The sequence below is a fragment of the Miniopterus natalensis genome, chromosome 1 (assembly GCF_054644295.1).
Source record: "Miniopterus natalensis isolate mMinNat1 chromosome 1, mMinNat1.hap1, whole genome shotgun sequence".
Classification (NCBI taxonomy): Eukaryota; Metazoa; Chordata; class Mammalia; order Chiroptera; family Miniopteridae; genus Miniopterus; species Miniopterus natalensis.
In genome coordinates, this window is record NC_142081.1 from 19254851 (window position 1) to 19398536 (window position 143686).

At 49.9% G+C, this 143686-nt stretch overlaps 1 protein-coding gene across 3 annotated transcripts; it reads right to left on the bottom strand.

Annotated features, from left to right (window-relative positions):
- Positions 1 to 24159: 24159 nt before the first annotated feature.
- On the bottom strand, positions 24160 to 119389 carry ESRRB (estrogen related receptor beta). Of its 3 annotated transcripts, XM_087813890.1 has the most exons (7): positions 119340 to 119389; positions 72078 to 72487; positions 56247 to 56363; positions 38300 to 38410; positions 37629 to 37790; positions 29244 to 29513; positions 24160 to 24418 (listed from the first exon to the last, which is right to left on the bottom strand). In XM_087813890.1, exons 1-7 carry the CDS (start codon positions 119387 to 119389, stop codon positions 24174 to 24176), a joined length of 1365 nt encoding a protein of 454 aa, XP_087670016.1. In that variant the 3' UTR covers positions 24160 to 24173. The 3 variants fall into 3 exon arrangements, with proteins under 3 accessions (XP_087670016.1, XP_087670019.1, XP_087670017.1); XM_087813893.1 differs by lacking the exon at positions 119340 to 119389 and having other exon boundaries at positions 37629 to 37820; positions 72078 to 72480; XM_087813891.1 differs by lacking the exons at positions 56247 to 56363; positions 119340 to 119389 and having other exon boundaries at positions 72078 to 72474.
- Positions 119390 to 143686: the final 24297 nt, after the last annotated feature.

Here is a 143686-nt window from a genome sequence, read left to right on the forward strand (position 1 = left end):
GGGTCACTTAGAAAAATTAAATGCTAGGGAGATACATAAATCAGAGGGTCCTGCTGGGTGCAAACTGAGCAGTCTGGCCAGAATTAGCTAATGAACTTAAGGAACTCTTGACATCTACTTTCAAAAAGTGAGGGTGAGCCACGAGAGGTGGCTCAGAGAGAAAAAACGTGGAACTAGACTTGAAAAACAGGGAGAAACCGACTCCAGCAATTTTCCCCCAGGGAAGCCATAAGTTCCGTTTGTAGGCAAGCCATAGAACAAATTTTATGATTAAAAATTTACGATAAATTTTATGAGTAGAAAATCCAGTAAGCAGCTGGAGGGCAACAGAGGCCTGAGCCATAAACTGAACTGGCAGGTTTACGCAGAAGTCTTACCGGGAAACCGTAACGCTCTTTTATTCTGACTAATTTGTAATGTTAGTGGGAAGAGGGTCCACTGAAGATTTAGTGCCCTTTGATTTTTAGCAAAGCCTTTGATTCAGTGTCTCATGAAATCTGACCAGCAAAATTAATTTAAATTGGCGTGGACAGGGACCATCTCAGGGAAGGGGCTCGGCTGAAAGGCTATAAACAAAGGTGTGATTAATGAGAGTCACAAACTGGAGGGGCGAGGGGGCGGGCCCAGGCTGCTGCTCTCCCGGGCGAAGTGAGCAGAAGCAGGTGCCTGATCACACTGATGATCTCCACGAAGGTGAGGTTAATGACTGATCAATTAAATCCGCATGTGTAATTTAGCCAGAGTGACACACACAGGGGAGGCTAGGAAACCTGGGAGACATAAAAAGGACAGAGTTATTCCCCGGGAGCAGCGTGTGCTGTGCAGCAGGTACCTGCGAGCTGAGGAACCAGGGCCCACCCGGCAGGAGAATCTGAGTCCAGGTAAGTGTCAGGCAAGATTCCCAAGGGCCGGGGACACACACAGGTAGTCAAAGGCAGAAGGGGGTGAAAAAACCTGTTTTAAGCAACAAAGAAACATACCTCACATACAGGCGTTACAGAGGTAGAGGAGCTTCAGGGACAGAATGATCATGGGTCTGGCTTAGTTTCTTGGCCATTTGTTCGTTCCACCCTCTCCCACATGTTAGTATTGTCTCAGGTTGGCTTTTTCCAAGATTGTGAGATGGCTACAGTGGGATGAATGGCGGCTCCACAAAAAGATATCCATGCCCTAGAAACTGTGAATATGAGTTTATATGGAAAAAGGATCTTTTCAGACGTAATTAAGTTAAGGACCTTGAGAAGAGATCATCCTGGACTGGCTGGGTGGAACCTAAATCCAATGACAAGTGTCCTTATAAGAATCAGAAGAAGTGAATCATAGGCAAGGAGGAGAAGCCATGTGAAGACAGGCAGAAATTGGAGTCATGAGGCCTCAAGCCCAGGAGCACCTAGAGCCACCAGAAGCTGGAAGAGGCAAGGAAAGATCCTTCCTAGAGTCTTCAGCGACACAGAACCCTGCCAACACCTTGGTTTGGACTGTTGGCTTCCAAGCTGTAAGAGAATAAATTTCTGTTCTTTTAAGCGACCAGCTTGTGCTGATTTGTTACAGAGTCTCAGGAAATGAATGCAGTGCCTGTTAGGCAGCTGCGTGCTTCCTTGCTCTCGAGCAGATTAGTTTTGTGTGGCTCCCTGGTGAGAGTGAAGTTACTTTCCCTTCAGCCCCAAGGGAGTCTCCCGTTGGCTAACATTAGCCCAACCTTCTCTGTCTCTGAACCAGTCCTGGGCAAGGCAGCTGGGGCCATACTGAATGGCTCCCACTCATCACCTAAGTGGAACGGGTGACAACCACTGGCTACCTTCTAGATAGTGGAGCCTCGCAGCCTCCACGTGGTTCATGTTACTGAGAGGTCCATGGGTGGGAGAGGCTTCAGGCTGAGCTGGTATCTGGGTGCTTTCAGGACATCAGGAATCCGACCCTCCTGCCCTCTCTCAGCCTTCTTGGCTTCCGTCTTTCTCTATTTGGCGGCAAGGCTGACCCTGAGAGCTCTAGGCCTTCATGGTCTTTGTGGCCAGTGATCCTAGTGAAAAAGACGGTGCCTCTTTCCCAGTGGTTTCAGCAAAAATCCCAGGGAGACCTTCATGGGCACAGCTTGGGTGAGGTGCCCACCTCCGGGCAGAAGGTAGGACCAGCTCCATCAAAAGTACGTGAACTAAGAATGGTGTTAGGGTTGTATCTTAGCTGGGTTGTCCCAAAGACAGACCCTGAGACAAAGGCTTGAATGCAAGTAGTTTTTCTGGAAGGTGGTCCTAGAAAGCATCATTAAGGACATAGGGGAGTGAGATAGGGAAGGGAAGAAACACCAGGTGTGTTGACGAGCAGGTTATATTCTGGTACCTGGGGCTCAACTCCACCAGGCCCCTGGGAGGCTGTGCAGAAGCAGCCTTGGGGTTGCTCGCCTGAGAGCGCCGAAGGAGGCATTTGCCCACCAATGCACAGCTTACCTTTGGTTGAGGACTGCTCCTGGGGACATTAGTGCCCCAGCATGTCTCACCTGCTCCGTGCATGTGGGCTGAGCATGCTTCTGTTGTAGAGAGCCCTCTGGCAGGTGCACCCAGTAAGAAGTCGCCAATGTGTTTGGAAACTGTGAGTGCTGAGGGAAAATGGACACTCTGCTGTAGACTGTCCCCAAGGGAAAATAAGGAGCTATTACCAAAAGCAGGGGACCGGGATCCAGGGCAAACATAAACTGCTGATGTCTCCTGATAGAATGCACCCTGGATAAGACAAGGAAGCTGATTTTTGACACCCTGGCCCCCCCCACCCCAATTTGCGAGCGTTTCAGGACCGAACATTTATAGATTCCTTCAAACTTTCAAACAAGGTCTGGTCTTAATTCCAGAAATATTAAGAAACATGTACCTGAGGATAACCTGATGAAACTGAAGGTATCATCCCTCCCAAAAGATTCATACTAATAAAGGGTGATGATAGAGCCAAACAAGTACATCACTAATGGTAGAGTTTCAGGCTCCACAAGACTTGCTCACAGGGGAGAGATTCTTGGGAAGAGGGACCTTCCCTAGCATTGATACCTACAGGGGGTCATCCTCTAAGACTAATTAGAAATAAGATGATAGGACTAGAGCTAATAATAAGCACTACTTAATCTTGTTTGATCTTTCAATAATCTATGAGGCAAGAAGAGTAAACCTCATCCCACTTTAGAGAAGAGAAAGCTGAGGCTCAAAGAGGTCACACAGCAGAGCAAGACTCTAAACTGGCTTATCTGACTTCAATCAGAGTCCCCTGTTACTGTCCCACCTGTGACAAAAGGCATTGGCAGGAAGGTTCTTGCTTGTGTGGCGTTATCCCCCGACTAGGAGCACATTCCTTGAACTTTCCCCATGGCCCTAAGCCTTCCCCCAAATCCAGACCCTATAGGGGGGCTGCTGTCAGAATGACAAGGGGCAGAGTGGAAGGAAAGCATGGGGACTCCAGAGGACAACAGCAGAAGACTTAAAGAACACTATTTAATAATCATGCCAACCCAGTCACTAGAAAGACAGGACAAATGTCTCACGGAGTCTGTAAAAGCGTCCAGTTATTGATTTTGTGGTCACTTGATCGAGCATTTGTGCCCTGTCTGTGCCCTCTCATATATGCACAAGGCGAAGTTCCCACAAAACAGGATCCTGTCCCAGAAAACAGGATCTTCCCTGGTAACAGCTGCACCTCTGGGCACTCCCGGAAGAAAACTGTGCCCCACCCTGAAACATACCACCCGAACAGCCCAACCCCTTCTCCAGCGCTGGCAGTCAGAGCACAGATGCAGCTCAGCTAGAGGAAAGAAACAACCACGCTTGCCTTGCGGGCCTTCGGGTGTTGCGGTGGCGATCGGTGCAGGTGACCCAGGGCCCAGACTGTCTGAGCAGGAACCCTGGCCCTGGTGCTACCAAGGTTTATGATCTTGGGGAAAGTTCTTAAGCCCCTTGCGCCTTTGTCTTCTCATCTGTAAAAAGCAGATAACAGTACCTACCTCTTGGATTGTTTTGAGAATTAAATGAATGAATATGTACAAAGGTTTTAAAACTGGCACATAGGAGGCACTCAGTAGATGTCAGCGATTTGGATTATTAATGAGGGAGCATGTGAAAGGCGCCTAGCTCTAGAAGAGAGCTGCTATTTGCAGGAACGGTGTCCCACGAGGGTTTCTTCAGACTTCTTAGTTGTTTCGGCGCCATCAACATTTGGTCAGCTGACTGCATGACAGTTTTCCCACCCAGCTGTGGCTAAGAGATGCCAGGCTGTGGAGTGAATGTCCTGCGGAGAGAAGTTTTAGATCTGCTTAAATCTCACTGCTGAACGGAGAGGGGGTGGGCAGCCTCCTTAGTTTAGCTGGGTTGTTAGGCAGAAAACAATGGCCAGCTCCTCCCTCACCCCCAAGAACTCAGTCAGAGGAAACTGCCCTGGGCTGAGGTCAGGACTTAGGTTAGCTATTGGATCAGGCATGTTTCGAGGTCCCTGTCCCTGAGAGCCTTGCAGATGAGCATGGAGGCCACCTACCTGCCTGGGAGACAGCCAGTGATGCTGCTGGGATCACCTCCCTTCCTGACCCTACTCAGCCTCCTGAATCTTGCTTGCCTATTTCCTTTCAGGGCAGAAGAAGGAGCTCACTGTTTTATTTGATCTTCACACTAACCTTCATGAGGTAGGTACTATTTCATCTCTTTTCTAGAGTTAAAGAAAGAAAAGCGCAAAGAAGTTAAGTAACTTGCCCAAGGTCACAAAGCTATTAAGTAGAAAAGTCAGGCTGCAAACCCAGGTCTGTGCACCCGATTCCAGAGCCCCTGCTCTGAACTACCACTAACCATAGCCAAGGAAGAACATCTGTAGCTCCCTTGGCAGCCTTCAGTGATCTGTTCAAGAGCAGTCAGGACATAAGCAGCCTCCTTTAGATCCCTAACTCTTGGCTGTTCTGATTCTGCCCTGGCGTGGGTTGCTATGATGTACACTGTCCCAGGAGAGAGGGGCTCCAAAGTTCCTGAGTTCTATTAAAGAGAAAAGAGATCAAAGAGGTTGCCCCAAACATTAGCAGTTGGGTGACCCAGAGATGGCAGTGATGCCGTGGAGGAGGGAATCAATGCAGAAAGGGGGGCCAGAGCAAGAAAAGCAAACTTCCCACAAATCTCAGTTTGCCAAAGACCAGCTCTGCCTGCCTGGCACCTTCCTTCCCAGGTCCCCCTCCCAGGCACTCCAGCCCCCAGCCCCTGATCAGGATGCGACATCACAAAGGGCTGTTTTTAATCCTTGCTGGATCTCTTTTATTTTTTTCCCCCTTTGCTGGGCTTCCTGGGCTGTAATTTTTCCCTCTGTGTCATCCATCACAGACACAACGTCGCTTGTGCAAATTAAAATGCACCTCAGAATAATAAAAAAGGGGCCTTCTTTCCCCCCTCCCTTTCCTTCCCAGCAGCAACTCCTCAACACAAAACATTCATTCGTCTCTGGGCAAGAGCAGGAGCATTAACCCTGCGTGTGCCATCATCAGGCCCATATAGTCCCCGCAGCCACTTGCAGCCAGTGAGCAGGACCAAGGGCAGCTGGAGAACAGCAGAGAGATGAGCTGGACTTCTCAACTTGACCTTGTGCTGATATGTGCCAGACACTGTCTGGCATTGGCTCTTTAGTCCACTCTGCCCTCTGATGTGGGCAGGAACTATCATTGTCTTCATTCTACAAATGCAGAACCTGAGGGAGGTGGCTAAGTGACTTGCTCAGTTAGTTGGTGCTTGAGCTGGGATTTGAACACTGTCTGACTTACTTTAAAGTCCATACTCTATCTTTGCTACTCAAAGTGTGGTTCATGGACCGGTAGCATCATGGGTAGTACCTGGGTGCTTGTTGGAAATGCAAAATCTTGGGTTCTACATCAGACCTACTGAGTTAGAATTTGCATTTTAACAAGATCCCCAGGTGATTCATGTGCACGTTCAAGTTTAAGAATTGCTGCTCTAAACCACCACACGATAGCCACTCTCTTCTCCCCACCTTAGTGTCCCTACCTTGATGTGCCAAAAGGGGACCTTTTCTGGAGATGGATTAGGAGCTCCAGTGGACTCAGTTCAAGCATTTCCTTCATGAAGCCAGGCCCCATGAAGATCTGATCAGGCCTTCTTACCTGGGCCTGTTTCTTAAATAAGTATAATTGCACTTATTTACCTATGTGCCTGCTTCACCTCTCCACAACCTCCTTCAGGCTGGAGTTGTGACTTATTTAGTTCTGTCCCTGCAGTGCCAGTACAGTGCCTGGCACCTAACCAAAGGCTGACACGGAGACACAATATGCCTGTATCTAATGCTTACACACACACACGCACACACACATATATACACTCATACCTTTTCTAAGTATAAAAGTTATACAGTAGGACTTCTTTTGGGAAGAAAGAATAGACATACACTTCCCTATTACTTCCACTAAGTATAACTAGAAACCCTGAACATTACATACAAAACATAAAAAGACTAAAATGACTAAAAGAGAGAAGAAGGAAGGCCAAAGAGGGATGTTGAGACCCAAAAAATGACATAATGATGAGTTCAGCATGTTTTCTTTTAGTTTCATATCCCCCAGACTTGAAGCTGAAGCAGTCAGCAACCTAGAAACACCAATAAGCACAGATTTTTTTAAAAGCCCAAAGTAATAGGGTTTTGCCATATGAATTTGGGGGTGAGAGACACAAACAATCAGTCCATATCAGCAACTATATACCATCTATAAGAAATTCGCTTGTACACTATAACAAGATAGATAGTTTGAAAGTAAATGGATGGAAAAAGTATGTCTTGCAAATACTAATTTGGAGAAAACAAGTGTCTATATTAATATAAGTTAAAGTAATTTTACAGCAAAGAAAATTATCAGACATAAAGAGGTACATTATATTACTATAAAAGGGTCAATCCACCAGGAAGACATAACAATCCCAAATGTATATGCACCAAACAACAAAGCTGAAACATATATAAAGCAAAGGCTGATAAAACTGAAAGGAGGAATAGGCAAGTCCATAATTATGGTTGGAGAATTCAGTATCCTTCTCACAACAATTAATAGAACTAAACAGAAAACCAACAGGGATGTAGAAGACCTCAACAATACCATAAACTAACAGAATCTAGTCAATATTTATAGAACACTTCAAACAGCAGAATACATATTCTTTTCAAGTGCCTATGGAACAAGACAGAGCATATCCTGGGCCATGAAATAAATCTTAACAAATTGAAGAGTTGGGACCATTCAGAGTGTGTTATCTGACAAAAGTGGAATCAAACTAGAAATCAACAACAGAAACAGAAAATCTCCAACTATTTGGAAACTAAATAATGCATTTCTACATAATCCGTGGGTCAAAGAAGAAAGACTCACGGGAAACAAAAAATAAATAACTAAAATGGAATGAAAGCACAGCATATTAAAATTTGTGGTTTTGTAGCTGAAGACATGCTGAGAAGCAAATCTGTAGCACTAAATGCTTATACCACAAAAGAGGAAAAGTCTTAAAATAATACTTTAAGCTCCCACCTTAAGATCTTAGAAAAATAAAATAAAATAAATGCAAAGCAAACAGAAGAAAGGAAATAAGGAACATAAGAACAGAAATCAGTGAAATTAAAAACAGAAAAAAATTTTAAATCAATGGTACAAAGAGTTGGTTCTTTGGAAAATATCAATAAAATAGACAAACCTCTAGCAAGACTAAGTAAAAAAGAGAAAATGCAAATTACCAACATCAGGAATGAAAAAGGAGATATTACTTTAAATGCTGCAAGTATCAAAAAAGTAATAAAAGAGTATTACAAACAATTTTACACACATAATTTGACAACATAGATGAAATGAACCCAGGCTTCAAAAAACACCAATTACTACAACTCACCCAATAAAAAATAGGTAATTTGAATAGCCCTATATCTTTAAAGGAAATTAAATTTGTAACTTTAAAACTCCCAAAATAGAAATATTCATGCCCAAATAGTTTAACTGGAGAATTCTACCAAATGCTTAAGGAAAAATTAGCACCAATTTTATAGTTTTCAATACTGTGAAACTGGCAGATGAGTAGACACTTAGATCAATAGAACAGTAAAACACAAAACACAGAAATAGACCTCCCACAAATATGCCCAACCTTAATTCCCCATTGTATGTAACCTAACATGTTCCAGGCTCCAAGGATTAGGACATGAACTATTATTCTGCCCACCACAAAAATATATAAAGAAATAAAAGTTTTAAAATAAGAGCAAGGAACATGAGTTTAAAGAACAACAAAAGGATGGAAATAAAACAAATGGAACGTATAGAAATGGGAAACAATACAGTCTCAATGGAAGGATTAAACAGAAGATTAGACACATTGAAGAGAAAAATACTAATAAAATGAAAAATAGATTCAAACATTTTCCAGAATTTAGTGCAAGGAGACAAGGACATGGCAATTATGAAAGACATATTAAAGAAGCATGGCGGTTAGAGTGAGATCTTTAAAAAGCCCAACTGGAGTCCCAAAGGAAGAGACTTCCAGAAGGAGAATGGAGAAGAGCCAATATTTGAAGAGATTATGCCTGAGGATTTCCTAGAGTTGTTGAAAGGCATCATTACTCATACCCTAGATGTCCAACAAATGCTAAATATAATAAATTAAAAGAAATTCATCCCAAATACATCACAGTAAAATTATAAAACATCAAAGAAAAAGAGAGTTTTAAAACAGCCCAAGAGAAAAGACAAATCACTTAAAAACAATAGCAACAAAATCCTCCCATAAAACAACAGAGCAGTTGGGTGATGGCTCACTTATCAATAGCAATCAATAATGGAAACTAGAAGACAGTGATGGTACTATCTTCAATATGCCAACCTAAAATCTATACCCAGCAAAAGTATCTTTTAAGGCCTAAAGAGTAGTAATACATTTTCATATGAATAAAGACTGAGTTTACCTCCCAAAAATATTTTATTAAATGCTTACTATGTGCTAGGTACTTTATATAACCATTGCAGTCTGATGAGATACGCATGATAATTCCCATTTTACATATAGAAAACTGAGGCTCAGAGAGGCTAAGAGACTTGTCCAGATTCTCTGGTCCCAGAGTCCCTGCTTTTTACCCTGCACCAAGGAGATGCATCTTAGATTGACAGTGGGCTTTCTGGGATTCTTCTATTTCAAAGCTGGATTCAGGATGGATATTTTGAACACAGGAGGCTACCTACTTGAGGAGAAGGAACTTCAAACTCCCAGATCTCAAGAGTTTACTGCTTCTACCCAGCAAATCTGGGCAAGTCTATGCAAAAAAGTGATCAGAGCTCAGGAGGAAGAGCTTTCTACATGTGGTGATGTTCCATGTGATGCCATGGGAGAGGGTTCTGAGAAGTACAGTCAAATTTTTTTGGTTTTTAAAAAAAAAAATAGCCTGGCTGGGCGTGGCTCAGCAGTTGAGCTTCGACCTAGGATCCAGGAGATCGGGGTTCAATTCCCGGTCAGGGCACATGCCCGGGTTGCGGGCTCAATCCCCAATGACTCTCTCATCATTGATGTTTCTGTCTCTCTCTCTCTCTCTCTCCCTCTCTCTCTCCTTTCCTCTCTCTGAAATCAATATATATATCTTTATTGATTTCAGAGAGAGGAAAGGAGAGAGAGAGAGAGAGAGAGAGAGAGAGAGAGAAAGAAACATCAATGATGAGAGAGTCACTGATCGGCTGCCTCCTGCACACCCCTGACTGGGGATGGAGCCCATGACCTGGGCATGTGCCCTGACCGGGAATCGAACCGCGATCTCCTGGACCCTAGGTCGATGCTCAGTCGCTGAGCCACCCCAACCAGGCCAGTCAAGTTTCATTCCTCTTCCTTTTCTCTCTGTTGCTTTGCGCTCTCATACCCACCTTGCAGGTGTGATATTCTCTAGCTTGGACAATCCTTCCATGATAGTTATATCATTTACCTTGTATGGTTGTCATGAAAACTAAGTGAGCAAACACTCAGGAGAGCTCCCCACAATGTGTGCACGCCATCAGGGTTACCCTCCTCCTCTGTCCTGTCTCATCCCTACAGGTAACATTTGACACCATGTTCTGTAATTGGCGCTGAGGATCCAGTGACAGGATGCCAGGAGAGGATGGCCAGCATGGTCATTATATCTTCTAGGCTGCAAGTGGAAGGAATATAATTAAGAAAAAAAGAAAGAAAGAAAGAAACCCAAAAACTTAAAGAAGCAAACATGTAGCTTTTCTGCAGAAGTGGAGAAAAAGGAGCTGGGGGGGAGAGGGAAAGAGAAGTGGAAATCACCATTATTCTTAATCATTACATGGAGCGTTAGAATAATATGATTATTCAGTGGCATTCTAATTAGGCTTAATGAAGAGTAATGGGAGTGAGAGAAGGCCTGGAACATATATAGCATTATATAATGTATGTACCCTCCCCTCCGCAGGGGAGTATAAGACCCCAAATCAGGACCTCAGGGCTTGGAAGCTAGAACAAGGCGCAACCTGGCCAGCTGGTGTCCAACCCTAACTCCTGACATGTAGAGTTGATAGGATTGGTGTCTCAGAAACCACATTTACTCAGTGGGTTAAGGATCAGATAGCCTTTGGCAGGTGAGTGGTGGGAACAGGCAAAGAAACATTTTGTGAGCTCTGAATGATATGGACTGTTGTTGTGGAGAGCAACCTGGGAGGTGGCACAGGTGTGATAGGAATGTGAGCCCCTCCTCCCATGGGGCATGTATACCTACCTATAAAGGGTATCTCAGGATACATATGAGTTAGGAATGGGTCAGGGGTCAGATTTAGTGGGTAAATTCCCTGAGTTTCAAGTAAGTACATAGAAGACAAAGAGGAAAGCTGCCCAGCTCTGTCTTTGCTGACTGAGGGAGGGCTTGTCTACCTTCACTGTGGTGAACTCCCCGTGGGCTTCACAGCTCTTGAGGCCATGTCTCCTGAGTGGCTGTTCATCTGTATTCCTGGTTACTGGCCTTCCTTCCTCCCTCCCATCCTTCCCTGCCTCCCTCCCCCCTCCTTGTTTCTGGGTGAGAGAGCAGCTGGTTGGACTGGGATCAGCATGGGCAGTAGTGTGGATCAGAATGAGGACAGAAGGACAGGATATAGTTTCCGTTATGTCCTCTGAGCCCCATGGGCTTTGTGGGTGTGTCAGTTGGAACAGCCTAGGTCACGCTGGTTTAAAAAAAAAATCAGAAGCTCGCTGTAACAAAGGCTAATTCTCATTTATCCTACATGTTATTCACAGGTCAACTGGGGGCTCTACTCAGCATTGTCATCACTCCAGGACCCTGATTGATGGAGAAGCCACCATCTGGATTATTTCAGGTTTTCAAAGCAGAGGGAAAGAGAGCCCTGGCAATTAAATCCTTCAGCTTAAACATGACACTTGGTAATTCCACTCAGAACTCATCAACCAGAATGATCACATGGTTCCCACCCAACCACAGGCAGCTGAGGAGTGCAGTCCTACTGTGTGCCAAACAGATGAGAAGTTAGGTAGATATACTTGGTTAACAGCACTAATGAGTTTTAGAAGCTCCACAGACCCGACCCACTTGTCATGAACTTTCCCAAGCTCGTGGCCATCAGCTACTCAATTGTCAAATATTTGCTGAGGGCCTGTTCTCAGTTTATCCCTGGGCTGGGTTTGTGGGGTACAAAGGTGAATATGCCATGGCCCCTGCCTTCAAAGACCTTAGGGACTTATGTGGCAGGCAGACAAGTAAAGCAGCAATTGGGCCTCATCACCGTAAGTTCTTTGATAGATAAATGCAGATGCTGTGGGAACATAAGACTCAGAGAAGTCTGGGTTGGATCCTTAAAGGAGGCGATGCTTCAGTGGATCCTGAGGATTAAGGAGTTGAGGCAGAAGAAGAAAGGAAGGGCATTTCAGGCAGAGGGAATGGGATGTGCAAAGGCTCAGAAGCAAGATGTATTCAGAGAAAAGTAAAATATGGCTAGGAGATAATGTTGAAGAGGTAGGCAAAGGCCAGGTCACAAAGGGCCTTGTCTGCCCTTCTAAAGACTGTGAACTTCATCTTATGGGCAGCAAGAAGCCATCAGGGGCTTGGGCTACATTTTTGGAACAACCTATCGGCTGTTGTATGGGGGCAAAAAATCACTTAGATGGACTCACAAGACTGGAGTCAGGAATAGCAGTTAGGAGATGGTGGCAGACAGCATTACAGGTGAGAGATATTGGTGGCCCAGCCCATGTAGTAGCAATGGGGGTGGATGACATTAGACAGAAATACTTGTTTTTCAGCTACTTATCAAGTGGACATGAGTGGTTGACCAGTTGGACAGAGTGAGCATGGTATGAAAGAAGGGCTAGAATTTGTGATATACTTTGTTTCTGTGCAAGTCTGCTCTGTGGTGTCTGCTTTAATTGTTTTCTAGAATTAGGGCTCAAAACTATGAGCCAGTACTTCTATTTGCTGGCTATGCAGTGGACAGAGGATTCAACATGAAGGAAGCCCAGCTCATGACTAGAGGAGTCACTCTCACAGCTTCGAGATAGGTTTTCATCCAGCCATGCTGAGGAGGGGCAGGGCTGGCTGGAGGCAGGAGAGGGGGGCTCCAGACTTCTACACAAGTGCTACCCAACTCCATTTATTCCACCTTCACAAAATTCACCAAATCCACATCCCATTCCTATCGTTGTATACTTAATAAATAAAGATATTAAGTATACACTTTAAGTATTATGTACCTACTTTGCCTCTTCCTAAGCAAAATATCTGTAGACCATATATTTGAATATGTTAGTGATATTTTCTCTAATACACATTAAAATAAAGCAAAACAAAATTTAAAGATAAAATGTAAAAAATGTCCAAGTGCCCCAGTTGGTTGGAGCGTCATCTCCTACACCAAAAGGTTGTGGGTTTGATTCCCAGTCAGGGAACATACATAGATTGTGGGTTCAGTCCCCTGTTGGGGCGTGTATGGGAGGCTACCAATCATTGCTTCTCTCTCACATCAATGTTTCTCTCTCTCCTTTTCTCTCTCTCTAAAACCAATGAAAACATACCCTTGGGTGAGGATTTTTTAAAAATGTCTGAGTGCCCCCAAAAAACATCTTGCAGCCACACTTTGAGAACCACCATCCTATAAGGAAGGACTAGGCAACTCCAAAATTGTGTTTCTTTTCTGGTGTGCTTCCTAGTGGCTAAATGACCTGCCTTCATCATTTTTATACTCAGGTCCTTTTAGCAAAGATGTAGCCCTTGACCTTTGCTTTTGTTCAAGTTCTTTTCTTTCCAGCTACCCATGGGTTCAGACGTTCAATAGACATTCGTTAAGGGTTTCTCATGGGCAAGGCTCGCTCTAGAAGCCCACGGAGGGCACCTGTGGCTACTTCCTTGCTGACTTGTTAAATGCTATTAGACAGTGTTGGCTCAAGGGTAGTCGCTGAGCTTATGTGAACAGCTAATGACCTGACCCCATCTGCTCAGGCTGGGAAGCATCATTCAGGTACCTGGGTAAGGGCTGGAGAAATCACTGGGTGTGAAATGCAAAAGGTCATTGATGTATATGGCATGCTCGCAGGGGGATCCCCAGTTGTTGACATGCGCCTTTTTCTCTTAGGAAGCAGGCAGGGAAGTTCAGCAAGGTCACTCCCTGCTTCTCTATTAAAAATCTCCCCAGCTGGGAGGCAACTTCATTGACAAGTTGACCTGTGTCATCTATAGTCACTTTCTGATCCTGGATTCAGGATTCTAACGGTATCATCAAGGTCATTAATTGCAAACATTGACCCTGGAGAAAAGGGGATTTTATTTGAGCAACACTGGACAGTTTGTAGAACTAAGGAGATGGATAATCCAACCTCTGGAAGGGCAGGAACCTGGGCAGCTGGGTGGAGGAACAACACAGGTCCCTTAGGGAGCTGTCATCTGTAACCCTGTTCCAGAGCCTGATTGGCCAGACTGAGACCTTGGCCCCCCCTCACAGGGGAGGGCAGTATCACTGAAGCCTCACCAGGCAGGGGTGCTGTTATCATAAAGTGAGAAAGGGGTGGTAGGCTTGAGAGAACCGGGTGTCCACTACCGAGTTGCACAAGGAGTAACCGAATGAGAAAACGGGAAGGTAACAGAGTTTGTTCACGCGATCCAACAAGTTAGGGCTCAAGACCCAGAGAGGTTAATTAACTTGCTTGTGGCCCCTGGCTCTTCTGTGGCCACGCTGGGTCCCCAATCCAGGCAGGCTCCCTGACTCTCAGAGCAGGGCTTCTTCCACCTCACAGCTATCCATGGACAAAGGAAGAGAATGGGTGACAGTTAAGTCTGTGGGATCCTCTCATCACCCCCATCGGGTGTATTCCATTCACTTAGTTTTAGGACATCTTTCCCTTAATATTTTATGGATCCATTAGAGAGGGTGGGGGGAAAGCCCCACAACACAAATGGAAGCCAACACCATCTGGTTGACCCCAGTCATGCAAGGAACCACAGGATCACAGGAGACCACTACTGGAAGGGGACAGTGAGGGGACAGTGAGGAGGACAGCTGGCTCAGGTTGACTTCCCTTCCCTCTCGCCAACCCCAGGATACCCATCTCCTCCCAGTTTCAGAGGACACCCCAAGGAAGATGAATAGGGCTGTTGAGCCTGAGCAGAAGGGGCCTGGGGCCTGCGCCTCTTCCGGACGCAGGCGCTGCCTGCTGCCCGCGTCTCGCAGCGAGCTGGCTTCATTGCTCTGACAGCATGAAGGATGTTTGGTTTTGTTCCCAGCGCTGTTATCATTTATCATCCTCTTGTAGAAGCTGGCACCCTCCTCCTGTTCCCCCTTCCCTCTCACTCTCTCCCAACCCCCATCTCCCTCCAACCTCCCCATCCTGCCTGTCCCCCCGCCACTGAGGGGAGCCCTCTCCTATTGCCCCAGATGAAACTCTCCCATATCGGTTTCCAGAATCCTAAGAGACACCCCAATTGAATGAAACATTTGCTGAGCAAGTTATCAGTAAAGTAATGCGCTTGGGGCTTTGGGTGGTAAAACATAAGACAAGTTTCTAACTTCGAGGACTGTGTATTCTAGCAAGGAAATAACTACGAAGCCCTAGGCAGCAACGCACAGGCGTGCTCAGAGGGCGAGGCAGAAGAACCACGGGCTTGGAAAGTCTGGGAAAGGCGGTGCTGGTGGCCTTTGAAAGAGCAGAGGCAATTGGGTGGCGGATGGTGGAAGACAGAAGGCATGGATACGCACTGAGAGGTAAGGGAGACAACGAGAACATCAAATATCTTCAGGGGGAAAATGGCCAAGAACACAAAGAAAGAGATGAAGTCATAGGTGGAAGAGAAGCCATCATGTCTGAGCTGGTTTGAAGGCGAAAGAGGAGGAGGCGGTGGGGTGGGAAGGTTGAAGCTACAAGAGAGAGGAACCACTTGCTGGAGCAAAGGCCCAAAGGGGACTGGCAAGGCTGTCAAGACAGGTGGAAGGTCTGGCTGTGGAGGGAAGTCAGACACATCTAGTCTCAAGAACAAAGGAAAGGAAGAAATGGGTGGGTGGCTATGGGGTGGGGGGATTGGTAATGAAAGGAAGCTGTGTTGGCTCCATCTTCTTAGTGTCACTGTCATGAGGTGAAGTGGAACTCACTTGGGAACTCACTTGAGGTGGAACTGACTTGGGACCCTAAGAATATGGGAATTTGGAATATCCATGGAGGGTAAAATAAATGTATAAATTAAAAAATAAAATTTCTGAGACATAAAAGAGCTGTCTAACATTAAGGCCCCTGCTGAGATTCAGTCTCACCCCAGGACCTTTGCATATGCCAGTGCTTCTGTTTGCATGGTTAACATTTTCTCGTCTTTCAGATCTTGGCTTAAATGTCAATCCTTCAGAGTGGCTCTCCCCAGCAATCCCAGCAAAGTAGGCTCCCTCCCTGTCCCATTATTCTCCATCTCAGTTTCTTTATTCCTCACATTTCTAATTACTTTATGAGCTACTGCTGTTTCTTTTTTTTAAAAAATATTTTTTATTGATTTTAGAGAGAGAGGAAAGGAGAGGGAGAGAGAGAGAAACATCGATTGGCTGCCTCTTGCCCCCCCACTGGGGGTTGAACCTGCAACCTGAGCATGTGCCTTGACTGGGAATCAAACCGGTGACCTCTTGGTGCATGGATTGACATTTAATCACTGAGCCACACTGGCTGGGCTGCTTCTTCTTTTTTTAAAAAATATCTGTCTAACCCAACTAGTACGTAAGCCCCAGGGGACCAAAGACCACACCTGTCTTGTTTACTACTGTGTTCTGTGTCTAGTCATGTGTCAGACATGTAGCAGGAGCTGAGTACAGGAATGAATATTGAAGGATGTGTGTTTGTAGTGGAGCTAACAGCCAGGCTGAGCAGTTTTTCTAGGGTTAAGGATCACAGACAGAGGCTAAGATGGAGCTGGGGGTGCAAGAAGTTTATAGCGGATGACCTGTGAAAGATAAAGGGAAGGAAGCAAAATTGCTGCATGTGGCCTGGAGGCAAAGCTAGGATGGAGGTGGGGTAGGTGAAACTGAAAGGAAGGCAGAGGTGGGCTCAGTCCACAACATAGTGATTAGATGTGTGCAAAGGAAATGGAATGGACTATCCAGGGTGTAGGGTCACCAGATTTAGCAAATAGAGATACAGGACACCAGTTAAGTTTGAATTTCACATAAACAAAAAATAACCCCATGCAATATTTGGCACATGCTGATACTAAGAATTACTCCTCGTTTATATGAAATTTGAATTTAACTGGGCATCTTGGATTTTATCTGGAAATTCTATTAGTATTATCGGAGAAATATGTGGGTGGTCTTTCTCTGTTGCTAGTGGGAGTGGAGTTCTTGGGGTACCACATTTCTGCAGGCCCCCACAGGTGAACGAGATGTGGTAGAAAGTTTTATTTTCACGGAATGACATCTCTGGGTTTCCAAAGTCCCATTTCCCTTAACCCAGTCCTGGAAGAGGTACAGTTGGGGCTTCGGTAGAGCTAGAAGCAAAGCCCGTGTCTAGAGTTTCCGTTCCATGCTGCAGCCGGGTCCGCTTTACATTAAGCTAGTTGCAGTCCGTCGGTCCGAATCAGTCCATCATGTGTGGGGTCCACAAGGCTGTGGGCCATGGGGTGAATGCAGGAGCGTGAGAGCCCCGCAAGCCAGGAGTCAAGCACGAGCAACAAGAGAGAGAACTCCTTTGTTTAGGAGATTAAATGTCTCCTATCTTCCTGTGCTTGCAGTGGCCACGCTTACTCTGGCCAATGACCTGTTCCCAGTGTGCCTGACCGACAAGTACCTTCCCTATGTCACCCAGACTTTGCTGGGCATGCGCCTATTCTCCCCCGTCCCGTGGCTGCCTGGGGAGTGTTAAACTGCAGCTTCCTGGCAAAGCTGCACAAATGACTATAATGTTTGGCCCTCCCTTAGCTCCTTTCCAGTTACTCATAACTAGGTTAAATTATAGCGGTATCACCGGGACGTTAAGGTTTTGTCAGTGAAGGTGTACAGGCCGAGTGTGGAATACCGTGCTGAGGGCTATGGGATGGTGATTGATCGAGGCGTTGGATGGAGGGCTGGAGTTTAAGAGCCCCACCCACCTCCACCCAGGCTTTCAATTTTCCCAGTTTCCCTGGGGCAGAGTGTTGGGGCGAGGGGCATCCTGCCTGCTCCCCAGAAGGATTTAATTCACTGTCCCCAAGCCCGACAGCGGCGGTGCCTTGTTTAGAGCTCTGTCCTTCAGTGGCCTGCAGCCCCCATCCTGCAGCGGCTAGCCTGGGAGGGGGCTGAGCTCATCTCTACCTGGCACAGATGTGGACCCAGCCGCCCAACCCCCCAGGGCTGGGCTCCCTCCCCCACCTCCCCTTATCAAGCCCCTCTCCTGGGTGGCGAGCTGTCACCACCCCTGTGCTGTTCCCTTGGCCTGCCATCACCACACACTCGATTAGGGGGATCCGAGTGACTTACAGGGGCTGCTCTTCCCCAGGGTCGGCATTTGCATAGGGTGATGGATGCTGAGATGTCATCTAAACACATCTGCACTTTGCATTTTAAACAAAGCAATTTCCAGAGGAAGCTGGGGAGCTTTGTCTCCTTCCAGGAACATCTCCTCTGAGGCAAAACCTCTTTCCTTTTGGCACTTCCCACCACATCTGTCCCAGATCCCTCCTCTCTGCTGGCCTCCTGCTCACTTCCCGCACCCCAGCCCACCTCCAGGGCAGTGACCCCAGTCTGACCAGGGCCAGGCAAGGATCACCCAGCCCTGTCTTCTGGGCCTGACACTGGTGCCCCTCCCCACGCTCACCTTGCAGACCTGTGACTAGAGGAGATTGTGAGCCAGAGCCAGCCACCTATGAGACATGCTTTGAGGGACACAAAATACCTGCTTTAGACTTCCCTGTCCCCTCCCCCTCCCAAGATAGAACCCCTTAGATCCTCCATGCTTTGTCTGGGGACAGAGGATTTCTTCTAAGCCCTGACCTCTGATATCACACAGCTGAGACTTTTCCTCTTTATGAGTCTAAGACTCTCCCCGACCCCCCACCCCCAGGGACCTTTAGGATGATAATATCACCCTAATATTGGCCCGTAATGTTAGGCTGAGTTTTTTCTCTTCAAAGACAAGCGGGGAGGAATAAGGCAGCAGTGCCTAGAATTTTGTTCCCAGTAATTGGCCTGAAGACCAGTATCGTTACCCCAGCTCAGGTACTTACAAGGGGCGTTTCTTTGGTTAAAGTCACTTAACCGCCAAACTGGCATAGCCGTGCCCTCTCCAGGGGCCCCACTGCCGCAGCGCACACCAACCGCACTCTCGACTGTTCATGTCCCCTTCTCCTCCTGGCTGGCTGGACGTGCTAGTGAGCTGACCTGATGGCAACAAGCTGTCCCCGGCAGGGGTGGGAGCAGACATCTGTGGCTGGGGTGGCTCCTGCGAGGCCATGTGATTCTTTGCAGTGGGAGGAGGGTGGGGAAAGGAACGGACACTGTTGCTTGCCTGCTATGTGTCTGGCCCTTGAGCTGGCTGGTCGGGAATCCAGCATGGCAGGTAAGAGAAGAGACTCTAATTGATGTGGACTCAGATCTGGGCTCTGTGACCTTAAGCACGTTGGTTGACCTTGCTGAGCTTTAGTCTTCTGTACAATGAAGGCAGCGGCATTTACATCAAGCATTCACTGTGAGGAATGCATGGGGCGGGATGTGTAAGATGCTAGGACGCAGCTAGCAGCCCACTGATATCACCTGTCGGCATCTTTTCAGGGTGTGGTCAGCTTCCCTGTGCAGGTGGGGAGGGAGGCGCCTGGTCCTTGGTCACCCTGTCACTAAGGCAGAGCAGGGATCTCTGAGCCTAGGCCAGTCTGAATCCAAAGCTCGTGCCTCACCCCAGTAGCCGATCCGTGGAGGGCAGAAGGACAGATCTGACCATGTCACCCCCTGCTTAAAACTCTGCCAGGGTTTCCCACATGCTCTGGGATAGACATCAAGGCTGACCAAGCCCTGTGCCCTCTGGCCCCTCTGCTTTCCAGCCTCTTCTCCCTCCCCGCCACCAACCAACCAACCAGTCAGGTGGCCTTCCAGTTCCTTGAGCGAGCCCGGAGCACAGCAGCCTCTCTCCCCCTCTCTGTTCCCCAGCAGCTCTCGCTGTCCCTGAAATGCTGTCCTCCAGCCTCAGCCGGCGTCCTCCCCTCCCCGCAGGTCTCAGCCTCCACCTGTGTCCGTCCACAGGCTGTTTCCTTGTGCAGCCCTTCCCCAGCTAAAGGCCAGATTGCTCCCCGTTACACACTCCCACATGCTGCTGAAAGTCTCCTGTCTAAGATGCCTCGAAAACTGCTAGTGTGATGTCCAGCTTCTCTGCTCAACTGGGAGCCCCCACCATGCCCCCAAACTAGCCTCTTGCCAGGTGATGAATGAAAGAGTAAAGAGAGGGCCCAAGTGACTAGTATCAGTCATGAAGACGAGGGGTAACGGAGGAGCGAGAGCACACCCTGGATCAGAAAAGATTAGCCCCTTCTAGTCCGAAATAAGACTAAAAACAACTGCCAGCCTTTGATGCTGGAGGTAGGTCCCTGGAAGAGCAAGTGGTCCCAGGTTCTGGAGAACTACAGTCCCTTTGCACGACAGAGCCTCAGGTCAGGTAAGGGACAGCTGTCTGGGATCCCAGGTGGCGTCTGTTCTTTGGGGACAAAGTGAATTTGCAAGAGAGGCAAAATGAAATTTCTGAGTTAATGAGGTTTCCTCCACTACCCCACCGCGCACCCTTCGCTAGAGAAGAGGTTTTGTTTACTGGACCAGCTCCTGACTAGCTTGTGCGGAAAAGTGGGAAGAAGCTAAGAGGCCGAGCTGATCTAGATGACAGGGAGCTGTGGAGGTGCCCAAGGAGGCTTTCAGGAGCAGCTGCCGCATGGGAGAGAGGGATAGAGAGAGCTTTCTGACGCAGTCTGGCTGTGCATTAATAATTTCATCCCACTGGGGATGTTGCCAATGCTCGGGGTAAAGACTTGGGCCACTTTTAGTTCTTTTGCGGTTTGCCGGACTATTGTTTGGATGTGAGTGGCTGGGCATTGAACGTGGCATTGGGGCTCTATCTGCGGCATGTATAGAATGAGGGGCCTTGAGGATGTGGGCAGGGTGCAAGGGCAATCATGCGGCCTCATCCTCACCATTAATTTAAAAAGTCTAAAAAGTAGGAGAGCGTCTCCTAGTCCTGAATCATATTTCTCAAGTTGCATCCCCAAGTCTTGCAGCTGAACACACTTGACTGCCCAGAGAGCTTGGGCTGAGCTGGTTCCCCCCACGGCCTCTCCTAGCATCAGCCTCAGAGCCGAGAGCCGTGCCATCCAGGGGACAGCCAGCCTGAACCATAACGTGTGAAGAAATTCTCCAATAGGCTCTTCCTTATTTATTAGATTCCAGATACATGGGACCAGGACTGGAGAATCCTCGGGTGTTGCATTTACAGGGGGGTCTTTGGGAGAACACATACAGAGGAAGAAATTCGTACAGGTGGGGGATGCAAGGAGGGGCTGCCATTTAAAAAATATATATACATCTTAAGAAGCCATTCCAGCCACATTATCATTATTAGAAAATAAAACAATCTTTCCACGCAGTGCTTTTCTTTGGTGCTGTTCCGTGGGCATGGGCCCCTCTGTCTTCTTGTTACAGGTTTGTCACCACTCCCCAAGGATACTCCCCACCTCTATCTGCACAGGGGGAGGAGAGAGTCTGGAGGGAAGGGTGGCCCCTGACTTAGGGGTGCGTGCAGATTCCAGCTCCTCCAAGGTCGTGCTGTGGCCTCCCAGCCCACACCCCACTCTGGTTTTGAGAGCCTCCCACTGGGCTCCTCAATTGTGCCCTGGGAAATAACTGGTTTCCTGTATGTAAAACCCGGGGCCACCATCCAGGTTCATGTGTGACATGACCATCCCGGAAGCTTTAACAAGGGTGGGGAAACGGGAACCAAACAAAACCCAGCCGATACCAGCTTCTCCATGGTTGGATTTTTTACACTTTATTTCTTGGTTCATGTCAATGACCTGTAGCATGAGAATACAACTGAGAAGGGCTATTTCCACTTTACAGGTTTTCCCGGAACAGCAGGTTTGGGGGTAAACTTGCATTCTGTCCTATTTTGGGGGGGCCGGGTGTCCCTAAACTCTCACCTCACCATCCTGCACTAAGCCAGGGCCACCCTCTTTCCAGGGAGGTCCCAGGGCCAGTGAGGCTTCCAAGAAGCTGGCCCCTAAACTTGCTCTCTGAAGGTCAATGGCTCCATCAAGTGCGCCGCAGGGCCCTCCCAGTGAGTAGGGTTCCCCTTGTTGCTGATATGCTTCTCGTTGCCCCAAGAGTTTAAGTGTAAGAGCAGCAGCATCTCATTGGCACTAGCTTTCAGGGCCACCGCCCCCTTTGCTGGAAAGGGGCTCTGGGTGCAGAAGGCAGAACTGCCCTGGGTACAAACCCCCGCCCAGTCCGAGCCAGTTGCTGCACCGTTAGCCAGAGAGGCTTTTGAAATGATGGACTGCAGATGCCAGCAGGACACAGCCCCGCCATGCCAGGCGGGACGGTCCTCATGCTCGAGCAGGAAGTGATGCTGCACAGAGCAGGGTGCCCAGGTGAGGAAATGCCACCCTCTGCCCACCTCCTCAAGAACACAGCACAGTGAGAGGCAGACCCCAATCTCTCACTGGGAGTTCTCCAGTTCAGACCTCAGGGCACAGCCCCAACAGTTAAGTTAGACTTGATGCTGAGGAGGTGCCCATGTGTCCACCCAGGGACAATAGGGACGCACACAGAGCTAGGGATGGAGCATCCTGGAGGCTAATTCCAATGCTGTCAGGTGAATGTGGCCTTGGATTTCCCACAACCAAAGGGGAGTGGAGGGGAGTGCCTGTCACTGGTCTGTGAGGTCCCTTGGAACCACTGACATTTCCTGTGTGAGGCATCAGGTTCTAGCCAACCCTCCTGCCTGGAGAACTGGTGTCTGTGTACGGAGAGATGGGAGGCTGAACCAGCAGCAGCCTTAGAAAACCATGAGGTTGTGGGAGAGGGCACCTGGCCGCCTGGCGTCCCAGCAATGGGCGGGTGGGATCTGCCTGCCTCTCCCCATGATGGGAGGTTGGGCTAGAATGAGTGTGGATTCCCCCAGAAAAGTGTCCCAGGTGGGGTGGCTCTGATGTCTGCTTCAGAAGGCAGCTGCTTGGAAGGGCATCTTCCATCACGCCCAATGCCCTTCATCCTCTGGAGATCTCTAAGCTGCCCAGCCACCTATGCACACCAGATGGGGTTCAGAGCTGTCCCTCCCCCAAGAGGGTTATAACGGACTTTCACTGCCACCCAGGTGACCAACTGTCCCCATTTGCCCAGACTGAGGGGTTTCCTGGGACACAGGACTTTCAGTGCTAAAACCAGGAACATCCTGGGCAAATGGGGGTGTTTGGCCACCCGGCATAGCAGCAAGGGGGCTGGCATGGTTAGGCCAGAGAGCTGGGCCCTCCCAGGGTGCCACACCTTAGTCAGAGGGCAACAGGAGCCACCTCTCCTGTGGCAACGGTTCACCCAGCCCTTTGGAACGCAGGGAGGGGTGTCCTGCTGTCCAATGCGCCGGAACCAGCACGATCAGAGAGGCTGGTGGCCTCCATGGAGCTCCCTGTCTTCAGGTTTCCCTGCCGGCTTATGTCTGCTTCTGGGCTTTTCTGTGCTTAGCAAAGATTGGTTTGGGCCTCTCCGTATCCTGCCTGGGTCCTTCCAGGACTGAGAGCCTAGAATGGGGCCAGGGTCTTGCACAGCTCCCATTTCCCACAGACCACCTGCCCTGGACCTGCCCTGAAGGTTGACAGAGAGGAAAGCGAGGAGAATGGGGGGCCCCGGGAGCTCCTCTGTGAGCCAGCACCGTTCCAGCTGCGGGCCCTGGTCACCTTGGCTGGCTGAAGGATGGTCTGAGTGAGCTCTGAGGAGGGGGCAGGAAGTAGCAGGGACTCCTGGGGGACAAGAGGAGGAAGAGGGTGGGCAGGTGAGGGGCACCAAGGGCTGGGGTGCCCAGGAAAATGCGTGAGTTCTAGCAGCTCCTCCCCTGCTGGCGAGTCCCTGCTGGGAGCTGGGTGTGCTGGAGCCGAGGGGAACGTGGAAGGAGGGCCGGCAGGTCTGCGGAAGGCGCAGGGCCTCCTAAGGGACACGGGGAACCTCAGAGCAGGCAGGGCCTCTGGGAGCAAGTCCCTGCCCTCTGAGAAAGGAGCGCCTCCAGGCGGTACCCAGCCTGAGTGTGCTGGAGTCCTGGGTGCTGGCACTGCCTGCCAGGCCAGGGGTGGGGGAGGGTGGGGCCAGAAAATGTCTCAGCTGCCTCTTGGTGGTTTGGTGGGGAGAGGGGGCCCTTCTTCGGTGGTCTCCAGTCTCAGGGAATCAGCCCTGGCCCAGGCCTCAGCACTGCCCACGGAGAAGGAAAAATATACCAAAGAAAAAGCCAGTTACCGATGAGCCCCACGCCCTGCCCTCCCATCCCCATTCCCCTTCCCCACAGCACCCAGGACTCTGCACCCAGGACTCTGCACACAGCCGGGAGGCAGGAAGCCCCTTCTTCTGGGACTGCTCATGGCCATGACACAGGGCTCGTGGGTCGAAGCTGGTGGCTGTGGAGGTCTCTGCATCCTGCTGGCCGTTGGTCTGTCCACAGGCAGCAGTGGGTCTGTGTGCCGGGCCGTCAGACCTTGGCCTCCAGCATCTCCAGGAAGAGTTTGTGCATGGGCACCTTGCCCTGCAGTTTGACGCTGTAGAAGTGCTGCACGGCCTTGGCTGCCGTCTGCCGCAGCAGGGGCAGAGTCAGCAGCAGCTGGCCCGTCCTCCGCGGCTCCGCGTGGCGCTGGCTCAGCTCGTAGTCCTGCAGAGCCTCGTGCAGCAGGTCCTGCAGCTTCTGGACCGCCTCCAGATCCTCGATGTACATGGAATCTGTGGGCACAGGGTAAGTATCAGGGGCCCTGGGGGGAGAGCGCCACCATGGGGCATGGGGCCCTTAGGCTCTGCTTTGGGGCCGTCCAAATCCTTACTTTAGGGAGAGAGAAATCAAGGCTCAGAGAGGTTGGGCTGCCAGTCTGAGGTCACAGAGGCCAATGACAGAGCTAGGGGTTAGACCCAGGGAGAGATCTCTACCTATGGAGGACATTTCTTGAGAAACCACCAGAGATAGAAGTGGAGACCCTGAAGGGCTTGAACAGGAACAGACCTGTAATTGGCCTGCAGGTGCTGGGTGGACTCTGGAGTCAGACAGGTGGAGGTAGCATCCTGAGTCCCTCACTTGCTAGCTGTGTGACTTTAGGTGAGTTATTTAACTTCTCTGTGCCCCATTTTCCTCATTTGTGAAATGAGATAATAGCCATACCTACCTCAAGAGGTTAAATGAGTTAACACAGGTCAAGGGCTTAAAACAGTACAAAGTAAGTGCCCGGCTAGTGGTATCATCACCATCACCATCACCATCACCATCACCACCACCATCATCATCATTACCACAGTCATCACCACCATCAACACCACTACCACCATCATCATCACTATCACCACCACCATCACCATCACCACCATCATTACAACTACCACCATCATCACTATCACCAACATCATCACCATCATCATCATTAACATCATCACCATCACCACCATCATCATCACCAGCATCGTCACTAATGCTGTTGCTGCTGCTGCCAGGCACCAGCCTAAGCCTTCAGTGCAGTCGCTAACCTTACAGAATGCTGGTTTACGGACACAGATAAAGAGGCTGAGCTGTGTCTGGGTGGCCTGTGGCAGGGAACATGAGATAGCATGGCTGGACACATGGGACACGGTGATGAAGGTAGCTGTTGGAAGGGACCCTTGCAATCTAAAATCTTGGGGAGGGCTTTGGACTTAGTCCATGAATTGGGGGTTCAAATAAAATTTACCTAAATGTCAGCAGGGCAGGAGGTGCCCACTGATAGTTGGGTTACAGTTAGGTCTGAGCTGAAGCAAAGGGAATCTCCTGGACCCCATTCCATGGCCTCAGGGAAAATAACCAGCCTTCTTCTGGTGTTCCTTAAAGAGCCTGAGCCACCACCCTGAACTGCAGCACCCAGTGCCTGCCAAAGGTGGGAGAGGAAGGGAGCATGTGAATCAAGTGAGCTTGAAGCTCTGAGTGGGTCTCCAAGGAAGGCTGGGCAAGTTTCCTGAAATACTCAAAGGAGCGGGGCAATTCCTTTGCATGTTGGGCTGGTTTAGATGCCAGACTGCTGAGGGCCACTGTACCAACCAGCTGACACCAATGACTGCCCCCTGACCTTCTGGGTCCACACTCAGCCTGTGCCTTCAAGGGTCCTGCCTCTTTTTCTTGGAAGGAGAGCAGTAGGGTGAGCTAGATAAGACTGAAAGCCTTAGATGCTGTGTGGCTTTGGCCAGGTTACTTAGGCTCTCTGAGACTGTTTCCTGGTCTGTAAAATGGAGCAAATAAGAGTGCACACCTCACGGAATGGTACTGAGGGTTAAATGAAATAGCACATTACCAGGCACTTAGTAAGCACCTAATAAATGTTATCATCATTATTGTGAGGACTCAAACTAGGGGCAAGCTGGGATGTTACTAGCCCGATACTCAAGACGCCTCCACATTCTTCTGCTCCTTGAAACCAAGGCAGTGAGGACTCCTTTGTCAGTTGCAGAGGAAGCAACTGTTTATAGGGGCTGGACCCTGTAAGGCTGGGACCTGGCCATCCAGGCTCCTTGCCTCCTGCCAGCTTCATCTCCCCATCCCCCCACCCTCCCCAAGGAGGCCAAAATTGGCAGCTGCCTTTGACCAAAAATGAAATAAAATAACATTGCAAGATTAATTTCTTTGCAATCCATCAGCGCGTCTGTATCGATGGCATTGATAAACTGTTAATTACAAAATCAATGGCTATGATTTTTTTCTGCTGTCAGGGAGCCTTGGAGAGGGCGGGACACGGGGTGAAAGTCAGCCAGCGGGCTCCCAAGGGGCCATGGTTTGGGACCACAGCCTGTCTCTGATGTGCTTCACCCTCCTGCCTAGCGTCAGCCCCAGGTCACATCTGAATGGTCCTGTCCTGTCCACTCAACCTCAGCAGTAGCACCCACAGTGGCCCTTGGGGCTGCCCCCAGGACCATGGCAACGCTCTCCAAGCCCCTGTCTCTCCTCCAGCTAACACTCTGTCTGCCTGGTGACTTTCCTGCTTTGCTGCTGGGGATAGGTCACTATCGCACTCCCCCCATCCTTCATGGCTCCCTATACTGACCCTACACAACCCAACCCCTTCACAGCCTGAGAGCCTCTATGACCCCAAACTGCTTTTCTAGCTTAACCCCCAAACAGGCCTGTTGTCTCCCCATTTCTGCCTGCAGCTAATAGCTCCACTGTGCAGCCAGGGCCTTGAGCCTCACAAACTCCTTCTCTGCCTTGAGCTTCTCATACCTGCAGGATGGCTTGGTAGATGCCACTGGATGCTAATGGAAGTTCCTGAAGGGCTCATGTCACCAAACCACTGTGGGTCCTCAGGTGGTGTGTGTGCGCATGTGTGCATATCCGTGTAAGTGTATGTGTATGTTTGTGTGCATGTGTGAGTATCTGTAAGTGTGCATGCATGTCTGTGTGTCTGTATGCACACTTACAGACACACAAGGTGAGAGCAGCTGGCCGGGCTAAAGAGGCTTCTGGAAGACCTTGCAGCGTGGTGTTGAGGGGTGGGATGAAGGTGGCCATTGAATGGCCTCCCCCCTTCACTCTCTCCTCCTAGCTGGGGTGAGCTTGAGCTCAAGGTCTGCTATGAAGTGGTCAGGAGTGCCCTCCAAGGCCTGCCAGCCCTGCCGTCTCACTGTGATCGCCCTATGTCTTCTGCTTCATAGTGCCCCTCCCCTCCTGTGCCCATTCACACTCCCAGCCCCTTCGCAACGCTGTGTAAGATGCTGCTCTGAACAGGTGAGCACAAGAGATTGTGAGGGTGGCAACACTACTCTGTATGGCACGTTATGACGGAGATCTGTTGTTACGCATTTGTCAAAACCTCTAGTCCTGTATAAACGCAGAGTAAAAACCCTGATGGCAACCAGGGACTTTTGTTAATAAATGTATCAATATTGGCTCATTAATTGTAACAAATTAGCACACTAATGCAAGGTGTTCATAATAGAGGGAACTGAGTACAGGGGTAGGGGGTATATGGAACTTATATATCATCTGCTTATTCTGTCAACTTAAAACTGTGGGGTAAGTAACCCTCCTGGCAAGGCAGGTGAGGGTGAGTCTCTGGCGAAGGGGACAACTGTGAGCTGTCAGCAGCAAAACCCAGCAGCAGAGCCCGCAGGCATGGACCCAGGAAAGGTGGTCTGAGGGGGCATCAGCACTGTCCTCTGCGTTCTCTATGAAGCCATTTGTCAGGGGGACCCACTGACCCGGTTAGCCAAGGACTGAGGTTTCCTGGGCTATGGGACTTTCAGGAAAAGTGTAACAGTATCAAGCAAACCAGTTGGTTGCCCTATTTGTACTGTCTGCATCTGGGAGCCAGCTCTCCCTCTTCTGTATGCTGATGATGCTTTGTTTCCTCTAATATTAATACTAATGATAATAATTAATATTTATTGAACATTTCCTCCAGGCCAGGCACTGGGCTAAGCGCTTTATCTTCAGTCGATCATTTCATACAAAAGTGCTTGCAGGAGGTACTGGGATGTCCCTCAGCACACAAGGACAGAGGTAAGGAGGATTGCCAACGTGTCCAAGGTCACACTGCCACCAAAGATCAGAGCTAGAATTTGAACTTGGGTCCATCTGCGCCAGACCTGAGCAGTAACTCTGCCGTCTTGCAGCAGAATTACACTGTGTGCTTGCTGAAGCTCTGTCTTTGGGACAGGGACCCAAGCCTTTCTCTTCCTTCTGCATCCGATGTGGTACCCTGCACAGGGTGGACACCAAGTGTAGGCACAGATTAGATTAAATTTAAGCTCATTCTTCTATGCCAGCCCTTCTTCCCAGAAGCTGGTGGGAGCTAAAGAAATGGAGTGAGGTCTCCTTTTGAAAGTCAGACTCAACAACTCAGTTGGGAAGATTTTCTCTCTTGGACCCAAGCAGTTTGATTGCAAGATTCAAACAGTGGGCATAAGCTCAGGTTGACTTTTTGCAATCATAGGACCTTGGTTTGACTCGTAGCTCTGTGTGACCCTGGACAGTTTGCTTCACCTTTCAAAGCCTCAGTTTCTACATCTGTAAAATGGTATTAAAATAAGGACTTTGCTCACAGGGTCATTCATAAGAATAAAATAAGTTCATAGCTAATTTATTTAACAGGTTGAGCCCCTATTATGAGCCAGGTATGTTATAAGCATAATATAATTATACACAAATAAATCCCTTCTATAGACTTGTGGGGTAGGGGCTGTTTATTATAGTTTCCATTTTACTGATGAACAAACTGAGGCACAGAGTGAAGCAACCTGCCCAAGAGAAAGCAGCAGGATTTGGCTCTTAGTAACCCGGCTCTAAAACCTGTGTCGTTAACCAGCCTGCTGGTCTGGAGACCAAGGGCCCAGCGCAGCGCCCTGCAAATCAGCACTTCGGAAATACTCAGCCAGTGCCGGCCTCCATCGCCAGCCTTTTACACCCAGACCACCTCTGCACAGTCTTTGGTGACCAGGAGCTGCAGCACCTTCACCCCACCCCACCCACAGGCCTCAGAGGGATGCTCCCTGGGGCCTGAGATGCCTCAAAGCCCCCTGTGGGTCCCACACTCGCCGTTACCTGAGTTGGCCAGGGCCAGGGCCTTGAGTGTCACAAACTCCTCCTTCTCGACCTTGAGCTTCTTGTACCTGCGCACGAGCTGCAGGATGGCCCGGTACAGCTCCAGCAGCCCCGCGAGGCGCGAGTGCTCCTCGTCCATGATGTAGTCCTCGGCGTACACCAGCTTGTCGTCGTAGGGCAGCGAGCGGTACACGATGCCCAGGATGAGGATCTCCATCCAGGCGCTCTGCAGCAGGCTCATCTGGTCCCCCAGGGACAGGTTCGAGAAGCCTGCGGGAAGGGGGCGAGGAGGTCGGTGGGGTCAGGCGGGTGGGCCAGGGCCCCCCGGGGCTGGCTGGAGGGCCAGGCTCGGGGGAGGGGTGTCCGGGCACCTCCAGATCCTGCCCTTCCCGTACCTTCAGGACTCCATGAATGAGTCAGACATGGATTTCATGGAAAAGACTTGCCTAAGGAGCTCAGGCAATGTTGACACTTGTTAGTATCATCGTTACTGTTAGTTCTATGGCATTTTTCAAACGTCTGGAGAGGCTTTTTGATGACTCAAATGCATTTGTAATTTAAGGAGTTACTGAATTCCTAGAATCAGGAGGTGGCAGTACAGGGTCCCCTACAGTCTGGGGAATTTCCAGGATCCCTGGTCTGCTCAATTCAGGGAAGGTTTGGGTGTATTAAAGTGATGCCTGCTCCTCAGTGCAGAGTCCCAGCTGTGCAGAGACGCAGGGGCTCAACCAGGAGCAAGGGCTCAGCTGTTCCTGGTCATTGACCTACCATGACCACAGCCTGGGGGTCTACAAAACGCTCAGGAGCCTCCAGGGTCAGGGGGCACTTTGTCACAGGGCAGCCTGTCCTCCCAGAGGTCAGACCCCTGCCGCCCGGGCCATTACTTTCCACTTAACGATGACCTAGCAGTACTGCACCCGGTGAGCCTGAGTGTAGGGTGGCTCCAGAATTGTGACACTGTCTCGTCCAATGTGTTCTAAAGCTTGCCTGGGCCGGAATCCCAATGCCCCATACACTAGCTCGAGGCTGACCTTAGGTAAGCTGTGCAGCTTCTCCAAACCTCAGCTTCCTCATCTGTGAAATGGGTATAACAGTAATGCCTGCTTCAGAGCGTCACTGTGAGGTCTAAATGAGCCAATGGTTATAGAACATACAACACAGTTGTGGAGCCTTATTATTAACAGTGAGATGAAAGTCTTCATCTGCAAAACGAGAACACTGTACTGGAATTGCATCATATGTGCGTAACTGGTGCAAAGTCCATTAACGTTTTGACGAAAGAGAAAGAAGAAGAAAGGTGGGAGGGAGGGAGGACAGCAGGAAACTGATTTTCAAACATCTGGTCACTAAACATGGGCAGTAACTTCAGTGACTGCTTCCAAGGAGATCATGCCAGATGTTCGGAAAGAAGGAAAAGTATCCCCAAAGCCATTTGCATCATGTGTCATGGCAACTGAAATTCAGGAACTCCCGGGGGTAATTTGCTTATGCGGGACTGGTCACTTCACTTGCTGGCTCAGAACCTGACCCCGCCTGGGTGCAGTGGGCTGTGAAGATGAAGATGGTGAGTGGAAGCACTGAGCACCACCTCGCACATAGTAGGTGCTCAGCAAACCTGAGCTAGGCGGTGCTGATGGCTGCAGTTGTTGCTACTAATACTGATGTTGTCAGCAGGCTATTGGCGTGACTGTCTTCTCCCCATTGGCCTGGACTGGTCCATTGCTCTGGGCTTCTCTGGAGTCTGTCCCACCCTCATCTGCTGTCCTGTCTCTAGAAACCACTGTCCCTTCCTGTTTTCCAACCAGTGCACAAGTCTTCCTCTGTAGGGGGCACTCCTGGGGCTGGAGTCCCCTTTACTTGGCAGGCTGCCCTTTGCTCGTGAGTGTCCTCTTAGTCCAACCACCGCAGTTCCTGGGTCCGACCTGCACAACCCAGGCCTTGATGAACACCTGGCTGCTGGCAGCCGGGGTGACCGACAAAAGAGGCGGATCAATTACACTGACAACGCGGGCGAGCCTGGATTGATGCACCTTCTCGGGGGACAGGCTGTGGCACAGAGGGTCAGGTGCGTGTGTGCTGTCCGGATCCTGGTGTGGGAGATGGCGTGTGGCTGCTGGGGTGGCAGGCAGAGCCGGGAGGTAATAAAAGATAGATAGAAATGGACATCCAATTTCCCTTATCGGGCTTCTGAGCAAGAGAGGCCTTGGGCGACATTAATTAACAGATACCAATCAGCCAGCCATGAGGGTGTGTGTACATAGGGAAGTGTGGTAATGCACTGGGGTTGGGGGTTCTGAGAGCAGGCAGAATGGGAGGAAAGATGTAGGAGGTGGATGGGGTGAAATTAATAGACAGTTGAATTGGGAGGCAGCAGGGAGGGAGGGTGAGGTAGGATCGAGGCTTCTGGAAACGAAGGAGAAAAGCCTCCTGTGAGGCTAATCACTCAGGTGTGATCATGAGAAGAATGTGAATAGTCCGCTCCTGCCCCTTCATTCATTCAACAAACATTCACTGAGCACCTACTAAGTGCCAGGCCCTGGTGCCGGCCTTCAAGAGCTCGCAGTCAAGAGGGAAAGACACACCAAGTACTGTGTGTCACCGTGAAGTTACGACGGAAAGAAGAGCTGTGACAGGATGGAGGGCTCTGCAACACACAGTGGGGGATATGGCTCAAATGAGACTCTGGGAGGCTTCATGGGAGAGGAGACTCTGGGGCTGAGCTCTGAAGGGTAGCGAGGAGCTCTGAGAGCACACACCTTGGTGCCTGTGCGCCGAGCTTCCTGTCATCTCCCATCCCCACTGCCAAGCACGGGTCTTGATGCCAAGAAGGTGCCCAATAAGTATCCAAGTTGGAGGAGAGAACGGACAAATGCCACTGAGAAATGTGCCCAAAGAACTTGGTTAGCCCCTCCCAGTCCTTCAGATAGGAGTGTGGATTTAGCTGCCTTTGAGTCGGAGGCAGCCCTGCCCTCTGGGGAGAGGGGCTGGGGGGGGAGGGAGGGGGGAGGGAGGGAGACAGCTCTTTGGAGGGTTTTGTGCTACTATTGGGGATACCTGGAGGCCTGAGTCCAGACCTCCCGGCCCCGCTGGTCTGAGAAGGGAACTAGGCCCCTGACTTCTCTCTTCTTCCTTCAAAAGGAACTGGAAATAGCTTTGAAAATCCAAATGCAAAGTGCTGGGCACGCACACGGGCCGCTTCCTTTGTGCAAGGAACAGGGAAATATTTGACCTTTTCTAGTATTTGACAAAAGAAACATTAGGAGGAAAAATGAGAAATAAAAACTGTTACCTCTAGGAGGACGGGGAGGGGGGGGCACAGGGATGGAGCTGAGACTTCTGTGTATACATTTTTGCCTATTTTGGGCTTTTCAACCTGTCCATGTTTAAGGTGTCCAAAGATAAAAGGTATGCTCCCTCTAACCCAGCAATTCTGCAGCTAGGAATTTCTCTTAGAAAGAAAAAAAGCTTAAATACACCCAGATAAATGTGCAAAGGCGTTGGCTGGACCAGCCTGAAATGGCCCAAAGCAGAAAACAACCCAAATGTAACCCATGTAATACATGCAATTATTACACAAATGTGATTATCAGTTAAATAAATGGCACAACAGAAGCTGCTAGAAGAATGAGGTAGAATGTGTGTGGATGTGGAAGACACTCAGGAGCGTAAGGGGGGAGGTGTAAGTGTGAAGGGCACAGAGGCCAGAGCCCAACTGGGTATTAAACTCCCAACTTTGCCCAGCCGGGCGTGGCTCAGCGGCTGAGCATCGACCTATGAACCGGGAGGTCACGGTTTGATTCCCGGTCAGGGCACACGCCCGGGTTGCGGGCTCCATCCCCAGCAGGCAGCGGGCAGGAGGCAGCCGATCAATGACTCTCTCACCATTGACGTTTCTATCTCTCCTTCTCCCTTCCTCTCTATGAAATCAATAAAAACATGTTTTTAAAAAATCCCAGCTTGCTGACCACTGACCATTTACCTCTCCGTGCCTCAGTTTCTCCATTAATAAAGCAGGAATAATAACAATACTGACCTCATGGAGTTGTTTGAATTAAATGAGCTAATGTGTGAAACACTTAGAATACGGCTTAGCACACGGTAAGTGCATCTACAGTATACAATTAAATGAAAGAAGCAGGGGAAAGCAATGTTATAGTATGATCCATGGAGGGGATGGAGACACACACACACACACACACACACACTAGTTGTACCTGTATAGGAAACTCCCAGAGGGATGCTCGAGACATTTGGAACTCATAATTTCCACCCCTCTGTCACATCCGACAAGTTTACTAGAAGCACGTATTCCTTTTATTTCAACCCAAACAACAGGGCTGGGGCATTCCTTCCCGCCCTTCAGCAAAGCACCCTTCACTCATGCTTTTTTGTGCTGGGGTCGGTCTCCCTTTCATCAAGTAATTAGCAATTCTGGGGCTGCTGGGAGAGGCTGGATGTGGCCCATGCCCCTGGGAGTGCAGCCCTGTCCCTGCGCCTAGCTGACCCCTGAGGGCACTGGCCCCTTCAGGTTCTGCCCAAGCTGGCTGCCCCACTGGCCCTCTGTCCCTGGGTCTCCCACCTTGAGCTCTGCTGCCTCCAGAAAGTTGCTTTATCTGCACCAACTGATCTAATAACAGTCAGGCTCTTCCCCATCCCCCAACCCCCAGTGATTTGACAGCACAAGCTCCTAGAATTTAAAGAAAAAAAAAAAAAGAGCACATAATTTGTGGCAAGTGGAGTTCATAATCTGTTAATTTATTATCGTTTCTGTCGACCTGGAGGGCCATTAGCAGAGGTAATAAAGGGAGATGTAATTATAGGATCTGAGGCCACTCCAGACACAGCTGCTGTCACTCGGCAGCCCATATTTCACAGGCCGCTGGCATTCTGCTCTCCCCGTGCGAGCCAGACGGTGGCTACCCAGGAGCAGAGCCGCTGAGGGACCCTTGGTGAGGACAGGACGCCTCTGGGGGTCCCCTGCAGAGGCCACACACATGTCAGCCAGGGCAGGCAGGGCGGTGGGGACACCCCACAGGGTGGCAAGAGAAGGTTCTGTCGCTAGGAGCTGCCTGGGCTAAGGAGAATGGGCTAATGACACCTGGAGGCTGCAATTCATCAAGTGATGCCCACCTTCTATGAACCGCTGCGGGCTCTTGCTCTAGCCTCTCACTCACCGGGGAAAAGAGGTGGACACTCTCAAGACTTGGGGGAAAGTCAACATTTGGGGTGGGGGTGACTTCAGCCAGACTCAAACAAAAGAGCGTCTATTATTCTGAGCAAATCCCAGCCAGGCCCGAGTTCCCCATGGGACACACCCAGTGTGGTCAGCACTATGGTAAAGGTAGGGGTGTGCTGGGAACGAGCTTGTGCTGAACCAAGCCTTCCGCTGGCTGAGCAGGTCGCTCAGGGCCCGCATGGATACATCAGCCTCTGTGCTGTGTGTGAAAACCGGTGTTCACAGCATCTAATACCCTTCGGGACTTTTCCCCCATGGCCTCCGCCCATCAAGCCTGAAGGCTTAACTCCGGTTATGCTCTCTCCCCTTGCAGCCCATGGCATCCCTCCTGCCTCTCAACTCCGCCCTGGGCTTCTTCTTGCTCTACTCTAAGTATCTGTCTCATGTGTGAGAAACAGGAGGTGGGAAGTGGGTGGGTAGAGATGAAACAAGGCTGGCCGTGGGGTGACAACTGTTGAAGCAGGTAATGGACACATACAGGTTCATTCTACTCTTTGACCCGCCTTTGTTTAAAATGTTCCATGACGAAGTTTTTAAAAAGAATTATCCATCTTATTCCCAAATGAGATCCTTGGGGCAGAAATGAATCTAATTCTTTGTATCAGCCACAACACCTAGCAAGAGATCCTACATACAGTTGATGCTCAATAAATGCATGCGAAGGCAGCTATGAAGCACCCTCTGGGTGCCGGGCTCTGGACTGGAGGCCAGAGGATACTAGGCATCAGATGTGGTTCCCTTTGCTTAAGGACAGAGGCTTGGGCTCCTCTTCAAAGCTCTGTTCCTGAGCAGTCGTAAGGGGCCAGTCCGCCTGTCTGTCTAGGAACCAAGATGACAGGAGCAGACACAAGTCCCAGGTGGGGCCCAGGCATGCATCCTCCCTACTCACCCTGCTCTCTTGCTTGCACTCTCTTTCTAAGGGTTGGTGAGCAGGCCTGCAGATGAGTTTTCCATCTGATCTAAGATGGGATTAGGTCGATTAGTTTAAATATATCAGGCACTTGATGTGCCATCACCCTTAATATGAGGTTTACATGCGGTGGCAGGAGACTCTATTAATTAATTTTACCTTAAACACTAGAAGGTCAGGCCCAAATAATTCAACATGCAGATTTATGCAAAATAGGCAAATTAGCATTTGAGGCAGACAAGTGAACCCCTATGTTTATTTTATTGTTTAATCAAAAAGAATTCAGCTTTGGACAAAGAGAAATGATGATGTGAAAGGAGGCTTTTAACTCTATTAACAACAATGTATTAGCAACAACTATGACGGTCAGGTCTCTGCCATGTGTGGGGCCTGGGCTGAGTGTGCCATGTCCTCCCAGCAACCTGGGGATGGGGGCTCCATTCTGAGTCCCATTTCACAGGAGAGGACACTGAAGCCCAGAAAAGTGAAATATCTTGTAATACCAGGGAGGACAGCTGGGATCAGAAGCGTGTCTGCCTGAATCCAGGGTCTGTGTGTGTCCCCAAGAACCATTCTGCTTGGTCCACTGCTCTCTTGATTGGGCATAGACAGGAGATGGAGCTGGGAAGATAGGACAGGAGAGGGAATGGGTGCAGGGGAGACAGTGCCCCCTAGCTCTACTTCACCCTCTGGGAGGTGGTGCAGGGGTGGGATCGTAGGAGAGGGAAGCACTGACCTGGGGGACCACCAGGAGCCACTCCTGAGCCATTGCTTGGAAGCGGTAGCTGCTCAACTGGAAGAGGAGTGTGTGATGGGGGAGGGGTGCAGGGGAGCTGTGCCCGATCTGGCCCTGGGTTAGTGGAGCAATCCAGGCTGAGGTGTCGTAAGCAGTGGCCTGACCCCACACCTGTGCTGAACCAGCACAGGACAGATTCAAACCACTGAGTGTATAATCCTGAGGCTGAGCTCCTTAGTAAGGATGCTCCAGCCCAGATCCTCAGTGAGCCCACCCCTGAGTCAAATACCTGGGGCCACCAGGGGGTCTTCGAAGTGGGAATTCTAGGCATCCCGCCAGCTAAGTAACACCAGCACCACCTGGGAGCCACATGGGCCCCTACGAGCCCGTCTTCAGGAAGGCTGCTCCCTGTAAGCTGTGCCCACACACATCTCACATAAGGACTTTCTCACTCACCCCAATCAGCTATGGGCCTTGGCATCTAAAGTCCAGGACGCCTTTGCTCCATAACCTTGTAGGCGATATTCATTGTTCAGAGCTCTTGACAAACAGAAAAAGGGTCTACAAACAAGAAGATCAAGTGCCCTGCGCCACACAGCTAGTAAGAATCCAAGTCCGGATGAGCCATTGCCAGAGGACACAGGATGTCCCCACCACACCACGGGTCACAAGTCAAGTTTGTTAGAACCTTAAAGGGATAAACTGCACAGACTTCAGAGAGTCCCCACCATGTATGTAATGCAAAATATGTGGGCATCAGTGTCTACAGGAACAAAATAAAAAATCAGCTCCAGCCATTTACCCAGAACAAGAAAAGCTGAAAGAAGGTTGGGGGCCGCATGCAATGAAGAAAAGTCTTTCTCGTCTGAAACACCTTCATTACACATACTTTCCATGCCAGAAATGACTGTAAAATCACAGAATCCACACAAGGAGACAGGCTTCCCTTAGAGATCAGGCAAGTGGCAACAGTGAGTATGCAACCGATGTTAGCACGTGCCTAATGCTCCCACGCATGCCCACACTTCAGCCCACGCACAGGCCACGGAGGAGGTTAGTCCCACAGGGGAGTGGCCGGAGCCGCCCAGGGTTACACAGCTAGTAAGTTGCAGCCCAGAATTTGAATCCCAATCTGATTCCCAAGCCATGTCCTTCACTGTTCCACTCCACCTGCCTCTCGCAAGGCGCTAGAGAGCCAATCCCTCATCTGTGTTGTTTCCCAGCATATTTCCAATAGGGTCTACGAGGATTCAAAGAACTTGCTATTTGAATATCACCGCTTATAGATGCAGTCATAAGCCCTTTAGAATGATAACCAGTTCTGAAGAGCCCCCAGCAGTTTAGAAACACCTGGACCTTCCCAACACCTGCTCACCTCCAGTCCCACAAGGAGAGAAAAGGAAACCAGAGGAGTGGCTCCCATGCGTCAGAACCACAGCTGGCCGTGGGCAGACTGGCTGGGAGTCCCCGGCTACGCCCCCTCCATGGTCCTGCGTGACTCACCTGGGATGTGCTTGGCCCAGCCGATGATGACCACGAGCTCTCGGTCTGCCAGGTCACAGAGAGTGGTCAGGGCCTTGATGTCACCCTCAGGCATGCCGGGGGGAGGCATGGCATAGAGCTTGTCAGGCTCAGCCACCAGCAGGTAGGAGACAATCTTGGTCACTGCAAAGACCAAAGGGGGAAAGTAAATGGCTGGAATGAGGAAAGGGGCCAGGGTGGAGCCTGGGATGGGTTGGGAAGAAAAGGCAGGTACTGAAGAGCCCAGGAAGGTCAAACACAGCCGTAATCTTCCCTCCCTTTCTGACTCTGCAAAGTTGCTGGTGATTCGGGTTATTGAGAAATATCCCTTCAAGGGAAGTTGCCTGGTGAATTCTCCCAAGAGAAACCTGCTTCGAGTGGATAGCTAGAGGGGCATGTTCTGGATGCCTGAGCCTAGGCCTTCTCAGGACCATGCTTCATCTGGAACCACATTCTGGGGCATCCCATAGGGAAAGGCCTGAATAAAGCATCATTCTAAAGTACCAGACACCAATGCCAGGCACTGATGCCACCTCCCCAAAAACCTTCATTGTCCCATAACCCAGCGCTGGGAAGATGGCATTTCCCCAGGGGGTGCCAGATGTTCCAGTACAGATGCCGGCAGACGGGGCATGGACTGCCCTGGCACTCACATGGCTTTTTAGCAGGTGGGGAAATCTGTAAGCTCAGGTATGGGCTGCTCTCGGAGTCCAGCCGCCGCTTGTATTTCTGGCGGCCTCCACGCACTCGGTCCAGGCGCACGCCTGTTGGGGAGGAAAGGGAGAGTCTCAGGAGTTGCTCACCATTCCCAGGGCTGTTTGCACAGACTTTGGGATTTCAGCCCTGGCTGAGTCCTTCAGGGCCACACCCAGATGGCCCCTTACAGCTGCCCCATGGCCAGCCTCAGGCCAGGCAGTTGGACAATCCTAAAACAATTTTCTACAGTAATGGCCCATCCCAGTTGCTCCAGGCCTGGTCCTGACTCTCCGGATTCAGCATCCCCCTGAAATCCATCCCAAGCAACCTTCAGCTCTTGAGTCTTTCTGTCTCTAAAAGGGAACGAGCAACAGAAGCATTCCTCCACGTGCTGGGGAAAGAAGACACGCTATTTCAGACCTGCTGTGAATCCAGGGAGGGCTGAGTCAGCTCGCCAAGAGGGGAAAGTCTCAACAGAGTTAAAAACCGGATTTTCAAACTTTTCACCTAAGAAGCATCTGGTGGGCCCTTATTACAAATGTCAATTTCTGGATCCCACCCTCAGAGATTCTAGGGCAGAGTTCTAGAGTTGGTCATCTACGCAAAGTCCCCACAGGATGGGGAAACAGGTGGCCCTGGTCACGTCAGGGCAATCGATGCCTAGAATTAGCTCAGTGGCAGGTGCAGAAGCAGTGTGGTCACCCCACACTGACACCCATGTCCAGGAGTGAGGCGCAATCCTAGAGAGATCCCTATTGTCACAGGGTCCCTACTGCCTTCAGAAGAAACCAGCCCCACCCTCAGCTCCTGCTGTCTAGACAGACAGACACGTTGTACCACCTGACACCCCCACCAACAAGCAGAGTGGGCAGGACCTGGAGAGGGCTCCTCATCCCAGGGCAACAAGCTCAGGCTGGCCACCACCCTGCACGGTGTCACCCGAGAAGATGGCCGGGACCCATCACATTAGCTCTAAAGTAGACTGGCTATCCTTTCCCTACCGTGAAATGGGCCTTGACTAAAACACATGAAAAGTCAGGAGCCAGAGTCCTGGGAGGACAAGAGCTCAGTGCCTCCTCAGGCGGAGGTGACGGCCAGGTCACCTCCCTCCTGCTGGTCCTAGCTTCTTCCCTCCTCCTAGCCAGGGGTACTGGCAAGTCCCCCAGCCCTCATGGTGAGGGAAGAAGAGGGCGGGGAAAATCCTAATTTAACGGAATGGGAATTTAGATCCCATTCACGCCTGGGTTCATTTTCTGGAGGTTTCTTTGTTAGGATGTACAGGAGAGGAAGTTTATTAGGACAACTGAGAGTAAAATTACTGTTTACTCAATGGCAAGGACCATCTCTTTAAATACTAATTGCCCTAAAGGAACTTCTAGGGATGCGGAGTGCCCATCGCCCTGTGCTTCCAGTGAAGGGCTCAGCCGCATCGGATGCTGTGAGCTCACCGAGCCCAGCAGTCAGCCTGAGGAAAATGTCTTTGGGGGGCCAGTCACTGCTCAGCATTTTCATCAGTAGCCTCCTTTTCACCCAACAAAATAGAAACTCAGCACCCCATCCTGCGTTCTAGTTAAAGGTAATTCCCCTGTTGTGGGTCTTGTTGCCGGGCCTGTACCCCCCCCCATGGATATCAAAGTGGTCCAGGTCCTTCTCTCCACCCTCTGGAAGCATGGACTGGTGACACAGGCAGAGCCAACTGGCTTTGAGTCAGGATCGAATGGCACAAAGACAGAGGGAGGGTGAAGATGGGTGAGGGAAGCAGTGGTGACCGCAGAAGCAGGGGCGTGGGCTGCCCTGGGCCAGCCTCTCCCGGTTACTGCATCTCCTGAGCCTGGGCTCTCCTGGCTTCCCCTAATCCTTGTTTGGCTCCTGACTGTGGTCCTTGAGCCTCCTGATAGGCTTCCAGTGAACTCCCCTTTTGCTTCAGGGGTCAGAGTGGGTTGCAAGTGACCACATCTGTAGTGGGGTTCTCCAGGAGCAGACTTGAACAAGGATGCCCATGAGGCAGTTTATTTGGGGGGCCATCCCAGGAAGGCAGGCATGAATGAGTGAGTTCTTGAATAGGCTACTGCTGTGGGCAACTGAGGACCCTGGGAGACAGAGTAGAACATGCCTCCACTCCCCCAAGGGGTAAGGCCTTGGGGCATTTAGCTGCCTCCCGCAGTCACTGGCGCTTCTGAGGTCCAGGCTGAGCCCTGGGTAGAGCTGCAGTCACAAGGTGGCAGGTCAGCTCGCCAACAAGCGATAGAGGGCTGAGTAGATGTGGGTGCGGCACCGAGGGCTGCCTTCCTTCTCAAAGTGTGGTCCAGGGCCAGCAGCATCAGCAGCATCCAGGAGCTTGTTTAAAATGCAAAAATCTCAGACCTGGCTCCCAAGGAATCAGAGTCAGCATTTTAACAAGGTGATTCGCAGCGCACAGGAGTTTGAGAAGTGCTGCACTCTAGCATCCTAGCAGGTCGGCTGTCGATCAACTTCCATCAGTCCCTGGGACCAGAGAGGGGACAGCTGAATCCTACCTGGCACAAAACCTAAACACGTGCTGGTACAACTTCGGCTCACATTTGCCCCCTCACCCCTCCCAGACCCTTCAGAGAGGGCAGAAGGAGCAGGCACACAAATGCAGGGAGGATGGTTCCTCCCTTGAAGGTTTTTGGGGAAAAGTTCTCTGTTTGGCAGTTTTCCTGGCGCCATCCTGTGACACAGCCACACAGCAGCTCCCCCTGCCCACTACACCGGAGGGAAGTGGACCCTCCACCAAGCTCTGCTTCCCCAGAGAGCTGGTAAGACCAAGAGTGAAAGCGCCACACTTCATTCATGAAGGACGGTGAGGACTCCCATTTCCTGAGCACCTACTATGTGCGAGCGTCTGATGTGGAGTCCAGGATGAGCCCCTTCCCCACTTCACCAATTTTCTCTCCTAGAGGGCTGCCTGATGAGCTCTCCCCTCCCACCCAGCCTGCCTGACCCCAGGCAGCTATCGACAAGAGTAGAAACTTCTCAACAAAAAGTAAAAGGAGGCACCCATCCCTTAGCAAGACAAGGAAAGGGGCAGTTGCCCACCTCTGGCTCTGCCTCCATCTAGAATGTTCTCTGTCCTGATATAGTACCTGACCCTTTAGCGGGTGTTCAAAAAGTCGATGAATACAGCCATGGGTGTGCCTCCTTCTTCCCCACCCCACCCAGGCCAGGTTCCTCTTCCAGGGCTCCCACAAAAAACTGGGCTCCCCCTGCCAACTAGACGCCCCTGACGTCCAGGGACTCGGTCCTACTCCAGGGTCTGCCATGGCACCCAATACGCAGTGGACGCTTAAGGAATTGTGACTATTACTATCATCACCATCATCATCATTTTTCTTCCCCAGCACTGTGCAGGTCTCTCCGGAAAATCACATTAATAATGACAATGCAAACAGCCTACTTTACAAGGCCTTTCTATATGTATCGCCCTATTTAATCCACAGCATATAAGCAGGTGCTATTATCCCTACTTATCCCTATTTTTCAGAGAGATTTAGTAATTAAAAGAGCCAGCATCCAAGCTCTTTGCCATTCCAGGGTCTGACCTCCCAGGGCACAGAAGTGTAAACTCTCCTCTAAATTTTCTCCTCCAGATCTTTATACAGCACAGTGGTCAATGGCTCCAATCGATAAATGTATCAATTATCAGGTTATTTTGTTTTTTAAAAAAGTACCCTGTTGGCGTTGATTATGCGCAAACTGACACGCGGTGTGAGACCTGTTCACTCCTGGCTTCCTGTCTGCTTTTCTGTCTGCACAAGCCCACGACTGCCCCAGCCCAGGGGGGCCAATGGCCTAGGTCCCAGGCCGTCTCTGCCCTTAGGGGTTATGCAGCCTTGGCTGCATCGTCAGGAACAGAGAAGGCAACAGTAACACCAGCTCTGCTCACCACATACGGCTTTTGTGACAATCAAATGCTCCACAAGTTGGAAAGTGGTTCGGGCAGGCCAGGCCAGGCTGTCACTCCCATCGCTCTGCGCACTCACCTGGCACCTCTCATGCCACCTCCCGCTCGTTTCCCTCTATTCCCATCAGCTCTTCCATTCAATGGGCTCTTAGAAAACAGGGCCCAGGTCTGCTCCATTTGCTGAGCTCCCTCTCGCCCCCACACACTGACCCACGGGCAGGGTTTGCTAACGATCATTTTGGGTAGAAGGGCCCTGGGGCAGAAATATGGGCTTTCCAACCCAGGGACCCCTTTCCACGGGCTGGGGTTGGGCAGATGGGCCCCCATCTAAGGAACATGGCCTTATCCCTTCTGCCCACACCATTCCCAAAGGCAATTCTCACCCAGAATGTATGAAGGCCCAGTTCAAATATTATCTCTACTGAGAAGTCATCCTGACTCCCGCTGGCCAAGCTGTCCACACCCTTCCTAGCAGAGCTGTCCACACTTTCCTTTGCTCACCCTCTCTTACGGTAACTATGGTCAAAACAACTCTTCACAATACACCACACACCCATCTCCCTGGTGGACTGTCGGCACCTCCTGGGCAAGGACTTTCATTTGTCTTTGTAGCCCAATCCAGTGTCTGAGTACAGTAATGTGCCCAGCTAAGATGAAGCCCCTCTGACTTAGGAAACAGAAGAATCTCAGGGTCTGGTCTTTTCTCCAGTTTCCATTTCTTCCTCTAGCCTCTAGAAATTCACTCCCTCAAGGCAGCCCATTCCTCAGGAAATTTCCCATTTGTGCTGAGCTAAATTCTGTCTCTGAATCAGTTCCTACCCTTCACCCTATCCAACAAGGCTATACCCTTTACAAGACAACCCTTTATGGACTTGAACTTCCTTGGGCACCCTCCTTCCGTATCCAGGCACCCTTTATTTTCTATATTTGTACAGTGTTTTCAGGCTACTCACCTCCCTGCCTTCTAGCCATTTGTCTTTATTGATGTGACCTGCTCTGAACTGAGAAGAACCAGCTAGCTCCTCAAGGGTGGAGACAGTGAACAGAGCCTGAATTCCTCTGCACTCAACCTAAAAAGACATTGCTTAACTATGTTAATATTTATTATCAGCAAGTGTGTTTTTGTATTTTCTTGAATATGCTGCTCATAATTTTAGTAAACAAGAAGTCCCTCCCCAAGAGGTATGGTCTGGGTTTTCACCCTGAGAGCAAGATGTTGGGTCATGAAACCTTTAGAAGTGGATCACCAAATTCTAACAGTTGGGTCTGACAGACATCATTAGCAATCTACCCAATTTTCATTCCATTCCCCCTCTTCCATACTAACAGAACCTGGATTTTGTATGTGCCCTAGTCAGTCCCAATAATCCTGTTCCCCACTTTCCCTGCCAACAAGGGCTGGTCATATGACCTGGTTCTGGCCAATGGGACACAAGGGAAAATTCCATGGTGGGGGCTTCTGGGAATAGTTTAGCTTTTCTGATAAAAGAGACAAACTCATTGATGTAGCTATTTTTGTCTTTCTCCAACCCTGACCTGGAAGGTGAAGCCTACAGCTGTGGCAACCACCTTGCAACTATGAGGCAGCCATGTGAGGACAGCAAAGGACACCCAAAGAAAGAGCCTAAGCCCCTGATGCTGTGTCTGAGAAGCCTGCCTGCCCGTCTCCAGGCTTGTTGTTAGTGGGGAAATCAATCTCATTTTATCAGTGCTTAAGCCACAAGTAGTCAAGTTCTCTGTAACTTGCAGTAGAGAGCAATTTTCACTGATACAATGGGCAATTACATTTAAATTAGGATGCTTAAGTCTTACAAATACCAAATTTTTAAAAAAGGAGACGAGCTTGAAATGAGATTTGCCTTACTGCTTGTGTCCTTTATTAGCAAAGTATCTAAAAAGTAGGCTCAGGGAGCATATAAAAATACTAATTAATTTACAGTCACTGCCTAGGATTATTGGATTGCATCATCTTATTGATACTTTCTGAATTTAAACAGGCATTAATAAAACTTATCTGTAAAGTATACCAGTTCTCCCAATACTGTAATAAACATATCCTTGGTTTTAACCACTGTTCAACACGGTTTAATCTCTTAATGTATGCATAAGTATTTGTCAGTGTGCCATGAACATGAAAAAGATGATCATCACTGGATACATGCACTTGTGCAGAACGAGTCCTTTAGTTGAGCCCAGAACCAGATAAGGAGTTGTCCCCCTTCTTGGCAACAGGACAAGCCCCCTAAATCTTGTAGACACAAGTATAAGCAGAAGTTCACGCCCACTGACCAGTTGCTGCCAAGTGCTGGCCTGTGCTCTGAACATGGTACAAGTATCATTTCACTTAGGAACTACAACAACCCTTTGAGGGAGCTGCTACTATTATCCCATTTTACATATGGGGAAAGTGAGGCTAGGAGAGGTCGAGTAACTTGCTGAGGCCAGGCAGATAGGAATGGAGTCTGACTCTAGAGCCCAGGCTCCCAACCACTCTGACATCCTGTATCTCTCAACATGCCAAGAGTCTTCATGTTAGAAGACAAGCAGCAGAGAGACCATGGGCCAGGACCAATCGCACAGCTCCCGAGGCACCATTCACCTAGAGTTCAGTCTGAATGGCGTCCCCAGAGATGCCACACAGCACACGGAAGCCTGTGTGGCCTCAGCTGAGGACAACCTCTCTCATTGTTGGTAGGCTGATCCTGCCCAGAGGCCATTTGAGAACCATAGTGTATGACCCACGGAAGACCCCTATTGTGGCATCCACGCTCTCAGAGTCAGTGATAGCTCCCTGTGAGCAGCTTTCTATGCTGGTGGGCGGGCTGGGCTTCCTTTGCCCCTCCAGTTCTACACTCTACTCGTCTGCCCGGCTCCATCTCCCAGGATCCCTTGCCCTCTGGCTGCCAACCACGTGTGCTTCCCAGAGGCACCTCAGAACATGAGGGAGCGGGGAACTTGGGGTGTTTATTCCTGACTCCCAGCCCTTCCGTCCCTTCCTGCTGGGCCGAGACTTTGACCTCTAAATGCAGCCCCAGTTCTCACATCTGTTTCTGCCCAGCCCTGACCAAGAGAGCAGGGAGGTGGGACAGGCTTGGTCACCCTGGCAAGGAAGAGGGGGAAAAGACAAAGGGAGTAACCACATCCATGCTGAGATGCTCCATCACAGTACCTGGATGCAAATGCCCAGGGGCGTCCCTGACTGTGCCTTCCTATGCTTACTGAATGACTATGTTTATTATGAGAGCAGCAACTGTGTGGAGGCCCAGAGATGTCTGTGCCTCTAAAGCAGAAGAAAAAAGCTCTAGGCTCAGGGTCAGACCTGACTCTACCCCTTACTACTTCACTTCTCTGTGTCTCAGTTTCTGCACCTGTAAAATGGGATAATAGTACTTACCTTGTAGGATTGTTGTGAGGATTAAAGGAGTTAACACATGTAAAACACTTAAAATATTTAGATGGCACATAGGAAGTGCTAAAGAAATGTTATCTAACATTATTAATATTAAAAATACATCACCCTTGAAACTGGTCTGTGTCTTGATTGACAGTCAAGTCAATAGTCTGCTATGATATTGTCCTATAGTTTTACAAGATGTTACCATTGGGAGGAACTGGGTAATGGCACATGGAATCCTGCTGCATTATCTCTTACAACTGCTTGTTAATCTACAATTATCTCAAGATAAAAAGGCTAATTGAAAAATTTTAACTACTTGTAGAAATATAAAATGATGCAGCTGCTGTGGAAAGCAGCTTAGTGGTTCATCAAAAACCTAAACAGAATTATCATATGACCTAGCAATCCCACTTCTAGGTATATACCCCAAAAACTGAAATCAGAAGCTCAGATATTTGTACACCAATGTTCGTTGCAGCATTACTCAAAATAGCCAAAAGGTGAGGCAACCCGAATATCTACTGACAGATGACTAAATAAACAAAATGTGGTACTAGACACACAGTGGAATATTATTCAGTTATAAAAAGGAAAACGTTCTGATACATGCTGTATCATGGATGGATTTTGAAAACATACTAAGTGAAATAAGCCAGATGTAATATGAGAGGCATTGTATGATTTCACTTATAAAAAATATCTAGAACAGACAGAAAGTAGACTGAAGGTTACCAGGGGCTGGCAGAAGGCAGGATAGGGAGTTATTACTTACTGAGTACTGAGTTTCTGTTTGTGATGATGAAAAACTTTTGGAAATAGCGGTGATGGTTGCCAAATATTGTGAATGTGCTTCATGTCACTAAATTGAACATTTAAAAATGGTTTTAAAGGGGGCATTTTGTTACATATATTTTGCAATAATTAAAAAACATTCATAATGTAATATGCCTAAAAACCATTGGTTTGTACACTTTAAATGGGTGAATTTTATCTCCATAAAGCTGTTAAAAGATTTTTAAAAATATTTCACCTTTCTCAGGTTAGTGGAATTAAATAACATAAAATGTGTGAAACATAATAAAGTGCTTGGAACACAGTAGGTACTTAATAGTAATTTTTTTCCTTTCACTTGCCTATTGAAGGTGGTAGGGTCTGGCTTGAACTGCCAACTTTCTTCCTGGGAAGAGGGAGAAACACACCTCCTTAGTTATGACTGCCATGGGTCAGATGTGTTCAACAAAAACTCGTAAGAAACTAAGGTTCAGAGAGGTTGTGCCCAGGGGCACACAGCTCCAACACAGGCACTGTCCTGAGTATGCCCATAGGGCAGAGGACAGAGGCTCTACCCTTGGCTATAGCCATAGGCCCCCCAAACTCCCACCAGTCTCATCACTGAGCTGCTGCCCCCATGTCTACGGTGCCCAATCCCACTTCCCGGGCACAGGAAACAGCAAAGAAGTTGCAGGCCCCCTCTGGAGCAGAAACTCTTGGGAGGAGGGGAGCAGGGCTCCTCAAACCTCTCGGCAACCCATGCCCCACCTGCCGACCTCTCCAACCCACTGCAGGCGCCCAGAGCTGGGGGCTGCCACGATCTGGATCAGATGTCCACTTGCTGACTTGATAAGATCGGGCTTCTGACTTTTTTCTTAATGGAAGTAAAATAATTCCCGATTCTCTGCTCCCACCCCCACTCCCCACCTTTCTTCTCAGTTTCCCTCCCTAAGCTGGACCAGAGCCCAGGCTTTCGGAAGTAAAAATATCCTCGTGCACAGGGCGGTAGCAGCGGGGAGGGGGCCAAGGGGGGCAGTTTAAATTTCTTTCATTTATACCCAGGCACTAAAAATAACCAGCAGAGCTCTGAGGAGCGTGGCCCTGCACCTGGCCCAGAGCCTGGCCCAGGCACTGCCCCTGTCATGTTTCTCTCCCCACAGGAAAGGCTCAGACAAGGCCTCTGCCTGTGCCCTTCTCCTGCCTCCTCTGCGGAGCTGCAGCCCACATCTAAGGGCAGGATCACTCCTGACATGCAAAGTTTTCATGGTCAAGACCCTTCTCTTCCCCCTACCCAGGAATCCCACCCCCTCCCTCGAATCCAATGTCCTTGGCATATTAATGATGCAGCAGATTCATGGGTCTGCATGGCAATGCTTCACAGTTTACAGAGCTATTTCCATATCTCGTTCGATCTGCATAACAGTGGGGAGGGAGGTAGAATACAAGGTTATATTTTCCCATGTCAAAGTTGAGGCTCAGAAAGGTCAGGTGACTTGCTCATGGTCACACAACCAGGAAATGTCAGAGGGAGGATCTGAACCTCGATCTCCCTGTCCCATCTCCCTAGCCCTGAACTTGAGAGCACCCATCCTGTGTGATCATAGAATGCCCTGGAAAGCCTTTGAGCTACACTGACTTTGAGGACTTACCCAGTCAGCAGCTCTGGGGTGACATCCAGGAATGGGTAATTTTTCAAAGCTCCTCTAATGATTCTGATTATCTGCCAGGTCTGGGGAGCACTGTGTCAAACCTGTTTGTTTGTTTTTTCAATACTTTTATCTGACCTGTGATCTTCCCAGGGGGCCTTGGCAGTTGACTCTTTGCCTTTCTGTTCTACCAACCTATAGCTGACCCATCTCCAGGAAGAAGAGAAAACCACCCAAGGGCAATGTGGGTACCCCGGGCTCCTGAGGGCCCAGAGGCCGTGGGTCTTGTGAGCAAGCCGATGGGAGCCCCAGCAGAATGCCCTAACCACTCATCCGCATGCCCTGCATATGCGGGACTGCCCTCAGCTGCCTGTCCTGCGGGAATCTCTGGGCAACAGGTGAACTCACCTTGCAACCTTGGAAAGGACAGCTATTTGGGGCTGCCTCTTACCCCAGTGCCATATCACTATGGCGACGAGTGCCTCACACCAGCCTCAGTGAAATCCAAGAGGTGGAGAAACACACATGCCACCTAATATTCCAGGGCTTGTGCCAACTGCTCCAGGGTGGATAAAATGGTACTGAGGGATGAGCCCCTGGCCTCCTGCCTGTTGAGAGAAGTGTCCACCTCCTGCTGCTCTCCTAGGGATCCTTCTCACCCAGGGGACCATCTCCCCGAGGACATTTTGGCAAGCCTGTAATATGGCTATATTCCCAGCGACCAAGAGTCCCCAAAACTATACCCCCTCCAAGGGAAAATTATTTCAGCCAAGCCTCCCCTTCCTTTCCCTTCCTCCTTTTTCCCTTTTGGGGAAGGACGGTGGGCTTTGCTGCTGGCCGAGGCATCTACATTGAGTTGAAATGGGCTTCTCAGAAGGAACTCTTACATAACCCAGGGGACTAGATTCCGCCCAGCTTTGTTATTTACTAACTGTGTGGCCGTGGGCAAATCACTTAAACTCAGATGCACCAGATCAGACACGGCAAATAGCTGTCGGCAGTGCCACTGCCCTCCATTCCCCAGTCTGTGGCAGACATTGCTAATCAATCACGGCGCTCTTGCCTACTGATCCCAGGCACTGCCTAAGAAGCCTTTCAATCAAGCTCTCTAGGCAGCCACTGCCCGCCCTAGAGCTGGCAGTCCAACTAAAGGCATCTTGCCATCCTGGGGTCCGGCTGGTTCCTCAGGTCCTTTCTACCTCTAAAAGTCTGATTCCACAACAACAGGTCTCAATCTGGCTTGAGGAATCTCTTAGTTCTGTGAAGCTCTAGATAGTTAGCAAATTTTTATGTGTCCCTACTTGTGTATGTTTTATGACAGAATTTCACTGGATTTTCAAAAGGATTTGTGGGTTCCTAAATCAAGAACAATTGTGTAAGAGGCTGTCAGAGTGAACAGGAGCACAAACAAACAAAAGAATAAATAAAATCATTTCAGACTGGGAGAAATTCAGAGGAAATGCACAATGGGATACAAGAGAAAGTAATGAAGTGGGAAGAAAGGCCCTTCTGAGATGACATTTACATTGAGGCCAGGGAATGGGGAGCCAGCTATGGGGAGCACACTTCAGGCAGAGGAAACAGCCCGAAGATCCTAAGATCTGTTGTGCTTGAGAATCAAAAGTAAGCTGGTGAGGCGGCAAAGGAGTGATAGGAGTGAGGGGCAGGAGAGGAATGATGCGAGATGGCTCCAAAGAGGCAGGGAGGGGCTAGAGCATCCAGGGTCTTGACCAGAGTCAAGTGTCCACAAACGGAAGCCTCTTGCTAAGGACGGCCAAGCTGCCAGGCAACCCTGGAACACCTTTGACTGTTGGGACTGTTACATGACAGATGAGAGAGAACTAAACTTCTATCCTGCTTAAACTTCTGGGGTTTGGTTTTTTGGGGGGAGGTTGTTTGCTTGTTTTTGGTTTTTGAGGGAGAAAAGAATTGTCTCTCTCCCTCTCTCTCTTTCATAGAAGCTTAGCCTTACCCTAACTAATATAATGTGCAGTACTGTAAATATTTTTCTAGATCTACTTAATGTTTACTTTTTAAATAAGTTTTTTTTTTGGTCTGGCTGGGCGTGGCTCAGCAGTTGAGCATCGACCTAGGATCCAGGCAATCGGAGTTCAATTCCCTGTCAGGACACATGCCTAGGTTGTGGGCTTGATCAATGACTCTCTCATCATTGATGTTTCTGTCTCTCCCTCTCTCTCTCTCTCCCCCCTTTCCTCTCTCTGAAATCAATAAAGATATTAAAAAAAAAAAATTAAAAATAAATAAATAAATAAATAAGTTTTTTTAAAAAAGTGGATGGGGTAAGGAAGCAGATATAGTAAGTGCTGTCAACTCTTTGGGGGAAGTTTTGTTGAGAAAGGTAGCAGTAGCTGGATGGAAATAAAGAGTCGAAGTACAGTGGTATGTCTTAATTTTGTTTTTATCATGGGAGATAAAATGAGCCCGTAGTGAGGAGGAGTTTGATGATGCTAGAAGCAGAGATGCTACTCTAGGAGTAGAATCCTTGATAAAGAAGACCGATTCGGAGCACAGGGGGGTACACTGGCTTCTGATAGGAGCAGAGCTCTCTCTAGCGGGAGTGAATGCAGAAACCGAGCAGGTAGGTTTGCGGATTCGATAGCAGAAGGGTAAGAAATTCCCCACTTGACTGTTCCTATTTTTTCTGGACAATGTGAAGCAAGGTCATCATTCAAGGAGTGGGGGGAAAGGCCATGGGGATTCAAAAGTGCCTTGTGGATCACAGAGGAAAACCAATTTTAGAACAGGATGAAGGGTACCTATCTCAAATCAATGGCCAACACCCCACTTTGTGCTACAACTCTAGGGCTTTCCCTGTAAAGTTGGGAGCAAGATGACAATGGCCACTCTTATCATTCCCATTTTACAGAGGAGGAAAGGTGAGGCTTAAGTAAATCGCCCAAGTTGCTGAGAAGTGGTGATGCTGGGGTTTTACTGGGTCTGTATGACCACTGACACTGTTACCCGATGCTTAAAACACTGAAATCCCCAAATGAGCAGTAATGAGGATCCAGCACAGATCAGATCATTCATTGCTACACTTCTTTCCATCAACACTTTCTTAGCCAGAGGTCATCAGTTCGTCCTGCCTGAGGGCCCAGAAGCTTCAGGCCACGTGGGATGGTCTTGGGAGCCATCAGACAGAGGTGTGCATGCACGCATGCGTGCATGTCGGATGGAAAGTGGTCGGGGGACATAAACACACATCAGAGTCCTCGGGCTTTAGTTCAAAGCTATTCTCTGAAGTGCAGGAGAGTTGGTTTGTTTCAGAACACTAATGTATTTTGGAAAAGAAAAAGAATTTTTAAAGGTAAGCCATCTCTCATCCTCTTTCTTCATTCAAAGGGCCAGAAAAGTGGTATTTCTGGCATGGGCTAGAGGCAGAATACTCTATAAATACAAAGCCATTAAATCCCATGCAGCGGGAACCTGATCGGGGCCTCCTTTTAATTTCCTGACATGAGCTGGCCACTAACCCAATTACCCAGAATCCCCAGAGGAGCCCTCCGCCCTCCAACAAGCACAAAGAGAGCGAGAGCACATTGCATGGCTGTCGGCCTAGCTTTCACTGAAATCAAATATCTTTTAGAAAACACTTGGGGAAAGGCAGGCAGGGGCTGTGGGGAGGAGCATACGGAGCAGGACTGGGAGGCTGGTGGCTGGAGGGAGGTGAAGTGAGGTGAGAAGTTTGCAGGGTCAAGCTGTCTAGGGAGAGTGGCTGAAACCCCAGAGCTGTCCTAAAGACTTGGGGGGCCCTGTGAAATGCAGCAGGTGTTTTTCCAGGTTCTACTGGCTTAGAGGCTGTCAGGCCACACCTGAGCCAGGCAGGCTACAAAGCCCTCCAAAGGGGAGAGAGCTCCACTGGCTTCCCAGGGGAACCCCTCACCGTGATTTTAGATCCCTGACAGGGGGCCAACCCAAGACAGACACCACCTCTAAAAGTCCCACCAGCGAATCCACACAATGGGCAGGCCACTGGAAAGTTGAGTGCCAACGAGACTATCTTTGAATCAAATACTATGACAACACACACAGAAAGGTGGCATCTTACAGCAATCCCACAGTGGACTTCACCAAGGAGCTGTCCATGTGGTCCCCACCTTGACCAGCTGATGGAGAGCTGATTTCAACACCCCTGCTGAGGAAAGGGAGGCCCAGGAGTGTGAGAGTAATATGCACAGCTAGCATACCGAGCCAGGAGCAGGGTGCAGGCACCCACTCCCAACCTGGTGCAGATTCTGTATTCAATTCTTTGTAAAGAGAATAATCACTTTTATCCCTGAAAACGTGGATTTTTATATACTGGGTTTGCTTAAAGCAAGACAGACCCCTGGCCATCACCCACATTGATTCCAGGGCCAACAGCAGCCTCCTGGGAGAGGCTGAGCCAATGGAGGCCATGCCTGACCTCTTCAAGCAGCTGCTGGACCTCCCACATCATATGGTGGCCTCTCAGGCTATGCTCCTTAAGAAAGGGAGACCTGTAAAAGGCATCAGGAGCTGTGGCACAGAAGAGGGGAAACAGCATTCAGGTGTGTAGATAAGATGAGGGGAGGGGGAGGCTGGCATCCACATTCTCCCCAGCCCCCCAAGACCCAAGGCCCATACCCCACCCCTATGCCGGAGGCTCACTGTGGAATCTGAAAGAGAGGAGCAGCCTGGGGAAGGCTGGAGTTTGCCTTTCTGAGTCAGGTCAGAGCCAGAGGGAAAACAGAAGGAGGCAGGGAGCCCGGGGGCCCGGGCTCCTACACATGAGGGGGGACACCCAAACAAAAGCAGGAGCCAGGCAGCTGCCAAGAGCCCCTGCCTGGCAGGGACCCAGGCTCCTCAATGAGGCATGTGCCTCCTAAGGGGCCGTTCCCCGTGGAGCTGCAGATCCCAGGGTCTCCCTAAGGCTCTGTGCTGAGGGATGGAAGCTAAGCGGAGAGCTCTGCTTTGTCCACACTGGGAGGCTCTGTGGCATCTTTCCCCCTTGGATTTAGAGCTGCCAGCGCTGGGGATGTGGGGGGGGGGGGGGAGTGTTCTGGTGGCTGCCCTTCCGCCTCCAGGCAGAGCTCCTGAGAGGGCCTCTCCAGGCCGGAGCCCAGGAGGTTTACTTCTGCATGCCTGCCCGCTCCTGCCAACAGCCTCGGAGGCCCTGGGCTGCCACTTTAATGAAAAGCTGTCCTGCGCCCTGTTCCATGTCCTATGTACATCCTGGACAAACCACAGGGCTCTTTACAGCACGGGTTGGTAAAGATTGGTGCCTACCCTGCATGGCCGCCCCACCTAAGGCAGTCTCTCAGGCCTGCGTCCCCCGGCGCCCCCACCCCATCGTCCTGGGACACAGCATCCATCTCACTTCTCTTAGCTGGCTGGCTGGGTACCTCGGCTGCTGCTGCTGATCAGTGGCGCACTTGGCCACCACTTCTCTGCCGTCAGTGGATCCCCCTCATCATTCCCTTTCTGGGGGCCACTGGAACTACCCCCTCTTGCTTTCCTAAAGATACTCTTCAGTGTTGCAAGATGACCCAGGGATTTCCAGCGGTGGTCCCCACTTTTTCATCTCTCCCTCTCCCTTCCCTGCTTTTTAGCTCACAATCTTGGGGGGCAGGTGGCCTGGGGTTTGAAGCCTCCACTATTCCTGGCCTGTCCATGGAGGGCAGACATGGGGACACTCCAGGCTCTGGGCCCAGCTCCTCTTAAACCAGCTGTGTGACTGAGGGTGGGAGAGCCATCTCTCTCCAACCCCTACGAAATCAATTTTGTCACCCTTAAAATTGAGGAGTATACTGATAGCAACGCAGCAGCTTCCTTCTGCTCTAAGCTCCTCAGATGCTATAAAGTACACAGAGGGGGAGAGGCTGCTGGAAGCTGGCCCCAGCCTGACCCACATCCTCACAGCCAGCTCCCCAAAACAAGGTGGCAGCCCCACCCCACAGACCTAAGAGCAAGGAGCCTCTCTGAGGCTGACACCCTGAGGCTGGTTCCCAACAGCATGGAGGGAGAAGTCCAGAAACCAGCACTAAAGCATGCTTCTGAGGGCCTCTGTGCCTCAGTTTCCTCATCTGTGAACCCCAGGATGCTCTGGAGGAGCAGAAAGAGCCTGGGGTAGGAATCAGGGAACCCAGTTCAGACACTTGCTTGGGTCACGTGCTACACAGGGTAAGACCAAAATTGTGTAGAGTCAAAATGAACCAACACAAAGTCTCTCAGCAGGTCCAATATGACCCCTTTTTTTTTTAACCCTCACCTGAGGATTTTTTTTTTCCATTGCTTTTCAGAGACATTGGAAGGGATAGAGAGCAAGACAGAAATATCGATGTGAGAGAGACACATCGGTTGGTTGTCTCCTGCACACACCCCGACCAGGGCCGGGGATTGAGCCTGCAACCGGAATTGAACCTGGGACCCTTCAGTCCGTGGGCTGACACTCTAACCACTAAGCCAAACCGGCGAGGGCAGCCCATTTGTAATCTAGAAAGAGGGCTGTTTCTCCACCTGATCCCCCAATAAAGCAGCTAGCTGGCCTTCTCCATCTCAAAGGGGTTAAAAAAATGAGTAATAAGAAATGCAGTTAAAAGGCCACCTGCTATGTGGACACAGGGACAGTGGAAGAACTGTTTCAAAAGTTTCTGTTTTGCCGGCTGAGTGTGGCTCAGCAGTTGAGCATGGACCTAGGATCTAGGAGATCGCAGTTCGATTCCCAGTCAGGGCACATGCCCGGTTGCAGGCTCAATCCCTGGTGGAAGCTGTGCAGGAGGCAGCCGATCAATGACTCTCATCATTGATGTTTCTCTCTCTCTCTCTCTCCCTTCATCTCTCTGAAATCAATAAAGATATATTTTTAAAAAGAGCTTCTGCTTTACAGCTGTAGACACTGGGCTGAGTTGAGGTGAAGAGGGGCCACCTGGGATGGAAAACAGAGGGAGGGGGCCTCCAATTCCCATAACACAAGAAGGTCCAAGCCACCCACTGACAAAACATCTTAAATTTGGGCGTTCTTTCCCAGAGGACACCTGGAGAGCAGGATGGGAAGGGTGCCCCTGGGGCTCATAAAGGCTGGGCTTGGCTTCTATAAACCCCCTCCTGCCTCCTTCCACTTCTGGAAGGATCCCAGGGCCCAGAATCATAAAAGCTGATCTGTAAGAATTTCCACCAGCTCCCCTTGAAAGCTAGGAAAGGGGAGACACACACACACTATCCATTCCCCAAAAGTAGTACCCCATAAGAGTCATCAACTTGAGCTGATCAACAGAGAAGGTGACGAGGAGACCTGGAACAGTGATACCCAAATAACAAGAACCACATGTCCCCTTAAATGTCCTAAAAGCCACACTACAGAAGGTAAAAAGAAGAATGTGACATTCATGACACAATACATTTTGCTTAACTCAATATACCCAAAATGTTATCATCTCAACATGCAATCATTACTTAAAAATGATCACTGTGCTATTTTATACTCCTTTTATTATCCTCGTGGCTTTGCAATCAGCCGTGTTTTTTACACTCGGAACCAGTGGCTCATGTTGCTATGTGGACGGCACAGCTCTAGAGGAGAGAGGTAAGGGAAGTGAGAGGATGGGGAGAAGGGCACAGGGAAGGGGAAAAACATCCTCGAGGTGATAGCAGTGTCCTGTCCGCCTGCCGGAAGCAGAGGCTGTCCTTTGCCGGTGACGAGTGCATTATATGTCATTCCGGGCCTTAATGTCTCTGATCTTTGCACCCACACTCCATGGGCTGCCAGGAGGTGAAACAGCATCTCAAGCCTGCCCCTCCGGGGCGGAGGGGGCTTGCCTGGAAGGAGGATCTTCTGCAGAGCGCCAAGCCAGTGTCCTAGGGCCCACAGGGGGTCCTCAAAGGAGAACTTCCAACTCCTGCCTTCCTGACACCCATGTCTCCTTTAGGAGTGGGGAGCTAGGCGGGGGCTGGAGGCTGCCAGCCTGCTTACGGGGTGTGGGAGAGGATGGGCACTCCAGGGGCAGGGTCTTACCCTGGGATGCAGAGGGACCCCTAGGGCCTGGGGCCCACGGAGCGTGTGCACACGCGCTGGCCTGGGGAGGTCGACAGCTTGTGGGGACCGTCCCAGGGGCCCGAGACTCCCCGCGAGAAGGGCGTCGCCCAAGCCCCGCCCGGTGAGGCCTGGGCAGGTGGGGGCCCCTTACCTTCCTTCAGCATCCCCACTTTGAGGCATTTCATGAAGCGGCAGGCCTGGCAGGACTTCCTCCTCCGTTTCGTGATCTCACACTCGTTGGTGGCCGGGCAGCTGTACTCGATGTTCCCTGGAACCAGACACAGACAGGGTTGCCAGGCGCCATCCAGGGCCCCGCCCGCTCGCCAGAGGCTGGATGGGGATCAGCCGGCCACACCTACACTGCCCCCCACGCCGAGGTTCCCATGGGGCAGTGGTTCTCAAAGCAGGTGCCCTGAGGAACTTGTCGAAATGTTTCCAACCCTCTTAAATAGGGAAACCCCAGTTCCTGAGTCCGGGTGGGCCAGGCGGCCACAGGTTTGAAACACAGTCAACCCACTGGGCTGGGACATCAGAACTCACTGAGGGACTGTCCTCAGGCTTCAGTGCACCTCAGTCTCCCCACATGGCAGATGGAAGCCATTTACTATTGAGAACATACGTGAGGCAGGTTCCACCACCGCCAAGGTGCTTAGAAGTAATGGAACTACTGAGTCCCAGTGACAGCGCCTAACTGTGTGCTACACTCACAGCGGCTCCGTGAGCCCTCTCATTCCCATTCTGTACTGGTGGGAAACTGAGGCTCACAGAGGTTGATTTGCCCAGGGTACTTTAGAGATTGCGCTCTCTCTCTCTCTGAAGTCCAGGAGGCCCACACCTTTTTCCATCCCATTTTCTGCAGGGAGGGGCCTAGAGGTCAACCTCTGTGCTTGAGGCTGGGAGGAGGTAGGAAGGGAAGGGATAAAGATTCTGTGTGCCCCTCTCCTCTATTACCTAACCTTAACCATTTCTTAGGTCACTCTGGCTTGTGTGGCTTCTTGGGAAATAATTTCAATATTCACATAAGCATGGTAAAATTTAAAAGGTAAATAGAAGGGAGAGAAAGTCATACCTAAACTAATTTATCCAAGTCTGTCCTGGCTTAGAAGTTCTGTAGAATCTGACCCTGCCCCCACGCCACCCCACCCCACCCGTGTCTCCAGCCTTAGCTCCCTGTTGCTCTGCATGATTATCAGTTCCTGGAACTCAGTGATTCAGGCTTCCAGGGCTTGCTCTGGCAACTTAGAACAAGCCCACTCTGCCCCCTGCACCTCCTCTCCTGGCCTGTGTGCACCTCCAGGTCCCACTTAGGTACGTGTTCCTTCTCCATCCCATCACCTGTGTTGCAACTATCTGTCTCCTCCAGGATCAGCTCCTTTCTGTAGTTCAAGTGCCTGGCACACAATAGGTGCTCAGTGCACGCTGGGAGCGAATACTAATCGGTGCTTATTAGGAAGCAGCTACAGTTCTGCTTTCCATACATTGAACCTTTCACTTTTCCGAGAACCCTGGTGGTCTTTCTCTCCATCTCACATGAGCGAGGTGGTCAGAGTCCAGAAGGAGGCAGAGCAAGGCCTTGAACCCAGGCCATCCGGTCTAGTCTCTGCTCTGGAGCACTGCAGCGAGCTCCCAGGGCCCACCATGACCCTACTTTCAGCAGCATGGTAACTCTGCTGCGTTGGGTTACCACTCGCACACTGCTAACTGTTCATGTTCCCTGGTCTCGGCTGCACAGCCAGCCAGCAGTTGAAGGAGGACAGGTCCCAGGTTCCTCAGGGCTGTTGTTCCAGCAGAGGGTCAATAAATGTCTGCTGATGTGACACGGGTGCTCTCCCAGGACAAGAGGAAAGAGCGTTAACAAGACTTGAGCCATGTTCTTGACCCTTTGTGCATGTGTGTGTGTGAGAGAGAGAGAGAGAGAGTGAGTGAGAGAAGGAGGGGGGAGGGAGGGAGGGAGGAAGGAGAGAGAGCGAGTTTTCTAATTTTATTTATTTTTGTTCCTTTCAATTTGTTTTATGGCCCCAGCGGCTGGCTGCCAGCAAAGCCAGGCTGGTGGCCTTGTAATTTCTGTAAGTGCCTCCTCGATAAAGTGATGAGATTAACTCATCGGAATTCCTGTGGTCTCTTGAGGGCAGTCTAGGAGAGCTCAGGAGCAGAGAGAGGCGTCTGTCTCACACATACACACACCATCACCACCCCCACCAACCTCAGGTGTGGCAGGTTTGGGATGGATCTCACAGGACAGAGACATGGTCAATAGCTAGCACAAATTCAGGGTTCTAACCTGAAAGTGTGAGCAGTGTAGACACAGGCAGACTCCACTGCAGGCAAGTCACCTAACCTCTCTGGGCCTCAGTTTCCTCATCTGTTAAGTGGGCACAGTATGTTTCTATCGCATAACATTGTGAGGATTTGGTAACAGGAAGCACATAAAGGGCTTAGTGACACTCATGCATGGGCAAACAAGCAATCGAGATTCCTGTGCTTATTTTTACCTCTAGGCAGGGTTGCCAGTGCACATGCAACAAGAGGACTCCTGGGTAAGTCTTCTCCAGGTGCCAGACCTGAAAATAGCCACCCACTCTGACACTTCAGAACATTAAGATGGGCCTTCCACAGCTAGACCTCAGAGTTGAGGCTGTGTGTGCCTGAGGGAGGGAGGCAGGAATGTCCAGAGCCTGACCTGGATTTCTGTGTGACCTTGAGGCAGAGGGGAAATCCCCACCGTCAACTCTCTTTGATCCTGTGCCCCAGGGGAAGGAAAGCCCAGGGACATCCCCATCCATTAGCTGTCCTTGAACAACAGCAGGGAGCAGCAGTCCTTTCTTGGGGCTCAGGGATAGGGGCTGCTGAGCTCAGATAAACAGCTGTGGGGGCTGTGGGTTCAGGGATGGGACTGCTGGCTAACTCCAGAGCCTGAATGGCCACTACGTTAAGCTGCTGGGGTGAACAGGCTGGGCTGGTAGTCCCTTGGTTCCACTCCCTTCTCCACCTCGCTCCTGGAGGACAGGGACTATCCCTTCATTTCTGTGTGGTCCCCTGTCCTCAGGTCTCCTTCTTTCCCTCCTCTTCTCCCACTGGCTGCATGATCTCCTGCCACTGGCCTCAGATGTCACAGAATCGGCAAAGATGGGCAGCCAGACTCGCTGCCTGGCCTTCACACCCTTATATCCAACTGCCTGCTGGTTATTTCCATCTGGAAGTCCCTTGGGTTCCTCACACTGAACCCATCCTCACCCAGCCTCTTACTATGTTCCAGGTCTCAGCAAAAGGGCCACTGGCCACCTCACCACCCAGGTCAGATACTGAGGTGGAAACTTCTAAGATCCTTTTTATCTCCCTCTTTCCCCTTCTGCCTCTGCTGCTTTCAACTCTCAGCATCTCTTGCCTCATCTCTAGCCTCCTCTGTCTCCATTCCCCCTCCACCCCGCCTGTGGGGGGACATTAACTTCCCTGTGCAAGATCCCCCGACGGACCTCTGGTTCATCAGGGCACACTGAACACGGGTCTGCGGGCCTCCCCAAAGCCCACTACAGGGCAGTGCAGGCGTGAGAACTGTCACAGAAGAATGGAGGAAGTAGAAACCAAAGTCACCCAGGTAAGAACTAAGCCCTTTGTCCTGCAGAGCCTCAGAAAGCCTCAGGTGTTGAAGACTCAAACTCAGCAGAGGAGTGAGGTGTGAGGCTGGACATGGGAATTTGCTGGAAGTCTGTACTTATGGAGAGCTTAGCTGCCCATCCGGGTGGTCACCAAGTACCTCCCCAGGACCTGCACAACAGAAGCCAACATAGTCCTTGGAGAAGGTGTGAAGGCGAAGTCTGGACTCAGGGACCCCAGCTGAGGGCAGAAGTTGAGGCTGAAAAGATGAATGAATATGGCATCCTGAACAGTGAGGCCAGCCAGCCCACCCCTAAGCCCACTCCCAGAGTTCTGGCAGCCAGGCGAGCACCCCGCCACCAGCCCAACCTGAAGATGGGAATGCGTAGGGTCCTTCTCTGAGAATGAAGAGCGCCAGAGAAAAGCCCAGCAGGCGAACATAAGCCAAGGGGATGCCTCTTCTATGCTTTTTATCCCTCTTTGCCTTGAAAACAGTCAAGGATTACCAATCCATTTATGAAAAGCCTTCATGATGAAAGACTAACCAAAACAAATGGGGGAGCCTGGCCTGGTGTGGCTCAGCAGTTGAGCATCGAACTAGGATCCAGGAGATCGCAGTTTGATTCCCAGTCAGGGCACATGCCTGGGTTTCGGGCTCAATTCCCAGTCGGGGGCATGCAGGAGGCAGCCAATCAATGACTCTCATCATTGATGTTTCTCTCTCCCTCTCCCTTTCTCTCTCTGAAATCAATAAATATATATATATTTTTAAAAATGGGGGACAAGCATGTGGGAGGAAACCAGGACAAATCAGGAAGCGGAAATAAATCCCCCAAAGCAGTAATCAATATACTGTTGACCTGAGAACGAAAAAATGCTACATTCATGAAATAAGAACAGTACTCAATATAAAGAAAGTATAAAATGGGGATCACAGAAATTCAAAGTATGAAAGCCACAAAAAAGTCAAAGAACTGTCTACAGAGCTACTTACTCTAGAATAGACAAAAAGTCAAAGAAGTGGACAATAGGCCAGAAAAGATGGAAGAATTACCAGACTGATCCTGGAAGCTCCATAGCCAACCATCAGGAGTTTCTGGTGGAGAGGATGGTATCACAAAGGGAGAAACGAAGGGAGGCAGGGAGGGAGGAAAATCCCTAAGACCTAAGGAGTATGAGTTTCCGGACCAAAGGGCCTGCCGGGAGCCTAGAAGAATGAATGAAGAAAGACCTGGACAAAACTACAGAGGTGGAAAACAAATTAGCTGCCAGGGGTTGGGGAGCGGGAGAGACGGAGGCGGCGTGGCTATGAAAGAGCAGCGCCAGGAGTCCTATGCGATGGGCCCGTTGTGTACCTTGACTGGTGGTGGTCACAGGAATCTACAGTGATAAAACTGCATAGGACACACCACCCGCACACACTCACAACTTGTGCACACACTCACTGCTCTTTTTTCTACTGAGCACTCATTCCCCTGACTTCCTTTATTTATCTTTATTGTCTGCTTTGTTCTCTGCAGGTTCCCGGCACCTAGAACTGTGTCTGGAAATGAGTGAGGCCTCCACATACATTTTCCAAGTGAGCGAAGCACATTTCTTGACAGAAGCACTAGAAGCCAGAAGACAAAGCAGCAAATATCCAAATGCTGGGGGGAAATTATTTTCGACTAGAATTTTACACCAACCCAAGGTAGGAATCTAATGTGTGGGTTGAAAGATTGAGTAAAGATCTCCGCACATCCAAGGCATCACCAATGTACAGCCCCTGTGCCTTTCCAACATGTGCTTCCCCCCCCCAAAAAGGGGGGGACCAAAAAGAGAAAGAGGTGGGACCAGGACAACAGGGGATCCAACCCAGCAGGAAAGTCAAGAACTGGCAATCATGGAAGAACTGGCAATAGGCAAATAGATTCAACCAAACATTGTGATTTAACCCTATCTGTACAATGGGAAGGTGGTTTTGTGTGTGTGTGTGTGTGTGTGTGTGTGTGTGTGTGTGTATTGGGATGAGTTGTGCAATTGAAGCTAACTCTTGATCTTCCATAACAGGAAGTAAAAAAATAATGTCAAAATTGCTAATTTAGTAAATACAGCTCTAAAATCATATTAAGAACTAAGAAGACAAACGCTAGAAGAAATATTTTTTTTAATGGCTAACTTTGGATCATGGAGGGAGGAAAGGAAATGGATAAGCACCAGGGACAGTTATTTTTCATTATAAAATTTACATTTCCACTTACTTTTTAAATTTATGTGCACATATTATTTTGACAAAAGTTAAAAATTAATTTGAAGTTTAAATTTAAGAAACTGTCCCACTGTTCCTCATTGTGTAAAAGAATGACATCTAACCTCCAGGGCAGAGCTGACCAGGCCCTTGGTGAACTGGTCACCTCTGACCAGTCCACCCTAATGTCTCCCCTTCATAGGCCCCCAGTTTGCAGGCTCCAGGAAAACACCTGGAGCCTCCCAGCCCTCAGCCTTCCCTCTGCCTGAAACTCCTCCTGGCAAACTCTTCTACAGCCTTGGCACCTCAGGTCTCACACAGTCTTCTTGGTGACACTCTTTCCTTCTGTCCCAAGCAGGCTTACACGCTCCTTCAGGTTTGCCCCTACAGGCCTCATCCATCAGCCACCTCCAACCCCCCCCCCCCCCCCCCCCCCCGCACACACACACATGCAAAGCAACTAGTTTCGTGTTTCACAATCAAGGTTTCTCACTTGCTCTCCCTTCTGAACTGCGGGCTTATTGGAGACACAGGTCATTAGGTCGTTCCTGTTGGTATCTCAAGTATAGTGCCTGGCGTCTAAAAATACCTGTCGATCAAAGCAAATCCATTGAAAGCAAGAATCCCCACCCACAGAACACTAGAATTCAAAAGTGACCTCCCAGTTGTCAAATGCAATCACTTCCTCTCTGTCCTGGTCCTCCCTGAAGCCAGAGACACCCCTCACACCTCTCGAAACCCACTCCTCTGTTAGACTCCACTCCCTTCTCTCTGCGGGAACTTGCAACATCTCTGACCCCCTCTGTATTTATCACATCGAATCCAAGATGCTTTGGATGATAAGACTGCAGTATTATTTTATCACTTGTTGTATCACTAAGAAAAAAAATGCTGCCAATCAGATCGGGACTGTGCTTCCTTGCCACTAGCATTTTCATTTCTTTCTTATTAAAATAGCTCTTTGAGATGTATTTAGATACATATTTGATCATACAGCATTCTTGTACATACATGAAAGAAAAAAGGGGGGGGGGATTCTCAGAGTGTGGTTCTCCTGAATCATTTCTGATCAACGTCATCATTTTTGTGTTTTCCTGCGAAATTGCCCTCCCTGCTAAGGTGGGAGCTGTGCTTCTTAAGCATGTCCGCTGTTGTCTCAGGATTTCCTGCCAGGTCACTGGCCCTTCTCAGCCAGCTTTAACGTGCACATGAGGACGGTGACAACCGCATACAGCTGTCACCTGGCAGACAGTACACAGCCAGACTCAGGGATGTTACCCGGAGAGAATGTGCATCTCAGAACTGATGAAATTTGGTACTTCTGTCTCCTTCAAGGCTCCCCCCTCCCCCCTCCCCCTCCCTTTCACAGGGTCCCTCCTCCTGTCCCACTCCCACCCCTTTCCCCTCTTCTGTACAGTTTTTCCAGGAACAAGCTCTCCAAGGAGAAGTGTTAAATAAGGTCACTGCCCCCTCCCCCCAGTCTCAGATTCAGCAGACCTAGGGCGGGCCAGAAATCTGCATTTCTAACACGGTCCCAAGTGAAGCCCATGCTTTGGTCCTGGGGATCATGCTTTGAGAATCACTACCCTAGAAGAGCTCATTAAACCCCAAGCCCCACTCAGATTCCGCTCTTCGGCTTCTAGGCCCCATTTCTAACTCTCCAGGGTAAGTCCTGTGAACTGATCAAACTCAGCATGTGCCCAACTTCATCCATTATCCTAGCAACTTCCTCCCTGCTTTCCCCTTCCACCAGCAAAACCCCCCTTTCTTTCCCTAAATGGCCTTGCTATCTCCCTAGTAGCTGAAATCAGTACACAGTCTAAGAGTAAGTTTCATATCCAGTCACTATTCTTTTTATCCTGATGCCACTTTCAAGTTTCTCGAGCCTACCCTCTCCTTCAACCCTTCTGCACTGTCCTGGCCCAGATGCCTTTAAATGGACTGCTAACTAGATCTCTTCAATGGACGGTTCAAATCGCCTCCTTACTGGTCGGCCTACCCCTAGACTCCCTGAGATCCAGACCATCTTCCCTATCATTGCCAGAAAAATCTTCCTAAAAGTGGACTTGGTTCATTCCCTGCTCAAAAACCTTCAGCGGCTTCGGTTGCCAAGCATAAAACACAAAACAATCACTATTGGTTTAATGGTCATCATATGACAGGCACGAGGCTAAAACACTTTACAAGTGTGTCCAATTTAATTTCTGCGATAACATTCCAGGAGCAGGAATGTTAGCCCCATGAGTCCCATTTTCTTGACAAGGAAAGTAAGACCCAGAGAAACTAAGGAACTTGCCCAAGTTGTCACAACTAAGAAATGGTAAGGTTGGGATTCTAAGCCAGGTGAAGTGGCCCTCAAACTGAAATATTACTCTATAGTCTCCCCAGCACAGCCTATGAAGCCCTTCGACACTGACCCCAAGCCGCCTTCCCAGCCCAGCATCTACCACTGAGCCCCACTTTCCTTAGCAAAGCACATTCACCTCCTCTGGGCCCTTCCTCTGGGAAGCCCTCCGGCCCTATCTGACCCTTTGTCTCACCTGACTTACACCCTGGCCTTGTCTCTGCAAAGAGGAATTGTAATTTGTTCTCCCTCTCGTTCCTTCAGGGCCCTCCAGACAGCAGTTTGTGGGTTTATTGACTCTTTCTTTATAGATGAGGAAACTGAGGCCAGAGGACCCAAATTCCTGCCCAAGGTCAACCAGCTTGTTACTGGTACCCCACTCCCGACTTTCACTCCCCACTCCTGGCTTTGTCTCTGCACCCCCGTTGTCTTGTGTCCCCTGGGATCCTCCAGCCCTGTTCTCCAAGACAAAAGGCCTGGAGGTGGTCCAAGGCAGAATAACCCATCAATCATCCCCCTGCCCCTCTCCACAGGGAGTTTCCTTTCCCGCCTGCACCTGGGCCCCAGGTGAACAGAGGCAGCGCTGTGCCAGGGCCTCTGCCTCAGACCCAGGAGCTGCTCACGGGGCCTCCCAGTGACCTGCGAGGTTGGCCACATGCCCTTAGAACTTGAGGAAGGGTACAGGGTGGCTTTACCCTCTGACAGCCCCTTGCGGCCATGCATTGTGTGTTCATTTATTTGTCAATAGCTTTCATTCCACCTAGAAGAAAATCCAAGTGAGGCACTCCATGGTCCTGCGACATTGCCACCTCTCCAGCCCATCTCCTTCCACTTTGCCCTCACTCCCGCAGGCCAGCGCACTGGCCTTCATCCTGGTCCTGTTTTTTTTGCCTGAAGTGCTGTCCCAGGATTCTTTCCCATACTCCACCTTCCCTTGACAGCCACCTTCTTAGCACGCCTGCCCTAACCTCCATCCATGTGAGGCCCCCTCTCAATCACCTTTCCTCTCTTTGGGTTTTCTCCTCGCAGTACTTGTCTCTTTGTGCTGTTTTATTTGCTAGCATATTTGCTGTGTGCCTTCCTCTCTAGAAGACCAGCCCACCACGGTAGGGGCCATCGCTCCATCTTCAGCTCCTGGAACAATGGCTGGGACTGAGCCACTGCTTCATGAGCTCAGATGTATGGCAGGAGCTTTCCCCAAACCCTGTCCTTTAGAAAAGGCACGTGCTTAACATCTAGTCTGTATGAGTTCTCCTATTAGAGGTGCTATGCCAACCACTTTATATTGAACAACTACCATTGAAGACTGCAATCGGTGCCACCACCCAAGTGAATCAGTAACAAAGGGGGTAAAGAAATTTTACATGAATCAGCCTGGCCGGGCATGGCTCAGCGTTTGAGCGTCAACCTAGGATCCAGGCGATTGGGGTTCGATTCCCGGTCAGGGCACATGCCCGGTTGTGGACTCGATCAATGACTCTCTCATCATTGATGTTTCTATCTCTCTCTCTCTCTCCCTCTCCTTTCCTCTCTCTGAAATCAATAAAGAGATATTTAAAAAAAAAAAAAAGAAAGAAATTTTACATGAATCCAGTTATTCCTGAGAATGGGACCTCACAATTACAGGTGGTAAGTATCAAAGCAGTTTAGACCTGGTAAGTTGTGGAAATGGTGATTGCAAACTGACACAAATAAAGAACTGTGCTTATGGCTCAGAGTAAAATTTTTAGGGATAGCAGCCCAAATATGCTCACGAAACCTCAAGGAACTGAAATGGAAGCGAGCATGCTCTAAAATACTGACTTGAACACAGCCCTAGAGCAGGTAAAGGCCCTGCTATCAAAGAAACATGTGAAAAGTGTGATAAACCTTGCTTGGCAAAATGTGAGTAGAAAAAGGTTTTCAAAAAATATATTTTACACAATGTCACTTAAAATATGTGATATAACAAAGATCAACATATTGCGATTCATAGACATTTGACTATTTTATCTAGAGTCCCTAAAAGTTTATATATACAAACTGGCCAAACTTCTTTAGTTTGTCCTCATTGCAAAAACGGGGGATCACTTTGGGGATCACCTTCTATTCAGACTCACTTTGGGGATCACCTTCTATTCAGACACACTGAGAACTTCCTCTGTGCCAAGTACTGTGGGTGGATGTGGGGCTCGGTGAGAAAAATCAAGGTATATATAATGCCGTTCCCTAAGAACTTGCAATCTTCTTGGGGACTTGGACGAGTAAGTGCAATAACCATACAGTGTGGGAAGTGTTGTCAGTATGCTGGGAGATTTATAGGAGCACCCAGGAGGGGTGCTACACTTGTTAAATGAGAAGTCTGAGAGGGCTTCCTGGAGGAAATGCCAGCTAACTTGAGATCTAATGGACAAAAGTAGCGACTGGTGGTTGGGACAGGGAACAAAGAGAAGACTAGAAGACTATGTGCAAACTCTAGAAATTGAAAGCATGGGACAAGTTCTGGGAACTAGAAAATAGAGAAGTTAGGTTGACCTTCAGCCTGCAAGGGAGAGGGGCACAAGATGAGGCCACAAGGTCAACATGGGGCAATCCCAAAGGAGAGCCTCCGTCAAGTGCTGGAGCTTTGATTTTACCCACGAGAACACAGAAGAATGACATGTTCAGATGTGTGTTCAGGTCTCTCTGGCAGCACTGAAGATAACAGACTGGAGGGGTGAGCCTGGCAGCTGAGAGACCATTTCCGAAACTGCTGCACTTGATGGTGGCCTGGACAGAAGCAGAGGGGATGGACAGAAGCCGCTGGGTAGGAATTGGGAGGAGGGCACTGAGGGCAGGAAGCAAAGTTGAAGAAAAGACCCATTTCTGGCGTAAACACTGGAGGAAGGATACAGGCACTGACCTGGGAATACAAGGAGAAACATTTGATGGCAGAGACAGAGCTTGTGATTAGGACTTGTTGCATTCGGGGTGCTTCTGGGACATCCGAGAGGAAATGTTCATGGGATGTCAAAAGAGCTGGAACTCAGGGAGAAGTTGAGGGCAAGGGCTGTGGAACTGGGAGTCATCCTGATTTCAGAGGCAGTTGGAGCCATGGGCAGGAGGAGATATTAGGCACCTCAAGCAGAGACTTATCAGGTGTGTCAGGAACTGAGGGGAGGAAGGGGGGGGGGGACTGGAAGCTGAAGTTTGAAGGGAGATAAATAATTTTTTAAAGAACTGGAGATACTAGAGGTATTTAAATGCTGATGGAGAGGAGACTATAGAGCGAGAAGATAAGGAGAGAGGACATAATGAGTAGGAGGGTCCCTGGGAAGCAGGGAGGAGACAGATGAAAGCCTGGGAAGGGCTGGGCCTGGGGAGGAGGCGTCTTCCAGCAGTGAATGTGTAGCTGTAAAGAACTATTCAATCAGCGACTGAAAGATAATGCAGATGTAGAGGTTTGGTGGCAACAAGCTGAAGTTCCCCTCTGAGGCTTCTAGTTTCTTTTCTTTTTTTAACCCCCGCCCGAGGATATTTTTTCTATAGCTTTTCAGAGAGTGGGAGAGAGGGAAACATCGATGTGAGAGACACATTGATTGGTTGTCTCCTGCATGCACCCCAACCAGGGCTGCACCCCAACCAGGGCCAGAGCCTGCAACCGAGGTATATGCCTGTGGCCGGAATTGAACCTGGGACCCTCCATTCCATGGGCCGATGCTCTACCCACTGAACCAAACTGGCCAGGGCAACTTCTAGTTTCTCGATGGAACAGGAGGCAGGGTCATTGCTGAGAGCGAGAGAGTGATAGGGTCAAGGAGTAGGGCTTGGAAACAGCCCCAGTGTGCCTCCCCAAATGTTCCTCTCACCACTTCAGTGCTCATTACAAAGGTTTTCATTATGGTGGGGTCAGTGTCACAGTCCAGATCTGGCACTCAGCCCGAAGATCCAGAAGCCTGACTTTGCCAGCCCCGGGAAGGGGCTGCCTGTCTTAGGGGCAGACTCCCATTGCTCAGATTCAGGCACTTGATGTGTAAGCCCTGAGATGTCAGCACACTCAAGTACAATTTGAAACTGATTGGCTTACCCAGTAGTGGGCCTAACCAGCAAGTTCACTCCAATCAGACCTACAGGGGAACTAGATCAGATCAACTGAATGTTTGATCACATCAGGCTGGCCCCAGACTGACTCCCTTTTCCTAGGAGAGGTGCCTTTTACTCTATGCCCCCAGGGCTGATCAATCCTATTGATGGGCACTTCTCCCACTTTAGATATGCTAGTAAACTAAATCAGGTTGAGGGTTAGCTCCTTTGGAGCCATTCAGTTCCTTCAGGAGGGTGCGTTTCTTGTCCATCTCTGTGGGTGAGTGTCACCACAACCACCAGCAGTGCGAAGAAATTCCTTTTCATAGAAAAGAACCAGGCAGGCAAAATTATAATAAACATTTAACGGGCACTACTACGGGTTGACTCCAAAGCCCCTGAGGGCAGGGAGACTGAATCTACTTTGTTCAGTGCTGTAGAGCACGAGAGTGCAAATTTTTTCTGTAAAGGGCCAGATAGTAAATGCTTTAGGCTTTGTGGCTGGAAGGCAACTACTCAATGCTGTTATTGGATGTCAAAGCAACCACAGACTACATGTAAATATAAACAACAGGTGTGGCTGGTCCAAATAAGCTCATTTACAAACTGCAGGTGCCCAGCCTGCAGGCTGGACTTTGCCCACCCCTTAGAACCTAGCATAGCCAAGCATACAGTCAGTGCTCAATATTTGTAGAGAAGGAATGGCTGAGGCCTGTCTCCCTAAATCTCTCACGACATCCTTGCTTCTACAAAATTTCCATATTGGTATAACCACTGAACTGAGCAGACTAAAGTGACCTAAGGAGGGAGGCAGGTGTGAGCCAGCATGACTTTTAGAGCTTTCTAAGGGTTCACATGCTTGTGAATGGATCATTCAATGACCAAAGGCCCTCAGTGAAAGTTGTTGAATTTTTAAAAATACCCTTTTTTAAAAAAAATCATCACCCAAGGATATTTTCTCCATTGCTTTTTAGAGAGCAGAAGGGGGGGGAGAGAGAGAGAGAGAGAGAGAGAGGGAGAGAGAGAGGGGGAGAGAGAGAAACATCGATCTGAAAGAGACACATTGACTGGTTGCCTCCTGCACACACCCCGAAGGGGCCAGGGATCGAGCCTACAACCGAGGTACGTGCCCTTGGCTAGAACTGACCCAGGACTCTTCAGTCCATGGGCCGACGCTCTAACCACTGAGCCAAACTGGCCAGGGCTAAAGTACCCTTCTTAATTGTGTGGGTGCTTAGGAAACTGCCGAGGGCTACGCCTGCAGACTTAGATGCTCTAAGCTTGGGGAGGGCAGGCACCACTCCTCTCGATTCCCCTGCAGTCCCTTCCTCAGAACAAGGACTCAATAAATGCTCGCTCAGTTCTCAGCTTGGCTCTGTGATTGTCCAATTAATTACAGGTCATTCTTTCCCTCTTTTATAATTTTCTTATTTTTTTCTACAACAATTACGTTCAGAAACAACAAAATTAGAATCTTTGTTAGAACAAAACCAGAGTTAAGATAACCAGAGCAATCCATCGTCAGCCTTAGGGTTTACTTTCCCCTGTTCTAGACAGAAGCTTCCTTCTGGTTATGAACATGAAACTCTTGTGAGAAAGAGAAGAGAGCAGTTCACTTTTGATTGCACTAAAATGCTGCTGTTTGTCTTTTGGCTTCTCGGAAGAGATTATTATCCTATTCGTGGGAGCAAATAATTAAGACTGTTTACAAATCCTTCCTGTGGACTCCCGATTTGCTAAGGACGTTCTCAGCACCCGTCCTCTGTTGAGAGTGTGGCAGGGTTTCTGAATCCACACCAGCCTCTGCCTTCAGAATATTTGATCCAGAACTCTCCAGCTCAGTTAAGTACATGATAGAAGAAAATGTAATTGTCTCCTAAAAAGCAACTTTTCAAAAACTGACCTCAAAGAGTCAGTCTTACCAAGATCACTTCCCATTTTGGGAAGAAAAAAATGTTTCAGTAACTTAAATTGGTTCCAACATCTCATGTTTATTTGTCAAATATCTGATGATATTGATTAGAAATCGGACAGGAGGTTTTCAACCCTGGCTGAGGCAGGAGACTTAGAACCACCAAACCATGCTTTTCAAATCTAGAGATGCCAGGGCCCCTTCCCAGAGTTGGGACCAGATCACTCATTCCTGTGCTGGAGGCTAGCACAGTGCCTGATGCAAAAGAGCTCCCAGTAAATATTTACTGAAAGAAATTGTTACCACGGCTCCTTCTGGGGAAGGTTCAGCAAACCTGAGTCACTAGTTTTCGCAAAACTTACTTTTTACTGTTTTCCTCTTTTGCACCGTTTGAATTTTTGCCATGTTCATTTTTTTAAGTCAAAATTATTATAGTTTTATTTAAATATATGTAACTATAGAAGGTTGCTCTGTACAGTAAAACAAATTATATGCCCGTTGACTTAGTAATAATATGTCTTAAGTGACATTGTAAAAGTAGAAATAATCATTGCAAACACTTACTAGGTGCCAGTGCATAGTCGAAGTGCCTGATATATATTAACTCACTTAATCTTCTTTTATCAGCTCTATGTGAGGTCAGGACCGCCCCCTCTCACTGAAGATGAAAGAGAAACTGAGGCCCAAGGCATTCAGCTGTCTCACCCAGGAGCCCATGTGGCTAACCACTGAACCACAGTCTCAACTAATATGCAGAACTGAAAATATGACCAATCTCAATGCCTTTGATTGGTTTAATGCATTATCATCTGAAGAGATCTCAACAAATAAATACCTGTTGAGTAAATAAACTGAGTATCATCCCAGGGAAGCCCCGCCTGCCTCTTCCAAAGGGAACGGGGAAGGACTCCCTTGGGACAGGCACGCAAGCCCTGGCCAAGGGATCTGGGGCACGGACTGGATAGGGGCCCTGGGTTTTCTCCAGCCTGGTTTGCAGGGTCTGTCCCAGAGGCATGGCTTCAGTTCAGCTCGGTTACCTGCAGGAGCAGGGCTTTTTGTCCATCCCGTCACCAGCAACTAGAACAGTGCTCCACAGCTACTTGGTTGAATGGATGACGCAAGTGCTCTGCCCATTGCCAGCTGCTGCATGCCCAGCCGTCTCTGTGCCAGGCCTATGCCTTGAACTTGATAACAGCCCATCATTATCCCAAACTGAGACTCGGGGTCACTTTGCAGACAGCACCCTCAGGGCTCTTGCACACCTTCACCTGAATGATCCGCTCCAATACCCACTGAAAGAGGAGGCCACCCCCACAGCCACTGGGACCTGACTCAGCTGATACACAGATGCATTGAAACAGCCTGAGAAAAGGGGCCAGCCTGGGCTCCAGGCAGGGGGAACGTTTCCTTGCTCAGTCAGCCTGAGCCTTTCATAGTGAAGAAAACAGTCACCTTTCACTTGTGTAATTAAAAAAAAAAGAGGAGAGACCCTTTATATTTCAGGGGGTTTGGAATTGCAGGGCACAAAATGCTATTTCCCCCCCAAAATCAGCTCTTTGAGGGGGCACACATTTGACTGTTCCCCATCCCAGTGAGAGCACACCCCTGGTGAGGCACTGTGTGGGACTTTGGGGGGTTCTGGGCACCACATGGGGGTGCATACCATTTCAGCAACAGTCCGGGAGTGAGAGACCTACCCAGGCTCACAGCCGGAGAAAACAGTGAGACAGAAAAGGGGGCCCACGAACCTCTACTCCCCGCGCCAGACCTGACCTGGCAGCTCGCGGGGATCACTGGGTTTCCCGCGGGGCCGCAGCCAGGCGCCCCCTCCCGCCCCCTCCCAGCCCCGCCGGCCGCCACGCACCTTGGATGGTCCTCTTGAAGAAGGCCTTGCAGGCCTCACAGGAGGCCACGCCATAGTGGTAGCCGGAGGCAATGTCCCCGCACACGAGGCACAGGCGTTTGGGGATGGCGTTCAGCATGTACTCGCACTTGATGGCCGAGTCCTCCATCATGCCGCTGCCACAGTCCTCGTAGCTCTTGCGACACGGGGTGCCCCCCAGCCCGGCGCCTGCGAACATGGGCGGCGAGTCCAGGCCGTTGGCGTGGGGGCCCAGGGCCAGGCCAAAGCCGCCGCTGGCGTCCGACGAGCCGCTGGGGCTGTGGTGGCTGAGGGCGTCGATGCCCGAGGACGGGCTGGACGGCTCGGTCTTGATGAAGGAGCCGCAGCTGGAGCTCAGGTGCCGGTCGTCTGCGGACATTCTGTTCAGCAGCCTGTGGATACCGAGAGCCCCGAGTCAGATCTGAAGAGGCCGAGGTGTGACGCGGTCCCCAGGAATGAGCTCTGGGCTCGGGACACCAGTGGGTGGGGCGGCTGGGAGGGGCTCTATGCTAAGGTTTCAGGGAGATAAAATTGATAAAATTCACCCAGAAGGTCAATTGGTCCTGAAACCGCACAGCCTAGAGCAAGTTTCTAGCATTACACCTCCCCTTCCCCCAGGACCTTCGGCGTCCTCAAAGAAAAACTGTGTTTGATCAATAAGCTTTAGATTAGGCACCCGGCCCTTTGCAAAGTGCTGGCTCGAGGGTGACAAAAAGCGGTAACAATTTGGCCAAAATATTTGGCCGAAATTCCCACACAAGAATGAAACATGGTGGCTACACTTGAAAGTTCAGGCGTGCCAGGCCCTGGACCAGACACCCTCAGGACAACGACCTGCTAACCCATTTCACCTGGTCCCACTGGGGCTTCAAGTAAGTCCAAGCTCACCCACCACCACCATCACTGGGACTGGAACCAGAGATACCAAGGCCCCCGGCCAGGGCAAGAGGCAGGGCTTGCGGCAAAGGTCCCACCTAAACTGGCTGCCCTCTGGGCTTTGCCACTGGCCCAGGGCACATCTGGAGGGTGGCTCCAGGTCCCCTCTCCCATTTCGCTTCCTGGCATCCGAGCAGGCAGCCTTCAGCCCAGCCCTTCCTCCTGGAGACTATCCGGCAGCAGGAGGGAACCTCCAGCCCCAACTCCGTGCATCCTCAGCTGTTTTTCTTAACCTTAAATTTCAATCTTTAAGTGCCTCTGCCTCACAGATAGAGTCACGGGAGTATTATCAACTTGACAGGAGCTAGGAAGCATGGTCCTGTTTCCTGTAAGGAAAGCCCCTCCTCTAAGAACCCTGCAGGGTGGGTGAGCTGCCTGGCGTGGGGTGTGACCCTCCCACAACCCCAGCTCTCAGGATGCGAGGAAAAGCCTCCCTCCAAATGGGCCAGAAGGGCTCACGGCAGGGAGACGAAGGCGTGCGTTCAGGGAAGCCCAGCTGTAACCCATGCTCCGACCCTCTGGGGCTAGCCAGGATCTGGAATCAGAAGGCTGGTCAGGGTCGGTCTGTCCCTGCCCTGGCCTGGCCATGTGGAGGTAAAGGGGAGGCCAAGGAGTATGCCTGAGGAGCAGGTGGAAGGAAAGAGGGAAAGGTCCTAGAGATCGAAAAGGGCTGGAGAGGTCAGCAGCAAAGCCCACGAGTGGCAGGATGGCTCCAGGTTGGGAGGGAAGGTCTCGGTGCTGGGGGGCCTATTGCAGGAGCAGCCACAGTCCTCCCTCCAGTCTTGCTCAGAGGGAGCCCCTGTGTTCTGAGCAGCTTACTGGGGAAAGGGCTGCCTTCTCACCCCACAAAACTCAACCCCACAGCACAACCTTGGTCATACACCCACATCACCAAATGCAATCTTATGATGGGGAGGGGCCTTCATTGTCCCTGGTCCCACTAATGAGTTCATAGTTAACGCACCTCCCAAGGGGCTGTCCCATTCATCTACACTTGAAGAGTCCAGAGATAGGGAATCCATTGCCCAGAGACAGCTCTAATCAGAAACTGGGTGCTGCAGATACAAAGATAAAAGGTACATACAAGGCTCCTACTCTTAAGAAGTTTATTATTTACTGGAATGTAGATGTTTGAAGACAGAGGCTCCCACGATTCTTGTATTCCAAACTGAGCATTCTGAGTCCTCAAGTCCTTAGAGACACCTCTCCTACAAGCCCCAGGTTTCCCTTACATTGACAGAGGGTGCCCCACTTGAGGGTCTCCTGTGGGTCCTTTGGCGTTACTGACTGGCATCCCGTCATCTCCCTGGGCTCCCCAGAGCTACCGACTTCCCCTCCATCCACCAGTGGGTCCTGTTTGTCCTCAGGAAACGCCATTAGCCTGACAGAGTGTATAACCCAGACAGAAAACCTGCCTAAGCAAACACAAGTGCACCTCTGGGTCCTTCCCCACGTTGCCCTTGCACGGGGCAGGCGAGGAGAGGAGAGCGGGGCAGGCAGGGAGAGCTGGCCAGGTGCTCTTTCATTTGCAACCCCCTCCTGCCTGCTGCTGTAGGCTCTGCAGTTCACAGGAACACCCCAGGCCCACTGTGACGAACTCTGCTCGCTGACAGAGCTCCCAAACCCCAGCCCTCCATTCTCCCTCCCTCCCCCAGAGCTCCAGAGCTCCAGGAGATACACTTGACATAAACAGTAATTATAGCAACTACTATTTAGTGAGCATGAGTTATGTGCCACCTGCTTCAGATTTGTCCCTTGGATGTACAAGCATGTGCCTGAGGGAAGAGAATGGACAGCCCTGCAGCTACGCCTGGTGGACAGCAGGCCATAATTGTCCCCCCACTCTCTTCCTCCAACCTCATGGCTCAGACAATCCTGAAGGACACCCAGGGTGAGCAGTCCCTGAAGCCTTGGTTTCCCCTCCTGGCCCTCTCTCCTTCTTGGTTCAGAGGGAAGGAAGCCTCCTCCAGTGGGCTGGGAAGCCCTGTCCAGACCCCACCCCCAGGCCCAGGTCAGAGACCCTGGGGCTGAGAAGGAAGCAGACTTGACCAGCCAGAGTTGGCAGGGAAAGCTGTGCCAATTTGATGCTTGAGTCCCAGCTGTTGGGGGGAATTCTAATGATTTCATTCTTGCAACTTTCTCATATCTGTGGTCATTATTTTGGCCCCACTAGAATGTCTTTTCCAGGAACAGTCAACCTGTATTCCCAGCACCTACTATGTGCTAAGTGCTGGCCAGAAAATGGGAACATGACAGGCACAGCCCACGACCTCAGAAGCTCTCACAGAAGGACAGACACTAAACAAACACAAGTGTGCAGAGCTCCAGGAAGGGCAAGGTGGATACAACACTGACTGGGGCTCCCCTGCTGCACCCCACTGGTCTTGCCTCATTCATTCAGATATAACCACCAAAACCTTCTCCAGACATTGCAAATGTTCCGGGGGCAGGGTGCAAAATTGCCCCCAGTTGAGAACCACTGACTTAGATGTAGGAGGGAAGAGGGAGACAGGGGTACAGGAACTGAGGGCTGGGCAAATGAATAGTGCAGTTTCAGGGTACAGGGGAGTGATGTCAGAAAGGGTGGAACTGGGAGAAACAGAGAGGTCCACAGTGTGGCAGTTTCCAGGAGGCAGAGGTACAGCAGAAAAAGGAGGGAGAAAACGGGAAGGGAGGGGGACTGGGCCAGAGAAGATTTCAGAAGTGGAGCCCGATGGCAGGTCCAGGAGGGTGGCTGCAAGGTGGGTGACGGAGAGGGTGCGCAGGAAGAGTGCAGCCTCAGGACGAGGGGAGGTCGCTGCCACTTGCTCTGGGAGGAGAGTCACATTGAGTCCATCATCTGGTTGGCCGAGACCCAGTTCCCAACTGGGTCGATGACTATTGACTCCATGAGGAGGGGACAGATGCCGCCTCGAAGCAGCCTTCGAGAGAGCAGCAGTCCATGGTCAAAGCCCCTCAAGGCATCTCGGAACCAGAGCGTAGCCAGAGCTGCCCTGGTCTCAATTTCACTGCCATCTGATGAGCCAGGGCCTTTCTCCCGCCCCACCAGCCCTGCCCCTGCCCCTTCCTAGTGTCCAGTGTGGGGCCCTGTACCCCAGATCGGCCTGAACCCCAGGGGCGCCTGAGCTGACCAGGGGGCATCTGCCTCTGCTGGACAACAAAGTGGGTTGAAGGTTTTCCTCATGCAGAGACCAACAGAATCTCAGAAGTTCTGAGTGAAGCTCAAACTACTGAGGTATTCTTCCATGGTCCTCTAGAGCAAGGGCTGGGGAACCTTTTCTCTGCCAAGAGCCATTTGGATATTTAGAACATCATTCACCAGCCATAAAAAATTATCAACTTAAAAATTAGCTATGAAAAAAGCTTCTAAGATACGTTGAATTTCGAGTCCCGCCTGCGGTTGCCTTGGCAGGGCCAGAAACAAATGATTTCAAGGGCCATATACGGCCTGCGGGCCGGATGTTCCCCACCCCTGCTCGAGAGGAAGAGAATCCCAGATTATCACCACAAAACAATCATACATTTTTAAGCTGTCATCCCGGGGATCTATGCCCCTCGAGGTGGCCTGCTGGTGGACAGGCAGAAGAGAAGCTTCCGGAGGAACAGAAACACCTGCGGAAACGAGGTATGGACTGGCCCGATCAGCCGGTGCCTGGCCTGCTCTCCTCTACAGGGTAGTGTGCACCCCACCACGTACGGAAATCTGGGTCACGTGCAGAGGGGCTGCCTGCAGAGCCCTCTTTTTTTTTTTTTTTTTTTTTTGCTGGGGCAGCCCCTTTAAGAGCAGAAACAAGCAGCTGAGTTACTTACTGGTTATGAGCCTACACTCTGGCATCAAACGAGCCAGTTCTATCACATAGTAGCTGTTCATTTTGAGTAAACAGGTCACCCTCTCTGGGACTCAGGGTCCCCAACTGTAAAATGGGCTCAATCACAACATCTCCTTTATAGGGTTGGTCTGGGTGAACATGAGCTAATGCAGGCAAAACATACAGAGCATGCTGGTGCCCAGAAAGCACCCAGAGGACATTGGCTGCTGTTGTGATTCTCCCAGGAAATCCCTTCCAGAAAATCTGGCAGCTGAAGGCCCGTGGTTAAACCCAGCAAAGCTCTTCCCTCAACCAAGTCCCCAAGTCTAGAACAGATTTTTCCACAAGGACTTGCCATTTACCAGGAGGGAAAGTGGCTGGTTAGGCAAATTAAGAGGACAAATAGGCCTGAAAGGGGAATCCATTCTACAGAAGGAAACTGGTTTCTGAACACTTGAGAGACTCTTAACGTGCGTTTCTGTAATTAACCTGCTAAGCAGGGGCTACCAGAGCTGTTCTCTGAAGCAGACCCTCAGACCCTCCAGCCGGGCTTGGTTAGGAATTGGCCTCTCAGGCACCTGAAGGTGACACAGCTAAACTTCCTTTCAAAATATTACTAAAGAATGCAGAATGAGCCTTGAATAGTGGGACAGGATGGGGAGGACCACGTGGCTAACTGTGAGCAATTGTCAGGTCCCAGTGTTTCTGTTTGGATGTGAATACAGGGGCTCTTATATGGGAGGGAGGGAGGAAGAGTAGTAAGAAGGCCAATGAGGAGTATTATGAACTAAGGATTATAATTAATCAAATTCTGTGCATCTGAGATCCATTAATTATATATATATATATTTTTTATTTTTTTTTCCTTAAACCCAGGTATTTCTTTAATTCAAATTGACCTTCCCCCTGAATAGTCTGAATCACCTATTTTGATAAATGGAGTTTTATCACTACTGTGTGATGAAATCTTGCATATGTGTACCTTTCAATAGTAGATCTATTTTTCTGGACAGACACAGCAACACGGCTGGAGTCGTAAACCCTAAGTTCTCAGAGATTCTCCTGCCTACCCTGGTGACTTTCAGATGAGGAGCTAAAGTCCCGAGAAGTTGTGACTTGCTCAAAGTTACTAACTAGAAAGGGAGGCTGGTCGGGGGCTGGTTGGGGGTTTAGAGACACAGTGAGCTGGTGACCTGCCCGGGAGAGTGAGCTGACTCCGGTGGCCACCCAGCAGCCTCCATCGCCACATCACACCGTTCCTGCGCTGATTCCCTAATACCTGGTCTCCTCAGCGATACTTTCCTAACTAATACTCTCTCTCGCTTTTCCCCTTGGGAGGCCCCCTGGGACCCAGCGCGACAAGATGACCCAATAGCAAACCGGCTTCAGTGAGAACCTGCCTCCCCCCGTGCGCTGGAGCTCAGGCAAAAATCTGTAATTAAGCATCTTGTCGTTAGAAGGATTAGTCAAAACCAGGCTGATCCAGGACAACTGATTGAAATCTCGTTCCACACAAATTACGGCATGGAAAATAATGATGGGTAATTAGTGCCTTTCAATCGGGGCTTTTTATCCACGATTTTCCAGGCTGCATCCATCATAATGAGAAGAGAGAGGCTCTGCCAAAGGAGGCCGAGACGACTGGACTCGGAGTGGCTGCCTCGGGACAGCGGGGAGGGCCCACAGTTGACAGCGCAGCTGGCTCAGACTGGGGCTCCATGCAAATTGGAACAACTCCCCGCCATCCCGGGGAGACCAACTCCACCCTGGACCTCACAGCTGAGTGCCTGTATGCAGGACCCAAAAGTACCTGGTGGCTCCCACTTTAGCCCACTCGGCCAGCTCTGGGCTCTGACCACCATAAAGGGTATGGACAGTGTCACTCATTCAGAATATGCCCCAACACACCTCAGGCAGTCTTCCTTTTGCTAGCTATTGGAGGGCTGACATCTGTGAATTTATCTTAACTCTTCTTGTGTCTGTTTTTATGCTCACCCTATACCAAGTACCGATATGGCATAAACATCCCACCTACTGTTGTTGATCGGATTCGGCAGTTTCCACGTGCCTTGTAATCCTCACAATAGCGGTGGAGCTGGGCCTCAGAGATCCGTGGTGGCAGCTGGACTGCCTGAGTTTGAATTCCAGTTCTGTCCCTTACAAGTTATTTAAACTTTCTGTGCCTGAGTTTCCTCATCTGTAAAATGGGGCTGATCATTACCATATTCATCTCACAGGGGGGTCTTGAGGATTAGTGAGTTAATACAGAAAAGAGCTGGGAATAGTGCCTGGCATACAGTAGGTGCTCAATAAATAAATGTTAGCAGTTAGCAGTTCCTAGTACTGCCTTTTGGTAATGAGATGGCTTCCATTCACAGTCTCTAAAATATTCAGTCCCATAGCAAGTAAGACTGTCTTACTTCCACACATTTAATCGTGCATTTGCATGCCTCTCTACATGCTGGGACTTCCACCAAGAAAGCCTCTTTTCAGGCAAAGGGGGTCCTCATTCAGGCACTACTAGAACCAGCTATTAGAACTAACTAGCCTCTCTCCTGGGAGGTGACATCCTACTCTAGCATTCTCTGTCTGTCTCTCTCTCTCTGTCTCTCTCTCTGTCTCTCTCTCTGTCTCTCTCTCTCACACACTCACACACACACACACACACACACACACACACACAAGAGCTCCTGCAGGAACTGCCACATTCTTATTCTTACAGATCTCCGTACTGCTGGCCCAGTGGATAGACCCAGGGGTGTGCACCAGACCCACGCTGGGCCAATGACTCTCTCCCATGAGATCTATGGTGTCACGTCTGCCTACCTAGGGACAGAGCAGTAAGATGGACAGCTCAAGCATGAGCAAGGTCACACTTCACACCAATGTGCAGCGAGGGAGAAGAAAATGGAAGCTGGCAGCAGGAAAAAGGGCCCTGGCCAGGGGCAGATCCTGGGAGCAAGCCTTAGTCACTGCAGGCCGGTGTTCACAAGCCCAACAGCACCTCTGCTCAGTGAATGAGAACAGCCTGATTCCCTGACTCCATAACTCACACAAAGGAGTTCTGACATGTAACCAAGAGAGCAACTCACACAACACTCATTCATTCATCCCCTCCCTCCCTCCCTCCCTCCCTCCCTCCCTCCCTCCCTCCCTCCCTCCCTCCCTCCCTCCCTCCCTCATTCATTGTCAATTCTTGAATATCTGCAGAGTGGCAGACACTATTCCAGCCCTATGGACAGGTTCCTGCCCTCAAGGAGTGACAATTCCATACTTCATGGACTCTCAGCTACACTATTTTTTCCCCTTTTAACATCTTGGCAATCAGAATGCATCTTGAATCAAAGGCATGCCATAGTCGCTCTAGCCAGTTTTGCTCAGTGGTTAGAGCACTGGCCCACAGACTGAAGGGTCCTGGGTTCAATTCCAGTCAAGAGGACGTACTTCGGTTGCAGGCTCAATCCCCAGCCCCGCTCGGAGCAATGGCTGTGTCTCTCTCCCATTGATGGTTTTTTTTTCTCTCTCTCCCTTCCACTTTCTCTGAAAAGCAATAGAAAAGATGTCCTCAGGTGAGGATTAAAAAGAAAGCATGCCATGGTTTAATTAGTGGTTCCGAAAATAACGGTGTCTTTAACAATAGATGTCACAGACTCAATGAAATATGAGAAGTATAGATGAGGCTGTTATGAGTTCACCAAAAGCAGTTTCATTTTCTTCCTAGACATCAGAAATACTACATTTCCCAGTTTCCCTTTCCATTAGCTTGGCCACCGACTGGACCTGGCCAACGGAACGTGGGCAAAGTGCTATAAGCCACGCCCCCTGGCTGGCCCCTAAAATCTCCCGTGGCACTCCTGCTTCTACTCCCCATCTCCCTCTTGGTCTTTCTCCATTCTGCAGGCCACACCGGATCTGGGCAGAGGCTCCAATGGACTCAGGCCGAGGATTCCAGGAGGGGGCTCCAAGGCCCTGGGGGATGGCAGAGCCACAAATTGGAAGGAGCCCAGACCCTGAACACCCTCAGCTGAATGTTAAATGGGCAAGATGTGAATTTCTGCTGTGGTAAGTCACTGAAACACTGGAGTTGTATATAATAACAGCAAGTGGTACCCATCCTAAGGCCATAAATAAACAGCCACATAGTGTTGATTCAGTTAGTGAGGAGTGCTATGAGGAACGTCCAAATGCGGTGGCGAGAGGAGACTTCTCTGGGGGGGGGGGGGGGGGAGGCATTTAAGCAGAGGCTTGAATTAAGAGAGCGCAGGAGGCATGCACAGAAAGCACTGTGTGGGAGGAACGGCAGAGACAGGGAGAGGCAGGCAGGACCTTCTTCCAGCCAGAGGCACTCAGACCAGGCTGGGACCTCAAAGGACCTCTGGTCTGTCCCTGTTGCCAAGCAGCCGCCTGCCTTTGGTGAAGACCCCAGAGATAGGGAGATCACTAGTTCAGGAGGCAGCTGCTTCCATCTTTTTTTCTTTCTTTTTTTTTTAATATATCTTTATTGATCTCAGAGAGAGGAAAGGAGAGGGAGAAAGAGAGAGAGAAACATCAATGATGAGAGAGTCATTGATCGGCTGCCTCCTGCACACCCCCGACTGGGGATCGAGCCCACCACCTGGGCATGTGCCCTGACTGGGAATCGAACTCCGATCGCCTGGATCCCAGGTCGACGCTCAACTGCTGAACCACACCCGGCTGGGCTGCTTCCATCTTTATACACTCACATTGTTTAAAAAAATAAAAAGGCTCTTGTCAAGACCCAAAATATTTCTTCCCTCTGGAGCTCCCAGTATAATTTATACAACTCTCCCCCTCAAGACCTACAGAACAATTCTGAGCCCTCTAAATTGCTGAAGGTGGCTTCCTGCTCTCTAGTAAGCCCTCTCCTCACCAGGATCAACATTTGCCCTCCTGTGAGAAGAATCCATCTGATCTGTCTATTCCTCTGAAAAAAAGAGCATTAAGAACTGAGCGCAGCCCTTCAGATGAGTTCTGACCAGCACAGAGCAGGACAGTACTGACCTCTCCCTCATCCTAGACACTATACTTCTGTTGATACAACCCAAGAAGAAATCAGCATTTAAGGCGCTTGGCTCACACTGCCAAGTTCCACTCTGCTCCTTGTGTGATCACATACCTGGGTCTCTTTCGGGTGTGCTGTTGACGGGCCTTCCTGCCGCATCCCCACGCGTGTTCCCACAGGGCAGTGTGCAGACCCAATGAGGGGGACAGCCCTCCATCCACCACCTGGTCGTGGCAGTGGACCTTTCTGTGTGGCATTATGCACAGCAGAGATGACATAGGGAGCTTGAGTCTCTTCCTGACTCAATTTCTCGGTCTTTGTGCGAATGGGCAACAGGGCAAATGACGAAAACACATCTTAACTCGGTGGACAGGTGGGAGCCTGGCACTGCAGCTACCTGGGAACCTGCTTCTGACCTCTATAATGGCGATGACAATGTGACGATAAAGGCCTTACTCTATGCTGGCCACGGAACTATATGCATTCAGTCATTGATTCCTCGCAACCATCTGTTAAAGCAGGCACTTCAGCATTTTCCCCATTTTGCAGATTAGGAAATTGAGGCCCAGAGGGGCTAAATATCTTGGCAGGGGTCACAAAACCAGAAAGTGCTGGAGTGAGTTACAAAGCAAAGGGGACTAAGTCACAACACTCCTCTGCTCAAAACAGCCTGGGGCTTCCCATCACACTTCCAGAAAGCTGGAGTCCTTACCACAGCTGGGGAGGCTCTTGGGGCCAGGCCCCACCACCTCTGTGATGCAGTCCTCTGCCCCTCTCCCGGGTGGTTGCTCTGTGCCAGCCACACAGGCCTCGGGGCTGTTTCTTGACTATATGCTCCCACCTCGAGGCCTCTGTACATGAGATGAGGGCAAGGCTGTGTCTGCTTTCTTTTCCGCTGTTCTCCATGGTCTGGAACAATTTCAGGCACATAATAGGTGCTAAATAAATGTTTGAACAAATGAATGAGGAGGCCAGGGAGCTGGATGGGATATGAGTCCCCAAGGCCAACAGCCTCCCAGGATGTGACAGTTACAGGCCTGAGCCAAGGACAGGACCAGCGTCAGAGCAAGGGGGCCAGCCAGAGCTGAAGGAGCAGAGCCCAGAGGCCCAAGTCCCATGTCCCCACTGAAGGCCCTAAAGGATCAACTTCACCACCAGTTCCCCCTGAATACTGCTAATCTTGGTTTAAAGACTTTACAAAAGATGTATGGATTTTTATTTCTGTGTTGTTGTTTTTAAAGCACCCCAAACCATGCACCCCAAACCATGCAGTGTGTTTAGAAGCAATTTATAGAGGCTAGAGTCTGAGACCCACTTACCAAACATCTGATTTCGAAATGTTAAAATAGATACTTTAATACAAGAATCAATGTGATTTATGAAAACCTGTGGAAAGTGGGGTTGGAAAAACAGATCCAGAACCCCGACTCTATAAGTAAAAAGCGTGCACTGCTGCCCCCTGCCCTCTAGAATGGGGACAGAAGAGGGACCAGGCACAAGGGTTCTGGGCCCAGACCACTTGGGTTCAAATCTTATCCTTGTTACTTACAGGTTGTACAACCAGTTGCTTAACCTCTCCATGCCTGTGTCTTCATCTGCAAACTCTGTAATATGAATTTACCAAACCTCATAGAGTTTTTCTGAGGATTAAATGACACAGTAAATGTGTAGCACCCACAGCAGCGCTTGCACATTACAAGTGCTCAATAAACATGAGCTGTTAAGTATTCATCCTCAGCTCTCTTGGGTGTGGGTCCTTCCAGCCACAGCAAGGAAGGTCTGACAATTTGGGTCTCAGTCGCCCCCCTCATAAACTGGCTCTAAGAAGAAAATGTGGAAAAGGGGAAGCAGAGGTGGGGGCTGTCCTGGGACTGTTGGGGGTGGGACACTGATTCACCCTTGCCCTTGGAAGAGCTGTCACTTATCACGCTGACTTCTCCAGATGGAGCATTTTGACTATTGACCTGATAAATAAACAGCCTGCTGGCTCAATCAAAATGTTATTTTGCATTTCAATTACTGCTCACTAATGCAACCTTCATCCCACCAAGATGCTGCTGGCAATAACACCAGCCCTGCCCCTGACTGGAGAGGTAGAGCCACCCCCTACCTGCACCAAATATGATTAGGGTCCTCCTTCCCTGGGAAGTGAGAGCAGGGGTCGGGAAGACAGCTGCTCCTGAGGAGGTGAGGGAGGGTAAGTGGAGGACTGGAGGGGCCGGGGCTGCTGTGAGGCCCTTGTGGCAGGTATGCCAGATGGGACACACTTAACCCAGCCAGAGGCCCTTGGGACCTCAGTCAGGCCTCAGTCAGCCCACTGTTTTGTTGAGTGGCCCTGTGGGTATCACTACACTTCCCTGAATCTCAGCGGCTGCATTGGTGAACTGGATCCAAGAACAACTACCCTACTTCGCTGGGTTGTTGTCAGGACACAATGAGAAAACAGACATAGATGCCCTTTGGGGAGAAAAACACATTCACGCTACTGAGTTAGTTAATGGAATAATCGTATGAAATTCCCCTTGTTAAGCACTTAACTATGTGCAAAGTGCTTTACACATATGTGTTTTTTTCTGCAAATCCTCACCCGAGGATATTTTTCCATTGATTTCTTTAGAGAGTGGGAGGGAGGGAGGAGAGGGGAAGAGAGAGAGAAACATCGATGTGACAGAGACACATTGACTAGTTGCCTCCCACACGAGCCCAGACCGGGAATCGAACCCAGGACCCTTTGGCCCACTAGCCAACACTCTAACCACTGAGCCAAACCAGCCAGGGCCATATAAGCTTTTTGAATCCTCACGATAACTCTGAATTTTTAGTCCTACGTTACAGATGGGAAAATCCATTGAGGCACAAGGATGTTGAATATCATGGGTCACACAGCGCCTCAGGTATGTTGAAGGGTAAAGCTTTGAACTCTAATCCATTCTGACCCCCAGGTTTGGGGGTTCGGCCACTCTGGGTTCCCTCCCACATGCTAAGATCAAGAATTGATTCTGGAGAAGTGTGGTGACTCCAAAAAGCTACTTCTTCCTTTTTCCTGGCCAGACTGGCCTTTAAAGGTGGCAGAAGAGAAATGGCCTCTGCCCTCCTCCTGGTGGGTCCAGGCTCGAAGGAGGAGCAGAGGCTGCCAACGGCCAGAAAGAGGATGGCAGGTGCCATAGACAAATGTGTGTCCAACCAAAATGCTTATGTTGAAACCTACCCCCAGCGTGATGGTATTAGGGGGTGAGGTCTTCCAGACGTGATTAGGTCATGAGGGGGAAGCCCTCGAGAACGGGATCAGTGCCCGTATAGAAGAGGCTCCAGCGAGCTCCCTCAGCCTTCACACCATGGGAGGACAGTGAGAAGACAGCTGCCTGTGAACCAGGAATCCGGCCCTCATCAGACTCTGAATCTGCTGGAGCCATGACCTTGGACTTCCCAGACTCCAGAACTGTGAGAAATAAATTTCTGTTGTTTATAAGCCACCCAGCCTATAGTATTTTGTTACGGTAGTTCAAATGGACTAAGACAGCAGGCCTGGATAGAAACTGTTCTCTGGGCCACCTGGGTCTGGGGACCTGTGACCCAAGGCCAGCCACCAGGGCCAAAAGGAAGAAGAGGCACGTAAACACAGCTTGCTCTGTGACACACGAGGCTGTCCGGAGATCCGAAAACCTGGGCACACCTCGATGACAGGGGACAGGCAGCAGAGATGTCATTTAGAACCAGAATTGCCAGGGCTATGTCATTTGTGTGCAGAGCTATGGGGGGCGGGAGGGGGGGGGCTGTGAGCCCTGAATGGAGAAAGTTCAAAGTGGATGGAATGGGAACTCTCATTACCAAGGGAATGACAGCCACAGGTCCCAGGGCCCCTTTTGAAAAGGACTGGCCACCCCTCCAAACTCTTGGGTGGAATTAAGGGTAAGTTCTGACCATTTGCCTTTTCCTTTATCAGCATAATGTACTCACCTAATGTGTTTCTCTCTCTCTCTCTCTCCCCTTCCTTCCCCCCACCCCACACCCTCCAAGCTCCTATTTCAAGGGTGGAATTGCAATTTTATAGTTTACATTTCAGATTTTTTTAAAAATAACCAGCACAGGGTCTTCTGAGTTCTCATTATGCCTGGTGCAAAGAGCCCAGTGACTAACCAATGTGGCTTCTGCCCCAGCTCTGAGACTGTGTGTCTTTGAGACAGTCACTTGCCCTATCTGGTCTCAGCCATTCTACTTCCCTCTCTGGAAAATGGAGACAGCCCTTAGCCATGTGCCAGAGAGGCCTGAAGACACATGACACAGGAGGTAACACATTGGGCCCTCTGCAAAGGAACTGGGACTGCTGCTCCTGAGGTTAACCTGGGAAGTTGGGCACTAGTCTTGAGCTTTTAGCTCATGCTAGTTTCACAGGTAGCTCAAGGGTTAAAAATGAAATCATCTAAAGAAAAAAACCCCACACATTATGAAATGAAACACTCCCTGTAATACAATGACCTGAGATCAATATGACGTGTACAGACTGGGAATCCATAACCCCCTCGTCTCCCACCCTGATGTGTCTGCCCAGTCCTCCTGCACCACACGGCAGATCCCGCTCCCCAGCCCAGGATCAGGGGAGCAGGGTTTCTCCACCCACATCCACCCAGAGCTGCCTGCCCCATCCACCGGCCTGCTCAGGCTGGGCTACTTTGGGAGGAGTAGCCACCCAAATCTGGGCTCTACCAGTCCAGGTTCTTAACATTTTCTGGGCCTCAGTTTCTTCATCTGATAGCCCATCTTGCTACCTTGTGGAGTTACTGCGAGGATCAAATTAGGATATTATTTTTCAGAAGCTTTGCAAAGTGTCAGCCTCCTGCAATGTGGTCACACTCTCCCCATCCTCACTGTGGCATTTCACAACCCTGGCTCCTGGAGAGGGAGTGAACAGGTCTACAGGGCAATCGGTCCCACCAGCTAGATGTCCACTCACAAATGAAACCAAAAGTGAACGCCGAGTTGATGAGTGCTCACACGTCTGTCCAGTTAGCCAAGGTAAACAGTCTCACCCCCCTGTCGGGGTGGAGGAACTGAGGATGGAAGGTGTCCTCGTCAAATGTCCCTTCATGGGTTGGGGACAGAACCAGGATTTCTGCCCAGGCTCCTCTAACTCCTGAGTTCTGAGCTTGATTTCAACATTTCACAGCCTCTCAAGATCACAATTTCAAATGAAATTGAACTAAGGAACGTCTGAAAAACTGTCACAGACCAAACGAGATTAAAGAGACATGACAACTAAATGCTATGTGGGATTGTGGATCCTGGAAGAGAAAAAGATCAGTGGGAAAATGAATGAAGTACGGGGTTTAGTTAACAGTAATATACCAACGTCAGTGCCTTCGCTGTGACCAGTGTCCCGTAGTAATGTAGGAAGGTAGCGAGCGGGCAAACCGGAGAACGGTACACGGAACTCTCTGCATGATCTTTGCAATTTTTCTGTAAATGCAAAACTATGCTAATGAAAACAGTTTTTTTGAAACTGAAAAAATTTTTAAAGCTCCAACTTTGCTTCTTGAAGAGAAGGTAAAGTGCCACATGACTCACGCGCCGACCTGTCCTCAGGAGGCCTCTGCTTTCTGACCGCCAGCTCCTCCAGGCCAGAGGCCTCGGCAAGCCTGGCTCGGCCTTAGCTCTGCTCCTCTGCACACACAGGGGCACTGCCAGGGAGGCCTCCTCTCTCCACCAGCAGCCACCATTTGGCTTGACTAAGCTAGAGCCACACAGATGACCAAACTCTTGGAATCAGGTACCTCACCCCTATGGATTTAGCCTAAAGTAGCTCATCAGAAGCAAAAAGCCACCTGCTTAAAATGTGACCTACAGTGTTCACTCCAAACACACATGTGTCCACACATCCACAAGTGCACAAATCCTGCTAAAAACAACCTTAGTGTTGGATGATAATGCCATATCCACTGGGTTAAAGTGTGGCATTGTTGAAACATTGGGAATTGGAAGAAAATGGAAAAACATGTTGAAGTAAAAGACAGTCCCTTCTGTGATCTGCAAAGGCCTTTGCAACCAGTCCCAACTTCACCTTCCGCCCTTCTCCCCATGTTCCAGGCACGCCTGCCTCCTTGCTCTGCCCAAATGTGCCAAGGGCATTACTACCCCAGGGCTCTTGCACTGGCTACATATATACACAATATAAAAAGAGGGTGTATGGAAGACAATGGGCAAAAATGAAAAGAGAAGTGATATTTGGGGAAGTAGCTGAACTTTTACAAAAATTTCTCAATTTATTTAATATTGTAACGAGGTATGAAATTGTATAAAGAAGATATGCTTTGATATAGTTCAGACCTCATTTCAACACCTATCTCTCCCACTCACTCAGGCAAGCCACATAGCCTCTCCGAGCTGCAAGTGTTCTGTCTGTAAAGCTGATACCACGTTCCCTTACTCAGAGGGCTGCTGTGAGGACGAGAGAAAAAATGAGAATAGGTGCTTAGCGCAGGGCTTGGCATGTAGGGGTGGCCTCCGTAAAGGTCACTTCCCGCCATCACAGTCTGTTGTTTTTTTTTAATTAAATCCATATCCAAGGATATTTTTTCTATTGATTTTTAGAGAGAGTGGAAGGGAAAGAGGAGGCGGTGGGGGGGGAGAGAGAGAGAGAAACATTGACGTGAGAAAGACACATGGATTGGTTGCCTCCCGCATGCACCCTGACAGGGGCCAGGCATTGAACCTGCAAACCCAGGTATGTGCCCTTGACTGGAAATCGAACCTGAGACCCTTCAGTCCTTGGGCCGATGCTCCAATCACTGAGCAAACCGGCCAGGGCTGTTCAGTTTTGTTTGTATTGTTTGTTTTTGTTTTTGTTTTTGACTAAACCCAAATGTCACTCCCTGTACAACTTTCCAGGGTTAGGGGCTCCCACTGAATTTAGAGCACGCTTAACTTATAAACACTAGACTTTGCTGCTTGTCAGCCTCCCCCTGCCAGCTCCTAGAAGGCAGGGTCCTTGTCCTGCTCACACCTGGATCCTACAACACCTGGCTAAGTCCGGGGCACAGAGCGGCCTCTCAGTGATGCTGAATGAATGAATGATTCACAAACCAGGGGAGGGCAGGGGAGCTTAGATGTAGAGTTTTCATAGAATTTGAGGGCTGGAAGAGATCAGAAGGCTCATTTACTTCAATCGCCTTTTTATAGATGAAGACCTCAGGCTCAGATAGGATAAAGAATTGGCCCCAAGTCACTCAGCCAGTAGGGGCCAGGCACCTGGCTCCCAGCCCAGCCAGCCACACCACTGCCACCTCTGGGACAGGAGCTCTAGACCCCAGCAGTCAGCCCCAGGAGTCTCTGGGGGAAGGTACAGGCCGGGGAAGGAGAGGGTTACAGAACATCTTCCAATCAGCGATTATGCTAATCAATCAACTCAATTAAATCTAGAATGCTTAAAAACAAGTAATAAACAAAAACAGCAGAAAGTAATGACTAATAATCAAGTAAAATTGGATTATTTCTGTGCTGACTGGTTGGGGTGGGTAGGGAAGTGAGGAAGTTCACTGGCGTGAGGGAAGAGAGAGAAACAGCCAGCTCAGCATCCTGGAGACACCGAGGATCTGAGAGGGGATGCTAGGAGCCTGGGAAGACCCAGGGGGGGCAGAATCCCAGGGCCCTCAAAAAAGCCTCACTACCAAACACGAAACTATGTCCAGGTACTGTTCTAAGACTGACACACGTATTAACACACAGCAGCCCTAAGAGATCAGAGAACTATTATGATTCCATTTTACAAATGGGAAAACTGAGGTGTAAAGACATGGCCCCATAGCTGGGATACAGCCAAGATTTATTTGGACTCCTGTGGTCTGGCACCAGGGTTTTGCCTTAAGGACACGCCATTTGCTTCCTGGGAGGTGGGGTGCTCTGTGTGCCAGGGGAGGAAGCACATTTATCTCATATAAAAAGCAGTTACTACTCACTTAGTTATTTAATTTTATTTACCACACATTTGCTAAGTTCTACACCACAGGGACCTTGCCCCTAAGCTCAGCAGCTCATGGTAGCTGCAAACAAGTGATAACCACAACGTGGCCAAAAGTGTGATGATAGAGTCACACAGGCATATTCACGGGAACTCCTGAAGCAGAGAGAAGGGGTGTCTAACCCTCCTTAGGAGAAGGGGATCAGGGAGGACTTCCTCGAGGAGTCAGAATCTGGGCTGTCTTGAAGGACAAATACGATGTTAACCAGCCAATAAAGGGAACAGGGCCCGGTCGGGTTTGGCTCAGCGGTTGAGCATCAACCTAGGATCCAGGCGATCAGGGTTCGATTCCCGGTCAGGGCACATGCCCGGGTTGCGGGCTGGGTCCCCCAGTCAGGGGCGTGCAGGAGGCAGCCGATCAATGACTCTCATCATTGATGTTTCTCTCTCTCTCTCCCTCTCCTTTCCTCTCTCTGAAATCAATAAAGATATATTTAGAAAAAAAAAGGGGACAGGTGAGGAATGGTTTTCCAGGCAGCCAGGATCAGCATGCGCAATTCACAGAGGTGGCCAAGAGCACGCACATCCAGGGAAGTGCAGGTACCTTGCAACTTCTGGGACTGGGGTGTATGGCAGGGGGCGGGGGCAGGGCCAGGAAGCCGGCAGGTGAGGGCATGGCAGGAGATCCAGATGGACAGGTGAGCCAGGACCAGCTCTGGAAAATCCTTGGGTGCTAAATTTAGGGGTTTGGAACCGGAAGCCCTGCGGACGGGCCCCGGCGATCCTGGAGCCTGTGTGGGGCTGGCTGCCGCACACTGCACACCACGCTGGGTGGTCGCCCCACCTGACGCACAAAGGCCCTGCAGTTAGAGCCCCGCGCCTTAGATCTGCAGGGCGGAACACAGTAACACCTGGGCTGGGCTGAGCAGGGCAGGACATCCTCTTTTCACTGTCATCAACAAGGAAACTGAGTCCTCAAGAGGTAAAATGACCGTCACACAGCTGGCTTAGAACTCCAGCAGCCTGTTTCTCAGTCCTGTCCCCCCCCTTTTCCCATCCACCCTTTCTTTGCAATACAAATGCATTAGCAAAGCTAGCTATTTAAAGGAACCCCGCGGTTAATCCTTGCGTAAACGGAAAATCTTTAAGCAAAGCTAATAATCGCCCTGTAATCCAGCTGTTACATAATTCTGGGTTTTACGTACAGCACTGGGGCTAAGGTATTCTGATCCCTACGAAACCTTCCTTGTGGGGAGGTTTGGGGTTGGGGTAAAGAGCTGTTGAAAAGGTGTAGCTCTATGGGGAGGGGGGAAAGGACAGCCTACTGTCCTGGGTAGGAGTGCTGAAAGGAGGGATGGAGGTCCCCAGATCCACAACCTGTGTGCTCCTGCAGCCCTGAGAATGAGCCAAACCCCAGGCTTCCAGCAGTGGTCACAGTGGGGTAACAGGGTACTTGGTGATGGGGAGAAGCCCTTCTGGCCTCCACGAGACTTAAATCACATCAGCCAGATTGTTCCGCACCTTCCAAACACCAAGCAACAAAAAAGGGAGGCAGTCCCACGCACAAGGGGAAACTGAGGAATCGGAGAGCATGAAGTCTTAAGTCTATCTCTGTACCCCACCAGCACTCCCCAGTCCCCAGCTTGGGTTGCAAGTGATCTCCCTGCTCTAAAATGGCAGGGCCCATGGTCTACACTGGTCTTTGTGCCCCCAGCACCTGGCACAGTGCCAAGTAAACAGCAAGTAAGTGCTCAAGAAATGTGTTGAGTGGGAATTGAGATTGGTTCTCTTTACAGAAATTAAATTCAGAACGGGATAAAAGAGACCCAAGATCTTGGTTTAAAGCTGGTAAAGAGCAGGGAACAAAAATGAGAAATCACTTACGTGGAGCATCTTTTGTATGCCTGGTATTGCACTAATTCTATATAAGACAGTACTATTTTATTATGTAAATACAATTATATCTTAAATAATATTAGATATTAAAAGTAGTATAAATATAGAAGAGCGATATTATTCTTATATTCTGGTTGACCTAACTTGCACCGAGTGGATAAGTAATATATTCAAGTTTACCTAGCTAGTAATACCAATAATTGCTAATATTAACTGAGAGCTTACATGTGCCATGACATCATGGCATTCAGAACTCCCAGGAACCTTACGAGGGTGGCACTATTACTATCTGTAATGAAGCTGGCATTGACCCTAGATTCTGAGGCCACCCTTACTTTGCAGCCTGCACAGCCTCAGGCACCCTCCCCGCCCTCCACCCCCCACAGGTGCCCGGCAGGGAAGAGGGCAGACGGAGGCCACCTGGGAGACCCCGATGAAGCAGTCAGGGACTCGGTTCTCTCGCAAAGGGCTTTTGAACTGAAGGACGCTCTACACAAAGATGCTCTGGAGTTTCCATTCTGTTTTGAGGATGCGTGGGTATAAGTAGGCAGAATCATAGCGCATGAATGGACCCAAGAAAAGAGCTGGAGAAGTAAACATCCAATTGCCTTTTGTTCAGCTTTGAGCAGTTCCCTCTCTTTTGGGGTAGGGCACATGATTCTATGGAAATACCCCAAGATTTAAAGCCAGACCAGTGACAGTTTGGGTCCTGGCCCTGCCACCTACCAATTGGCAATTAACCAATCCATATACCGCAATTTCTCCATCTGCAGAATGGGACACCCAGGCTTCTCTTGCGGGTTTCTCGGAGGGATGAAGAAAGCCGTGCATAATGTGAATGAAAAATCTGTGCAAAGATACAAGAGGCACAGAAAACTTGGTGACGGTGGTTACTCGGGAGTCTGTCTCAGGGATCAGGATTAGGGAGAAAGAATAACACTCTGGCACTGTTTGACTTTCTATTATCCATTTGAATATGACTTATTTTGAGACTGAAAAATGAAAAAGTATACATATATGTGCTCAGTAAATGACAGATCATATAATAACAAGTCCCCTTAAAAGTCTGCTTCGTTCTTGTGGACTGGGTAAAACCATCGGAAATGCACACCCTTGGTGATCTAGGGTACGGCTTACATCCAGGATCCACGCAGGAAGCACCCCACCATCTCCCGGCCCCATCCCCCCAAACTCACTCCCCAAAGGATCCCCCTCTGCTTGTTTGGCTAATGTATTCACAAACCAAATTAGGGGCCCTGGCTCCCTGGGAGGTCCCCAAGCCAGTTGGTAGATGCAGGGAATGAGATACCATCTCCTGCTCAAATCCGATTAGGTCCCACCCCCACCCCCGCTCCCCATGCAAAAAGCCCACTTTCTAATCAATTTTACAAAGGGCTCTCTGCAGATATACACTAATGGTATTGAGCTGAGATCTTTAAACCGAGTCTGCAAGAAGTCTGCAGAGATAACATGTACATACTGTATTAAGGAGGAAGCCTGTCGCCAGGGTGTCCTCAAAGAGGAGGGGTGGTGCACAGGGGTGTGTCCACTACAGACAAATGCCATCCCTACCTCAGGAATGCCAGCCTCAGGAATGCCAGCCTCAACTTCTCCTTCCCCTTCCATACAGAACCCCCACCCAACTCCTTCCCCTTAAGGTTCCTTGTCATTTAACCTTTCTGTACTGGAGGCCCCATAGGTGATCCAGTGACTGGACCATATTCCTTCTCCTCTGATCCTTGGTCCCCTAGACGACTCCCCAAAGTAACCGAGTTTTTTGTGACTCATGTAACCTTTTCACAGATTTTCCATGTGCATTCATGCACAGCTTACTCAATCCTTCCCACAAACCTGCAAGGGAAGCCTGGGTGTCCCATTTTACAGATGGAGCAATTGAGGCTCAGAGGGGCTAAGTGCCAGCTGGGGTGTGGTTTAACACCTGGCTCTGCCACTACTACCACCACCTGCATGGCCTGGAGCATTAAGGTAACCTCTCTGGGCCTCAGGCTGTGCAACTGTAAGATGGGAGTGAGAGCAATAGACCCATTTCACAAGGTTAAAGAGCTGGTGTGTGTACTTCGTTCAGAGCATTTCCCAGTTCGAACTAAGTGCTCAATAAACAGTAGCTCTCACTTCTCTACACTGCCGCTCACACCAAGTTTTCTGTCATACTGCAAATATTTGATGACTTCACACCTTTTCGCCGGAAGCCTTTCCCCTCTTCCTTCATGGAAAAGCCTTCCCTGGCCAGTCTCTCACTTTCCTCGATGCTCCCCCAGCCCTTGCTCAGTGGATAGAGATGGACAGAGCAGCCTCTCTAGGCTTGTGCTTTGGGCATCATTTATCAGGTAAGTCCCTTGAGGACAGGGACTGTCTTACTCATCTTTGTGCCCTCAAAGAAGATGCCTAACATATTTTTGTAGAATGAACAAAAGAATGAATCAATGAGTGGGTTCAGATGACCTGCACTGTAATTTGCTCTCCAAGTGACTATTACTCCGATGGAAGTTTGAGAACCGCTGTTTTACAAGCCATGTAGCAAACACTTGGAAAGCCCTTTGCAAGCAGAAAGTGTGTTCTGACTCCTGGGCCCTGGCACATTGGTTTATCATTTGAAACATGTGTCTCTGCTTACCTGATGCTCCCAACAGCCTGGGGGGGGGGGGGCATTCGTTTGCTCATTTATGGGCCAGCAATTGTTTACTGTGTGGAGTTACTAGGTGCCAGACACTGTCTTAGGTGCTGGAGACGTTGTGGTGAACAGAGCACAATCAGAGCACACACAAATAAACAAACTAGTACATGACAGGGCACCCCCTACTCCCTTACCCTGCTTAACGGCTTCTTAACTCTGCATCATTTATTAGAGAAGATTGGGGTGCTACTTTAACTAAGATGGCATTTGAGTCTTGAACGAAGAGAGGAAGGGAGCTAATTGGGTATCTAATTAGGGAAGAGGCACTCCAGGCAACAGAACAAGGTTCGAAAGCCCTTTCACAGACTGAGTTCACAGAACATCAGTGAAGAGGCCAGGACCCAGCCGGGGCTGCTACCCCAGCCCCACCGGACAGCTCCAGCCAGCACCTCCTCCCTCCTCAGCCTCTCCCTCCCGCTCCTTCCCTACCTGGTGATCCCCAGGGCTGGGACAGGGTTGCTTTGTCCATGCAGCTCTACACACAGAGCCTCTGGTCTGTGAGCTTTTCCAAAAACCTTCACATGTTGGAAACAATGCAAAATAGTATTAATCTACAAACATAAAAAAAGCAAAATAAAAAATCTTTAATGTTCAATTAAATGTCCACAAAGCGTAACATGTCAACTTGCCTCATTTAGGGTGTATTCATAAAAACTTCATCACATCTGAAAATAACTGGTAGCTCAGATTTTTTAGGAAGCATTTCCGAGTTGCCTTGATTTCCAAGAAATCAGAGTCTATTTTAAATGCAATGAGTTATTCGCATCCAAAAGATTTCAAATAATTTTTAATCCTTCCAAATAACTTTACAACAGAATTTATATTGAGGCATATAATATACATGCTCTGATACGCATCTGTGAAGTCACAGAGCAGCCCTGGCTGCAGCGTGCATGGCCCTGTGCTACGTTACGCGAGCAGAAGCGGGGCAGTGGCTCCAAACCAGGCTCAGCGGCCAGTGCCCCAGGATTAGGGACGCTGGAGCTCAGGCAGGAGGTGGCAGTGCAGCCCAAGAGCCACTGCTGTGGGCAGAATGAGGAGCCTGCCCGGCCAGGTTAGCCCGTGAGGCAGGCCCCGCCATCGGCCCCACTACCTGCCCAGCCAGGGGCAGGGCCAGCCCCGCAGACCATCCATCTCAGGAGAAGGGCCGCCTCCTGAACAGCTGCTCCCCCGGGCAGGTAAGGAGCACGGGGTGGAAAAAGATGCCCGCAGAAGGGCAGGGCTGGGGTTGTGCACAGGAGAGAGGCAATCGGGGGGGGGGGGGTCCCTGCCAAGGTCACACAGTGACACAGAAGAGAATCCTAAGGGTGGCTTACCGATCTGACCACAGCAGGCACTTGAAGAGTCTAGGCTTTGTTCCTTTCCGTCTCTGATCTGCTTGCGGACATTTAGGACATTTACCGATGCCTCACCCCCAGGTTCCTAGGGAAAACTGCCAGGCACACGCTAACCTCTTCTGATCACACCCATGGACCCAAGTCCAAGGAGGAGCTCCCAAACTACGTGACAAGGAAACCCAGAGGGCGCTTCATCCTACCCTCCGGGCACTGGGCCCTCTTCACAAAATGTTAATATTAGTAGTATTAAAAAAATATTAGTCTGATTACTACACCTCATTTATCATCTCTGGGTTAGTGACTAACTTGGCCAACGAACCAGCTCATATGCTTGGTTTCAAAGGACTTTGTCTCTGAGGAAAAAAAAGTCAAAATCATCACTAAGGATATTCAAGAGGCTGGGCTGGAGCCAGAGATGACTCTGAGCACAGTGCTAAGAGGGGAGTGGAGGGCGTTCGGAGTGAGCAGGAGGGAGGGGAGAGGAAACAAGAGGGGGTGGAGGGGAGGGGGGGAGGTGAAGGAGGCTGGGACAGCTGACTGCAGTTTCCTGAGGGCCGCTGCGGAAGGGGTGCAGTTCATATGAAGGTGTAAACTTCAGGGCATTTACTCTAAGATCGTCAGTCCATTCATTCCTTTATTCATAATATTTATTGGGTACTTCAATGTCTGGACACTGACAGTAAAAATATGGTCCTTGACCTCAGGCCATTTTTATTCCAGTGGGAGAGAGATGATTAACAAGGATATCATATCATCATATATTATATCATATCACATCACCATATCATATTAAACATAATTGTAATATAAGTAGTTTAAAAGGACTATGTGATGCAGGAATGCATTTAGGGCAGTATGTATGTACACACACATATGCAGACACTGCTCACGGGCACCTGCGTGACGGGGGCTGGGCCCCTGATGAGCACTGGTTGCCCAAGACAGACACCGTCACCCATGGGGACACACGATACTCTTCCTCTGCGGAACACCCTCGTGCACAATGGGATGTAGTAACCTTGCTGCCCTGCTCACTCAGCATGCCAGATCTCTGAGGGCACCCAGACTTGTCCAAGTCACACCAATTACTGGACCAGAAGTCCTGTTCCCAATTAGCAGAGTCTTGCTGCCTGTTATCACCTCCGTCCGTCTGCCCTCTCAGGGATCACCTCCGAGGGCACCAGGTGAAACAGCTGGGCAGGGGGTGACGGCCCAGGACATCCTAAGCCGACGTTCTTTTGCCTTTCCCTCTGGAACGTGAGCACATTTTGCAAACACACACAGTCTCTTCCCTAACTGGCTTCCTCCCGTTCCCTAATCTCTCCAATTTTCTCTTTCACCATCAAAAGGCATCTTGTCAAATAAGGGATTTCAGATAAACTGTTTGATTTCAAACTCCATTGCCCGGCGAGGCCTCTCCTTCCTTTGCTCCCAAAGGTTTCCCAGCCACACTGTGGGAATCAGGGTGGCAACAGGCGTGGGTTCAAGTCCTGACTTCCCACTTGTTAGAAGGTCATGGAGCCTCTCTGTGCCTATTTCTTGATCGGTAAAATGAGACATCAGTTCTAAATTCAAAGGGAGGTTGGAAAGATTAAATGAGATCATGCATATAAAGAGCTTAGCACAGAGCCAACACTACTTGAGTAAGCACCAATAAACGCCGCCTAACTAAGAACTCGAAGAAAGTTCTTGCAAGTCCTTTCACCTTTGGATGCAGTTTGAGTGCGACATGGCATGGAGGCTTCGTCAAACACAGCAGTCCCAGTCATGGACAGGCCACCTTATTGAGGCCAGCACAGCACAGCAGAAAGCAGGGAGGAGAGGCCCCAAGAAGCCAAAATCAGGCATTTTCAGGGATGGAGGTTATGGCAGAGGAAGTTCCGAGGACCAGTGAGGTCTCATTTGTCATCTCCAGGGCAGTGTTTCCCAAGGTATGATCCATAGAATCCAATTTCATGGGATTTTAACAAATATCTTGCCCCTTCCCCACACCCCCTCTACCAATAAAAAAGTACCATTGTCAAAAAATAAGGAAAGCACTTGGGCGAACAAGTCAAATAGGGTTTCTTTTTTTTATGGCAAAACTTCTCAGAATCTTTAATACACAATGCACACTGGAAGGTCTAAGCCAGAGCTATAGTATACAGAATTTCCCAAATTCATTTTACCGCTGTGATGGCTAATTTTCTGTGTCAACTTGACAGGGCCACCAAGTGCCTAGATATTTGGTCAAACACTGACCTGGCTGTTTCTGAGATTAACATTTAAACGGGAAGACTGAATAAAGCAGATTGCTCTCCCTAATATGGGTGGGCCTCATCCAATCAGTTGAAGGCCTGCATAGAGCACAAAGGTTGACCCTTTCCCAGTGACAGAGGATTTCTCCTGCCTGGCTGCTTTCAAATTGGGACATCAGCTTTCTCCTGTCTTTGGGCTCAAACTGAAATATCAGGTCTTCCCAGGTCTCAAGCCTGCTGTCCTCTGGACTGGAACTACATGATGCTACCAGCTCTCCTGGTTCTCAGGTGTTTGGACTTTCTAACTCACCCTATAGATCTTAGGACTTGTCTGCAATCATAATTACAGGAGCCAATTCCTTAAAATCTCTTCATATATATAAATATGTGTGTGGGGGGGGGCAGGGTATACACATACATACAGGCACACACATACCTTATCTGTCTGTTTCTCTGGAAAACCCTGACTAATACAACCACAGAAAACTTCTTTCCCCCCAAGAGTATCTTGCAGTCCTTAAGTGCCATAAAGGCTTCAAGGAATGCCTCAGTTGAGGGTCAGAATCTAAGAGGACCACGGGCCTCTGGTCTGGGGCTACATGCAGCCTCCACCTGGGGGTGCTCTCTGAATTGATGTGTCACTGTGGTCCCCATTCATCATGATCTCTTTAGTCTGTAGTCTTCCAGGCTGAGAAGACAGGGATGGGGGTTAAGAAGGCACACTATTTCATGAGTGGCAATTCCCAGTCTGATTTGGATTTCCCCCTTTTGTTCCCTTCTTTGGCACAAGGAGTTCAGTGCTTTTCTCCTCTGGATCCTCCCACGTGAATATCTAGGGCTGAGCTGGCCTCAACAGTGGCCTGGCCCTGAACTGCATTCATGACAAAGGGTGACAGGAGCCTTTCTTCTCAGACACGCAACTCCCTGCAGGAGGCCAGACCTCAGGGCTGACAGGATCCAGGGAGGGTGAGGACGGTGGCTCTCTCTGAGGTGCTCCATCAAAGCAGAAAAGAAATCTCCTATCTCTGCAACTATGAACCTGCTGCCCTCTGAGGAGCGCAAAGAGCAGAGCTCCATGGAGGAGGGGACAGAGCCCCATCTCACAGAAGCCTCCCTCTGAAGGCCAGCATGTGGGGACACTTGCTTCCCCACATCTGAACTTTCTGTCCTCAGAGCCTGTGGTCCAGCTTGAGGACACCTGGGTTCTGGGTTCGAGGCCAGTGGTTCCCCGTTCTCCAATCCACCGGCTAAACTCCACTCCACTACCACTGAATTTGGAGACCAATACAAGTTTATTTTGTCAAGTGAGAACATTAAAGAAAAAAAGAATCTAATGTAATCATCATTTCATAAAAGCAAAGCCATTTTAATACCCCAAATGAGAAAGGCTGCAATCTCAGAATAGAGGCCAACCGTCCACCTGATGTGAGCACTTTCGGAAGGCTTGCGGTGCGGCTGCGACTTGCCCCATTTCGTTCTGATCTCTAACAGCCTTCAGACTGGCATTTGGGGTCCATCCGCCACTGTTCAGAGTTCTTCACCCCCATCTCTCCCTTTCTCCTCCCCAAATTACATTCTTGGCTATTTTCTTTCTTTTTAAAAAATCCTCAGGATATATTTTTGTTGTTTTTTTGTTGATTTCAGAGAGAAAGGAAGAGAGAGAGAAACAGAGAAAGATTGATGTGAGAAACATCGATCAGTTGCCTCCCGTATTAGCCCCGACTGGGGATCGAACCCACAACCTGGGTACGTGTCCTGGCCAGGAATCAGGCCTGCACCCTTTTGGGTGTACAGGACGACATCCAACCCACTGAGCCACCCAGCCAGGGCTATTTTCTTATTCAAAGCTTATTCTATATTTCTACCTTTCTCAGAATGACTTCTCCAGAAGTTCGCTCAGAAACAAAATGCAGGGGATGACATACAAGAAAAGGGGAATTAAGTGCCAACTTTTCGGGCTCCCACTGCCAGGCTAACTCTCAAGAGCAGACGAGGACCCCAGGGATGGGGCGGGAGGGGTTTCCTTCTTTCCTTTTGCCTCCAGCTAGACTCTGGAAAGCTCCGGTTCATTTGGCCAAAGCAGTGTGGGTTCTGCTGGGGAGTTTGCAGGTTTGGCTGGTAAGACAAGAAAGTCGTAGGAAATCTTGCTGGGCCATTACTTATTCTGCGTGGAACAGGACGGGGCCTGACCCATGGCTGCCACAATTACCCACATCTCCCTGGATACCTGCAGAGCCCCCACTACGTTTGCTTCACCGAGTGGTGGCAGCTGGTCAGGAGCAGTGGGGTGTGACTGTGAAGTCAGGAGACCAACTGTGACCAACTGATATTTATACACCCTGGTGAGTGCTGTCCCCTTCGGGGTGGTCACCTTGGGCATCTCTTCCCAGTTCCTGGTGATGCTGTCTTTGGTCAGAGCATTTTTGGAGTTCCTCTTGGGAACTGCCTTGCAGCCAGATTCCCTGAGAAACAGAGGCACATCCTCTCTTTTCTTTGTAATCAAAAATCGCTTTGCTCAGCTTTGTCACCCAGTTAACTCCCTACACTTGCCTCCAAACGACCTTGGCTGCATTACAAATTAAATCCACCCCAAGGAAAGAAGATTAGCCGCCGCCAGCGAGCATGTTCAGGGAAGATGATGTAGACTCGGATGGCTACCGAGGAGTAAGGGGAGGAGGCGCTGCTGGAAGCCGCCTCCCAGGAGCCAGATCTCACCATTGTTGGACACTTGACCCTCACACCTACCCAGCAAACTGGGTGCTATTATCCCCATTATACAGCGGAGAAAATAAAGGCTCAGAGGCTAAGCGACTTGTCTAAGGTCACAGATCCACCAAAGGGGCCATTCTAGGGCCTTGGACTCCACCCCAGGGAGCTTCCTGTTGGATTGGACAAAGTACTCCATCTGCTCAAATAAAGATGTGCACATTGATTGTAAAAAACACCCAGCCAGCCAACAAATCATCCATCCCTTCCCCTCACATGCAGCCACAGGACCATTTCCTCCCAATGACCAGCGTCTGCTGCTTGGACACATCTGCATGTCAAGAAAGCAGACTGGGGCCAGGAGACATGGAGGGGCCTGGTGGTAACTTCAGTCCCCAGCCTCTGACTTCAACAAGACACTGTGGGACTTCAGGTGTCCATCTGGAAAATGAGAGTTAAAATAATACCAACCCTACCAGTGTAATGGCACCCTGGCTGTTCCCTGGACATCCACCCCCTCAGTAAAACAGCAGAGGCTGAGCTGTATAAAACACAGGGTGGCAGTAGTGACATTGAGTTTAGCAGTCAAGTAGACCCTGATTTCAATCAGACTCCACTGTCCACTAGCTGAATAGCCACGAAGCCTCTCTGGGCCTCACTTTCCACTTTTGTACGAGAGGCAGGAGAGCTTCTGTCTCAGAGGGAACCACAAGTGAGGATTCAGTGAGTGGTGGCTGGTGCCTGGAAAGGCTCCCTCTGAATGAGATGCCATCGCTGTTGGCCCCCCCCCCCCCCCCGATGAATGCCCTCTCACTGCTGAAGGTGGCGTCTCAGACGCCTTCCCCTCACCCTGCTGTCCTCCCACCCACTGGACCTGCCGAGGAAGCGGCAAAACAGAGACCACCCAGTTTCTTGACGGCCTCTGAACCCTGATGGCATAAACAGTGACCAAACAGGAGAATCAAACAATTTCCAACAAAGAGAGGAATGAATACAGGGGGAGTCATTTGTCACCCACAGGGGTGTCCAGCATAGTGGGCCCTGGAGGTGGACCTGGGTTCAAATCCTGGCTTTGCCTTTTATTAGCTCTGTGACTTTGGGGATGCTCCTCAACCTCTCTTAGCCCCCATTTTCTCATCTGTAAAATGAGGAAAATATATGTGCCTACTTTGTAATACAATTGAGATTCAAAGACAAAAAATTAGGTAAAAGCAGTGTTGTGCCTGGCACAGAGAAAACATGTAGATGTGTGTTAGCTATTAGGGTTATGGAAGCAATTTTCCAACAAGTGCAAGCTGGCTCAGGAGGCACTGCCCACATCGGAAAGGTAAGTAAGAGGAAGTAAAAATAAAAGCGAGAAGATGTCCAATGCGGCCCGCACAGGCCCGCCACCTGCTCTCTACTAATATGAAATGAAAGGGTTTTATTCCAAAGGGGAAAAGTGTACAACAGAGTGCTCAGGGTCCTGCCAGTTGCTGTATCCTCTATAACATTCCAAACAGGTCCCCTTTCTGCCTACATGCCTCTAGCAATGGAGGACTCACTGCTCAGAAGGTAGTCCACTTCTAAGCACCAAACATCCAGGTTAATCAAAGACCCGCCACTGTACACGAATTGACTGTACACCAAATAATTCTATTTTGGAATTACTCTAAAGCCAGCCACCTCGCCTTCTTAAAGAAAATGCCGATCTGAGAGTAAAACCGAGATTCCTGGGGCCAAGGTCAAACCGCACACATTTGCTGACACCCCAGATCAGGTACCTGGCACGTTGGCTATTTTGTGTGGGAAGAGTCAGACTGCAGGGAAGGAAATGCAGAGCCAGGGAGTTCTGCTGCCTGGCCTGGCCCTGCAGGCCTGTCCGGTGCAGGGAGAGGGTCTTGCCCTCGGCGTGGCCCTGGGTCACCCTCTACAAGCCCCCTTCCAAGGCATCTTAGGATGGGAGGCCCCAGGTCCCACAGGCAGCCTCTGAAGCATAAGTCTACCTGTGACCTTGAATCCAAAGGCCCTGCCAAAGGAATAACAATGAGAAACGTCACCAGACACAGCTCTCTTTGATGTGTCCCGACCTGGGGAATGGGTGTCAGAAGACACACAGAAAAGCCAGATGGTATTTTCCAGGGTCATGGTCCACCATGGAGAGAAGCCCAGGGCCCCTTTTCACGTCCTTTCCCGAGTCAGTCTGTGCCAGGGCGGCTGGGGTGGGAGCACGAGAGGCCAGGAGACACAAGATTAATGGCTTCCTCGGCAGGGGGGCAGCCGCCCACTCGTCCAGTCACGATCCTCCAGTGACTCCCTCGGCCTGGCTCCGTGAGGCGTGAAGTATAGAAAGGAGCTGGTGAGAGGCCAACCCTTGCCAGCCCGGCAGAGCCTGGCAGGGCTGCGGTGTCCAGTGTCAGCACCGCCGCTGGGAGTCCAGCCTGCGGGCTAGGCCCCTGCCTGGGTTTGTCTTTGTTGGGGCTGCTGGCAGAGGTACCCCTGGGCTCGGTGGCACTGCAGGGGGTGGGGGGAGCAGGTGGCAGGAGCCTGGCAGGGACAGGACCCGGTTTCTAGAAGTTGGTCTGTCCGGACACTGGCTTCCAGGTTTGTAGAGGGATCTTCTTTTATTTTGGTATCTTTCTTAGGAGGGTTTGTTAGTTCGCTCTCGCATGCTTTGACTTCCTTAACTTTTCAATCAAAATTGTTTCCATTATAGAATATACGCTCGCATACGATCAAAAGAGTAAAATCAAGAGTAGCAGTCCCTCTCAATTCCAGGATTTTTAAGCAGATTTCCCAGAGGTGACTCAAATGACAGCTTTTTGTGTCGCCTTCCAGAAGTTTCCAAAGCTTATGCTAGCAACTGAAATTTAAAAACCATCAATGTGATTTTACTATACAGGGAGGGGGCAAAAGTAGGTTTATAGTTGTGAATACAAGAAACACAGGGTGTATTCTTATATTCTTATTTATTAATTATTGTAGTATTTCCATACGAACAACTGTAAACCTACTTTTGCCCGCCCTACATTCTGTTCAGCCACCCACTTTTTCCCACTTAACTCTGTGTTGCCTATATTTTGGTATCAGTCTAGAGGACCTATGAGGATCTTTTATCACTGCCACAATATTTCTTGATCCCCTGTAGCATAATTTCTGTACCTTTACTCTCCACTGGTTGGACCTCGTATGGGCACAGTCTCTGGCCTCACCTGGGTGGCCAGGAGCTGAGATTATGGCATAAACTGGAATCCAAAGTGTTGCCCCTGAGAAGAATGCAGCAATGGAGACCCTTGCCTGAGCCCCCCTGGGCACGCCAGGTACCCCCAAGCCCCCCTGTGGACAGGCATCTGATTCAGACCTGCAGGTGTCTGCTGTATGTGGGCACTTGCTGCTGGCCCAGCCTCTGCAGACTCTGAAGACTCACTCACATGCAGCCCACACCTTGCCACACCCTTGACATGGTCACTGCGCCATGGACGTGCCTCCCGGCCTGACCTCCTCTCTCCCTGTGGGCATGGCTTGGCTGCCAGGGGTCCCTATTTTCTTGGACTGCTCCGATCCCACATAACTTTTTTCTTTGCAATAAAGATATTTCATGCAATGTCAAGATGTCATAAAATGTAAACTTTTTTAGATAACTACATTTACAGACCTCAAAAAATGATCCACTGCGAGACTACGTGTCACTATTTTTATTACTATTACCACAGGAAAGTGCCTGGCAGAGTAAAGGCTCAGGAGGTTGTGAGGAGTGGAGAGCACGAGTAAGGCTGATGGCCACAGTCACACATGGGACATTTAATGGAGCCACACAGGGGCACTTCCCAGGGCCATGAGAGACTTTTTGTTGAGAAGTACCTGTCCCCAGGGAGGGCGGTTCAGATCCCCTACTCTTGCCCCAAGTCAAACCTATAGGCCTCCCCCTGGGACTGCTCTGCGGGTCAGGTGTGGAGCTGGGGGTGGGGGGGTGGCTCAGAGAGCACAGGGGAGATAAAACCTCAAACATTAAGCCAGGTCTGCTAGGTAACGGCCACAGCACCTCCAACGTGCCTCTGCTGGCCAGGGCCCCCCGTTTCCTCACACCCACACTCTACCTACTACTTAGACCTGGGAACAAAGGGTCCCAGCCTGTCTGCTCCAAAGGCATCCTGAACTAGCAGAAGCTGCAAGAGCAGGGCCTGTGTGTCCTTCCTGCTCCGCACCTGCTGAGAGCTGCGGGGGGCACCCGCTAAGAGCTGCAGCAAGTCCTCCAGATGAAGACTTACCAAGCTCTCCGTTCAGGCTGCAGGGATGGTGCTGGGCAAACAGAAACACAGTGGCCTTCAGAGAACCAGGGCGCACGTCAGTCAGGGGGCTGCTCCCAGTGCATGAGTCAGGGCCGGGGACTCCTCAGCCCCTCTCTGGGACCTGAACACCTGGGGTTCTCACCTTGCTGCTATGGATGCCTTGGTGTGAATTAGAAAAACTGAGTTCAGACCTCACTCACCCCCTCAACTCTTGGCCAGTGAACAATCTGTACAACTATATAGGTAGCCCACCAGCAGCCCAATGCACACACTTTCTCAAGCTTTCCCCTCATATTTACTGAAGGCTCCTCCATGCCCAGCCCTGGGCTGCAGCTTCACAAGTGAATCAGACCCAGGCCCTTGAGGGGCTCAGGGTAAAGGAACGACTCTCAGGGAGAAGTGGGAGGGATGGTTTAATTCTCAAGGAGGCCTCCTCCTTGGCAAGGCCATTTCCAAGGGCATTTCTCTACAGATCAGGGATTCGAAGAATGAAATGAGACCCCAGCACTGAGATTCAGCTCTGGCGTATAAAGCTGGGTAGACCTAGCCAGTACCTGGTGCCTGCAGGCTTGCAGTTCACTTACCACTGGAAGGGGCTGGGCTGGCCGGGAGCTGTGTGTAACTACTGAGCTGGGCCTCCTGATGCCAAAGGTCTGAGCCTGAAGCAATTTCCAGTGACCTGTGTGAACTCCTTGCCAGTGCAAAGACCTCCTCCAGGGCCAGAGTTGGCTGGGGCCCGAGGAACCTGGCGAGGAAGAGTCTAGGAGAGCCCTAGCGCATTCTGGCATCTCCCGGGCCTAGGCCATCCTGGGAGCTGCAGACTCGATGCTCTCAACATCCCATGTTCCTGTGGCGTCCCCAGCAACTGCACCTCAGCCAGTGCAATCCCAACTTAAGCTGTTTACAGCATGTATGCCGACCTGGGGATGGTCTGGAATATTCCTTCATCTCCCAAAGCTAGAGGGGCCCTTGTTTTGTGGGCTTGGCTGCACCCCCCAGCATTTTCAGGGAGAGGAGCTACCCCCTCACATGGCTTTAGGGATCCGCCACAGCCGCCTGCAGAACCTCCCTTTACCCTGAAGCTTGGCTGTTCTTAGCATCTGCTTTGACCTCACCTGTGCCGGCCTCACCTGTTCAGACAGGTTGGCTGCTGCTGTGGTCCCAATTCCTCACAGGGCCTGGGGCATGATCCTCTCCTGGCCTGGAGGACTGAGCATACCTCCCCACCATTCCCCTTGAAAAACTAGTGTCTTAAGCTCCCTTCTTTTAGCTACTACAGTTAAACCCTATGGACAAGAATCCAGCAGGGAAAAGCAATAACCTTATACCCTAGGCATAAAAGTCACATTCCACCTGGGAAGGTCACGCGTACTGATAGAATGTGGATAGGGACACGCCTGGGGCCATGGGGAAGAAATACTAAAAAGAACCACAATTTATTGAGCACTTACTGTGTACCAGCCTCTGCTTTAAGCACTTTATGTTGATCAGTGTTTAATCTCTATAACAACCAGGGGTTACTGCTGATAGGAATCTGAGGCACAGAGAGGTAAGTCACTCACCCAGGGTCACAGAGCTGGGATGTCAGGCAGTGGGGTTGCAATAAAGGTTTAAGAACTGGCTGGAAGAGAAGGTCTGATCTGAAGTATTTGCTGATCTCCATGGTGTAAATACTCCCATCATGGCCAGTTTCCAGCTACCCATGAGACATCACCAACATCTTGCTACTATGAAGAGATGGGTCCCCTAACAAACCATCTTAGTATTTCCACCATACAGATACATTAGTTGCAAATTTACTTCAAGAATGTAAAGCCGAAGGTAGTAAAATATTAGGAAGTAATGAGTTTTAAGTACTTATTACCATTGTTTTTAATACAATGTATTTAATTATAAGTGTATGTAATTTCATTTTTAATAATGGTTGTATTTCATTGCAAGTTATTTAATTTTATTTTTTAAAGTAATGTTTGTATTTAACCATCAGTTCACAAAATCCCTGAAATTTTAACAATCCGCTCTCCCGAGTCAGTCTGAGCTGGTTCCAGAACACCGCTGGGGCCAGGATTTAGACTCAGTCTGTCTGGAGCCAGAGATTTCCTCCTAACCACTACACTACACTGCCCCCAAGAAGGACGTAGACGCCCACCTAGCCAGTCAGCTTTTCCCCTGTTGATCAAAAAAGCAATGGACTCTGCAGCACCAGGTCCCCCATGGCTTTGACCTTTCTCTATGCCCTTGGAATTCCCTTTTACCCATTCCCATCTCCCTAGGTAACTCCACTAAAATGCATTAAGCACCTACCCTATGCCACATACTATTCTAGGCACTGGGGACACATAGATGAGTTTATACCCTAGGGGCTCATAATCTAGTGAGAAAAGATAAACATATATTCCAGTCTAACAGATTACAACCAGTCAGGGGCATGATGGGTCAGATTGTAGCTGCAAGGGGAGAGCGATCAATTCTCCTTGGGAGGGGTCAGGGATGGCTTCACCGGGACAGGCATATGTGAGTAGGGTTTTAAAGGATAAATAGAAGTTTGCCAGGCAGACTGGGGAGTGGGGGGTAAGCAACAGTACAAAAAGGAAGGACTAGATCTAAGGTGTATATTTAGATTAAAGTTGCCCAGACTGAGGAGGGGATTGGACAACAAAGAGAGAGAGGGAATAAATAACAAGAGACACCCCATGTCTTAGCTGGGGTCCCCATGTCTGAGGAGGGAGAAGTAAGGAAGACATGGAGAGAAGCAGGCTTGCAGTGCGATGCTGCAGTTCCACGTCGCATGTGCTGGTGTGAGGTATCTCGAGTCAGTCACCAGAACTGGACACTGAGGTTTAGACATAGGCGTGGTCGAGAGCAGGTGGTAAGAGAACAAGGAGAGGGCATGAGATGGAGTAAGTACACGCTGAGAAGAGAGGGGTTCAGCTTCTAAATATGTTTATGACAGACTGGAGGGAGGCACAGAGCGGGGCAGAGCATCGGGTGCCTCTAGAGGAGGGTGTCAGGAAGACTGAACCTCCTTTCTCGCCCTCCCCTGTGCCAATCACACAGGCTGAAGTGCAAGAGAGGCCTACCTCACTGTGGCAATTCTTCCATCTGCCATTTCAGAAGCAAGATATGGGGCCCAATTTTCTCTTCCACCTCTACCCTAAAGTTTACCCATGTGTCCAACCCACAGCTGAGAAGGTGTGTTCTGAGAGCTGGAGTTAAAGAGCTGAAATTCCAGATAGGATGAGTGAGTGACATTTCACATGGTGGATAGGAGAGCAGGCTTGCAGACTGGCCCTGAGCAAATCCCAGCTGTGTGACCTTGGGCAAGTGACTTAATGTCTCAGTTTCCTTACCTGTCAAATGGATATGGTAATAGGACCAACTTCACGAGGTTGTTGTGAAGAAGAAATAAGTTAACACATGAAATATTCTTAGGACAGAGCCTGGCACGTAGTAAGTGCTCCAGAAATGTCAATGGTTACTACTATTACTATTATTACAACTGCCTGCCTCTGACACTACAGAATCTAAATACAAGTACTGGGCTCTGAAAATGTTGCTGGCTGCATTGCTTCTACCTATCCAGCAGCTGGAGGGCATTCCTCAGATGGAATGAGGCCTAAGCACTTTCCAGACTGGCTGGAGGTCAGGCAAGCCATGGCGGCAGTGAGTGTGTCCTGAGAGCGTGTGCGTGTATGTATGTGTGCTAAAGAGCACGAAGCATGGCTCTGAAAGGCGGTTCCCAAACCAGAGCTGCTTTCTGGAGCAGGGGTCTGGGCTCACGCCTCCAGGATCCTGAGTTTCTGCAGGTTCACCCCCTGGGATCCTCCGCATCCCTTCCCACCCTGGGGAGGCTCCGTGGTGGCCCATGAGGTGCAGTGCCACCTAGGGCCTGTAGGGGGCTCTAGAGCTCTTCCGTTCCCCATACTCTGGGCTGGGAAGGTACCAGGCTTAAAACAATGGTGCGTTTACCCTGCCTGTGCGCCTCTGCTGCTCAAAGAGGTTAGTGAAGAGAAGCTGGGGTTCGCTGGTCCCCCTTAGTGAGCCCCGGCTCATCCATGCTCCCAACTGGCTGTTTCAGGTTTAGCCCCTTGTCCTCCCTACTCCACCATCTAACTCTGATTGGGGCGGTTTCCCCACAGCCACCTAGCGGAGGCCTCCGAAGGGTCAGCCTCCCATCCTTGCGTAGGAAGGCAGGGAGACGCCACTGCTTTGGCTTCCACGGTGCAGCAAGGGTAGCTTCCAATTGCAGGGATCTGAGGTTCTAGCGGTACAGCCCCCCACCTGCTTGTCAGGGAGGCATCATGCAGAGACAGGTTCCTGAAAAGACCCGGCTTACCCTGTTCCTCCCTGAGGCAAAATTCAACAGCTTTGAGTCCTGTGTTACGAGACCTTATACGACAGATTTACTTACCTAATTACAACTCTATCAATATATCTGGATGGCAGAAATCACTTGTACCCACTAACTTCTAAGGACACGGTGAACCGAACACATTAATATTGGCAAAAAGTTAAAGATAGTCATTTAAAAAACAATTTGAAAACATCTGGGCCTTCAAAAATGGAAAAAATAAAGAGAAATGTGTTTCTTAATCAGAACAACTTAAGGAAAACACCCATGGGTAGGGTTGCCAGATTTACCAAATATTGCATGGGACATGCTTATACTAAAAAATTATTCATAGTTCATCTAAAATCTAAATTGAACTGGTTGTCCTACATTTTATTGGGCAGAGATGCCCACAGGACTGAGGATATAAGGACTCATTCAGAGGAAATTTCCTATTCATCACCCCCGCCACCCCGTCCCAAATCATAATTCCTTCTCTAATCCCCTCTGTTACACATGGAAACCCAAGCTACATTGATCGCATCAAACAAAGTAATCAGTTCAAGCACCCCGATCTTACTGCTTGAGGACTCTCATTGTGAGGTTATGTCAAAGGAATGAAAAGTAACTTCCAAATGATAACATCAAGAAATTGATAAGTGTGGAACACTTAATGTACATACACCATGTCTGGCACTTGTGAATTAACTCTATTTAATCTTCACCACAACCCTGGGAGGTAGATACTATTGGTAGAAATGAAGAAGCATATCTACAGGTCTAATTTCTGTAGTTCTTGCAAAGGCATGTAAATTTCTGGTCAGTTACTTTCCAGGGAAAGAGAGAGGAGGGAAACCAAGGACTCCATCCCATCAACAAACCGGCTTATGAATAAGGCAACCCCAGGTCTGCTGCTATTTGGTTATGTGCCACTTACATAGGAAACTGTCTTAATTTCAATAAATCATCACTGGCTTGGGGTATGGGTTTGTGGGATAGAGTGGGAAGCCCATAACAGTCTTCAGTTAGTTGGCCTTACAACTGAGGGAGATGTGCGACACCCGGGGACAATAAACACCTCATTTGCTGTGAATAAAGGCATGCTCAAGCCACCCCAACGCTCGGTGACAATGACATGCAGATTCCAAATGTTCTCTGTAAGAAAAAAACACCCTTTCTCCTAATCCTTCTTAAACTCAACAAGACTGATTGGTTTTTATTATTCATGAATTAATTTTTTACTCGGGGTCCAACAAGGGAATTGAAGCTATAACATTTCTCACCGATTGAGGGGAAAAAAGCAGATCTCGACCTGAGCAGCACGGCCAGACTCTTGCTGCGATCCTTGGGGGCAGGCTGTTTTGTTTGTTAAATCAGTTAATAATCAATTAAAAACCCAAAGCTTTGGACTGTTTTTTGTGGGGGGTTTTAAGGAAAAAAATTGAATAATAACATAAGTAAAAAATTAAAGTAGAAAAAAATACAGACAGCTGAGGGACTCTGGTATATTAGGTGCCTCCTATTATACTGGGCTGGTGTATTAGGCTGCCTCTTATTTCCAAGGCACATACAGAAAAGAGATGGTGAGGAATGAGAGGAAATAACAAAGGCGGCACTGATTTCAAAAGTAACGCCCAGATGAGCAGTCTGCAGATGAGCGGTCGGAGTCAGCATGAAGAGTCACAAGAGGGGTCAAGGGATCCAGAGGGTCAGCTCCCTGGTGCCCTCCCTCTAATCTCTGCCTCCAGAGGGTAGGTTAAGGTACTCAGGAGCAGGGGACAACAGCCTCAGAGAAGCTGAATGGCCAAGAAGGCAATCAAGGGTGGCGAGGTGACTTTGCCTCTCTCTTCACACAGTTCTTTTCCCAGCTATTCACATGCGCCAAGTCATAACCCCCCTCCTCCTCGCCCTCTGTGTGCCTTTGGTCTGCAAACCGCTCCCGAGACTGCAGCCAGAGGAACCAAGGAACTTGGGGAGATCTCGAGGCAGAGCAGGGGCCTCAGAAGCTTCTGGCAGTGGGGTCAGACCTGACACAGCATCCTTTTCAAGACACATTTCTCCCCTCCCAATTCAAAGGCAGCACCCCCAGCATTTCTCAGGGTGGGCCGTGTGGCTAACACCGTATTCTACTCTACCATTTGTTCATATTTCAGAGACCAGGCAGTTTTAGCTCCTGGATGAATTTAGACATGCATGCATGTTCATGTTTGCAGAAAAACATTTATGTTCAGGGAAAAGACACAGCACCCCTCATCCAGTTACTATGAGAAACTGGTTATGAGAATTGCTTTGCTCTTTTGGGCAGGAAAAGGCTGTAAGCTGTTATTAGCGTTATCATAATTATTACAACCGTCGCATTATTGCTGTTATTTCTGTAAAAGCGGTGTTCTTTCTGCCAAAGCTTGTTAGCTTGATTGCCTAGGTAGACAATGTCAACACACCCAAGAGACAAATGACAAGGAGCGAGGCTAAAAGGAAAAGGTAAGTACTGTGCTCTGCATGTGTGCCGAAGGGATGTTTCCCCATCAGGAGGGAGTGCTTTCCCCCATCCATCGATTAGGGAGGCAAAAAACAAAAGGCTACGCCAGCCCGTTCACTCTGCATCGCCAGGGTCCCAGACAAGAGCTCAAAGTGCCAGTGAGCCAGATGAGAGGGGAGGTTTAAAAATCGGTTTTGAATAAAGTTTCATGCTTCCTGATATCCTCCCCAAACCTCCCTTCTCAGATAACAGGCACAGCAAACCTGGAATTTGCCTGTAAACGGGGGTTTTTTAACCTGCCCGTGTCCACCAACGCATGTGCGCAGGCCAATGACAGTGCACCAAGATGCTGGTGGCTGAAGCAGGACAGGGTGGCCACTAACAGGCACCCTGCTTTGGGACTTCACCCGACTGATCGTGCTCAGCCCCTCAAAACAGCTCGAACACCCCCCCACATCCGCACTCGCACATACAAACTCGCAAGTTCAGGTAGACACGCACACAGACCCTGTACTCCTTCCTCCAGAACATATAAAATCAAAGAGGGACAAAAGGACAAGGGCAAACTAGAGCCACCTGGAATAAAAATAGAGGGGGGGAAAGAAGTCAAGACAAAGGAAAATGTTAAATTGTAAGACATGAGAGAAATCTTATCTAAAACATCACCCTTCGCCCCCCGCCCTCGCCACCTTCCCGTAGCATTTCCTTACGACTGTATTTCCTTGCCCTTTGGAAACCAAGAACACACGAAAAGGCCAGTGATGCTCAAAAAACATGTTTCAGGTATCTTTTTTAAAAATACGCACCAGGTAAAAAAATACCAAAACTATAAATCTAAGTAAATATAATAAAAATTTTTTAAATTAACAAGAAGAATAAAACAAAAAGCTAAATTATAAATTCAAGTTAAATCAAGCAATTTTTTTAAAAAGTGCCAAGTTAAAATAACACTCAGTATTTGGGGGTTTGAAACTCCCGGTTCCCTAGATGAAAAAGCTTGACCCTGAGTGGCACTCTGCATTCGTGCTATTTTAAATGCAGTCCTTCGGAAACACCGACGGTCCGGCGTGAGGCAGGCTGCTGCTGTCACCGGCAGGAGAGGACCCTGATACCGTTTTAAATGAAAATTGATCACATTTGAAACCAGAAGATAAAAACAAAACCTTGTCCGAGTTTGTTTAACTGCCTTTTGACCTCTGGATGAAATGACATTGAGAAATAAAATAGCATTATCCAGAAAACCATTCCCAGAAAAGGCTCAGTCCCGGAGATGCTGAACGACAATATTGAATAGAATATTTTAAAGTCCTAAGGAAGAGAAAGAGAGAGAGAAAGAACTTCTTTGGGACTAAAACGTGTATAGGTTAAAAGATTTAAAAAAAAATTATGTCTCTAACCCCCAGGAAAACTTTCGTTTGGGGTTTATTTTAATCCAAGCTCATACAAATTTGAATTTAAGACATTCAACCGATAGGTGTTTTTCTCTGCCTTGTCCAATTCCATACTGAAAGTTCCACGGGCAGATTAACCAGTATGATCTTCCTCGATTTAAAACATCTGACCCTTTCAGCTATAGCCCGTCAGTGGCCACATCCAGGGAGAGAAGGGGAAGTCGGGCACCAGGACCAGAGCTGCCCAAATGCTCCTTTGAGTGCGGCCATCTGTTATCCCACAGAAGGCAGTGCTGCCTTCTCACGTTCTCCAGGGTCTACCCAGCCCTGCCCAGGTCAGAATACTGGACAGGCTCTTAAGAAAGACTGAACTCAGGTTGCAGGAACAGCCTGCCCTCAGTCCCTCTGTGTTCCCGTTCACACCATGGAAAAACCCCAGGGCTCCACAGCTCCCGCTGGAATGTGGCCACAGCCTGACCTCAGCCCAGGCCCCGGGTACCACAGGCAGCAGGGGCTGTGTTTAAAGAGCAGAGCCCCTTGCCCCCTTTCTCCCATCCTTAAGGGGAATAGCACCGTAACACACTCACACACATATGCACACACAGACCCTCCAGGTGGGAATTCTCCTAGGAAGGATGCAGCTTTTGATGTCCTGGGGTTCAGAGATATCCTCTACACAGGGGTGTTAACAGCAACAAGAAAGGGCTCGACACTCCCTTAAGCCGCTGCTTATAAATACAGGTGCTGTAAGATCCTTTCTATTCTAATCCTGATCAGTACAGAAAGATGCTCTGGATAGGCAGGTGTAAGTACACTCATGGGTGGGGGGACCACGAGGCTCATGGTTCCCCACTTGTCTGGGTGGTTGGTTGGGGGCTCTCTGCTCCCAGGGACAAACTGAGCCTGTGTTCTCCTATGGCTGGCCTCCCTACAAGTCCCTTTCCTAGTTACTTCCCTCGGCCTGCTGAGCATTAGGAGCACTTGCTAGAAGTTATAATGTGTCCCCTTTAGAGCCTGCCTTTCTCCAAGAAGCTACAGAGCTACAGACCACCATGTGCCTGAAGTCTTTCCATCACATCCTTGCAGTGTCCTGGGAAGAGAGGGAGGAAATGCCCCAGAGCAGCCTGTCACACAGGGTCACACTGTTACAAGAGGCGAGGGTCACTTGTCCAGTGGCCTAGGGAAGAAATAACTCCCCAGCTACTCACCTCTCCAAGACACTCCCCTGACATCCCCTCTGACGAAGGGGTCTGACCCACCACCCGTTACCCAGGACAGCTCTGCCATCATCAATGAGAGGTCAGCGGCCCCACCAGAGGCAGGGGCAGGCTGGCCTGGTAAGAGTTAACCTGCCTGGCCAGCCATCACAGGGTCACTGTGATGTGCAGAGAAGTTGAGCATCCCAGTCCCCAGAGCTAGTCTGCTAATTACATTTGCAATTATAAATACCACCACCTCCTTGCACAGGGACCAGGCCACCAAGCCACGCCAGGGGACACCCAGACCAGAGGAAGCCTACGGGCCCCGTGTCTGAGCAATGACCACATGTATGTTCCTGGAAGTCTGAGAATCCAGGCACTGAGAAAGGGGAGCTCACCGGAGATGAATCCCAGTCAGGGGTCAGTGGCACTTAAGGTCTTCAATATATTCCTAGGAAGGAGCCAATGGCCGCAAGTGCAAACAGGCAGGATGTGGGCTCAGATTTGTCTGGCTCCAGCCCATCCCCAAGTTCCGCCCTTCCCAGCTTCCTGGCTTGCTCAGTGGACCCTCTACCTGAAGCCCCCTCCTGGGCCCACGCCCCCTCTAAGAACTAAGCACCTGTGGAGGGCATCAGAGGTTGAGCACTAAGCCATGCTGGGGTCCCCATGGGAACATTTGGTCAAGAGCCACCAGACCCCAAGACAGAAGCTCCCAGCAGAACTCTAGGGAGCTCTGGCTGATCCTGGTCAAGCTGGGCCAGCACTTAGAGGGCCTCACTTTCAGGAGAGATGGGAAGAGCCCCATGAAGGGCAGTAGGTGTGGGGTATTCAGGGTGTGGGGTGGACTTCGCACTGAAGGAATGGATTATGGTCTAAATATCCGCTGTCCTTTCCCCTTCAATTAGAACCACAAATAATCTGAATCATGTTGAGGAAGCCACTAAAGCATTTGGGAAGGCAAGTTCTAGAGAAGGGCACTGCAGAACCTGTCCGAAGCATCCTGTTTCTTCTCTTTGTCTTCCAGATTCTCTCTCCTTCTGCATCCTGCCCATTCACACAACCAACACCATCACCCACCCCCAATGCTCACAGGTTCTCAACGCCTCTCTCCCATGCCCCCTTTGGCCTGCTAGACTTGTACTAAGCATTCCAGTTCTAAGCATTCAAAGGAACAAGGCGTTTGGCAGAGGACCGAGGAAGGAGACAAACTTTTTCAATGAGTTTAGATTATCTTTAAAAAGTATTTAGCAAAATGTTCAATTATTAGGAGCATGAATCAAGGCAAAGTTACAAGGGCTCCCTGAGCTAGGGCCCGGAGCACTCCAAGACGGCCGGGGGGGGGGGGGGGGGGGCACATGAAATCTCTATCACGGCCACTTCCCTTGACGTGCTTTCCCAAAAAGTCCCTTCTGTTCCTCTCTCGGACTAAACGGCATATTTATTGGTGGGCCAGGTTTATTCCGTGTGTGTGTGTGTGTGTGTGTGCGCGTGTGTGTGTGTGTGTGTGTGTGTGTATTTTTAAGAAACATCTTTTCATATGTCCCAACTACTGGTAAAATAGAGGATTATTTCTAAAATGAAAGGAATTGGGGAAATAATAAGCCCCGGGAGGAAATTTCCAGTTGATATCAGGATCTCACTGAGCTGGAAAGAGCCTTCCCCGGGGCTGGGGCCTTCCTCATTGACCTGTTTCCTCCTGGTTTATCACCCTCGGGCTTGAACAAGCCCAGCCTCCTATCACCCCATCCACCACTCCCACGGCAGCCTGCATTTCCAGAAGGGAGGCACACACATAGGTTTATTTCCTAGAGCCCCTCCCTGGGAAAACCAAGACTAATGTCCTCACTCTGATTTATTTTTAAATGTACCATTAAAAATTAATTTCCCCCTTTGTTTTTCTCTGGGTCACTGATTCTGAATTACCATGTGGCATTTTTCCTACGTGTGAAGCCACATATTTTACCTTCGGGACAATTTGTTCTTTGTTTCTTTAATAGCAACAAAGTGGTCACTGCAAGCCCCCCCCCCCCTTCTTACACCCCAGTTTTTATGCCCAGGGTCTCCAGCTGGGTGGGTCATGGACACATTTATACACAGGCACATGCAGGCCAGCGCACTCACTCCCACTCCTGCTGATTATATATGTACATAAAATATTGATTAGAAATGGTAATGGAGTCACCTACAGGATTGGCTACAGGAAAATGAAAATGAAGGATAGAAAGGTATGAAGGTGTGTGTGTGTGTGTGTGTGTGTGTGAGAGAGAGAGAGACAGAGAAAGCGAGAGAGAATTTCTCACCTGGGAAAGTGAGAATAACACTAAAGCATTAAAAAATGCTCTCTGCACGTTAGCAGGTGAGGAGGCCTGAACTGGGGTCCCTGTGCCCTTGGGTTTTCTCAAGTCCAGAAATGTCGATGAAGCCACATGGGTAGAAACTGTGTACAGAGTACATGAACACGCTCATGTGTATGTTCCCGGAGAAACACTGGCACCAGGATGAATGGATTCGTTCCACAGTCTTTCCAACAAACCAAAACCTGCTGTCCTGTTTTGCTATTTTGTTGCCAGTGGCTCTAAAGCTACCTGTCATGAAGCACAGGGATGGAAGGCGGAAAGCTGCCTCCCTCCTACACCAGCCTCTGACCTCCACGGGCTCGCCCTCGGAGATTCTGCACCCTGGACTACAGCAGACATAAAACCTCACCAGGGGGCACATCTGTATCCGGGGCCAGCCCGCCAATCGCTGGGCATCGCACAGGGATGCTTCGTTCCTCGGTGGCACGGCAGGTGTCTTTACGGGTTTACCTGTGCCCCGTGGCGCGGGAAGCTAATTCTGTGCAAAGAAACCAGGAAGGGTAGGGAATCCAAACCGCTGTCGGACTTATTTCACAAATGGTTCTCACGTCAGACCCTTCCCAGACACCCAGGACCTCGGCCCCCTCATTGCCCTTTGCTGTTTCCCTAACATCCCCTCTTTGCCCATATTTCTCCTCAAACTCAAACCAGGGTTGCCGTCAACTCGCTGCTAAGCCCTCCATCTCCCCTCTCCTTGCTTTCTGAACATAATCAAAGGATGTACTTCCCCCATTCGAATTTTTGTATTTATTGTGTATGACTTGAGCCAGGGACACATACGTAGATATTTCAAGCCCAAGTAAAGAAGTCACCTCTGGAGAGAGGGAGTCTAAATAATTTAAATATCAAATATTTGTCTGGCTTGGTAGTTTTATGTGAGAAAATGCCCTACAAGCATCAAACATTGTTCACAGCCTCACCTACCCACCCTGAGGTTTCTTTCAGGGCTCCCACTAGCAAATCTTTCGGAGGGAGCATCTTAGGGCACTACCCCCCCCCACCCCACCGGCCATACGAGTGGGATCAGCGTAACCTTTAAACAGAATGAAAAGCCACTTTTCAAACGCGTGGAAAGCTGAATCTATTATAATTAAGAATTCCCCTCCTTTCCCAACCTATTCACCACCTTCTGACACTCTTGTCTAAATTCTGGCGGCACCTAAAGGACCCTCACCCAGGAACTTCCTACAACTAGGACCCAAAAGGTCGGCGTGGAGACCGGGGCGGTCGGGTCATCCACACGAGATGCTGCTGTGAAGTTGCCTCCTCTCTGGCCAGCGGTCCACCGGGGGCGGGGGTCGCCTGTGCACCGAGGGGGGCGGTTAAACACTCATCCTGGAGCCCCGCATTCATTACCCAGGGTGTTTATTTTAGGGACGCACTGGCTTCTGGGAGGAGGGGTGCAGAAATGAAAGGATGGTGGGGCGAGCAGTGACTTTGGTAGTTTGGTTAGCTTCCTTTAAAAAGAGGAAGACGAGCGTGAAGTTGAGCAGGTCCGCGAGAACCTAGAGTTTTCATTTTATTATTATTTTTTTGAACATTCCGAGGGACGAACTCTGCTTGCTCCACCCCCCAGACGCCGGGACACCACCAGCCTGGCAGCGGGGGGATGCAGGGCGCCAGCGGGGAGACCCAGGCAGGTGTCCGGGCAGGTGGGGCTTGGGCTGGAGGGCCCTGGGAGGGAAACCGCGGGGGGCCGGAGCCTGACCCCCGGGAGCCCAGGATTAGGCGCTCACGGTAGCCCCCCGCCGTCCGGGGGCGTCAGTTCTCCACTTTCCCACCCTGCGCGCGAGGCGCTCCCCAAGCCCCGGGACCCGCGGTTCGTGGGAGCCCAGTTCTGTAGCGCCGGCCACCACCTACACCAAAGGCGCTTGGATCGCCCCAGATTCCCTCCAGGTGAGCGCAGTGCCGCCCCGGGGCACGAAATCTCGCAGGTCTGTTACGCCGGGCGCAGCCTCCTCCAAAGCCCGAAGCCGGGAACCAACTTTGCGCCCGCCGCCGCGCCCGCCCGTGTCCTGTCTGCCGGCAGGACGCGGGCTCCCCTCCCGGGCGTGCGGGACGCAGTGCGTCCCGGGCCGCGCCGCCCGCACCCCTGGGGCGCCTTGGCTCTGCAACCGCGCTGCGTGCGCGCCCTCGGGGCTCCTCGCCGGACCGCGGGACTAGGAAGCGCAGCCGCCTGCAGTTTCCAAACCCCCGCGGACCACCTACGATTTCGCCCCCCGGCGATCATTTTTGACCCCTACTATGGAAATAAACATTAAAGTAAAAGGGCCCGCGGGGAGGCTTTCTCAGACAGGACGGGTCATCTCTGCGACTTTCCCCGCACCTGCGCTGGGCTTGCTCTTTCCCCATTCCACAGAAACTCAAATATTTTCTCTCCACAAGAAGAAGAAAGAGCGAATGAGAAAGGGCTGCTCTAAAAGTCAGAGTCTGTAAAGGGGGGTGCGGGAAAAGTTAGATGCCGGTTACCCAGAAGGAAACCCAGGAAGTGCGCGCCTCTCCCCCTACGACGTTCCCCAAGTGCCCCCGGGGTCCCGGTCACTTCAAGACGAACTGCGACACCCAGGACAGAGACAGCCGGACAGGCAGGAGGACAGACAGACCGCCCGGCGGAGGAGCAGAGCACCTACTGGTTGTGGTAGCCGAGGGGGTCCGGGATGCAGAGTTCCGACACGTCCATCAGGCCCACTGGAGCATTCCCAGTTGGTAGAGAAAGACGGCGGGGCAATCACGCGGCAGAGCGAGTGAAGGGCACCGGCGGGCGCGGGTCCGGGCCGGGGCACGGTGCGCGCGAGAAGGCGGCGTGGGAGGAAGCGCCGTGGCGGGGCGAGCGGGGCGCGCACGGCCCCGCGCTCCCGCTCCCGCTCCCGCACACACTCCGAGCTGGCAGAGGGGACAGGACGCCGAGGAGGCTCGGGCACCAGAGACTTGGAGCCCACTCACCCTACTGTAGCTTTAAGGCTGGGAGACTGATGTATGGTTTGGCTCCTATTGGCTATCTCTCAGGGGCTGGACTTAAAGTGACAGAATCAAGCTGGGGTGGGGGGAGGGGGGAGCCAGAGGAGGCTTCAATGGAACCAGACGCTCGAGCGAAGTCCCCACCTCCAGAGGAGCAGGAGGACCGGGCTGTAGAGCCACAAGGCCTGCCCTCTCACCATTAAAGAAAAACAGTTTTTGTCCATCTGGGTCGTGGGACTGGGGGTTTGAAAGATTTGCTGCTTATAAACCCTCCACCCTCTAATCTTTTTTAACTCGTGGGTCTAGCAAACTCACCTCTCAGCCATCTGGAGTGGGTCTGCTCTCCAGATTCAAAATGAGTCACATTTCTCCACTCTCACACGGAGGAGAAGAGGCCAGCGCCTTAGAAATTCCCAGCCTCAAACCCTGTGTTTGGCGTGCAGAAGTGCAAAGGGTCAGGCCGGCAGGTGAGGCCCAGCGAGAGAGAGCGGAAGCGAAACGGTTCCCTTGCCCAGCTCCCCTCACCTGGGCCAGTTGGTTCTGAACCACTTTCATATGGCTAGATGCAGGGTGCGTGTCTATAAAATGCTCTCTAGGTGGATAAAATGATGCTCTCTTCATTGGCAACTCTCAGAAATGTACCCAGGACACAGACACAGGCAAATAAATTCCTGTCCGCTTAGGAAAATACAATAGTGGTTAAAACAACCAACCTACCTGCCACATCCACTTCGAGGCACGTAAGTAGACACTTCAACATACACACCTGAATCCCCAGCTACGAACACACCTGCATCCCTGTCTGCTGCTCCCTCCATGAACCCAAATGTTATGGGCTGCCACTGTACCAAAGCAAGCTATAAGTCATGCCCCAATTCTTCTTCTGGGGCTTGTCATCTTTTGAGATGTGCCAGCCACAGGGATCATAATCAATTTGATGATTCAAATGAGTGTGGGGAGGGAGGTAGGTATAGAATTATTTAAAAGGGGGGAAAAGCCCTCAGGGGAGACCACCAACTTCTTCTCCTATATTCTACAGAAGACAATGAGCAGTAGGGGGGAAGACATAATTTTATCATCAAAATAACGTCTAAATGGAGTGTAACTCCAGGCAGTGTTCAGCACTTCAGGAATAAAAGCAGGAGGGTTGTGAGAAACCCCAGGAGGGGCCAGCCGCTCAGAGGGGCTGGGGACTGGGCAGCAAGACTGCAGATGATTCTTGACTTGGATAAATGAAAGCGCGTGCAGGCTGGGACACAGCTGAGATTTTTCATAAGTGCTGAAGTGGAGGAACGCGGGATTCTCCGCGCACAGGGCTCAGGCAGGTATCTCACAGAGAGATGGATGAAGGTGTCTGCTCTGTCAGCAGAACCCCAGCAGCCTCGGTTTTTTTTTTTTAACCACATAAGTACTTGGTCACATTAGACAAGGAAAGGGTGCAGAGACACTTTCCTCGAGCTTCTACGTAACCACCATATCTAGCCAAGACCTCCGCACTGGTTTCTCTGCATCCTGTCTGGCCCCCAGAAATCCCTTCTCCAAGCGCACAGCAGCCAGAAAGGGCTTTGTAAAATGCACATCTGATGTGCCCTTGTTGCAATTCAGAGAGAGGCCCCAGTCCTTCCCGCGGCCTGGCAAGGAAGGCCCCACATGACAGGCTCCTGTGTGTCCTTCTGCACCCCTCCTCTGCCCATGCCATGCCCCTCACTCCTTGTGCCTGCCACCTAGAACACTCCACCTTCCAGGCCACACTAGAACCTTCTGCTATTCACTTTGCTTTGGGTAATGTATCAGTTTGCAATTATGTATACATGTTTTGGTATGAGCAATACCTTCCCCCTACACACACATACACACACACACACACACACACACACACGCACTAAATTGTAAATTCTTAAGGCAAGGACCATGTCTGTTTTTGTTCACTGGAGAATCTCTAGTGCTTACCGGTGCCTGGCACATAGCAGTTGCTTGATAAAGATTTGGTTGAATGATTTGGTAAACTGTAGCAGTTAGGGGTGGGGTGCCAGAGCCTGCTGCCCCAGAAGGGGGTGTGGCCCTGACAGGTTGCATGGGATCAGTTACTCCTTGCTTTGTGTGGGTGCATTTTTAATTGGAGATAGCACACTCAGTGGAGCATGAAAAGAAAACTTCACAGCCCAGAGCTGTGGATGCAAAGCCACTGGGGGGAAAGGAGGGAAACTAGGAGGTCTGTGTTGGTTAGAAAGCTAGGCTAACGCCTGCACACAATCACTGTATTGCCTCCCTTCTGGGCATTAGCTGATTGTCCTCCAGGGCCAAAGTGAGGTCCTTGAGACCCAGTCCTCCTCAGACTCCCCTCCTCCACTCTGCCTGCCCAGCCTCCTGAGCCCAGGGCAGATTCTTTCTCCTTTGCCTCCCTGGCAACCTTGAGACCGCAGACCCTGCTACAGGGGAGATGAAGGCCTGCCAGCAGGGACACCCTGGGGATCTGACCCAGCCTGGCAGTCCCAGGCCACCATGGCCAGGTTACACAGTGTTTGTGGGACCAGCCTTTCTCCCACTCTGTCCGCAGCCAGCTGATGGGAGACAGGATTCCTTCCCAAAGCCAGGGTCGGCTTCCACGCCTTGAGAAGCTGCAGGGTGGGAGAGTGCTGAGGACTCCTGGATCTGGTCCTGAGTACTCCACGTGACCTTGCCAAAGTCATCTCTTCTCCAGAAAACCAAGACGGCACAGTGGGTGGAATGGGACGGGCGGGGCTCTTGGGTTGCTTCGAACTGAAATTCATTCAACTAGTCATCACTTCATACCTCCGCTGCTCATCTGGAGCAGGGGCTATTTGTAACCCACCTCTAACAGAAAGCTCTAAGCCACCCACCCCTTCATTGTCCTGTGTCCTAATACTGGCACCCCCACTGGGCAAGCCAGCCAAAAGGAAGTGGGACAAAAGGGACTACACACAGTAATTGCAGAGAGTGTAAGGGGATAGCAGCTCACTTTGTTTTCGTGACAAACTCTCTTAAATAGATATTTATTACATTCACAGAACCTTACAGGTAAGAGGGCTCAAGGATCATTTAGAACCCTCATCAGACTTTATAATTAAGGAAAGTTTGTGAATTTCGCTGTGTGGTGAAGTGACCTACCCAAGGTCACACAGCAAGTAACTAGCAAAGCGTGCCACCTGTGTACTTTTACTTATCCAAATCCTAAATCTTTGTACAAGTCTCTTCATTTTCCCTCCTCTCCCTTCCCCAAGTTCAAGCTCTTTCCTAGGAAATATGAAGCCAAACCAGAGCAGTGCCACTGGCAACATCTGGGAGGTGGTGAGGACCCAGGCTTCTGTGTCCAAATGGTTTCCTTCCCCAAATGGTTTCCTGGGGGGGGGGGGGTCCAGGAGGCAGATACCTAGGAAAACACACCCAGACACAGTCCTGCCCACTCCGTTCCCCAAACCTGTTTCTCTTGGTACAAAACGCTCCAACTGAATGGCAGATTATGGGACACAGGTCCACATACTAACCACTCCTCTTTCTCATCCCAGCCTGGCTAAGACCTTCGAATGGGCTGTCCTCATGCCTGCACCTGGATCTCGGGGACCACCCAAGTGGCCTTGCTATGCTCTAAGCAGCTGACCCCAGTACAGCACTCTTTGTCACAGGTCTGGTGAAAATCTCCCCAAGTATCAGAGTCTAGTCTTGAGGTGTCTTCCCTCTTTTGAGGCAGCCTCCCCTGACACCAGTCATTTCTGCACACATGAGGCAGCAGCAAGCAGGGTCTCTCAGGTTCTTGAATCCCCTCCCTGTGGTGTGATGTTCACAGCCCAACAATAAGAGGTAGGAGCTGGCAGACTCAGCACTGGGCCTCAGGAGGGCAGAGGACTTGATGGCTTCCCCATTAAAACATAAGGCCTACAGGGAATTTTTGAAGAGACTGCCACATGTTCCTTAAGTCCAGTAAATGTGGGACACTAATTGTCTTAACATGTCATCCCTGCCACCCACCCTCCCCCTCACCCACATTCCATGAACCCAAGTTTCCAGGTGGGAAGGATGCCTTGGGAAACACCCAAGGCGTGAGGCCACTTCTTACCACCAGCCCAGGAAGGAGAGGAGGCCTCCGTGGAACTGTCTCAATCACACTCCAAGCTCGTTTCTCTTCCACCCCGGGTCCGCGCTGGGGGAGGCGAGTCTGGAAAGTGCATCCATCGACAGTCCATGAGGACTAAGGAGAGCCTGGCCTGGACAGTGAGCCTAACCTGTGCATCCCTGGGGACAGTGCAGATCAGGCGGGGGCCCCATGGCCTCCAGGCTAGGGTGAGTGTCCCTGGCCACACACATCTGTGGTCCTACTCACTCTCTTCTCACCTACTTGAATTGGGGGGTGCGGAGTTATATCCCTGAGTGGTGGTCAGCAGACTGGCAGCCCATTGGCTGGCACACATCCCAAGGCTCATAATTAACTGATAACACTAATACAATGTGAGTTTGTACTCCCATAATAGTCTCCTGCTGACAGATAAATGCTGCGGAAACATGACGGCTTTTCCTGAAGCTGTAATGGGCCATTATTGGGGCAAGAAGGCTCGTGTCCTGTTAGCACTACCACCATGACACCAAAGACAAACTATGAAGGGGACGACGTCTTGAGTGGATGAATGCTTGGATTTCCTCCCACAGCCACCATCATCCCTTTCATTATCTGAAATCCCCACCACAAAGTCCTGGAATAAATTCCAGATATTTCAAAGATCCATTATGATTTTTTTTTTCTGAGTCTCAAGATCCTATTGTTACCAACACGGCTGAATAGTATATTAAAGTTCTCTGTTTGCCAAAAAGACCCCGGGCACTATGCAAGAGGGCAGCCACCGTGCACAGGCGGGCTTGGGGGTGAGGCACATGAGATATGTCTCTTCTCCCTCCCGATCACCAGGGGAATAGGGACACATTATGACAGTGATAGCTTTGTTCCCTTCCAAATTTCTGGGGGGAGCAAGAGAAGTATAAAGAGAAGACGAGGGAGAAGGGGAAGAGAAAAGAGCACTGTGCCTTGATAGTACCTGGCACCTAAAAGGCATTGAACAACTAGCTACTCTCTAATTAAATATTTTCCATGAGAGTGGGTTATGTTTTTTTCCCTTATAACAAAGGAATTTGACCTTATTTTCATCCTGTGTCACATGTAATTAATTTATCATCCGATTTCTTGTAACTTTTGCATCCATTTAAGCGTAAAACATCGTTGGTTTCAAGTAGCCATACGATTTGTTTCTCAGGTCTCATCATCAGTAGAAGGAAAACTCTCTGATGATAAAACAACAGTGAAAATCTCATGGTCAACACTGGCCACAGAGAGAATGAACAGTTTGCTTTGCAAACTCACCGATTATGCCTCCATGTACATTTCCGTTCTCAAGGATAATTATCTTAGAGAAACCGCAAAATACATGAAACATTTGGGAAATTGGTTCTAAGATACCAAGCACAGGTAAGGTGTTGTTACTAAGTGGAAACAGAGAAACATGTTGGCTGAGCCTTCTCCCTGACTTTAAGGACATAAGATTCAAAACTGGGAACATTCTAATGTGTTTTCATTTCCTAATGGCTCAATTAAGGTAGAACTTCTTATTTCATTATTTTTCAGAATCAAATGCTTTTTTCCCCCCCCAATAAAATGTTTTATGGAGAGGAAAAAAACCAGCAAGTGCTTTTAGGTTTTAGGAAAAATCAAATGTGTTTTGTAAACTGTAAAGGGCTATACCCATCTAAAACATGATTAAGATGATAGCTTTTGACCGTGTTCCTTCAGGAGCAAACTGCTGGTCAAGTGCTACCTTCACAAATGTCTATTACAATGAAACCAGTCCCATTGGTGAGCTGCCCACTGCTCCAGACGATGTGATTATGGTCAGTACCAATTCCAGATGAAGTCTTGGGCTCTGTGGCAGGGCTGTCTCTGACATCTTTATTCTTCATAAACAATTGGGAGCTAGAAGCTTCAGGAGGATTCCTGACTCAGAAGGGTTTGCCTTTCCTAGAAGGACAAGACAAAGCTGAAAGGAAAACTGCAGAACCCAAGAGAGTTTAAAACAATGGGTAAAAGGCAGTCAATGATACAAGATTTAATATGGATAAACACTGGTAATACACTTGTCAGCAATGACCCTAGAAGGAGCCGGACTGTAGCAGAGCTGGTGGGAGAGCAGCGATGCAGAGAGACATCTGGGGTCAGAGCAGATAGCACATTAAGCATGGGCCTCTGGCTCAATGGCATGATAAACACTGCTTTGGGGTAATTCTACAAAACCCAGCCGAGCAAGGAGCAGCAATAATTCCTCTTTACTCTCCCTTACAAAAGGCACAGATGGAATTTTATGCTCAGCCTCGAGGAACTTGCTTCGAAAGCAGACTGGAAGGGTTCTGAGGAACAGTCTTGAAGAGAGGTGGAGAAGGTGTTAAAGGCCTGCTGAAGGTGTCTGAGCCCCACCAGGAGGGGGCAAATGCGGGACAAGGTGGGATGGCTTGTCCCTGCACAGGGATGGATAAATACTTGGGTCCCAGCACTGCGTCATACACACAGTAGGTGTCGTCTCAGGTTCCTCTGACTGCCTCCTTTTCTGTCTCTTGGTCAGCACCCCATTCAGGCCAAGTCTCACCTCCACTTCCAGTGCATGTGATCCAGCTTACTGAGGGGTCAGATAATGTACCCCAGACGTGCAGGAGGATAACTCCCCAAATTCTTGCCCTCCGTGCACTGTTTCATGGTGATCTTTTAAAAAATAAACCTTTCAGAAAAGACATGCATGCCAAAGCCACCTGTAAATGTCTTTCGGGCTGCATGGGGAGTGGGGGCCAGCTCCACAGCATGTCGGACTGCTTGGCATCTGTCCTCACCTCAGTCTCCTTTATCACCCTCAATTCTCTGGCCTTACACCCCCCAAATGAAGTGTCAGCGTTTTTCATGCTTGCCGCAGGCTCTGTGTTCTAGGGGACCAGGACTAATATACAGACTGAATGAGCCAACAGCTGAGGACCACTGACCTGCTCTCAGTTTAAACTGTTTTATCATGTACCCCCTTCCTTGGTTAGGGGAGGAGAGCATGAGGACAATGATTGATGGATTACTGTGGGTGGTCACTACATGAGTTACAGGCTCACTGTTCTATAAAGGCCCAACAGGGACTCTGCCCCACCACCCACTCACCCATCCTCTCGGACACTCTGGTTCTGGTTCAATTGCCAAGAAGTTCAGCTCAATGGTGTCATCTGAAGCCAGCCAATGGGATCATCTGGCCCAATATCCCTTCTCTACTCCTCTTTCTCCTTTACCCGCCATACCTAGGAGGCCAAGTTCATACAGTTGACTCTTGAACAACAAGGGTTTAAACTACTCAGGTCCACTTATTCATGAATTTTTTCCCAGTAAATACTGTAAATGTACTCTTCCTTATGATTTTTCTTAATAACATTTTCTTTTCTCCAGATTGTAAGAATATAGTATTTAATACCTATAACATAAAAAATACATGCTAATCCACACTTTATGTTATCAGTAAGGCTTCCTGTCAACAGTAGGCTATCAAGAGTAAAGCTTTGGGGAAGTCAAAAGTTATACGTGGATTTTTTACTATGAGAGGGATTGGCACAGGGTCAAGGGTGTTGTTCACAGGTCACCTGTACTATGTGCTCCCTTTTCCCTGGTCTTTTCCCCACCTGCACACCCACCAACAACAACTCTAAGTTGCTTTTGGCTTTAAGCACCAGAAGAGTCCAGCAGCTTCAAGAGCAAAAGTCTATGACCTCACACAGCAGGCATCTAATAGAAAGTAGTTTCATCTTTCTGGTCTACCATCCTTTGCCCATTGGCTTTCACCTTCAGTTTGTCCCTGTGACTGAAGGATGGTTCTCGTGGCCTAGGCATCGCTGCCTCCCCCAGCTGTATCTAAACCCAGGAAGGGGGTGTGTACAGATGTGTGTTTATGTTGGGGTAATGTCGCTCCTTATGACTCCAGTTTGTTTCTCATTTGTTTGTTTTGGTTTGATTTGATTTGAGTCTGGAGGAAAACCTTCCCCAGGATTTCCCCACCCCCATCCCAGCAGGCTTATCCTCAAATCTCCTTGGCCAGAATCCGGTCACATACTCAACCCGAACCAGTCACTGTCAGAGGAGAAATGGATCGCCACGACTGGTTTAAAATATGTTTACTCCCTGAGGCTGGGAGAGAGGCTCGTTGTTTCTGAGCACACCGAGGTTCAGCGGCCAACAAGCCCACTGAGTTAGAGGAGGAGGTGGGAATGGCTGTGGGTTAGCATCGCGCTGGTGGGCCGCAGGCAGGGCGGTGACTACAGGACACCATGACGCAAGCGATGAGGGCCATCGTCTGTACAGGCAAAAACCAGCAACAAGACTAAAAGTCCGGCTCCTTTTTGTTGTTACCTTGCTCCAGGATAAACTATCAGTGATAAACTGTCCTCCCTCAGAAAATCCCTCCTTGCTCTAAGTTCTACACAATTGTTGCAGTTGATATTGACTTTTAATAATATATGTAAGGTTTGCCCTAGCTGGCTTTGCTCAGAGGTTAGAGCATTGGCCCGTGGACTGAAGGGTCTTGGGTTCGATTCCAGCCAAGGCACGTACCTGGGCTGCAGGCTCGATCCCCGGCCCGGGTCGAGGTGAGTGCAGGAGGCAACCAATTGATGTGTCTCTCTCACATCGATGTTTCTCTCTCCCCCCCCTTCTCTCTCTCTCTTCCTCTCTCTCTCTCTCTTTCTATATATATATATATATATATATATATATATATATATATTGTTTTTTGAAAAGCAATGGAAAAAATATCCTCAGGTGAGGATTAAAAATAAATAAAAATATGTATATATGTAAGCTTCAAATTAGCGTGTTCTTATTACTTAAATTTGAATACAAATTGCATTCCACTTGTAAGTTACAGACACACACACACACTTAGTGACACTGTGTTTCAGCAGTAAATTCATAACTGTGCAGAATGATTCAAGCTCACTTAAGACACAGCGTGTATCTCTGCCCCTGGGTTCTGTGTGCCCCAGGGTACTGTGCACCCCTGAGTTCTATGCGCCCCAGGGTAGTGTGTGCCCCAGGGTAGATTCATAACTGTGCAGAATGATTCAAGCTCACTTAAGATGCAGCGTGTGTCTCTGCCCCTGGGTTCTGTGCGCCCCAGGGTACTGTGCGCCTCAGGGTACTGTGCGCCCCTGGGTACTGTGTGCCCCTGTGTTCAGTGGTGGGTTCAAACAGGGAGAGCACAGTGATTCTACAGACAGAGACAGAACTTGAGGTGCTTCCATTGTGTTCTTCTATGTGACCACTTGTAGTTTTTATTCACATTTAAATTTTAAAACCGTGAAACAGAGCAGCACCGTGAGGTGTAATATTTATACATTCAAATATTAGTTCTTACATGACAAATTTTATTGAATTTGAATAATATTTTAGCGTGGAAATATACTCTTCATTTTGAATTGTTTGTGGTTTTAAATTCATCAACAATTCAGGGAAAATAACTTTAATAATTTAATTTTAGTAATAATATTATCATGATTATTATTAATTAGGACACGGTTATTACTAAGTATAATTTTGTTGTACAGAGGAGGGCAGAGCCAGGTGTCGAATACTCAAGGCTTGCCCACCTTCCCTCCTCTTGGCCAGTTGTCCTTTCCCTCTTCCCACTCCGAGCTGAGCTAGTGGTCTGAGGACACAGGAAGGCAGCTGTCCTTAATATTTGCCTAAGATATCTGCAAAGGAACTAATCTCCAGATAGATCAGCAGTAACCATTTTGAGCCTGAGTGTCCAGAAATCCCCTCAGCATCTTCATCACGTCCCCACCTTCCTGTAATTGGAGACTTCTGCCCTTTACCAAATGCCATCAATAAAGAGGGAAATTCTCCTTCGTATGCATGGTGTGGTTAATTCCGTGTTTTCATTGTCTCTCCTTTCAGCATTGCTCCCTGGAGAACGCTAGCTCTAGAATGGCTCTTCAGACCCCATGGCGAGGGGTGGAGAGGGTGGTGGGGACACACCACTCACTGAGCACCGCTCTGTGCTGGGCACCCACACTATTCTGCCACTTAGTCCTGTCACAGGGCAATCAAGCCCACTTTCCATCTGAGGTGGTATCATCACTCTCATTTTATCTTTTGAGGAGAAAAGGGAAGCAGTGAGGGTAAGAGGCCCTAGGCCAGAAGACAACCTGAGACCTGACTCCGCTGCTAGCTTGCCCCAAATCCCTGCCCATGCCACCAGGTCCCCTTAGTGGAGTCCACACCGGGACCACACCTTATGACTAAGGAAGGGGCTTGCGTGCGCTAGCCTGGGAACCTCATTCAGCATCGTGGGGACCTGGGAAGATATGTGCCCAGGTACAAGCAACCAATTTATAAGAGGATTTTAGGAACATAGTAGGCCCATCCCCACTGCACCTGGATTTAGCAAGATGTGGTCATTCCTATTAGAGAAGTTCTTTAAAACCAGAGGGAGGCGTGCTCTCAGCACCGAGGGGAGGACATGAGTAAAGGAGTGTAATGTTGGGGAAGAAATGGCTGATTTCGTGGAATGATGCCAAAGGGTAAACTTTCTGTGGCTTGGAGAAGGTAAAGGGCGACCAGAAGAGGAAAGCAGAGGTGATGAAGAGGAAGATTGTCTACTGCCAAGCATGGTTTCCCCATTAGGGCCGATTTGCTTGGCTGGAGCAGGTTCAAATGGGCAGCAATTCTGAAACCAGCTGGGTGCGCTTGAATGGTTCCTGCAAACACACCCAGGAAATTAGGAGGTCCCCTCTGGAGGTAGAATAAATTCCCTAATAAAATAAGGAGGTCTCATTACTTCATAGTCTTTCCCCTTTCAGTTTGAAAGGCCACCACAAGACCAAATAAGTGGCTTTACCTTCCAGTTTCTTCCAACATCAACCAATGCACATTCCCTCTGTTCCTTGGATCCTGGCTTACCTACCCATTCGACTAAGGAGATTCGCTACCTGCCCCAGTATCAGAGGATGGGCTAAAGGATGGGTCTCTACAGCGGCTTAGTTCCTTAGCAACTCTTCAGTGACAGCCAACCAGCTGGTCACAGGAGAGAGACTCTCCCACAATGCTTTTTGCCTATGGGATTGCAAAAGCATTCCTTTAAAGCAATGGTTTTCAATTTTATTTTATTTTTTTAAAGAGTCTTTCTTCAGATAGAACTCTGGTAGCTAAAGCAGCAAAAAAAAGTAGCTCTTCTGGTTTAGACAAGTGGGTCCCACTTTCTGTCTTTCACTCCCACCCCCTGGGAGGCCACAAACCACCTCTATAGATCCTTGGGTCCCCTGGGAGCACACTCTGAAAATCAAAATAGTATCTCTAAAATCACTGTTCTCTAAATCCCATCAAATCAACCAACCAATAAATAAATAAAATAAGGAGGATCGCTACTATAAATCAGACTCGTGCCTAGAGTGACATCTCCTTTGGGGACCCAGGGGCCATGTTAGAGGAAGCCATGGTTAAAAGGTAGCAACTGCCCAAACACTCTGGCTTTTTGCATCAAAGTCCTTTGTCATTCAGAACGAGGCCGACCCTGTTTAGGTGGCTGGCCTGGCAGCACACTTGTGAGCAAGGACCAAACTCATTGTCATGGGCAGAGCAGCTTGATGGTTCTCAACCGGCATCATGATGTACAGGTGGATTTCAAATCAGGTATGAAGTCAGTTACTAGGAATGTTAATATTGGCAAAGTACCAACACTTGCAAGCAAAATACTCTTTTCTTATTTAGTACTTAATGTCACTTGCATTTACTTGCATGGGACCACCCATTGAGTGGGAGCATAAGGGCTGAATCAAGATACATCTAATGCTTTGTGAATTACAGGCAACACTCTGTGTGCTGATGGGAGAGTGTCTCCAGGTAAATGTTTCCTATTGTATGTATCTAGGGGAAGCAGTTGATAGGAAATAGCAGAGTCTGGCAGACTTCAGTTCAAATCCTCTCTGCCCTTCATTAGCTACAACTCGGGGACAGTACGTAACCTCCCTGTCCAGGTTTTCTCAACCTTTAAAATGTTGTGTTGCAGTGTAGCATGAATAAAGCACTTGGCACAGTGTCTGGCACATAGTAGTTGTTCGACAAACACTAGTTGTGCTCCATCCTTCGCTAAATGGAGGTCCTGACCTCAACTCTAGCCTGCCTCTCACAGTCATCTTCTCCCTCATCCATATGACACTCAGCCTCCCCAAGTAGAGAACAGCTGAGGCATTAGTCAGTGGCTGACTTTACTCACTGTGACAGCCCTATCACATGCTCCCCTCTCTGCCCCACCTCATTTCCAGACCCTTGAGGATCTGGAGCAGCATCTTCTCAGCTGTAATTAGAACATGGTTCCTCAGATCCCCCACCCTCTGCCCACCTCACATGAGCTCCCCAACCACAGAGCCCAAGTGTTGAATGCCTGGCCCATCATGGTGAGCTGTAGGCTCTCATTCAACATCAGGGTCAAGGCCACAGTCAGGACCACCCATTAGAGATACCTTTGAGTCTGCTTTGAGTCTTCATTGTGATTCAAACATGAAATCTCATGCCAACCTAACACCTCACTGGGATCCGAGTCCTTCAACAGGGATTAAAAAAACTGCCATTCTTGCTGCCTCTGAGACTTATTCCATCCTTGGAAATCCTTCTTCCTTCTACACACCTGTTAATAACACCAGGCCTTGCCCAGAGAACCCTCACAAGTGTGTATATTAATTACTCCCAACTCTTAATCCTGAAGGAAGAGCCATCAATATGTAAAGATCCAAATGCTGGCCCTTTCTTCTCCAAGGGACCTTTTGGAGGCAATGGAAAGACGGTTATTTAATTTCCTACAGCCAAACTCACCTCACCTCACTGCTGGGGCAGAGAGGGAGCTGACTACCTTGCAATCTCCTTTACACTCCAGCCACCCATTTCAGGGGACCACTCAATGCAACCACCTTGAATGGGCCCAGGCAGAGAGGCATGTGCGCTTCTGACCCATCTGTTTAGCCACTGGGCAGCCAAGTCACCTGGGATGGGTTGGGATCATCTCCAATGTAGGATGGTCTGAGTGTAATGAAAACACAGGGATGGCTTCTCAAATGCGTCCCTCATGATTCCATGACCAACAATGTGAGACAGTTCCATGCCCAGTGTCCACAGGAGGAGCCAGGTGGCAGCACCTCCAAGAGGGTGGAAATCGTGTGTGTAAGATGATTTGCCATCTCAAGCCCTTCCTGGATGTCATCTCATGGATTCTATTAGCTCACGACCAGAGGCTGCGCAATACCTTCCAGCTAGCAAGGGTCCCTTTTTGTTACTGAAGATTAACAGCATATTCTTGGAGTTCAGGATGGGACAACCCAGAAAGGTAGGCGGTGCTTATAGATCTGAGACCAGGGGACAGAGCAATAGTGCATCTGTTCAGACTTGCTATACTCAATGCCGCGGCTACAGAGGCCGTGATAAGCAGTCTGCGAAGCGGTGAACTTGGACTTGGTGGGGGGCCCACCTGATCTAATGATGCATGCTAAAGAGAGAGGGAGACTGACAGCCCCCTCACCAGTTCTCACCTCTGCCCACAGGAAAGGCAGGGGGAGCTGTTAATCTGCTTGGTTACTGCCCAGGACATTTTCTGGGCCACATTCTACTAGTGGCAGGGCTCCTCAGTGTTAAAGGTTTGCACGCCTTCCCAGGACTCTCTCTCCCACTTGACCTTCAGGGCTTCCAGGCTCTTAGAGGTTCCTTCTACCCTCCCTCTCTCTTCTTCCAGTTCCTCTTTCTGCATCAGAGCAGGTCAGGGTCTGCTCCAGAGACCCCTGTGGCTTGGGTCATGGGGAGGGAGGGAGGAGGGCGTGGGAGGGGAAAGTAAGCACCTGCAGGAGGAAACCCAATGGTAACAATAGGAGCCCTCCCAAGGTCCATGGCTGTCTGGATGTGCTGCATGGGACAGGACTGCCACCCTCACACACCAGGCTGGACACAGAGCAGAGCAACATGGCAGTGCAACAGGATGCAGGCTGCGGGCAGGTTACTCCCACCCGGACACACTCACTGCTCGCTGTGGGAGAGGAGGAGGAGCGGCCGCTGGCACGGGAGTCCCACCCAGAGGCCTCCAAGCACTTAGGCGGCGCTCTCAGGGGCTAAAGCTGGACCCCTGGCCACCTGACTTGAGATACTTTTTTTCCTTTCCCACTATATTCCTGTAGAAAAGTCAGGAATAAAAAGCAGTGCAGTCCCGATGGCCTGATCCAGCCACACCTGAGGACAGGGTCTGCAGGCAGGTGAGCTTGGGGGACGTCGGCTTTAGTGAGCCTCATTTCCTTCACTCCAGGAGGGCCTGGCAAACAAAGCCCATGTTACCTTGCTTTCTGGATCTTTCCCCACACACCATTTCCTTCCCATTCCTTCTCAGGCCTACCTTCCCCAAGTCCACCTCCATACCATCTCTTCCCATGAAACCCAGCCTTTCCCTGGTACATCCACACAGACAGCCCCTGGCATCACTCCTCCCCTGGCCACTTCAGCCTGGGCAGGGTCACAGGCTCGGGACCTGGGCTTCCATCCTGGCTCCTCCCTGTGTAAGACACAGGGCTTTGGGCGGCGACTTAACTCTCTGAGCCATGGGAATAATGATCATACTGACCTCAGAAGGTGGCTCTGAACTGTGACAAGGGCATAAAGCTCTCAGCATAGTGTCTGGCCCAGCTCAATAGATGTTTACTGGTTTTTCACCCCAAAAAGACACTCACTTGTGTTTAAAGATACAATGTCAAGAGTTTTAATTTGTATATTGCCCATCCTTGAATGATTTTGTCTCTACGTCCCTCTCACACTAGACCTGTTTTGGTTTGGTGACAGGAAGACTATCACCAATATTCATCAGCAGTGATCCTCCGGTACCATCATGCTTAGGATTCCAGAGGGTTATTTTAGGGTAGTGGTTCTCAAAGTGGGTTCCACAAACCAGCAGCATGTGCCTCACCCTGGAACTTGTTAGAAATGCTAAGTCTCACCCCACCCCACCCCCAGACCTGGGGGGTGGGGGATCAGCAATCTGCATGGTAACAAGCAGTCAAGTCACCCAGAAGATATGGATGCTCACTGAGGCTTGGGAACCACTAATTTAAAGGTTTCACAAATATTAAGTAGGGTACGTTCTTAAGTCTATCTTCTTGTAGCTCATGTCTTCAGCTTCAAACAATCTCAGAGAAAAGGACTTTTTAAAATAATCATTACTAAATTTTAATAAGAGGATATTTTAGGGGAAAACAAGCCCTTACTAATTGTGCGGTCTGTTTCACAGTGTATCTGATTAAACACGAGGTGATCACCGTTTCTGTTTTCAATACGTCATTATTTCTTTTCTTCTTCAACTTTTCATGGAAAAAACATACAGGTAGAAATGTTCACATAGCTAAGTGGACAGTTCATTGAATTTTCACAAAGTAAACACATTTATGTATCCAGCACCCAGGTCAAGACGTGGAACACGGCCAGCACCCAGTGTCCCCCTTTCAATCACCATCCCTGCCCCCATTCGTTTCCTTTTTTAAAAGTGTAGGAATATTTTAAACAAGAAAAGTAATTATTATTATTTTTATTGTTGTTAATCGTCACCCGAGGATATCTTTTCCACTGATTTTTAGAGAGAGTGATAGGGAGCAGGAGATATAGAGAAAGAGAGAAACATCGATGTGAGAGAAACACATCAATTGGTTGCCTCCTGCATTCACCCCAGTGGGGGCCCAGGATTGAACCTGCAACCCATGTACATGACCTTGATCAGGAATTGAACCTGCGACCCTTCAGTGCTCCGGCGACGCTCTAACCACTGAGCAACACTGGCCATGGCAGGAAAATTATTTTAAAGAAGGAAAGTTACCACCCAAATCACACCAAACTTATTCCAACTTTGCTCATTCCCTTCTGCACATCTATTACATGTAGTTTTGTACGTTCTGTAGTTATAATGTACACATGTTTTCTGCTATTGTATACTCCTCCGAAGCATCATTTAAAATGATCCCCCATTATACCATCACATCAAAGTGTCCCTCAGTTTCACCAGGCCCCATATTTGAGCTGTGTGTCTGGCGCTGTGCTCGGCAGCTGGGAGAGGAAGACTCCACAGCCCACTAGATGACAGGCACATGGAGAGATGGTGGGGGGAGTGGGAGTCCTGGGGGCCACAGAGCAGCAGGGAAGGACTCACAGAAGAGTGTGCCAAGCAGATGCCCTGGGGGTGAGGAAGGTTATTCCAGATGGGGAGGCCAGGATACACATATACAGGGGAATGGGTCAGGCCCAACTACACAGAATTCAGTAGGGGGAGGGGCAGTAAGACCCAGCGGTAGTGACAGCAGGGAGCCAGGCTCCAAATCCCCACTCTGCCTGATCCTCCACAAGTCACTAACCTCAGTTTCCCCATAGAGGCTCCTGGATAAAATGAGTTACACATACAGCCCTTAGAACCTTGCCTGGCACGGGCTTAGTCTAAATAAAAGTTAGAGGTGCTGCTGCCGCAATCACAAGCTGAAATGCCAAAATACAAGGGTGGGAACTCTAATCCCCGGTCTTAGGGGTTGGAAATGGCAGCAAATCCAAGATATACGGGGTGAACCTTCCAAGAGGCAAATTTGCAGATACTAAGTCCTTTTAGCAGCCCAGTCGCTTTCAACATCATACTGAGGAAAGAAGTAGTGCGGTGGGAGAATGCCAAAGTGTGGCTCCTAAGCTCTGCTCCCTCTTTTTTTTCCTGACCGGGGCGGACAGGCCCTGGCACCCCGGGGTAGGGAGGGTGCCCTCTGCCCTCCCTCTCCCCGCTCTCCAGGCCGGTTTGACCCTGGAGCTCTCCAGGACAGCGGCAGGCGCGCAAGGGAAGCCGCGGAGCAAAAGAGCTTTTCCTGCCAACCCCACGAAAGGTGGAAACCACAGCGAGCGGTGCCTGGGCGCGGGAAGGGCCGGAGCCGCAGGAGGCCCCGCGGCGGGAATCTCCGCTCGGGGCTGAGCCGCGGGGGCGCCGCGCGCGATCTCGGGCCGCGCGCCACCAGAGGGCGCTCTGGATCTCAGAGTGCGCGGCGCTGGTCGCGGTGCGGGTGGGCCGGGAGCGCCGGCCGGTGTGCGGGGACCGCCGAAAGGGGCAGAGCCGCGTTCCCAGCAGTCAGCCCAGACCTCCAGGGCTAGGTTTTCCACCGATCTAGCTGGGAGCAATCAGGGCAGGGCACTTAGAAAAGTGTTGCTGATCATACCAAACGTACATATTTCCCACGATGTGGCGGACGCTGTAATTCGACCCTCACTACAACCCCAGGAGATAGATGCTGTGATTGCCTCACTTTATAGCCGCATAAACTGAGCCTCCGTGTGCCACAGGTCGCACAGCTGGGGAGGCCCACAGCTGGGATCCGAATCCCCAGGGACAGGCCGCAGAGCCTGTGTCCTTATGGGACACACTAATAATCTCTCTAGTGATCCATTCTCCTTCTTCTACCTGGGGGTCAATCACTTTCTCACTAGCAGCTCACTGGTTAAAGCAGCTCAGCCCCTCCCTGCAGAAAAGAAGGTGTGTAGCCGCATTTCCACTCAGCAGCTTGGCATCACTCCAGCTGTCAAACTCAAAAACCAAGCCATGGCCTCCAACAGATTCTGATGTAATTAACATTTAGTGAACACTTACTATGTGCCAGGAACTGAGTTAATGCATTTACACAGGTTCTCCTGCGATTCTCCCCATACTGTGTGAATTACGTGTGCTCATTCTTGGTTCTATTTGACACGCAAGGAATTAAAGTCAGGGAGGTAAGTGATTCTAAGTCATAGCTAGAGTCTGAGAACCCCTGGAGGTCCCACCACCATATCCAACCATTCAGTCATGTATTCATTTAGCAAACTTTTATTGAGCACCTACTCTGCGCCAGGCACTGGTTAGATGCTGGGGACTTAACAGTCAGCAGGACAGATAAAAACCCTTGATTTCTCAGAGTTTAATTCTTCATCAGCTATGGGGACATTAACCCAGCTCTTGTTTCTAGATGGCTATGAGAAAAAGCCATGTGTACTGAACAGGAAAGAAAACAAGCTTTTTGCATATGGTGCCATATATGAGACAATATTTCTGACCTTCACCTGGAAGGTAGGGTATTGATGGTTGTTATGGGTAGAATTGTGTCCCCCAAAATGATATGTAAAATCCTAACTCCCAGTACCTGCGAATGTGGCCTCATTTGGCAATATGGGCTTTGCAGATGTAACCAAGTTAGGATGGGGTCATACTGGAATAGGATAGGCCCCGATGCTATTTGACTAGTGTCCTTAGAGAAGACACACACACTCACACACTTGCACACACACACAAGGGGAGAATGCCATGTTACAACAGAGGCAGAGACTAAAGTGCTGCACCTTAAGCCAAGGAACTCCAAGGGTTGCCGGCCACACCCAGAACGTATGAAGAGGCAAGGAGGGGTTCTCCTTGCAGGTCTCAGAGAGCGTGGTCCTGCTCACCCCTCGATTCTAGTCTTCCAGGCTCTAAGACTGTGAGATAATACATATCTGTTGTTTTAAGCCACCCAGTGTGTGGTTCTTTGTTACTGCTGCTAGGAAGCTACTCTAATGATATTAACTTTAATTTTGTTCCCATTAATGGGGATGAACTGGCTTATCTCACCTCATCCCCACAGTGGTCAGGGTCAGGGGTATCACTGTGGCCTCAGCCTCGCTGTCCTTTACCTGTCTGAACCAGCCCATGGCTCCCAGCCAGGATGATAAAGGTGTATCCAGTTGGCAGAGGCAGGACAGACAGCTGGCAGGTGTGCCCGGGCCTCCACACCTCACCTGGCAGCCTCATCCCTGCCAGCCTCACTCGGCATTGCCAAGGCCCCATGTCGCTGATGTGCTGCTTGTTGATTCCTGGCGAGGGGAGGGGCAAAGGGAGAGGCCAAGTTATACTCGTCCAACCAGCTGTGTCCAGGTGGCCCAGGACAGTGGCAGACAGAGGCCATCAGGGCCATGGGGAGTCACGTATGGCCCTGTCCCTCTCACTCAACAGTCACCCCACAAAGTGCCTGGATGCAGCTGTCATCCTGCCTGGCTCATCTGAGGGATCCGGGTTCTGGGAGGCAGAATACTAATTCACTCGGCTTAGGAGATTCTGGTTGGGAAATGCACAAAGTGCCAAATCTGAAAACTGTGGAGTGACCTAGTGCCTCATTGTGAAGTTGCATATAGTATGGACCTAGTGGCTTCAACTCTCCTGGGAGGCTGGGCCTCTGCAATGCTCCTTTCACATCTCCTGGGCAGCCTTGCAAGCCTCTCTAACCCCTCGGTTTGCTGAATTATTCTGGGCACAGGGGCTTTCATATGCAGATGCCCTGTCTCTGCAGAAGACAGCAAACTTTGTGAGGGAGCGGCTGTTCTGAATCGGCTTGTCCAGCACAGTGCCTTCCACAATCAAAGGAGGCTGGCACGTGGCCTGCCCGACCCGCAGCCCCAGCTGGCTTGAAGGGGACATGCTTTAGGAGAAGTAGAGGCTCTTTCTGGATCATCTGCCCAGCTTAGAACGGAAGGAAAGGGGCAGAGACTCCATTTAGACGTCCTAGCTGGGACTGGAGACAGCTCTTCCCTGGAGCCTCCCCTGGGGTGGATATTTCAGAAATCAGAGCAGGTTGGTGGGTGGCAGCAAAGGTGCGAAGGAGAAAAGAAACCTCCAACATCATTCACTAAGAGGATATTTGTCTTCCCCATGAACAGGTGCCTGAGAAATGGGGTGAGAAAGGAAGAATGGTATAGAGAATAGCACTGCTCTCATGCTTGCCTGGTTTTCACTAGACCCACCCCAGTAGCATGAACCCTCCCTCCCTCCCTCCCTCCCTCCCTCCTTTCCCTCTCTATTACTCTTCATCTGACACTCCTTTAATGAACATTACTCTGAGCCAGGTATTGTTCTAGGTGCTAAGGACGGACCCAACAGTGGAAAAGAGACAAAAAATTCTGCCTTTGTAGAATCTGCATTCTTGTGGATGCATCTCTTTCATTCCCTTTTAACTACTCATTTCTTTGCTTCCTTCTCTTACCAGCCACCTAGCTCTTGGGAGCTAAGATAACCTCCAGTTGGAGAGTCCAAATGTCATTCCTTCATTCAGAGCTGTCAATGACGTGCCTACAGGGTGCTGGGCACCATGCTGGGCTCTGGATGTCCTAGGGTCTATCATGAGGCTGCACTTCCTGGGCAAATAGCAATCTAGGGGAATTACCCCTCCCCCCAGACCAGTGTACCTCACTGGCACAGAGAAGTTACAAGAAGCTCTTGATTATTTGTGGATATTGTGTACAGAATCCAAAGGAAAGTGGAAACAGCCAATATGAAGCCAATGTGTTGAGCTAGCTGGAGAGCCACTGAGGCCTCCACCTTCCACCCTGTTTCTACCTCTGTGCCCAGATCCGGGCCACCCCTTTTGTGCCCATGGCCCCCTTTGCACCCTTTGGAGCCCAGCAGGCCACCGAGGGGAGCCCAGGCCCGCACTGGGCCCTTTTCCTGATGAGAGTCATCTCCCTGCAGCAGCCTCACACCCGGGACCCCGCTGTCCTGCCAACCTTCACCCCTTTCATTAACTCAGCCCGGATGCGCTGACTCACTCATGGGCTCCATGACCCGCCTGGTCGAAGAGGACACCTCCTCAGACACAATTACATTTGAGGGTGAAGTATTTCCTCTGGGCACAGGACAAGCCAGTGAAAGCTTTTCTGGGGGAGTGGGAGGGGTCCTGTTTGGAGATGACTCATGGAACAGGTCTCAAGGTAAGTGGTTCCCCAAAGAGCAGTATGTCTCACAAAACATCGTCTGCCTGGTGGGCCCTGCTGCTCTCTAGAAGGTACTCTTCTTGGGGAAAGGAAGAAAGTGTGTCTATCTTCCCAGATAAAGGGGCCTAGCACGTCGTCAACATGGGATGTTTCAGGCTGGCAAAAGCACTTATGCTTAGAATTCCTGAAGCTCCCAGGGGCAACTCAAAGCCTGCAATCAATTACCCATGTTTATATAACATACTCTATCTATGTGCCTGTCAAGACACAGAAGAAGTGAAATAGCCTTCATCCTAGACGTGGGGGAAGAACCAAAAGCTCCAAGCTCCACAGCATCCCCGTGAGACGGGTGTTCTTTGTCCCATTTCATTGATCAGGAAATCAAGGCTTGGAGACCTGAAGTGACCTACTGCCTCAGGAACCACACTGCCTTTAGCAATGAAATTAGTCAGAATGAGTCTGAGTGCTAGCACAGGTGACTGGGGAAAAACCCAGAAAAAATTGCAATGTTGGACAAATTACTTAACCCCTCTGAGCCTTGGGTTCTTCATATGCAAAATGGAGCCATACCCACCTGGAAGAGTTGCTGGGCAGATTAGTGAGTGGGCTCAGTATCTAGGATACCTTCTCTCTCTCTCTCTCTCTCTCTCTCTTACACACACACACACACACACTAATGCTATTATCACTTCATTTTACAGATGAGAAAACCAGAACTCAGGGGCTATGGAACCAACCCAGGGTTGCACCGTAAGAGACTTTGCTGGAATTTGGGCCGCATGTCTCTGGTCCCAGAGCCCGTGCACAGTCTTAACCTCTTCTCGCTGACAGCAGGCCAGTCCAGGGACCGACTCACCCTTAAACCCAAACTGGATAAAGAAAAATAAAGTCCGAATGAAGCAGCCTCCCTGCAGAGCGAGGCTCCTGCCCAGGCAACCAGGCCCCTTGCTGGTTCCCAGGAGGCCAGGGCCGGGGAGGAGGGTAGGGGACGCTCCCCCCCCCGCCCCCCCGCTCCCTCACCGCAGCGGCGGCTGGAGACCCAGCGCAGGCCCCGCTCCGCCTGCAGAGTCTGCGCAAGCACGTGCCCGGGAGCGTGTGTTGGGGGCGATGTTATTCACAGTCACTGGCCAACAGTAAATAAGACAGTGGGGCTTGATTCATGAGGTCTGACAGGAAATCTATAGCATGTGGTGTCTATAATCTGTACGCTACGGCGTGGCAAAAGGAAAGAACAACAGTCCAATCACGAAATTCTGGTTGATTCTGGGCACACTCCTCAGACCTCGCAGGGCCTGGGCTCTGCTTGGCTGGGGCAGCCTGTTGGGAGCAGCCAGGACAGACACCCCTAGGTCCTGGCCATGTGGACAGCAGGCCCCAGGGGCAGCAGCCGCGGCAGCCCAGTGGGGGTGCGTGGGCAGAGCCCGGCTGCCCGGGACGTGGGAAGGAGTGGCGTGAGGGGCATGGTGGCTGGTCTCCCCAGCCAGCTCTGCTGGGCTCGGGCCAGCTCCCCAGCACCCAGTGCCCTTCCTGGTCTGTCTGTCCAGCTTCTCCCTGGCTCACCCTCCCTCTCGCTGGGCTGCACTTGTTTCTGTTCCTCTGACAGTCTAAAGACTCCACGCCTTTGCACTTGCTGTGCCCTGTACCTGGGCTGCTTTTGGCATGATTCAGTCATTCTCAAGCTTCAGGCCTGAGGTCAGAAAGTTCTGAGAGGCCTTCCCTAAACAGCCTGCCTAGAAGATCCCTCCACCTCCCCCAGCCACTGCCACCACTTTTTATCTCTATCACAGCTTATTCCACTTTGTAACGATCCCATTCATTGTTTATTGCCAGTCTCTCCACTAATACACAGGAGCAGGAGCTTGGCCGCCTAGTTCACTGCTGTGATCCCAGGACCTGGCACCATGTCTGGCACAAAGTAGGTGTTCCACAAGTATTTTCCCAATGAGTGAGTGATTGAGTGAGTGAATGAATGAATGAATGAATGAATCCAGGTAGTAACTATTTTTCAAGTTCTTACTCTGTGCCAATGATGCTAAGTGATGGCTATCCGACAACTCCATGGCATGAACATTACCATTCCCCTTCTACAGGTGAGAAAAGCAAAGCTCAATGGACCAAATTCAAACCAGAGCTCTGGCTTCATAGCCCATTTTGCTCACTAGGAAACTGAGGCTCAGAGAGAGTAAACGATTAAACTCAATGCATAACAGAGCTCAATTGGTCCAGCTCAGGGCCAGTGCCCAAACTTGTGTTATTTCTGTCACCTCCAAGCCAGCGAGCCTCGCCCAAGACAGAATTTGCAGCCTGCTGCTCTATGCCCTGTTCGCCCCCAGATTCATCGCCCCTGAGGATCTGTGAACACTGCTGAGCAGAAAATTCACCCTGGAAAGCCAGGAGCCTTTGCCTTTAGCCTTTGATGATCTAAACTGTCCCCACTCCCTAAAGAAAGCTGTTCAGCAGACAGGAGGATGGGCAGGAGGGAAGGGCAGGGAGGGAGGAGAGCTCACGCACACCTGCGCACGCCTGATCCGATTCATGCCACAGCGGCCCTACCAGTAAGTGTAATTGTCTCCAGTTAGCAGTGAAGGCAACTGAGCCGGAGAGGTCTCACAAACTGGGTGGCATAGAGCCAAGGGGCCAAGCCATAGGATTCAAACCTAGAACCTGCTGGCCTTTTCTTCTATGTCATTAAAAACATGGAGCAAAGGTGAAATTCAAAGCTAAAGAAACAATTGTGTATCAGGACCGCAGGCCGGGGGTAAGGAGGTGGGAGGGGGGCAGGGAACCGTTACATCTGTCGATCTGCTGGCCCAGCCGCTCCCTGTGCCCTCTCCTGCAATCACTCCCAGGGCTGTTATCTGAGGCCACATACCCGCTCCTGGGTGGCAGGGCCTGAGCGATTCCTTCCAGGTTGTGTAGGAAGGACACTCTCCGTGGGTGAACGGCCACTCTCTGGATCCTGCTGTCCTTCCCCTGCCTCCTGGGCTCCCCACCCTGCCCCTCAATTGTTATCTGTCAGTACACAGTAATTAGAGATGTGGCATGCTTGATAAAGATGCCGCCTGCCCCAAGATGGAACTGCCCTCTCGGACGTGTCTAATTAAAGTCCTGATTGATAAGATGAAGAAATCCCACCCGGTTGGATGTGTGCTGGCCTCTCCCCTCCTCCGAGCACTCAGCCTCTTCATTACTGTGGCGAGG

Coding starts and splice junctions, on each gene's coding strand:
- ESRRB (XM_087813890.1), bottom strand. CDS start 119,389: ATGGACGTGTCGGAACTCTGCATCCCGGACCCCCTCGGCTACCACAAC. Junction 72,488..119,339: donor CCCCTCGGCTACCACAACCA/GTAGGTGCTCTG, acceptor CGGTATCCACAG/GCTGCTGAACAGAATGTCCG. Junction 38,411..56,246: donor AGTGGGGATGCTGAAGGAAG/GTAAGGGGCCCC, acceptor CCTCCCCAACAG/GCGTGCGCCTGGACCGAGTG.